This window comes from Dicentrarchus labrax, unplaced genomic scaffold (genome assembly GCF_905237075.1).
Source record: "Dicentrarchus labrax unplaced genomic scaffold, dlabrax2021, whole genome shotgun sequence".
Taxonomy (NCBI): domain Eukaryota; kingdom Metazoa; phylum Chordata; class Actinopteri; family Moronidae; genus Dicentrarchus; species Dicentrarchus labrax.
The window spans coordinates 24,890,526-25,001,284 of NW_026136722.1; the positions used below are offsets into that span (position 1 = coordinate 24,890,526).

The following is a 110,759-nucleotide window of genomic DNA, read 5'->3' on the forward strand; positions in this document are numbered from 1 at the left end:
CCTACAGGTTGAGTGTCTGCTGTGGGAATGGCCTGATCCACAGTCAGTTTAAGTTCCATTCTTAGTTTTATTATTTTCTTAAATAAATAATATGCTTGTATGTATGTTTTGTCCTAGCAAACTCGCCTTGACACATCTTGGCCTCAGTTGTTGCCTCCCAGAGCGAATATGCATCTCCTCTCAGTCTTTCATAGTGAAAATGTTCACTATGAGATTTGTACGGTTATGATAAGCTACGCTGACCTAGAACAAAGCTTTTTAACTTGTTGGAATATCTCCCTGTTTTTTTACAGAAACACATGATTTGTTGGGGGATTTGTTTGACCTAAGATGTTTTGAGCATCTTTCAATAGTTCCTGAAGCAAGCTGGAATCTCAGTCCAACACAGAGGGGGTGGAAAGGGTTAAGACGAACAGGCAGTCTTCACTTTAATCTTCATAATGGAAGCTAAAGAGGACTAATGATACCTTCTCTCTCCTCCTCCCATGCCTCCCTCCATCCCTTTCTCCTTCCCTATTTCCACACCTCCATCCTTAACCCCCTGACCTTCCCTTCCCTATCGCTTCTCTGATTCTCTCTACCCCTCTCTCTTTCTCTTAGTTTCTTCTTTCTTTACTCATTCATCCCTCTCTCTCTCTGTCCTTCATCACTCCACTCTGCCCTCCTTTCTTACCTCAGTTCTTTCCTTTCTCCACCTTTTCCATTAACATCCCTCTGTCCCCTCTCTCCTCCGACACAGCCAGGCATTACCACAGTGACAAATGGATCCTCACATGCTGCAGTGTTGCTTTGTGTGTGTGTGTGTGTGTGTGTTTGTATGTGTGTGTGTGTGTGTGTGTGTGTGTGTGTGTGTGTGTGTGTGTGTGTGTGTGTGTGTGTGTAGCGTGTGGATTTGTGGCTAAGAACTGTGGGTTCATGTGTGGTACTCATTTGTTTGTGTAGCTATATCTAGGGATGTGTGCACATGAGAACGTGTATGTTTTTGTGTGTGTGTGTGTGTGTGTGTGTGTGTGTGTGTGTGTGTGTTGGGCTGTAGCTCTGTGACAGTGACTGATAGCCAGTCGTGGTAAACGATGCAGAACTTTCTTTAATAGGAGATACAAGAGGTGGTTAAAAATCCTGCCTAATGGAGAAATATGACTGAGAGGGGGGGGGGAGATGGAGGTAGAGAGAGAGAGAGAGAAATAAATGATATAGAGAGAGACACATAAGGAAAGATGAAGAGAGGAGAAAGGAACGGGGGAAGAGAAGGAGGGCATGTGTTCTTGAATCAAATTTGTGTTTTATGCCAGAGTATCTCCAAAGTGGAACTGTGATATCATGCAGTGGACATCAGAGTGAAAAATGTAAACACTAGGTGGCAGTGTAATGCAGCTTTTTAACCTGATTTGTTCTGTGGTTTTATTTTTGGTCATATGATATATTGTTTAAGATTAAGATTAATTAGGTCTACAACCATGCTAGCAACTCTGTGAGGCTGTACAGGTATAATGTTTACAATCTTTACTATTTTAGTTTGGCTTGTTTAGCGTGCTAACATTTGCTAATTAGAACTAAACCTAAAGTACAGCATAAGCTGTTGGGAATGTCATTCATTTTGGCCGTATTTCATTTCAAACCATTCAATATTTTATGGTAACCTCATTTTGTTGCACAAGAGAAGTAAGGGAATCACCAAAATCTGTTAGTAGCCAGCTCAGTGTCTATAAACCATGACTGTGTGCATAACATTTTGTGCCATTCTATTATTAGATGTTGAGATATTTCACAGGCTATCCAAAAACTTCGACCTGCTGGTGGCGCTAGGTGGAATATCAGAGGGAGGACCAAAAGTCATTAAAATTGATACTCAGGACACGTGAATAATCTGGACCAAATTTCATTCCAATCCATCAAATAATTGTAAAAATATCTCACTAAAAGATAAAAAGGTTAACCCGCTGATGATGCTACAGGAAAGGGGATCACCAAAGTCAGCAGGGTTGATTCCCTGGGACCATAAATGGCAGTTCGTCCTATATAATTGTTGAAATCTTTCAGTCTGGACCATAGTTTTGGACTGGCAGATTGACACTGCAATGAGCCATGCTAAAATGCTAGAAAGAAAGAAAGAAAGAAAGAAAGAAAGAAAGAAAAAAGAGCTGTCTACTTTCAATTTTTTTTTTTATTACATTTTGGGAAATCAAGTTTATAAAGGCATTGAGGGGTCGTATACAGGTTTTAACTGGTCTGTCTGTGTTGTACATAGCCTAGAAAGTGTCTGTGATTCATGTCAGGACTGATTCAATGCGCATTATGTATTGCAAATGGAAGACTACAAATTTTCTTGACTGATTTCTCTAAATGTAACTGGACAGTAACAATGTAAGCTTTAACATGTTTATGTTTATTCCAAATCAGACCGTGTAGAAATATTCAGGCGCTCTGAAGTTGGTGTGTGTCTTGCTGTCGTTACATACAGTACATTACATGTGTGAATCTATGTCTCTTTGTGTGAGACTGCCTGTGTGTGAGTTGATGGATGGCTCTCATCACTGCCCCCCTCCCCTCACCACCGTCAGTAACGAGGGGAGGGATGCAGCAGCAAGAGTGGAGGGGAGGTGGAGTAATACAGAGGGAAGGCCACGAGTCCTACACTGAACGCTGTCAAACTCTTTTTGAAAGGAAGTACTTTAATAATCACAGTTCCATTTCAGATCCACTATGCACAAAGTCAAGTTCACACTGTCTGACCTGAAAAGTTGAAATTAAAGGGTTGCGAACACCAACCTGAATATTCTGGGGGGTCGTGACTCTAAAAGGTTGAGAACCGCTGCTTTAAAGTAAGGGATTGGTGAAGTCATTTCCAATGCACGCCCACTTCGGCCTTTGATACATACAAATTTATTGGGGCATCACAACCCAAAAAATTACCAAGGTCAAAACTACCCAACAGTATATACAGTATATAAAGATGAGCACAACCCTATCTACACACTTTATGGATGACTTGAGTAACAAAAATGTTAGTGTAACACCAAAGATGCTAACAGCATTAACATTTCTGAACCCTTTCTGGTTCCAAAGAAACATTTGTGGGAGTGAGAGGAATCATGCGCTACTGTTGATGTCCAGCAGCTGGGCATACCTGTAAAAGTGTTTCTCCCTCTCCTGGTTTTCTTTGTTATTGACCATCGCCCCCAAACCCAGTTCTTCTCTCTCCCCTCTCAGTGGGCAATTGTCTTGAAGAGGTTTAGTTGTGGGCCTAGCATTGGAAACTATTTGACACTAATTTAAGTTGGCAGGCTCTGAACACTTTATCCCTAATATTCCTTGCCTTTTACAAACTATTTATTCAGTATAGCAGATGGTGAAGGTGCACTTCATACAATTCACCACAAGATGGCAATGCTGACCAAAGCATGTTCACAGCACAACCTAGTGCTTTACTGAATACATGACGGTTGGACTGATTTGACTTTCTTTCTTTTTCTTTCTTTCTGTCTTTCTTTCTTTCTTTCTTTCTTTCTTTCTTTTCTTTCTTCCTGAAACTGTCTTTTTCAATCTCCATATGTGACCATCATTAAAGGAAGTTAGGTTGATTTGAATAAAGATTTGAATATTGTGGTGTGCACTTTGAGGTTGGGGGTCACCTAACTGCAACACACAGTGGTGATAAACTTTAATATGCCACAGAAGTTAGAACGCTTCTACTACTAAACTGTGTGCTTCAATGATCGGAGGTGTATGAATTACAACATATCTGAAATTCACTGCTCTTAATGATTAAATGCTCCAGCTGTTGTCAGTATGGGTGATGCACTATCTGTGATTGCGTGTTCCTTTGTGTCGATATCTTGTGTACATCTGTGAATCCTTCACATGGCTTATTTTAATACAGGAAATCAAGACAAAGAGCAAAGAGCAGCCTATTCTCTCTCATGAAAAACAGTTTAATGGCGACCACAGTGATAAAGAGTTGAGGGCGTACGGATTAGGATCACAGTAGTGCCATTGTTCCTGATTTGCATGAATCATTGCTGACAGAAACTGACAAGTTTTTATATCAGTGTATCCATCAGCTTCACCTCCAGTGGAGATTCAATTTGAGCAGCCAACCAAACACCACTAGGTATACAGAGCTACTGCAAAGAGGCAGAGATATACTGAGCTCCAAAAACACTTAATTCAACACGTCCCATTTTTTCATTTCGACCCTTCGTGCCTGGTAAATGCCCACATCTTTCAAACTCAGTGTACTAATTTGTTTGTTGGCTTTTAATTTGAAGTCAAAACTCCAATTCAAGATCATCCTGATAACATCATACTTCCTCAGGAGGAAGAAGCTCCCTTCAGGGCCACAGTTCCGTCTTCAGGGTGGACCAGCATAGATCTGAAGGTGTTGCATAGTTTGTTATTTTGGAATATGCACCATGGTAACGTAATAAAATATAAAAGGTATTTGACACAGGACCCCTCTTCAAAACATGGCTACAAGATTAGGGATAATGCAGGAGCCACTTTAAGGCCCCTATATTTTCGTACAGATTGTGTTTCCGTGGTGAATATTACCAAACAAATGTGAAATTTATCAAATTACAAAGTAAATACCACAAAGTTGCTACACGCCTAATGCCTGTGGGTGACTGGGGGCAGTTGCCCGCTTTGACAATGGCAAACAGTTAAAACCAGCTAACCCTTGACAGGAGACATTCTGCTGCAGATCCTTCTGTAATACATTTTGCTGATGTGAGGACATTGGAAATAAGTCCAATATTCACTCTCTTTTAGGTCTGTTTTTGGTCTCCTGAGGGAAATAGCTGGTTCTTTAGCCACTAAACGCTCCACTATGTTCACCAAATAGTGTCTAACTGTGTCTGTCTGCTGTTTGGTGCTGCACATTAGTGTACTGTGGGTTTTTCCAGCTTTTCCAGCCAGAAAACTGCTGCCTGCTATGGCTGAAAATAATGAGAGTGATGAGAGTGAACCAAAACAGTTGTGGGCCGACAGCTGAATAATGAGCTGAAACTCATTATAAAGCTCTGTAAGGCTGAGGGGAGCTGCAGATTTAGATAAAGTACAATTTTGAATCAGTAGGTTTTGTTGCTACTGTTGCTATTCTTAAGAATCTGAACCAGTAGATGCGCCACTATGTTGGTACATCTTCATACATCACAATAAACAGCAACATAGTGGATATCACACATTTCTTTATATTTTGTTGTGACTTGCAGGGAGTGAGTTTTTAGAGGCAGGTTTTCACATGCCATGGAGGGCCAAGAGTGCAGGTTTACGACATTATGTGATTTCTAGGTCCTCCTCCTCAAATCAAGATAAAGCCTTCACATCTTCACATCTCATGATCAACCTTCAGTGATGTAAGAGTGCAGGTTTGTTGAGGGATGAAATGCATTTCAAACCTGTTTAATGTTTGTTCCAAGGCAGCCTTAAAGTTGTGGTGCCACTGGGTGCTAAACCACGGAAATGATATGGAACCTGTGCTGTGAAACAGATACAACTGGCTGAAGAACTTTTTTAACTTTTCGTGATGAAAACAAGTCATAAATCCAAATGTCAGAGGTCTATCTTTGAGATTTATTTCTACATCTAAAGAAAGCATGACGTGAAGGTAATCTCAAAGAGACTTTGAGTCACTTTTCTGAGAGCGTGTTTATGGGGGTTTGTGCATGCATGTTGTTGTGTATGAATATGGGCAGCCATACAGATAAAAGCAAACATATCCCAGATCTGAAAATATGAAGCTTAAGTTTGTGTGTGTGTGTGTGTGTGTGTGTGTGTGTGTGTGTGTGTGTGTGTGTGTGTGTGTGTGTGTGTGTGTGTTTAGTTTCTGTAACCATGCTGATGATTATAACTTAGTTACTGATTAACTCCTGTCCTACTTACTGAAGCTGTCACAGCAGATATGAATACATACAGTACAGAGGGCAGTTTATTCAGCAGCATGGTCATTCATTTACAGCCGGAAAATCCCATGAATCCAAAACAGGATCAAAGCCGCGGTTCAATCACCATCCAAAGTTTCCCCCCACCCCAGAAATAAAAAATGTGCTGCAGAGTTTTACAATATGCTGAAATGCCTTTGAACTGTTTCTGATACTCCAAGATAAAACGAGAAGATATACGTGTGTAAATAGTGGTGTGAAATAACTGGGAGGTTTTATTTCTGGGTGTGGAGACCTGCATGATCTTCCGGTCAGACTTCCCCTGCTAAGTCAATTCTGTTGAACATGTCAGTGCTCGAATGTGTTGTTGTCTTACAAGCCCAATACCAACATTGAAATTTAAGGTTTAGTCTTAGCCCTTATGTTTGGGGTTAAAATTAAAATTAGGACCACAAGTACAACTAATAGAGGGTACAACTGATCTGGGACTACTATTGTAAAACAATTTGCATCCGTCCACACCAGCGTTTCCAGGTCATTTTTGAAGAGACCTCCATCCACAGTGAAACACCTAAATAAGATCAAAATGGCTACATCTCTTCTTCTTCTCCCTCTTTTCAGCTGGCAAATGACAAAACTGCATCACAGCCAACATCTGGAGTGGGACAGACAGCAAAGCTGCTGACGTTATTACCCCTCAAATAAGTAAGATAACCTGATTAATGTGTTGACATGGCTGTTAAAATGTTAATCAAAATGCCTCATTTTGCTGATAATCAAGTTATCAGCATGCATGTTGACACACTGAATCTAATTATTAATAGTTTTGGAACATTATTTGTCCAGGGTGGGTTCTATGACATAACTGTCAGAGTTGCATATGCAACCAACAACAAGACTATGAATAGCCAGCCTTAGATTAGATTAAGTCTGGGTGGAAGTCAGGGTTGAATTGTAGTCAATATTATGAGTTCAGCCAAAGTCCTCATAAGTATAGCAAGCCTTGCATGCATGTGTCTGTGTGTTTGTGGGAGGGGCCAACTGCAGCACCTGTAATTCAGCACCCATAGGAAAAGACAGACAGACAGAGGAGTGAATGTGCACAGGAAAGACATAGGAAATTTGGAGATGTAATGCTGTACCACAAACAAACAGAGGAACAGTAACTGTACTGTGGACTAACAACAGTTCATCTTAGCACTCAATTGTAGCACTGCTATTATTGCAATCTTCAGGAGAGGCTTCAATAACTTGCAACAGAGTGGACGACACCAAGCAATTTACAATTTGCAGTAACACGTTTATTGGCTTGATTCTCCTTCAAACATACTCACCTCACCGCACCCTGAAAGTGCCAGGTGCAACTTCACTTCCACTTCTGGTTTATGGGTCGTTGTGGATGAAGACAAGGGATTATGGACTCTCCTCTTTGAAGAAACATTACTGTCAGGTGAGACTTAAGTTTCAGTTTTCCTGCCACTTTGCTGAGACAGCTTATTATTAACTGGCCCCATGTAAGCACAGACCTGTGCTATTTCACATAAACACATTTTCCGTCTCCTACAGAAGTATAACAGAGGTCAACAGGACAGCTTTGTTGCTACTGAGGAAGGCTGAATTCAGGAATTAAACACGTTTTGGAATAAAGAGGCTGGAAATTCATCCTGAAACCTGTTGAAGTCAACCCCAGCTGGAAAGAGACAACATCTGTTTTAAACAGGTGAGTATATATAGCATATATGTTACATATATATGTTACTTTATTCTTCTACTCTGCAAAAATTATTAGATTTCACAAACACACACACACACACACACACACACACACACACACACACACACACACAACAATATAAGGATGTTATTTTGTGTGTAGGGTTTGCAAAGAAAAGTAATGTTTTGTACAAAATGCTGTACAGTGGTTCAACCTGGCAGAAAGAGACAAGACCCCTTTAAGCAACAGTAACATACAAAGATAAAAATCACCAGTCATTGGGAAAAGGAATTGGAAGCCTAGCAACCAAATTTCCAAGTTCCTGTTTCACAATAAAGCCTCTAACAAGCTGGAATTAACAGGCATGTTCCTCTGTTTTTCTTAAAACTTGAAAATAAAAATAGGTCAGTCCAGGGTGAGCACCATTGGAACTGGATCACAGAATATCAGCTGGACTGACAGGTCACAGTTTTATTTATTTTGACCACTGAGTAGACTGCAAAGGCACTGTTGTGGTTCTGTAATGATCTCGGGTCACTTGTGCTTTCCTGGACTTGAAAACAAATTCAAATTCAAAGTGCATTTGGGGGGGGGGGGGTTCGTCTGTCATGCAACACTGTGTTGGTGTCTCAATTATACTATGTTAATCTATGTTAACATAGCCATTATTGTAGGAAGGAAGAAAAAACATACATATAACAGAAACAAACAGTAAACAAGCATATAAAATACAACGCTTTGGTTTTAGTGCAAATATTAAACCAGTGGTTCCCAACACATTTCGAATGAGTTGTTAGCAGTTGCACTTACCATTTCATTTAGTTACCAAAAAAAGAATCGAAATTACACAATATTTCACAAAATGTACAGATTAGAGTGCAATCCAAAAAATGAGTACACAATTGTGAACAAGAACTCCCTCTTTCCTCTCCCACCGATCATCTCACAATTTCCTTCGGATTGATCTGAAAGAGGAACCACCGGACTAAACTAGCTAACTTTATAAAACCAGCTCCACCACGGGAAGTTACAATAGTGAAATACTACTTAGGTACTGATGTTTATATTACATTAAAGTGCCAAATAATAAATCAGTCACAGGGGCTATTCTTCTGCAGACCCAATACCTTTTGATACTTCAAGTACATTGCTGAATACTTTTACTGAAGTTTTGAACTTTACTTAAACGTGTATTTGTACATTGTTGTTGTATTTGTACTTTTACTGAAGCAAAGGATCAGAATACTTCTTCCACCACTGCGTAGATCTACATGAACCACATACAAGTCAACAGTTTGCATAGTTGGCACAAAACAACCTCAAAAACTTCACAAATATCAAGTCATACAAGGCTTTTTCACAAACCTACCATATAAATTGAGTCATTGGTGCATTGTGGGTAGATGCAATAAGCATTGTCTTTTGGGATGGGCATCGTATCAAGTTGGCTGTACAATAGCGGACTGATAAGTGCTCTCCTTTGCTGACATATCAAATGCTTCATTCAGTGAGCCGTCATTGTCACGAAAGCTGCTCCAGAACACTAAATCATTTCTTAATTTCTCAATAAATATCAGGCAAAAGAGCTATCATTAATGATGCTTCATTTCATATGTAAAATCCCTGATTTGAATAGATATTAATGGTATATGAAAAGCAGGGCCCTCATTTTCTATTTGATCAAGAAATTATTTTCTGAGATCTTGATTCTCACACTGCCTTCAGGTTTAACACTAGTGAACTGCAATAACTTCACACTTTTTTACAGTGTATTTTTTCATTGGTTTCATGGCTTTTGTGACACTTTGCAACAGGACGACTGGGTTGATGGTTAATCAGTCTTTCAGTTTTGCCCAGAACAAAATGTCTCAACTATACTGGTCAGATTGCCATTCCTGCTGTGTTTACTCCAGCCCAGTATCCCAGTATCAACATTCTGTGTGATGATATGGTTGTGATATTGATAGTCTGCTATTTTGTTATATCCTGACCTCTAGCATCATCACTACACCTCACACTAGTATTTAACAGTGAAAAGTGCAAAATCAGTTCATTCCAGTGGAATTGCTTCGATTAGAAGATTCACTCGAAACAGTAAAGTATATTTGCATACATTCTTCGCATCAACTTTGGTGAATTTGACCAATAGCGAGCTCTCTTGACATTATTGACCTCTGAGCAAATGGTTAGCAAAAAAGTGTAAACTGAAGGAAGTCGTCGTAGTTTATGAGCTGTGTTGCTCAATCCACTTTTATTAAACCTCCTCTGTCAGAATATAAACTGCTCCAGGTAGTTTGATGGTACAAACATGTCTTTTGAATAAACTGCTAACTTATTAGCTAGTAGGTGACAGAGCTAATGAGCTTGCTAACTGAAGAACTTTTTTCTCTCTTGAATATATTTTTTTATTAAATGAAGCTAGGCTCAATCCAAAGAGAACAAAATGACTGGGGGGAGAACACAACCCAGTACAGAAAGTAGAAAGAAACTCTGGGAGGCATAATCTGCAGTTGAATACAATGTCTTTCTTCGGGGATGAAAAGAAAGAAAGAAAATGTGAGTTGGTTTGATTTTAAGGCTGTTGCCCAGGAGACCTGTTGATGTTAGGCTATATATATATATATATATATTTTGTTATGATGTTGCAAATTACACATTATCTACCGATAGTGCCACAATAATGTACCATACATCTGTCAGTCCTATTCTTCAAAAAACATACAGCCATAACATTGTGACCAGCTGGGCACCCTGGTGGTCAGAATGTTCTGCAGCCCCATACCAACAAACTGTGATGCACTGTTTGTTCTGACCCCTTTCTATCAGAACCAGCATTAACTGTTTCAGCAGTTTGAGCTACAGTTGCTCGTCTGTTGGATCGGACCACACGGGCCAGCCTTCACTCCCCATGTGCATCAGCCTGCATGTCTCCTGTTCACCGCTTTTCCTTCCTCACACTGCCCATTTTTCTGCTTCTAACACATCAACTTTGAGGACAAAACATTAATTTGCTGCCTAATATATCCCACCCACTGACAGGAGCCATGATAACCAGATAATCAGTGTTTTTCACTTCACCAGTCAGTGCTCAGAATGTTATGGCTGATCGGTGTATATACTGTATAAATCCCTAACTGAATACCTCATGTGAGGTTCAGTAAAGTTATAGGTTAACAATACAAAAAGTAAGACAGCTTCCCTTATGCATATTTAGTACTATTCTGGAAGAATTTAGCATGATGACCAAGGTAATTGTTTCCTGGATTTTGCATTAATTACAGTAGTCCCTAACCTTGCAATGTTATGCCAGGCTTCAGTCTATGCGTTTGAGAAAAGTAAAACTAACTAAATTTTCTAAGGTAAAAATAATATTTTTGAAGTAGCTTTAGTAATTTTAAGTGAGAATGACTTCATTTGTCATTTTTATTTGTACTGTGAAAACAAAATTCCTACTAAAAAGTATTTAATCAGGAATGTTTCTGTAAGTTAGAAACTAATTTAGTACCACTTAAAATTGCTAGTAAAGGCGGCCTGATCAAGACTTTTTTTGCACCTAAAGCCTTTTGTTACTTAAAAAAAGTGATGAGTTAAATGAACTTTTACAGTTGTGGTTTTACAGTGCAGGACTTTAGAGGTTTTGTCTTGGTACTTAACATGACCGCATTTCTTTTAAGGCAAACATTTAATTTTATCAGTATTCTGAATGCATATGCAAATTATTTGATGGCAGGCTTTCCAAGTGATAGCAGGACTTTCCTGGCCCTGAAAGCCCACAGAGCCCTGCTGTAGTACACTCAAACAGGGCACTGAATCCCAACCACGTTCAGAAGTTTCTAACTGTAGAATCTGAGGACAGGAGAAAGTGGTCAGTGCTTCATCGCTGAATAAAACCAAACACACATTCACCTTCAAGTCAGTGAAGAATTTAACATGCTGGCTGATTGTAAAACATTTGCTCTTCAAGGATGGCAGGGGGTTTCAGGGGGTCACCACATATGTCCATTCACATGTTTACTGCTGTTGCACAACACACTGAATGTGTAATATGTGACTGGACACAGTTGGCCTGTTTCATTTTAATTCAGTGCATACAACATGGTTGGTCCACTGCCAGCCTGCACACTGTGTTTTGAAATTTAATGTTTTTATTATCTGTTCTGAAGCTGCCTCAGTTTCGTTCATTACAGTTATAAGCCACCAAATTTAACTCAAAATTCCCTCTTCTTACAATACTAAAGTGATGAATACATCCAGTTCATTCAATCTTTTGTATGTCCTTATGTAAGCATTCAGGCTCTGGCAGCTCGAAGTTTTATGTTTTACTTGAAGGTCCAGTGTGTAACATTTAAGAAGACCTATGGGCAGAAATGGAATATAATATTCATAGGTATGTTTTTTAGTGTATAATCACCTCACAATAAGAATCATTGTGTTTTTGTTGCCTTAGAATAAGTTGTTTTTTGAACCGCCATGTTTCTACAGTAGCCCAGAATGGACAAACCAAGCACTGGCTGTAGATATGGCATTTTTTGAGTTTTCATTCATTTCATTTCATTGCGAACGTAGTTTCTCCTATATGCTGGCTGCAACCTGCAATCTTACCTCTAGATGCCACTAAATCCTACACACTGGTTCTTTGACATAAAACTATCCACATACACACACAGACATAAACACAGCAATAGGAGAAGCAACGGTATTTCGTCTTAACATGGTGTTTAGCAAGTATACTTTTTACCAAATTTCAACATTTGGCAATTAGCACAGAACACAAAGTAAAGCTGAGACTTATGGGAATATCATTAGCTTTTCAAGTATTTTGCCAAATTAATAAACCAAAGCAAACGTTTGACCTGCTGTAGGTGCTTGAGGTCAGAGGATCATCAAAGCCGTTAGGATTCATCATCTTGGCATCATAGATATCTGTACCAAATTTCATGGCAAACTATCCATTAGCTGTTGAGATATTCATTAAAAACCAAGTTAATGGTGGCGCTAGAGCAAAAGTCAGGTGATCACCAACGTCAGTAGGATTCCTCCTCTGAGGACAATGAATGTCTAATTTCAGCCATACAGTGATATCAGCCTGCTGTACAGTCACCTCAAATATAACTTTGGTCATGCTTAAGACTAATGTCATGTTGAATGCTGAAATGTTAGTAATGTTTACATTGACTGTCACAGCAAAGACCTTACAGCATGCAGCCGTCTGCAACTGTTTATTCTGACTCTGGAGGTGTACTGAGCCCACATAGCACCACAAAAGGAACACTGAATCTTAAAAACATTATTTTCTAAATGTTCTGTTTGGATTGTGAAATGGATTGTTTTCTGCACCACAAGCAACAAAATGGCTGCTCCCCCACACTCCCTCCCACTGAAAGGCAGTCAAACACAGAGCTAGGAAGTCGATACTCACCGTCACTTCAAAGTTGTATAGAATCTGCATGAAAAGGGACAAAGGTAGCCAAACAATGATCAGTTATCTGAGCATATCACATCTTCATGGAACAGAGAAAGAGAGAGAGAGCTAGAGTGAGAGCGAGAGAGGAAGAAGAAAAGAAACAATAAAACAATGTGGTTCAGTTTCTGTTTGCTCAGCTGCTATAAAAACTTGCCCCAGGGCCAGAAGGCAATCAGGAGCTGACCTGCAGCAAGTTTGCATGCCAGCTGGGGCAGTTACGTTGATCTTTTTAAAGCCCAAATAATGGAACAGTTAACCAAAGTGCAAGATGATCTCTGCAAGAGGTCACATCTTTATTGGTGGATCATTTGCACCATTTTGACTTTTAATTTCCTTGTTGTTGGTTACTTATAGTGTCAATGGCCTACGAGTAAACATAAATCCCTGTTATGACTTGCCATAAGCAATGGTTCTGATTTGGGGCCCTAACTTAACTTTGCACCCAGTTGTCATTTTCACACCTTTTGTCCACGTTGTGTAAGCAGCAAATTTACTTGCACCCAGCTCTGCACCCATGGACGTGTTGGTCTCAAAAGCTGTCTTGTTGGTACATTGCTATCCTGAGGCAGCAGAATGTGATTGTGCTGTTGACCAACAAAAACATATTCATCTGCTATTTGAAGGGTGCATTATTCAGATAATAGGATGCACCTACATGGGCAGGTTCACAACACGTGTATTCAACTACACTCTGTTTGTTACACACGCAGGGACACGCAGCAGTGCTCCTCCTCCTTAGTTAAATATCAGTGCATTTGCTCATATGCAGTCGACTGGAGTTGGGGATTGACAGTCCAGGGGCCAAGGACCACATACCTGTCCCTCAGCGAAGACGATTGCTGCAGTAAACTTCGCTTATACCGCCCGGCTGTAGCAGACATCTGTAATCTCCTGTCAGATGGCGCACACAGGCAGCTCCGTTTCCTCAGCAGAAAATGGTTCACTTCTCAGTAGGCACAGATGGCTTTTAAAGGAAATGGGAGATTTCATTTAATTCACGCCCCAAAACACACCTACAATTACTAAAGAAACTAAATTCAAAATCTGCGTAGAGATTATGCGCTGTTGGGTACACCACAGACTTGAGACCATACACTGTAGATAGTTTAAATAGGGTGGATGCACCAACAACAGGCCAACATAGAGCCACACCACGCGCATGGCTAAAAAACATTCACCTTCCAGCACCTCTAAAGTTCAAAAATGAACATTTTATATTTCATTTGTTTGAAATTGAATTGCAAAAATAACAAGTTATGGATTTAAGGGGGTAATGCCCTGGAACTACTGTATTAAAGTCAAAGTCAAAATGGCTCATGGTCCCTATGCACCACCCTGCACCACCTTACATTGCCCGCTATGGCTGCAATGTCAGGTGTCCGCATACATTTGGCCATATAGTAGTAATAGTATAACAGCATATTCTGCTATTGCTGTAACTGTCTTTGTCATCCCTCTGGATAAGATTATTAGATAGATGATGAGATCTCTTTTTTAGTTATGTTTTTATCATCTCTCAGAAGATAAATGAACAGCCAGGAAAGATCAGCTCTGTAAAATGAGACCTCACACACACACACACACACACACACACATACATACACACACATACATACATAATGTACATACACACTCACATATCCATTAGACTGTCCTCCTATATGCTTCTCTTTCTCTTTCATACACCCACACACACACACACACTCTGATGTGACACACTGACACACACACGGTAACCTGAGCATATGTGCATCCACAGCATATGGAGACTATTGAATTACACTGAAATATTAACAGTGTCATGGGTGGATAGATAGGTGCTCAGACACACATACACACACACAAAACAAACACAGAGATAGATATTCATATAAAGACAGGTGCACCCACATACATGCATTGTTTGTGGGTTGCAGATGATTCTTTTTCAATCCCAACAATCTTCTATTTTTCTCTTTATTTTAACCTTCATTTAATCCTATTTATTCTCCTCCTCAGCCCTCCATCCATCCCATCATTCATCCATCATGGCAGAGCCGTCTCCAGGCTGGTGGAAGCTAACTTTCCTCAGGAGAAAAAAATCCCAGCCCAAGGTTCTGTATGAAATCCCAGCAGAGTTTGTTTCCAACGCCGCCACTGTCCAGCACGGGTCCGGCACTGCCACCGGAGCTGCCACCCACCCAGAAGACATGGTGCACAACTCTCAGCTGGATGCCCGGCTGGAGAGGATCGTGGACAAAACGACGGCCAGCAAGGGGCGCCACGTTAAGGTGTCTCACTCTGGGAGGTTTAAGGAGAAGAAGAGAGTGCGAGCCACTCTGGCAGAAAACCCAGAGATGTTTCCAGGAGGTGACCCCATGAGGGATGAGAACCAGAGGGCTGGGAAGTGACCAAAAAATAAGAATAACGCACGTTCATAAAGACATAGCTACATAAACACATAAAGACCTACAGGTTTAATCAGAGATACATATTTAAGAGGATTATAAAAGTTGGTGTTTGGGTTTATGGCTCTCTGCCCTTATTGTTAGTTGATGGAGCCATAATATCCAAATGTGGGAAAACCCTTGGCCTTAATATCTTTTTTGCAGAATTTTCTAAATGACCCACTCTAAAAATGTGCCTAGTTTCTATTTCTAAAGCGAAACTTGGGGTTTTCCCATTCACCACCTAGTGGCCACTAGAGGAATCGCATCTTGAGGCACTGGTTTCATCTGTGGAGGTTGCTGCTTCATCCACATGCTGTTAACAGGATAACGATGGTTCAACCTTTCCGGAACAAGATCTTCAACAACTAGTCCACTGTATTTTCTTAATGTACTTGGATTAAACCTTTGACCTTTCCTTTACTGGATGGACCAACCTGGCTGTGTAGCCACTGTGACTGGACCTTTGGACCTCATGTGAGACTGCAGCAGTGACATGCACTAAAACTGAGGGCTGGGATCCAAAAATGTTCTTTGGTTTATAGGTTTAAAGTGTAATTTACAAAAATCAACCTGAAGATGTTACTAGGATACAGCGGAAATTTGTGAAGCAAATCACAAAGGTTGCAGCTGACCTCTCTTGACTCTAGATTGGAGATCTATAAAACCAATCAGATTGGTTGATTGATATTTGAAGTAAAGGTTTTGGGGGGTTTTTACAGTCAATGTTAATTAGTGTCTTTGTGATGAATTTGATGTGAAGAGAAGTCATTTTGCTGTGTGTCATTACATCCTACGTTACCACCTTCTATAAAGAAACACTCCCTCAAATGACTCATTTGAAGGTAGTACTTGATAGACTTCTTGAAAGGTCAGCTCACCCGGATAACAATATATGATATTTTCTCTCTCTCTCTTTTATTTTCCTTCTGCTGAGTTTGAGATATCTACCACTGACATTTCTCCTGCAACGCCAATGCAATGGAAAGTTCTGAAACATGATACGAATATGCCGTAAAAAAGATAAACTGTGTGAACTCATTGTCCTGTTAACTAGCAGTTAACAAGCTTGTTATCTCAGTCAACCTTCTGCCCTCTCCAGTACAAATCTCTTGGTTTTGGGGGAAATGATGTGCAATGCCAAGCACACAATGTCGGGGGAGTAAATGACCATGTACGTAAAAAATTGAAAGGGAGCTTTTGTGACTGACTAGCACTAGCATATTCCAGCAGACAAACCTAGTGTGTTAGCAGTTAGCTCGCTAGCAGCAGTTACTCTACAAGTTGTCACTGTTACCAAGCTTCGGTAACTGAGTATTTAGCAAAAAGGCTGAATATCTCTGTGGCACTTTCTGGTATGCCTGGGCCTAAAAGGAGCAGTTTGTAGGATGTAGTTACAGATTGCAACTCCCTCGCTTCACCCTCCCCTTCCAAGCACGAGGGTTTGACAGATGAATGCTACCGTACAAAAATACATTACTTTATTTACTGATTTGGGTGAAACTGGATCATATTCCATAGAGAAAATATTTTCTGGTTTTACCTCTGATGACCACCGGCTGCTCAGTTTCAACTCTCTGTGATTTACAGAGTTTCTTGATTGACAGATAGCTTTACTTGCTAAAGTAGCTAACCGTTAACTAGATAATTGTACCTTCCGTTAGCAAGAAATGGAACGGGACCGAATACAGCCTGCAATACCAACAGGGAATACAGTACTGAGGTTGTTTACAGAGTAAGTAGACTAACTGTTAGCTGACTCAATCCCTAGGTGCCAGGAGCAAAACCCGGCTAGAAACCCACCTCGGTACTGTACTCCTAGTCATTAAACTGGGAGTTCCCAGTACAAGTCCCTCCCTACCTGCCTGTTTTTACAGGAAACTTGTGAATATGCAAAAGCAATAAGGACTTCTCTAGCTGTCTCATGGAAACGTCCTTTATTATCTGATCTTGATATCTTTATTATCTGATATTCATGTCTTGTCTTGATTTTGTCTTGCATCAAAATGTAGTTCTAAGACCTTCATTAGCTCAGTCTTTTGCCTCTATGTTGAATATTGCTGAATTAATTTGTCTTTAATCATACTGCAACACAACTCATTGTTACACCAATTCCAGCAGGTTCATCCAACCATGCCTCATGTAGCCATAGGTGTTAAAATTAGTTTTAAAATTTTTCCAACATCTTTCTATCTATCTATATCTAATTATATTTTAAACCTGAAACACAGTCTGGGTTGAATATTGAATTTTCACCTTTCAGAAAACACCCTGTCAGTCTGACATGTTAGCTAAATAGCATAAAGCAAGTGGCTTAGCTTTTTTTGTAATCAGGTAAATGTCAATGTCTTGTGATGATACTTGATATAGAATTATGAATACTGAGCAAAATATGCAATTTAACCTGAACTTGCACATGGGCATGGAGAAAGGAGTCTGATCAGTCCAGCTGTTGATCATATGAATGTGTGTTTCTAGAAAATGACTTGAAATGAACATATCAGCAGTAATGTCTATCAATATCAACACACCCTCTACACTTACATAGATTTGCAGCAGAAGACAAACACACTGCACATACATCAAAACAGCCAACCTGCACACATTCAGGAGATTAAACCTGTTCATTCAAACACTCCTTTACTCTGGTTTTTGTGTTCAAGTTAAAGACTTGAAACTTGTTTTCTAGATAGATATCAGTCTCTCTTGCAGCATCTGGATTATATACTCAACATCCAATCAATAGATAAACTTCAGGCTGTCACTTTGATGCCACTTTCTGTTTTGATTCTGGGGGAAATTAATGTAAAAATGTAAGTTGATACTCTATTCTTCTCCAGTGATAAAGTGCTTCCACAGTTGCTGTAATCAATTCAGCTTCATATGTCAGTGCTGCAAAACCTGGGATATGTATCATAGATATTTTTTGTATAAATAAAATATTATTTAAAAAAGTAAATGATTTCTTCTTGCAATTGATTTGTTCTCAAATATAACTCTTTCTATATATATATATTATTTATAAGTGTAACAGCTATCAGGAGTGTAAAAAAAGGGCAGAATTAACAGATCATTATAATCTAGTTTTGAACTGTTCATTAGCAGTTTAAGAGTTGCTGTGGTCAGTTCAAACCACAAGGGGGCGTCCTCACTCTATTTAAAAAATCAATGTATTTTTTATTTAAATGAATGTACAAAAATCAGTCATACTTGTTCATTAACAAAAAAGAGAAGAAAAAATAATAATAGAAATCAAAAGGTGATTTTTTTTTACAAATATAAGAACATTCAGTCTTAATTAGAAACAACTTAAAAATTAGGTTGAATTAAGACATTTAGCTTTGGTACAATACAATACAATTTTAAAGTTAACAATAGTGCATAAATTATCATAACATTCAAAATAAGTAAATGTAATACAATAGAAAAGATGAGTTGATCTTTATTGTTCAGTCTTGCAGAAAGTATTTGTTGTGTATTATATATTATGTCTGTTGGTGCATTTGTTGCTCATAATATCAACAATTTATATAAAGAGTGTACACAAATCTGGGAACCCCATGTTCTTTAAGCTTTTCATTTCAATTCCATTTAACCACTGGGTTTGGATTATATTACAGAGCTAAAGTCTCTGAACTTGACCAGCAATGCTTTCTCTTTAAGCTGCACAGTTAAATAGCTGAGCATTAGAAGCCAATGAGTCCTTTAGAAGCTGAAGTTTCTGTCATCCCGGTTTGGTAAATAAAGTGCTCACTCTTCCTAAAATCCTCATCAAGGTCCCTACACCTTCCATCACAGTGAAAACACGATACTGTTTGGTGCCATTATGCTCTCTAGTGGTCAGAGGCAATATTACATATTGTATACAGTACTGCTTGAAAGTATGTGACCCTCCTGAGCATTTTGGAGTTTTTCTAATGTTTTACCATTATTTCTCTCAAGTATTTATATATATATGAAATAACAGGTGTAGGTTTATCAATTCCATACATTTTTTGTTTAGTGATAAAGTGGGTAAATACAATCAGCTGGCAGATAATTGTTGGCTAAATGAATTAATGAAATGAGAGATGTTTAAGGGAGAAATTGGGCAAAGACACAATGCATTTGCAAAGGCAACAGCACAAATGTAAAAAGCCACAAAACCAATGCAAAAGACACGTTCGCATTGTGCCTCTTTTCGTGTTGTGGCTTTTGCATTTGCTTTCAGAAGCAGTGTGGGTTTCTCTACACTGGAAGTGATTCTCCTTCCTGACACTGACACAGAGACACTGAAGCACCAGACGCAGAGCTTAACTTAAACCTGAACGCAGGATAGAGGGGTTCAGTGAATGTGCAGTAGAAGGTGTGGAGGTGGATCAGTGTATCAGAGGAGACCCTGTAGAAGGACAGGGTGCCGGCGGGCCAGTCCAGATACACTGCTACTCTACCAGCATCAAAGGAGGAGTGGATACCCCGTATGCCTGTTGTTCTCTTGTTGTGACAGGCAGAGTATCCATTACCAGAACAGAAGAGACCCCAGGATTTGTTGTTCTCGCCAAGACAACAGTCGTCACACTCTCCTTTCCTTTTGATACCCCTGTATGTCACCCCTACATTAACCCATCCTTTCCACTCCACCTCCCAGTAGCAGCTGCTACTCAGACCTTCCCTACACAGAACCTGCTTCCAGTGGTGAAATCGCTCTGGATGGTCAGGGTACGGCTGCTCTTCTTGCACTTCTGTCACCTTCCTGTTGTCCTCTGAGAGAGCGAGCTTCCTGTTTGCTGTGTTTGGGTCCAGTGTGACTTCACAGGCATCTGATGGGTAGAATAAGAAACAATACAGACAGATTTTACCTTGACATATTCTGGTCAATTCATGATTCATTTGTTGATTCATTTGTTGAAGAGGAACTATTCCAAAAGGGTTGTGTTTGTTGTCATTCTTTGTCTAATTGTTGGCAGGATACCTCAAAAATGGTATCTGATTTCACTGGAATGTGATGGAAAGTCAAGCCATGTTTAGTATTTATACTTATTTTAGACTATGCAAAGCAATGTGGCCATACTGAAGCACTGAGGCAAATCAAATCAATTACTTCAAGAATACATCAGAAAGGCTCAACTTACACATGAAGGGTATCAAGCGATGTCTTCCACAATGGTCAAAACTGAGGCCGAAGCGACACGAGAAATTATTAGCAAATAAATACAGATAGAAAAATCCACACTGTGAATAAGCTGCAACTGTACACTAACACAACCAACCTGAGAATGTCCAGTCTCCACTGTGGATCCTCCCTTGCAGCCGAGAGTATCGTCACCCCTGAGTCTCCTGGATGATTATAGCTCAGGTCCAGCTCTCTCAGATGGGAGGGGTTGGAGCTCAAAGCTGAGGCCAAAGAAGCACAGCCTTCCTCTGTGACCTGACAGCCTGACAGTCTATAAATGTATTACAGACATATGTGTTATGTGATTTGACAGACTACCAAGTGGCCTCTATCTTCAATTAGTCAATAATATAGTACCATATTGGTAATGGAAAAATAAGTCATTATTAATCAGATGATTTTTATTTTATTTTATTTTTTGTATTTTAGGCCAGACCAGAGACCAGAAAACTAAATAATTAGATAAATGTAAAGTTATCCTGCCAAACATTTGAACTTTTCCTAAATCCTTCTCCACAATATAAGGATTTAAAATTTGGTTGAGATTAAAGTTGGATTTATAGCAAATACACTATACATTATTAGTTCTTAGAGTACAGGTAGCTGACGTGAACCCCCTCAAAAATTTAACTAGGGTGATGCTGGCTATGGAAATACCATGTGGAGATTGTTGAGAAAAACACATTTAGCCAAGACATCTCCCCTCTCTCTATCAGTGAATGAAATGTAAATATGGCAATTGCACAGAATAGTAGTTAATGCTGGAAATTAAATTAAATTATGATACAGCCTGATCACATACAAAATATCCTTCTAGTGTCATATCAGCTGGAAAAATATGACACTAAACTCTAAATCAAAACCTATGCTGTAGATAGGCTCTGTGGTAATGGCGGGACCCCTTGCATCAACTACAAATCCATCTTAAGAGACAGAGCAGAACATCCGCTTAGCTGATCATGCATTGAATTAGTTCATGACTACTGACCGTAGAGTTTCCAGTCTACAGTGTGGACTTGCCAGCCCAACAGAGAGTAGCCTCATTCCTGAATCCTGAAGCTTACTGTTATTTAAGTCCAGCTCTCTCAGACTGGAGGACTGGGAGCTTAGAATTGAGGCCAGAGCTTCACAGCTTCTCTCTGACAGGTTACAGCCACTCAACCTGGCAGGAAAAATACAAATCAAACATAGGAAGTGTACAATGCTTCTTTAATTTCTTTTGTGGAAACCTTTGATATAATTAATTTGTCCAGTTGCATATATTCAAATAATGAAAGCTCTGACTTCGGGCAACAAAAAGGAATTTTATCTAAAATGAATTGTGTTTAGATCTGCTTTTTTGATCATGTATTGAATTGTTTCATGACTACTGACCGTAGCCTTTCCAGTCTACAGTGTGGACTTGCCACTCCAGCAGAGAGCAGCTTCACTCCTGAATCCTGCAGGTCGTTGTTACTCAGGTCAAGCTCTCTCAGACTGGAGGTCTGGGAACTGAGAATTGAGGCCAGAGCTTCAGAGGTTCTCTCTGACAAGTTACAGCCAATTAACCTGATTAGAAAAATACAAATCAGAATCAAAACAGGAGTACACAATGTTTCTTTAATCTCTCTTGCAGAAACAATCTTTGATATAATTATTGTGTCCAGTTTTTGACATTCAATGCCAACATTTTTTTAATTATTACCATTGCATGGTAAAGGCTCTTATATACTCGCCGTTCCCGACCTGTCCCGCGCCAGCATTTTGGCCAGGCCGCACCAGGTCGCGCACCACTCTTCTTTTTTCAGCTGAGCGCGCCAAAGCAGAAACAGGAAGATGGACGATCTGTACGATCCTTCAATGAAGGAACACAGAGATGCCCAGAGGTGCCAGAATTCATGGCGAGAAATCGCCATGAATGTTGGAAAAGAGGAGGCCATATGCCGGAAAATTTGGAAGAACCTCTGCGACCGATATGGGAAAAAAAAAAAAAAACTTTTTATTCTTCTTCTAGTGCGTAGAAATAGCAAAGTCGGTAGCGACACCTCTGTTCAGGAGAAGACTGCAACTAGTGTCGTGACCACCAAGCACAAGTATAAATAGTTACGGTGCTCCTGTGACGTCACATTGTCGTGCCACAGGTCGGGAACGGCGAGTATACCGAAGCTTTAAGTTGCCACCAGTTGTGAGTGCGTATGGCTAATTGTGAAGTGCTTTTGATAAAAGTGCAATATAACCGCAGTCCAAAGTCTGACATGCTTGCCTACCATGACCCCGACCTCCACTCCCTCACTTTTTGCATCACTACGTAATAGGCACACCACTTGATGCTGGACATAATTTGTGAAATGCGGAATTGTCCGGTACAAATTTAATTCCTAGTGATACACATCTGTGAAAAGGTAAAACTGTGAATGCCTAAACACATGCCTAAGAGATCTGCTTTATTCATCATGTGGTTCATGACTACTGACCGTAGAGTTTCCAATCTACAATGTAGACTCCGCAGTCCAGCAAACAGCGGCTTTACTCCTGAATCTTGCAGGTCATTGTTACTCAGGTCCAGTGTTCTCAAACAGGAGGACTCGGACTTAAGAACACAGGCCAGAGCATCACAACTTTGCTCTGACAGCTTACAGTCTCTGAGGCTGAAATAGCATTAGTTGCAGAGAAAAACAAATAAGACATTGCAAATGCTTGTAGTATATCACCAAAAACAGATTACATTTAATATGGTAAGCTGTTTATCAGTGTACCTACCAAGATATTCTTGAAGCTTTGACCACTGGCAGCAGCCTCAGGAGACCTTCCTCTGAGGCAGAATATTTCCTCAAGTCAAACACTTCCAGGTCTTTTTCTGATGACAGCAAGATGAAGACCAGAGCTGACCACTGAGCAGGAGACAATTTGTCTGTGGAGAGACTTCCTGAACTCAGATACTTTTGGATCTCTTCCACTAGAGAGTTATCGTTTAGCTCATTCAGACAGTGGAACAGGTTGATGCATCTCTCTGGAGAAGGATTCCTTCTGATCTTCTTTTTGATGTATTTGACTGTTTCCTGAGAGTTCTGTAAGGTTTTTGCTGATGGTGTCAGCAGTTGTAGAAGAGTCTGATTGGTCTCCAGTGAGAACCCCAGGAGGAAGCGAAGAAACAAGTCCAGGTGTCCATTTGGACTCTGTATGGTCTTGTCCACTGCACTTTGGTAGAGCGGATTTACCTTGTATTTGTCCCTCAGTTGTAGAGACCATCTGGATCTTGATTGTGGTTCTGACAGTAGATTGACACCAGTGTTGATGAATGTCACAAAGACATACAGAGCAGCCAGAAACTCCTGAAAGCTCAGATGGACAAAACAGAACATCTTGTCCTGGTACAGCCCACAATCCTCTTTAAAGATCTGTGTGAACACCCCTGAGTAGACTGAGGCTGCCCTGATATCAATGCCACATGCTATCAGGTCAGATTCATAGAAGATCAAGTTGTTTCTCTGTAGATGCTCAAAAGCCAGTCTTCCCAGAGTCATGATGATGTTGTAGGTTTGGGGGTTCCAGAGTGAATCTGTCTCAGATCCTCTACGATACTTGACATTCCCTACTCTGGACTGAACCACCAGGAAGTGGATGTACATCTCAGTCAGTGTCTTGGGTAACTCCCTCTTTTCATCTGCTCTCAATACATGGTCCAGAACGGAAGCAGTGATCCAGCAGAAGACTGGGATGTGGCACATGATGTGGAGGCTTCGTGATGTCTTGATGTGGGAGATGATTCTGCTGGCCTGCTCCGCCTCTCTGAATCTCTTCCCGAAGTACTCTTCCTTTTGGGTGTCAGTGAACCCTCTCACCTCTGTCACCATGTCAACACACTCAGGAGGGATCTGATGGGCTGCTGCAGGTCGCGTGGTTATCCAGAGGTGAGCAGACGGAAGGAGTTTCCCAGTGATAAGGTTTGTCAGCAGCACATCCACTGTGGTTGGCTTTGTAACATCAGTCAGGATCTCATTGTTGTGGAAGTCCAGAGGAAGTCGACACTCATCTAGACCGTCAAGGATGAACACAACCTTGTACTTGTCAAAACTGTAAATTTCTGCGTCTTTGATCTCAGTAAAGAAGAGATGAAGAAGTTCGACCAAGCTGTACATTTTCCCACCAAACAGATTCAGCTCTCTGAAAGTGAAGGGAAATGTGAACTGAATGTTGTGGTTGGCTTTTTCTTCAGCCCAGTCCAGACTGAACTTATGTGTTAAGACTGTTTTCCCTATGCCTGCCTCCCCCTTTGTCACCACCGTTCTGATTGGTTGATGATCTCTGCCAGGTAAGGGTTGGAAGATATCTTCACATTTGATCATAGTTTCTGGTCTTGATTGTTTCATGGATGCTGTTTCAATCTGTCTGATGCCATGGCCATCACTGATCCCTCTACTTCCCCCTTCTGTGATGTAAAGCTCTGTGTAAATCTCATTCAGAAATGTGGGTTTTCCAGCTTTAGCGATTCCCTCAAAGAAACACTGGAACCTCCCCTTCAGATTAAGTTTGAGCTTATTTTGGCATACTGCAGTAATAGTTCCTACACAGAAAAACAAAAGTTAAACTGTGAAAGTAGTTTAGTCATTTAGGGGCAAAATAATACAGCATGCACTAACTATGGAATCCAGCTCACCTGTGGTGGGCATAAATGTTCTGATTGTATATACAACCCCAGAGGATAGTCTACAGTTATTAGTTTGGATCTAAACATTACAACATGTTTTTTTGACTTTTTGCATTTCATTTTCATCATATTAAACCTATACAACAACTTACTGCTCTGCAGGGAGTCAGCCAGCTCCTCCTGCTTTATTTTCCTCAAGAAGTGCAGTGTGATCTTCAAAAGTGCCTGTCTGCTGCTTTTCCTCTGTTCTTTCTCCCCACCATCCACCACCTTCTCATCCTTTTTCTGTTCCTCGAAGCACTCTGGGGCATCTGAACTGAGAACTCCCTGGAACTTCTTCAGCTCAGTCTTCACAAAAGCGATAATGTTCTCCTCTAGAAGCTGGAATAATATGTAAATATAAAATTACAACAAACTAAGTCTTATAACCTGTAGTCCAGCAACATCTATAGGCAAAGGCGCTTATTCCAAATGGCAGCACCTAAAGGCGGATGAACAGCACTGCCTTTCTGATGTCTCTCTCAGAACTTTGTGTCTTGTGCGCGTTTTTGTAGTATCAACACAATTAACCATATAGATGGGTATAACAGCTGACACTTTTGGACAGTCTTCCCACCAGTGGATTCATGGTGTTGCACTCGGCTGTACACAGAAAAGTGAGTAATGTAAAGTAATTTTGTGTGCTTGTGTCTTCTCTCAGCTATACAGAGTTTTAGCATATTTCACCTAACTGTTCTGGTGGGCTTCAACTTAACTGTCTTACTGCTCTCATCAGCCTCGTTCCCAGCTGCAGAAGGCAAGTTCTGATCATAAAGCCAGTGTACACCTCCTGCTCATCACCAAATGACTTAGGGACTAGCTGGTAAACACAGTGGAGAATTTAGCTGTTAAAAACTCAAATATTTCCTTAAGGAGCTGGCGGAGACCAAAACAGAGCTAGAGGGGACTTATATTTGTCTGGCTACTAGAAACTCTTTGACTTGAAATTAATGTTATACGGTTGCTATAAGTCAACTGGAAGTGTCAACAGGCAATAGTTTACATCAACTTCATAAGCCATTAAATAAAACTTAAATACAAGAGGTACAGTCTGCAATGATGAGAGAGGTCTCCAGCTGATCAACCTCATTTGTTGTTTAAATGTAAACCACTGAAAGACTGAGGATAAAGATGTCCCAGGAAAAAAGTGTGTATTACAGGGTGATGCTAGTTAGTGTCCAGTATTAGGCTATGGTCCATTATTATAAATAAAAATGTAATTAAAATGGTTTGTTTTTAAAAACACTTTGGATGCTAACTATAGAAAATGTAATTGGACATAAAACAGTGGTTAGATTTATGTTTTAATGTTTTTTTCAGACAGCATGCTAACAATATGGCTTATGGTGACATCTCCAAGTGCCTGCAACAAAACCAACTTCTTCTGCCTGTAGGAATTGAAAATACATTATTGTGATGAGTGTAAAGATGCAATTTTTAGACAATTTACACACCATGAATATGGAGGCCAGATCTGCTTCATTGTTCCCATTTTCAGAGTGACCACTGGTGACCTCTGAACTCTCTTGGAGGAGTCTGTACAGAAAACATGAAATAGAGATTAATCCACAGATATCAACACAAACACACATTCCTATCATTTACCCAACAAAACTGAATGCAGTTCCACAGACAAGCTTTCCCTAACAGCAACCAGATTAAAGTTCAATATTTGTCTTTAAAAGTGGCTCAAACTGAGCACAAGCTCATCTAATTTAAGTCCTGCCTTTGTCCAGTAGAGTGGTTCCCGAGTTTGAAGACAAGAGGTTGCTCCATAGAGTGGTCACTTTTAACAGACAGGCAAGTGGGTAAAGAGGAGTCTGATGTGTCCTGATGAACTCTGATAGAAATACGGAAAGAATGGTCATTCATTTCTTGTTTTATTTGTGCTTCCATTGTGTTTTAAAAATAATTTATTGAATACAGTTTCACCTGTGATCTGTAGGGTGATTCCTCTCTCTAAAGTTTGCGGGTTCAGCAATGGAATGATTGCTCTTCATAGACACACAGCTGGGTTCAGGACAGTTTGGTCTCTGCTGGACTGGGCTTTAACAGAGATACTTTTTTGACTCTGATTATTGGGGAGCTTTAATGATTTCACATCTCAGATCTGACATAGAAAACAGCCATAACTGCCGTCCAAAATCCTTCATCTCACCTTTTAGCTTTGCTCTGGCTGCCATGTTCCACAGAGAGTTTCGAAGGCTGATCATCATCCTCTCTCTCCTCACACAGATCCATACTGAGCGAACACTTTTACAGCAACACAGCAGCCTGATTCATGACGATAAGGCAGCTGTAAGTATACATGATTGATTATATAAGAATCCCTTCTTTGTAAAACATACGTTCACACAAAAGTCTGCTATGTTTTGAAACATTTCACCTCGATAACAACCAATGGCGCCGCCAGGAATTTTGGGCCCCATGACAAAAAAATCTAATTGGGCCCCCTCGGCGCAGCTGTTGTCACCACATCTCTCGGACCTAACTGTCCCATCAAAAGTTTTACATAACTCTAATTAAAGGCTTGCAACTGTCTTGCTTCTTATAGTTCAATACTAGTAAAAGCACAATATTTACTGCTGGTGATTTGTACATGCATGCAAGTCTGCATACAGTATGCAGTTCACTATTTGATGCAAGATTAAAGCAACCATAAAAGGCAAAGGCCATCTTTACAGTCTCAATGTATTTTTATTGTAAAATTTCAAAATGGAAACTTCTTCCAAATAAATTGCCCTTCATGATGGGAATAATAAAGTCTGTATCTATAGATGTCATCCATAATTCAATCTAAATGAACGTATCAAACTGGATTATTTTAATATTGTCTGTATCTTAAATGCAGGCTCAGGTAAACACTCACTGTTTCCAACTGTCCAGCATCCAGTACAGACAGTAGGTGTTGTTGTTTTTATTTTATTTCATAATGATCATTATGTGAAAAATAATTGTTATTAATGTGTTTGAATTTCTGTCATTAATAAATATTTCATTTTCTTTTTGTAATGGTAAAAGAGCAAGAGAGACAGAGAAATTCCCACAGACTCCCTGTAATGATGCTAACTGGCCTGTCATTGAACACAATGTTGCTCAGCTTCTTCACTGGGACAGAGAGGGGTACAGTGATGGGGAGAATGGGGTGCTGCTGACTCATCTGTTGTTAAGTCTGGTAAAAGGGGCAGGGACAATGATTTAATATGAATATGTTGCTAAATGTTTCCCTGAACTGATTAATGGTGATTAAATGTAGGCTGACACTAGTCTGTAGCTGGCTATCTTATTTCACTATGGACATTAAGCCAACAGGTTAATACCTCTCACAGACTACAGGCTCCTTTCTTGGTGAAACACTGGGTTACAGATTGACATCCTTTACTTTGTCTTTCCTCTCTCTCTCTTTCTCTCTTTCCTTTTTTGAAAACCAGATTTTGATTTACTAGTTAACATTGTGATCACTGTAGTTCTGGCGCATCTACTGACTGCAATAAACACCGTCACTGATAAGTGCGCTAAAGCAGGACCAAACCATTTCATGCAGATACAGGGGGGTGGTCGGTCAATATGGATGTTTACTTTTTGGTCAATGGGGATATTTAACTTTTACTGCCAAAAACAAGTAAAAACAAAGAGATGATTAATTTTATTATTATATTTGAAATATATATGCTGAATGATGATGGTTTAATAATTTTATATTAGTTTTTACCTATTTTTTGGGGCCCCTGTCAGTCATGGGCCCTTGGAATTGTCCTAACTTTTCCCCCCTATATGACGCCCCTGATAACAACACAGATTTTAACAAGACAAAGACAGTTTGCATGGATTTATTATATGTATTATGATTATAATCAGTATTGGGTAGTAACTGATTACATGTAATTGGGATTATATTATAAGATTACAAAAAAGAAGTAACTAATATCAGCCCAGATTACATTTGAAAACAATGTGTAATTAGATATTAGTTACATTTTCAATGATTACTTGTTTACATCTCTGATTATGACTTTAACATATGTCAGTTAAAAGGAAGTGATACAAAAGTGGATTACATTACTAATTACAAAAATGTACATCTAATTTGTATTCAGTAACTGACTACATTTCACAGTAATGTAATAACAATCCCATGCTGCTGTAGGCCTCAAGACATCATCACACAGACACAGATTCAGCCACTGAGTTACATTTCATTTCCTGAATACTTACCATCTTAACCATAACTGATTCAAGCCTGACCCCAGTTAACTAGTGGCTGGTTTCATGTTGTATTTGGGTGTATATCATTTGAGCAAGATTCCTTTTTAATTATTATTCATACTAAATGTTGAAGTTACTACTCATTTTCGCAATTTAAGTCTTTTCATTCATATCAGTTTAAACTGAGAATTAATAGTTACTGACTGTGTGTTTATTTTGTCCAAGCTTTTTAAAAACAAGCGTTCAAATTCTTCTTTAAAAGTATAATATTTTAGCTCACAACTCAAAGTTATTTTACATTGTTTAATACGGATTACATTAAAGATTTTAAGTAACAAACTCAATTTAGACATACGAGACTTACTTTGACAGCCTGATTTTCTCCAGATCCTCAGAGTTTCTGGGGAGTCCTGACAGCTCTCTTATAACTTCCCCTACTAAGCATTAAGAGAAGTGTGCAGAGAATGCTGCCTGTTTGATTTCCTTTTACATCAGCAAAACAGACCACACAGACCACAGAGACAAAAGGAAACTTCACCAACTTCACACTATGAACTGGTATATCACACTACAATTCACAATGTAAAAAATACTCTATTACAAGGAAAGGTCCCAGATTTGAGATTAAAGTAGGATGGCAGTATCATCAGCAAAATGTATTCAACAGTGAAAATTCTCATTATGCAGAAAAGTCAATTTTACAGTGTTTCATTAAGCCTTTTCTGTTCACTTTCATTCTCTCCTGTTCAGTATTTAGTTTTTCTTCTGTTAAATTGCTGAATCATGCTGAATATTTTTGGCAGGAAGTTGACCTCCTTGATGCTGATGTCAGAAATGCTATAAGTGAGGAGTATCAGGTCCTGTAGTGTTACAAATCCTCCTGCACCTCCATAAGGAATCCACAAGGCCGAACTGTAGAGCTTCTCTCTGGATCCTGTTCTATGTTTTATTCCCCTAAAAAAAAAGTCTCTATAGCGAGCTCAAAAGTTACAGTTTGAGTAAGAAGGAAGTTGTGGTTGGGTGTTGCAACAAGAACCACATGGCACATGGTTGTTGAATGGAAATTCAAAGCGGTAATAGAGAGGAAATAAACTACATTTCAGTTCCTAAAATGAACAGAACTGTTTTCATTGGCTTTGTGAACCATGAAATGCAGCAAACGGATACCTGGAAGTGTGTTTTTAGCTGTTAAATATACTGTGTGTCAGCTTTATATATTATATATTATATACACACACACACACACATATATATATATATATATATATATATTGAGTATATCAGTGCCTGCAACACTACAGGGCTCAACAATATTTGTTGTCACGGATCATTTTCACATCCATACCTATGGTCGGTTTTGGCCAGTGGGTAATTTCTAGCTATAATGTTACAGTAATACTATTACTTTCCCCAGTATCTAGCAGTGTTACGAATTACCACCCCCCAAAAAAATCATTAGGTACAACATTACTTATATTGTCACCCACTACTGATTTGAAACTGAATGATATCCTTGGATACATTTTTGTAATCATTGCAGAAACTACCTTGGAATATGGAAACACTGAGCAGCTGGAAATATTCCCATTACTTAGATTTTAACAAAAAACAAAGAAAACAATGTAATCGTCAATTTTGTGGGGCGTAGCAAAAAAGTAATATACCAGTATTGTATTGTTGTAATTACTGTTGGCAGAGCGTAATAAGTACAGTAATAATATTACTTATAAGAGAGATGAATCATGAGTAATAAATTACAGTTTTTGAGTAACTTACTGATCACTACCTATGGTTAAGGTTACGGAGGGTGAATATGCTATGTTATGTGCAACAGTGCCATCTGGTGGGCAGAGGGAGGAATACCCCCTCACAGATCAAACCTCAGCTGTGGCAGCCGGGGCCTCGGGCCTCTGTGCTGTAAAGTTTAGTTTTTGTTTGCAAGCATCGAGTGCTGGGGCACTTCTCACCATCTCCCGACCTGAATAGCACTAATTTTATGCACAAAAATAAAAAAGCAGCCTCAAGTTCAAATCTGGCATCTAGTGGGATGGTTGCAATAAGCAGGTAAATCCCCCAGAAGTATTCAATTATGTATAAGCATGAGGCCTGTAACCAGTCATTATGAAATAACTCAACAAAATTGTAATACCTTTTAACTTAACAATCTTTCGTAATAAACAGCATGGAAGCAACATGGTTAAATGTACCCTTTGTTAAAACTGAAAACGTGCTCTTAGGAAGTGTGATTGTGTTGATGACTTCTCCTTCTCAGCTTTCCTCCACCTCATGATGTTTTCCAGAGGTCAAGGAAAAGTGTTTAGGAAAGGACATAGGATACTTTTTTTTTTCTGGACTACTCTACAGACAATATCAGGGCCATGTATGTGTCTCGGCTTTCCAGTCACTCAATTTATGCAATTCCAACACTGTTTATTGAGCCCAGTATGCAGGAATATTAAAATACACTTAGCAAAAATAACATTTAAAAACTGAAAAAACTGCACAAGATTAGCAGTGGGTGTGCTTGTAAAGGGGAGACTCAGGTTCCCACAGAACCCAATTTTGTACAGATATCTTGAGGTTAGGGGATCCCTTTGAAAGTGATGCCCATTTGGAGCGTTATTTTGTGCCCTTCCCAACATGCTAGCATGATGGTTGGCACCAATGGATCCATTAGGTCATCTAGTTTCATCTGATACCAGTTTCTTCACTCTAGCTTTAACACAGAGCCTGCTGCAGCCTCTGAAAGACACTGGAGTGTCAGAGGTAAGGATAATGGGGTGGCACTTGGGGTGGACACCCCAGGTCCCTCCTCTGGGCACGCCCCTGGCCAAGTGAACATGCAGATTCCACAGAAAGGCCCCAGTGGCCAGTTCTAACCAAAAACATTCTATCTGTGAGATGACAGTGCTAACCACTGCGCTGCCCTGTTTCACGTGTATATTATATGTCATAATGTCTTTTATTTTACTTTAATTGTGAAACATTTAGCTAATTATTGCATGAAAATGTATGATCAGTTGAAAAATTTATATTTCTTGCTTTTTCTCTCTTTTTTGCAGGTATAAAAGACTTTATAGATTGTATATTTTATATAAACCACACAAAGACCACAAGGAGGCGAGAGGGTCCGTTTTCTCATCTTTTAATAACACATTCATATCTATGCTCTGTTTTGTTTACAAGGAGTTTAAAACAAGTGTTGATGAGGACTAAAGGAATCAGGCAGGCAGAGGGTGAAAGTCCATATACTGTAAAGACCAAAGGCGCCATCTGGTGGAAGGAGGAAGACTTCGCACACTCCTCTCAGTAGCTGGGACGTGAGCAAACAGTCTCGTCATGGCTGCACGATCAAAGCACACGGAGATCTTAATTTTCAGTTTGGAGGCTGAGCCCAGATCAGATTAGTCTCGTGTCATCCAGCTCGGAGCGGCACGAGGGGGGCCTTCCTCCTTCCACCCACAGCTACACAGTCAGCTAAAACAACAGGTCCTTTTGCTTTTTCAAACGACTCATTAGAAGTGAAAATAGATCATCGATCAGTGTAGAAGGTCCTCGCAGGGCGCTCCAACTCATGTAGGCTTTTCACAGAGAGAAAGAAAATGCTAAATGCACCCAAACACAAGAGATACAATCTGCTGTCATAAAAAAAAGAGAGAGAAAAAATTAGAAGTCAACCAAAATAAAACATGAAGAATATCTTGAAGTTAAAAAAAGTGTAAGGTTAACGAAATTGACAAAAGAAAATGCAAATTGGATAAAGAAATCTCATTTATGTTGGGTTTTTTTTTTTTTAAAGAAGAAAATTTAAAACAGTTGGTAAGTTTTTGTCTCCCCCTTTAAGATTATTATTCAATTTCATAATCCTTTGAAAAAGAACTAAGAATGGAGAAAGAAAACAAAATCATCTTTGGAAGAAGTAAAAGTTTTTTCCTTTAATAGACTATCCACTACAGTATATGGAGATGCCGCTACCCAGTTATTCATTTACCTATATTTCTTTCGAGCAACTTTTTTTTTTGTTATTTTTGTGTCCTTTTTCGAAAAAAAAAAAATTTACCATTTACCTATTTTTTTCCCCAAGAGGTAGATCAACAAAACAATTACATGGTTACAGGTGTCGTGACCCTTGATTCAGGAGGTGAAATCACAGGGAGGGGAAGTGGAGCAGCAGGGTGGAGCTGAAGGAGGATTGTGGGTAATTTAAGCGATCGGAGGCAGGTAACATTAAATAAAATAAAAACTGTGTTAGGTGTTAGGTTCTGATTCAAAGTGAGTGAGTGACTAGAATCAGCTTTGGACAGTTTAACAGAAACTGTTCCCAGAGCGAAAGTTAACACCTCGTTCCGACTGAGCCATACGTGAACCAATCAGGTTACTCGATATTCTACCCGCCACATGAAGAAAATCCTCGTCCCGGCTGCCCACGCCACCCCGCTCCACAATGTGTCTTTATTGGGTTTTTTTGTCTTTTTTGTCATTTCTTATTTACTCGTTTATTTTTACAGTCCCATCTCTAAGCTGGAGAGGTAACATTTCAAAAAACCCAAAAATAAATTATAGTTGAAGAGTGGAAAAAAACAACTAAAGTGTGACTGTAACATAGACGGTCCGTCCTTTCTGTCTGCATGTCTGTCCGACTGACTGACTGTTTGCTCTTGTCGGTTTGCGATAAAAGAAAATAATAGAAACAATCTTCTGGCTGAGTTTGCTTATGTTTTGAGGTAGCGTTCCTAGTTATGTGTCAAGAGGTTTGTTTGTTTCGTCTCGGTAGGGTGTCCCTCTGCCGGGTCTCCGTTTTCTTTCAGATTTGTCGAGACTCGGAGCCCGTCTCTGCTGAGGGACGGGGGGGTAGGGGGTTCACGACAAGGAGGAGTCTGCACTGTTTTTTTGCAAACTGTCCTCACAAGAGCTTAGAGTCTGTCTGTCTGTCTGTCTGTCAGGGTTTTCTTTTTTTTACTGTCTGTCAGGGCTGAGCTACATGTTGTAAGGTCTAAAAAGCAAAGATGTGCTCTGCTGCCACAAACAAGAAGCTGGGCAAGATCTTTTACCCAAAACTCAGAATTTCCAAGCTTCCAGTCTTTGAATAAAAGGACCACAGCAGTGAGTTTGCAGCCCATTCACTGCATATATTTTACATTAGTGCTGAGCAGTTTGTAAAGCATGTGGTAGCATTTTAGATTAATGGGCTTTTCCATTACTTTCAATGAGTTTAATTACACTGTGCCAGTCACTTTGCACAAACTTAAAGCTGCAATAGGTCATTTATAAAAATAACTGTCATATTTGCCTAATTGTTCACTGTTCACAGCAGTACATGAGACAGATAATCTGTGAAAAAAATATAAAAAAATCAGGTTCCTCTGGCTCCTCCTAGTGTTCCTGATGGTATTTGCAAGAATCCACCGGGCCTGTACAAAAACAACCAATCAGAGCGAAGAGAGATATAGAGACGCTTTGGGTTGAAGATAGCTGTCTGCTGACTCTCATTCCCAGGGTCCCAAACATATGTATTTGACGCCCTGGGAATAGGACTCAACAACCAGCTATCTTTCTTGGCTCCGATTGGTTGCTTTAGTTCAGGCCCGGTGGATTCTTGCAAATTCCATTAGGAGCACTAGAATGAGCCAGAGGAAACTAATTTTTTCACAGATTATCTGTGTACTACTGTCAGGATAAGGTGAACGTTTCAGCAAAGAACAGCACAGATAATTATCACCCAAACCGGCTCTACAGAATGTTTTAGCATCTTTCAGCTCGCTGTTTTGGTTTTCCAGCCTGCAGCTTTAATGTTTTGGTTCACCGCTCTCTTAACCTCAGTTTCAGCAACAGAAGGCAGCCGTTATCAGTTAAATAGCTCTAACAAACCCACTGTACATTGAAACCTGCTGGTGAACGCAGTGGACATTTAGCAGTCGAAGAGCCAGATATTTTTCTCAGGAGTTTAGTGAAGATGTTTCAGAAAATGCTCAGCAGTAATTTATAGAAAACGGGATAAAACATGCACTGGTACGGTCCTTTTAGCCGTCTTGGAATAAGCTTTATACAACAAACTCAAGTGAGTTTGATGCTTACATTTTTTGTGTGTGGCAACTTTATATGATTTTTGTGCACCTCACACTGCCAAACTCTGTCCTAGCCGATACAACTTATCAATACATCACTCAACTTGCATAAAAAAATGACAGAGTGTTCGCTTTGGGGCCCAGAAATGATCCAGATCTGATGAAAACCAGATGAAACATAAGAAATGTCTAAGGATTTCTGTCCCGGTCGGGATGCAGGCTTAGATTTGTGTGAGATGTTCTTGTGTGTCGAGTGGTATGCATGGTGTGTCTCCGTTTCATTTCGCGTGTGGAGACACATCAACCACACAATGTGTTGTCTATGATGTACATACAAAAACAAGATGAGAAGAGGTCAGTTCCAAGATGAGATATCACCATTTGAATGTAGTAATCTTCACCCTGAAACACTACTGATGTTATCTTAAGTCCTTTTCTATGAGCTCAGGCTATTTGCTCAAAATGGCTCTATACTGCATTTTGGACTGAACCCTTCCTGTGTGTTTGGCACAGTTACTGTCATGTACTGAGCTACATGTTAGTAGTTCATTGTATTTAGTAGCTGTCTTGTTAATAGATTTGTGCATTCAAAAACAAAAAAACAAAACATGATCAACTTAAACTATTTTCATTTTTCCAAAAAGAGTCAAAACATCGATTGTAAAAAAAAAAAAAAAAAGGGTGGTTAAAGTAAGAAAATCGAAAGGTCTTGAACAGAAGTGAGCAAAACGAACACGATGTAGACCAGCGCAAGAGAGGGCGAGGGACCCTAACGTTCCCGCCCGCTCCAAAAATGAAATGATTTTTTTTTAATAAAAAGGAAATAAAAACATCTCACTCTTCTCCTGGAGTACAGAAGGGTAAAAAAAAAAAACGAGGAGAAAGCATTCTATTGTTTTGCGGAAGGACAGAGGGGGAACAGTGAAAAGGGAGTTGGTGGAATTTAGTCAGTTTTCAACACCTTATCCCAGAACACCTGACCACCTCTCCCTTCTCCTGCCTCCCCTCTTCCCATCCTCCCTTCTCCTCTTCCCTTCACTCTCCACCCTTTTTTTCTTTTAAGAATTGCATCAGGTGTTACAGGAGGTTCTCAGTCGGTTTGATAGTTTGACGTTGTCGACATATTTCATCAATTAGTGCAACAGTACGTCCCCAGATGTCACGTCCAAATAAAGCTTGCTGTATTGTCAAAAAAAATAATAAAACATAAAAAATAAAATGAATCCTAACCAATCCAAATGGCTGCAGGCTGAATAATGAATCCTTAATAGCGTGTCTTGGTGGTTGTGAACAGAGCTCTATGGTTTGGAAAGAGGTGGAAACTTAACACAGGACAACCGTGGTGAAGTGTGAAGTTACCGCCTCTGGACAAAAATGGAAGCATAGACACGATAGAATAGACTTTTCCCTGTTTGACGGTGAGCTGGTGGGGTAGCCAATGAAGATTGCCGGTGTACCTCGCCGAGTGCAGGTAAGACATTAAAAAGATTGTGAGTTATCTGGCAGTGTCCTTCAGTGACTTGGCGCAATCTTTCATGTCTACACGGCTTTTCCCATTCTGATTTTTTATGCTTTTTTTCTCCAAAAATACAAAAGTATTGTGATCACCTTTTTTTAACATCTTATGTACAGGTTTGAATCTATTACTCAGCTGTGTTAATGATGTTTTTAAACTCTCTTGCTTTTGCTTTTTTTGCTCCCATTTTTTCAAAATGTTCTTGGATTTCTCCCTCCTCAGTCAGTTGGAACACAGACGGAGGGCCATAGGTTCTCTTCCTACTTTTTTCTGCTTTTTTTTTTTTCAAAGTTTCACCCAACCACATCCCCTGACAAAAATGAACATTTAAAACCAGTGAACACACACACACACACACACACACACACACACACACACACACACACCTGCATTCGCTTTCTTTCTCTCTCACTCACACACGCACGCACACCAAGCAAACACGTAGCCAACAGGGAGCATCTGAGGTGTCGTGGTCAGTGCAAAGGTAATAAATATTCACATTCAGAGAAGTCAGAGCTAGTTCAGGCTTGTGTGTGTAGGTAGAATGCTCTCTTGTCTCCATGTACAGTTATGCTGTAGATGGACGCAAACTGCTGCGTTCAACACAACTCTGATCTGACAAGTTCCCGACCTCCAGGTGAGACAGATAAAGAAAGACGGGGTGAAAACGAGCTTAAAAGCCCCTCTCTCACAGGTCTCTCTTTGTGGGTGAGAAACTTAACCTCTCGAACACTTTAAAGCCCTCTCACAATGTTTGGCGCATCATGATGATGTCATCACAATAAGGCAGGAGAGGGAGGTCCTTCAGGGCACAGGGTGGGCCAGTAGCCACGAGAATTGGCAGTCGCAGTGACGTAACACGACCTGAGGTCTGTGTATTATCTTTAGTTTCAACCCCTCCGATAAAATGCGCTCAGTAAAAAGAGCAGCCAGTGGCATGCTGGGTCACCGTGTGCATTTCAGGACCCCCTCTTGAGTTAACACCACTCCCCATTGGCCAATATGCTGTTTCAGACGGCTGCTCCAATCACACTTCAGGAAGACAGAGAGCATGTTTCCTCACCTAAAAAAAAGGCAAAATGGCACTCGACCCATTTCCTCTTTAGACCAGCATTTTATCGCTCTCTGCTTTGGGAAAAAAAACACAGCCTCCTCGTCATCCTGAGCTCATTCAACCATCATCACACCAAAAAAACAGAAAAAAATAACCAAAGCAACAAGACAATACCTAAAAAAAAATACTTTTTTCTTTAAAAAAATAAAAAATATTCAGGACTATCAGCTCTTCTTTTCTTTTTTTTCTTCTTATATAAAACACCAGCAAGCAAAAAAAAGTTAGGAATACTGAGGTAACTTTACCCTGAGGTAGGTTTTTTCTTTTTCATTTCTTCTCTAATCTGTTCTAATCTTGGCGAGAGCGTCCAGGCATAGACCCCGCCCCTCATTATCATACGCAGGCAGGGTCTGGAGGCTCCGCCCACAGGCCTTTGGCAGATTGGGAGAGAGAACGAGGAAGCCGCTCCCCTTTAGACTGATTTTACCCTCTAAACTCGAGGCAAGGAGCTTTGGAAGACTTTTTTGGTTCCCGCACTTGGCCAAGGCCAGTCTTAAACATTTATTTGAAATGAATACAAGCATTAGAGGCCATGTTTGTCCAAATGAAGAAAGTTGGCTTTAATGCAGGGATGGTCTTAAGGACCCCAGCTCCTCTGAGGAGAAAGCCATCCTGTCCAAGACTGGCCTCGGGTATCCAGCACTGGAGGAAGGCAATGAGCAGAAAGTCTCAGACACACCTTGTCTGTCTGTCATTGCAGGACTAATTCATACAGGTGCTGAAATCCTCACACCTGACTCGCTGCCTTTAATACATTCACCCGAGGGGCCGGGCTAACTCACATATCATATATATATAATATATATAAAATATGCCGTTTAAGGTGCGGGCCGCTAGCCACCTAGCATAGCTGCTGGCTGTTTTTATAAAGTTGTTTTATAATGGTTTCACATGTGTGAGCTAAGCCGCTGCAATAGAACTGCAGGACCAGCTGCGACCTCCGCTCCCCTTACTGTCTCTTGCTGCGCCTTCCGCCACACGGCTAATTGTGGAAGGGGGAGCTCAGTGCCTCCCCAGCCCCCGGCCTCGTAGTAGGCTACATTATGCTTCATAGGCAAGGGACTGGGAAATATACAGAAGACCCCTTTATAAAAAAAAGGCAAGGCGGCCAGACACAGCATTTCTTAACATTTACATGAAGATTATATATTTACAACCTCATATTTTCTCCTTTTTTCTTTTTTTCTTCTAATCCCTCCGCTATTCGGAGAGGTCTTTAAAGAGCAGTGTTAACATCTGCGGCCCCTCTTCTAAACTCTCATTGGCTAGGAGGTTGGGGTGGGTGGGGCTAATGCCAGACCCGTAACCTATCCCCCTGCACCGCTGCAGCAGTTTCCCTGCTCCCTCTCCCGGCTCCGCCACACTGCATTCTATCAATAATAGCTCTGAATAAAACATTTCTATACATATATCTCTATGTTTAAAAAAACCACCCTTAAAATATAGGACTGACTGCAGATGGTTGGAGAGGTCCGTAAAGGGCGACAGAGGAACAAACGGGCCCCTGCTAGTGTGTCTCAGGAAACAAATATTTGTCTAGCCAGCCTCTCCCCTCTGCAGTAGACCTGAACCCATGTGGACAGGTGGAAACAACAGCAGTAAGGCTCCATCCTTACAAGAAGAGTAATGTCGGCCATTTTGTTTAAACCTGTCTGATGCACGATCTGTTAAAGCTGCAGCAGATGAGAAGCTGGCTGCAGCCCTAGCAAGGCACACTAGGAGGACACCGCCCCTTCCTCTCTCCATCCATCCATTCCTTCATCCCTCCATCCTCAATCAGTCTCTCTTCTGGCCTGGCATCTGGTTTCTGTTCTCAAGTTTCTTTTTATCTTAATCCTCTTTTTTTATTCATTTCAGCTTTTGATTTTATTAATCTTCTCTTCCTCTCTAAACGCCAATCTTTCTCACTGGCTATCGGGCGTACTACCTCCCTCTTTATATCTCTCCCTATCTATCGCTGGGTCCGTGTGTCGCTCTCCTGTATCCGTCCGTCCGTCTGTCTATCCGTCCGTGCATGTGTCTGTCTGTCTGTCCGTCAGGCCGGGGGGGCCAACGGCATGTAAGGAGGGTTCTGGGACCCTCACTTCCTTCGTGGCTGGTGGTCCTGAGACAGTCCCTGTGTAGGGCTGCCCATCTCTGTGAAGCCCTGGGGGTTAGGGCCCGAGCCCGAGCCCGAGCCCGAACCTGAGCCCATGCCGCCTTTCTGTGGCTGTTTGACCTGGGTCAGGATGTCCCGGATCTTCCTCTGAGCCAACTGGAGGACAGAAGAGAGATGAGAATGGTTTGTGGCAAATTGAAATCTGGACCAGTCAGGCTCTGTGAGTAAAAATATGTTATATTTCTATCTATCTATATATATATATAATATTTTATATATTATATTTATATATATATATATATATATATATATATATATATATATATATATAATATTATATAAGTATAAGCAAGGTTGACAGGACCATAAAATTGAGTATCATCTGCATTAAAACACAATGATACTCAATGCATACTAATTGTGTGATGAGGGGAAGCATGTAAATAGAGAAAATAATGGGTCCCAGAATCGACAATTGAGGTACACCACAAGTCAGTTCTGTAGACAAGGAAATTAAGCTGTTAAGTACCACAAAGAAATACCTGTCAAGAGGCAAGCCATATGACATTTGTCACTGATAAACACTATCTTTTTTTTTGGTAGCTAAGCTAGCACAGCTAGGCATCATTACAGATTAGCCCTATGTGGCTACCACATGGGCATAGCCTGCTGGACAATTAATAATGACAAAATCATAAAATTGTTGAACTATGTGTGACATTACTTTTACAAAGTTGTATTTGTTATGTTGCAGTAACTACCTACAGTGTTAAATGTGCAACATTATTTTAATGCTAATAAGAAGTGGTAACACTGGCCTATGGTGGAAATTCAAAAGGTTTTGATAATAATATGAATTCATAACTTTTCTATCAAGATATTTTGTTGAATTTTCATGGGGTATGTAATCATTTATAACACTAGTTACATGCTCTTAAATTGACTAAGTTATATGTTGAAGCCTACTGAGGCTACAGAGAGGAGGAGTACCTGGCTGGCGTAGAAATGTCCATTGATTTTGACGATGACCTGGTCATTTTCATCAGGTGTCTGTTCCCTGGGGACCACCACCTCAGCTGCTGTCAGGTTCTGCAGCTCATTCACCTGGAGACACACATTCAGGCTACTTTAGGAGGAAGTGATCATTTTATACAATGTTGTTGGTTTGAGGTTAGTTTTCAACTAGGCAACCAAGGCACGCTATGCTAGACGGAACTCAAGTGTAAGGTTCAGGTGGTTTACCGTCTTGCCTCCCTTGCCAATGACCCTTCCTGCGGCAGCAGCGGCCATCTTGATGTGAGTCTCCAGTTTGACCTCCTCCTTGGGACCAAAGAAGTTCTCTTCCTTCAGTTTACCATAGATCCTGCCCTGGGCCTGCAGGAGAGAAACAAAGAGGTTAATAATCCATTTTAATATTGTCTCAACCATGGTTTCTTACTCAAGTCAGTCCAATTAAGATACTATGAAAAATAAATGGGACAAATATTAATCAGATGGTAATGTTTCATAAGTGTTTACCTTAAACTGAGCCTCAGGGGGTCCTGTCACAATCACCATCCTCATTTTAGAGTCAGGAGACTCAGCTGGGGCGATCTGGAGTAGAGGAAAGATACATCACTGACTGCCAAGGGTGTAGGTTTTGTTACAAAAGTGTGGTGACACAATGCAGTCATGGGTTCTTCAAGAAAAACATATTATTGTGCTTCCACTAGTACTGGTAGTCTAATGAAATAATTAGAACAAGTAGTTTGTATGTAACCACGAAGAGGCAGAAACTCCCTGCTGACTAAGGGTGGCTTTACTGATAATACAAGCATTTCTATGAACAAAGAGCTAGATTTTAGCAGTTGGACAGTAAGAGGATGCTTTAGTGTAATTCAGTGAGTAATATATTTGTATTGTATATTTGTCAAAAGTGTAAGGCGGATGTAACAAAAATCCAATTTTGACAAATCCCTGTCACTTTTCCATATTTAATATGTAGCATGTCTGCTAATTCTGTGAAGTACAGTACCTTGATTGAGGCCCCAGCAAAGCGGCTCAGCTGTTTGATGTGCTGTCCTTTCTTTCCAATGATGGCTCCCACTGCCTGTGCTGGGATATACACATGGACCGTCTCCTGCTCTGGAGCCTGAACACACACACAAAGCACAAAAATTCACTACATAAACTGAATATCTATTATAGGACTAATATATTGTTACTGGTACATTTTGAGTTGTTTTATATGTCTTAAAACATAGTAGAGAATTTTGGTGTGAGATCCAAAATAGGGGACAGTAACTTCAGTTTCTGATCAAAGAAAAAGAAACACAGCAATCTTCTGCTCCTTCAGTTTTCATTTCAGAAAAACAACTTAAATTTGAGTTATTTTGCTGTGTTTTAGAGGCTTTTTAAAGATTTTTTGTCACCCTTTTAAAATTTTCTCAATCCACTACACCTTCAAATGAGGGGAGAATCAGCAGAACTGTAGTAGTTATGGTTTCAAAAGACAAAAACAATATGTTAAAAGGAGGTGGTTTGCACTGACGTATCTCTCAGGAAATGAAAAAAAACAGGTATTCTTACCCCAAAGCAACCATAGGGGGCACCAGCTGATGCGTTTCCAGGCGGGGGTGGGGGCATGTTGGAGGAAGAGGGGAAGAGGCCCAGAGCACCCAAGTTAAGCCCAGGGATCAGGTGAGTCTGTTGCTGTCAAGAGGAAGACTGCAGGTTAGAAACCATCTTGAGCACATGAAAGATGGTGACAACTCCGACTACCATGAAAAGTGACATAATGTAATAAAAACACCATTGTAGTCTTTTGAACCCCGACTACATGAGTACTTTTACAGGTACTCTGCAGAATAAGAGCCTAAATGGAAAACAATATTCTCATTAAATAACATGAGCACACTTACACTTACACACTTACTTTAACTGTAAAAAGCTTTCACTGCAAATTCAATTTAATTTACTTCTGCTGTTGAGGAGTAGTTAGATAATGCTGCGGAAATAATTAAAGGATTTCAAGGATGTGTGTGTGTGTGTGTGTGTGTGTGTGTGTGTGTGTGTGTGTGTGTCCAGACTCACATTCATAGCAGCGATGTCATTCTCGTAGGCCTCTCTGACCTTCTTCATGACCTCCACCTCGGCTAGACAGCAGGCTTCAATAGAGCCTTTGACTGTGATGGTTCTCTCTGGATTGTACAGTGTCAGGTCCTGAAGACTGCACAGAGGAGATGGAGAATGGTTACTCATACATACGTATAGCTGATCAGTTAAGTGATCAGCATCTTTGAGTTATTTGTGTTATGCCAGTATTCTAAAAAGTATTCTTCTCTCTCATCAACGGCCTTATCAGCCACCAAAATTCCTTCATGACCCTGATTTGCAATGCTGAATGAATTGAGACTTACAATCAGAGCCCAACGTGTGTGTCTGTGTCTATGTTTGTGAGTCTTACGGGGAGATGGTGATCTTGGTGTCTGTGTCCTGTTCAACTTTTTTTAGATTGCGTCCCTCCTTCCCGATCAGGCGTCCGACAAAGTTGTTGTGAGCCAGAATCTTTAGAGGAACCTCGTCGGCACTGGAAAGGAGAACCACTGGTTAACTTTTTTATCAACAAACTAAATATACCAAATATGTCACTCCTAGATTCATTAGGTCATCTGTCCAGTTATGCTGCCTCATTTGAATACAACATGTCCAATTGTTGTTTAGAAACTTACGTCTTGGTGTCTTTAGCCTCCTGGTGCATGATGTCCAGGATCATGCGGCAGGCGGCTGAGCAGCCCTCAGGGGTGGAGTGGATGCTGATCGGCTTCTCAGCAGCGCCGGCGTTCTCCTTGCGGTGCACGTCAATCCTGCAGCGACGGGAACAGATCAGAGTCACTTCATGAAGTCACTAGGTTCAGTACTTCCTGAGTCGAGTACAGGAGTTCAAAGTTTTACCATAGGAACACTTCTCTATAATATACCCATGAATCTGTAAATCAAGTCACTACAATTATTAGTTATATAAATAAAACCCTGAAGCAAATAACATTTAAATGTGCTTTAGTTTGACACAGGAGACTGTATCATTTTAGAAACAACAGAGCCTTTTTAGATTGAACATTGTGTGTCAGGGAACTAAACCTTTTTCCACACACGTGCTGTGCTGGCCTGGCCTGACTCGGTTCACCTCAGCGCATCAGCCCAGCACAGCAGGGATTTGCATCTCCAAGGCTACTGAAGGTGTGTCTTTACTGATGATGTGTTTGTCTTGAGTTAATGATGTTTAAGAGCAGCACCCTCTTTAGCACTGTTTACTATTGCGCTGTGCAACAGTTGTTGGTAGACAGCTACTTGTCATTTTGCTTGGCATTTGAAACTGCTGTCTGCTATGTCTGGCACGGGCAGCACAGGCTATTTAAAGTGTTGCTGACCAGACGAAGACCATCTGATGTCACCGCAAACAGCTTAAAGGGGAGTCCAGCGTGCTTTGTCAGATCTGGTGCATTTAAACCGGTAATGGAAACGCAAATCAATGTAGCATGTTTGACTCGGCACAGCTAAAATTGCCAATGGTAAAGTCCCATTTGTGTCTCAGACGAGTGTTACATATTAAGCGATAATATTGGAGCTGTCACTCTTGTTAATCTGTTGATCCAAGAGTGCCTGTAAGTACCTGTTTTGAAAACAAGGCATTTTTATATTCCAATGATACGGTGTCATTTTCGCGATGCTTCTTCTGTGTAGCATAGACAACTGACAGCTAAACTGCACAATAAATGTATTTTTTGGGTTTGGTTTGCATTGATGTAGTTCCTATTATTGTTTCATTACATATATTTTGTTTGACTTTTAATATATGGGGACCATATGAGAAACAACCTTACTTTAATCCGTTCCCTCGAGGACTGGTATGTTGTTATAGTTCCATAAATATATATATTACATATTTAACCTTAGGGACTAGTTACTTAATAAAAATGATTTATAAAAACATGTCATAATTTCTACTCCTCTGCTCTGAGTGCGTCACACTTCATAAATGACTGTAGTTCAATTCCAGTGCGAGTACAACAGGAGTACACTGAGGCCTGTCAGAGTCACACACACACAGATAAAGTGGGCACTCACTTGCTCTGCGTCTGCTTGGTGATGTTGCGGATGGTGGCTCCCTCCTTGCCGATGATGGCTCCGACGTACTGCGTGGGCACCAGCAGTCTCAGAGGGATGTCGGCGTGCGGAGGTTTAGAGGGCATCCCGGAGCTCGGAGACCCACCGCGGGGCCCGCCTCGAGGCCCGTAGCCTGGGCGCCGGCCATTGTCGGGCCCCCGCTGGCCTCCCTCCAGCTCGGAGTTCTCATCTGGGATGTAGGAGACGCGCAGGGCGTTGTTTTCAAACTGGTATCCGTTCAGCTTCTGGATGGCTCTGAGAGGGGCGGGAGCAGAGGGTCATGTACTGCACTTGGCATGGAAGGCGTACAGGAAGCATCCTTCCATATTTCATTGAACCCATAACAATATTTTTATGCTGCATTTTGTTACAGTTGTAGTGTGGATTATTTATGGTAATGATTGTTAACAGACCAACACTAGCAGCAATTGTCATTACTAAAACAAACTTCAATATTTCCACTTCACATATCTGTACAGTGCCATTTTTTAATTATTACCGTTTTTCTGAGGGCATTTACTCAAGTATTGTACAATTTTGTGGTATTTGTCTGCTACTATACTTCTTCTGCACTATACTTCCTTTAATATTTTACATTTTCACTGCATTAGTCTGGCAGCTGTAGTAACTAGTTACCTTAATCAGGAATTGTTTTTTACCAAACATAATCAGCTGCTTAAACAAGCATGCATGCAGTAAAACCAAGATAAATCCATTGTTTCAAATCTTCTCTTTGTATTTTCAGTGTATAACTGCTCATATTGAAATAGATATACCCAACAGTATATAAGCTACATCTAATAATGCACTAATAGAAAACAACACTCCGATGGGGACCAATATGTTGCCTACTGAGTATTTTTACTTTGATATTATGCTGCTGGGACTCAAAAGCAAGTTTCATGTTGTAGTTCCTGTAAATGACCACTAGATGTCACTCGTGGAGCGCAGAAGATACAAGGTGCTGAAACTCTCACAACAGTTTGATTTAAAAAAAAACTAAATAAATTACAATTCAAGGCATTTATATTTTTTGGGTTATTTGATTATATATTTTAATTTAACAGGCTTAAACAGACAAACGTGAGTATTCTGTAAACTATCAAATAATGATGCCATTTTTAAAGAATAAAACAAAAAGACTGTAAAAGAAAAGTAGACAATGGACATGTAAATGTCAACAGGAGATGAACTTACTGCCTGGCATGCTCCCGGGATGCATATGTGACATTAACCACTGCAGTCTCACTGTCTGTGTTCACTGAGAGAAAGAGGAAAAAAAAGACACTCTTAGATACAGAATATGTTTATTCACGGGTCAGAAACATTAGGATTCCCCCAACTCCTTTCCTCAAAGCTCCAGCTGTATCAAACTGAAATGGGCAGCTAGAGAGAGAAGACTGCACCCTCACTTTGACTCTGATGCTGATTTGCCCAAAATTTAATTCTGGTGTGGCCATCATCAGTGGCGGGAAATCTTCTCTGCGCGGGAAATGATGCATCAAACACACCAGAGTGAAATCAGAGCTCCACTCAGTAAACAGCAAGTCAAAGCCAGACTCCACTGGTAGCAGTGAGACATTAATAAAAACGAGTTAGTGCGTTTCTTTCACTCTCAGTACATTTAAGTCTATAGTCTATTTAAAGTCCCCCTCCACTCTTGCTGGAGGTTTGAATGCTGTCTGTGCAGAGTTTGACACTAGAAGGAGGTTTTCACATTCATCAGTTTCTCTGTGCTCACTGAAAATCTAATTTTAAGGGGCGGGGGCCTACGAGTATGATTTGTAACATCACGTTTTTTTCCCTAATGTAGGCCTAGAGGGCCAAAGTTTGGGTCTATCATTGAAGACTTTGGACAAGCAACATTGCAACAACCATATCAGATGTTTTCAGACGGGCCTCCTTGCACTTTAGTTTTCAGTTCAACTCTGTTTAAAGTGCTTCATCCGTCCCTCAGTTTAAACAAATATCACATTCACTCGCATGAAACAATGTAAAATATAATACTCAAGTATTATAAGACTGTAAGGGTTAGTGGTCATACTGTAGCTGACAGCCAATACCCAAAACCACAAAAGGCACATGATGTCAGAAAGTGCATTAATCAATCTATACAAGGTGAACTGTTTGTTTTACATACAGGAAATCTACAATGCATTCCTGAAGGCGTTAGTAGTAAGCTGTACAAGTACAAGGGTTTCTCAAGATGTCACTCCATCCTCTTCAAATGGAAAACGTTTTGTATTAAAAATTACAACCTAAAGCTCATACAGGTGTTTGTTGTGACATACATTGGGCCATGGTTATTATAGTTAACTAAAACTAAACTAAAACTATATATAAAAAATTATTTTAGTTAAACCGAAATAAAAATAAAAACAACAATAACAACTCTGCATTGGGCCTTATGCAGGAAGCTATATACAAACAAATTCCCTCTCATTTGTGTTCATACGCATGATTTGTTCTTATTATGTTAGCACCTATCCATTTCTGGGATTTAACAATGTTTTTGGAAAGATACATCTTATTTTTAAAAAAGGTCAACAAATTGTTTGTCCAACACAAGGAAACATATGTTTTTAAATTCAAGGAACATAAAGAAATCAAAATTTAAATTATTATCTTCTAAAGTAATCACGATTGGATTTGAGCATTAGTTGAAGCCTATAGAAAAAAAACTAAAAAGGTGCCCAGTTAGCTGAGCTGGCGACCCATGTACCGAGGCTGAGTCCTTGCTGCAGCGCCCCAGGGTTCGAGTCCGACCTGCGGCCCTTTGCTGCGTGTCATCCCCTCTCTCTCTCTGCCCCCCCATCCTGTCTATCTTCAGCTGTCACTATCACATAAAGGCAATAAAAGCCCCCAAAAAATAATAATAATACTACTAGAAAAAAAAACTCCATGTATAAATGGATTTTATTTGATATAGATTTATACAGTAGATCTCCAACATGAACATGCAACATTGAGCAACTGGTGTGTCTGTAAATGTCTCCTCACTGTGACGGAAACAATTACCACCCTGCTACCACTCGGGGCCGGCAAAGTGCCGCGTGTGACCACAGTGTTGCAGGAATGGGGACTGCTTTGAGGTCTTGACTCGTACTCTTGACTGTACTGTTCCTGCTCTTGAGTTAGCCATTTTTTAAGACGAATAAATAAATGTAATAAATAAATAAATAAGCCATATAGGGCAGGGGTCAGTGATGTACCCAAACCAGAGCAAAGATCACAGAGGCTTGAAGTTAAGTGAGGGTAAAGCTCAGACGTCTTACCTTGTTCACAGTTTTCTACAGTCCCACACTGGGCCAACAGACCATCCAGCACCTGACACACACACACACAGAGAGAGAGAGGGAGAGAGAGAGAGAGAGAGAGAGGGAGAGGGAGAGAGAGAGAGAGAGAGAGAGGGAGAGAAAGAGAGAGAGAGAGGAAGAAAAGACAGAACATTTAAGAACACACCTATAAGCTTAGAGAGTAGGGTTCCAAAGACATTCATACATTTGGCGCTCTTGTCTTTTAAATCAGTGGTTCCCAACCTTTTTCCTTAACAGTGCCCTTTTCTATCACTGAGTAAACTGACAACCTCTGACTAAGCGGCATAGTTACAGTACGGCATACGGACTTGAAGTAACTGCAGAATGTCTGTGTAAAACGAGCACTTTGGAGACGTTTCGGGCAGATTATTTCCTGATCAGAGCATCAGAGATGAGTTTTCCTGATATTTTTAAGAACTTTTTATACAATTTATGCTAATCTCTGACATTTTTGTAAAAAGCTTATATTCAGGTCTTTTAGGTATATGTCTTAAAGAGTGATCTAAACTTTAAAAATAATTTCATGTAATCAACTAGTATATTTTTAAGTTTTCTTCAAACCACAAAATCAATCACCACCCCCTGTGAAGCTTTGGCGACCCCCAGGTTGGGAACCACTGCTGTAAATACCACATCCAGTCTCATAATATATTTTTCGTTTCTGTTTTCTTGTGGTCCTATTTTTTGTTGTACAAAATAGAAAAATACAAATCAAATTTTTTTTTTTTTTAAAAGGGTTTGCCCATCCCTTTTTGACCAAGAAAAAGATAAAACAGCTAGTGTTTAAATTTAACTTTTGTATTTTAAAACCAAAATCAAATAAGCACTCTTTTTTAAATCCCTGTTTCTGAAAATAAAATAAAACTAGCCATGAAGGGATAGTTCTAAAATTCTATTCAAATGAAGTAAATAAATGTAAATGCACAATTTAATAAGTCATGATGATACAGTATCTGAAAATTAGCACCAAAAAAAGACTTAAAAGAAGATAAAAAGTAGCTTATTGCTGCTGCCTCTGACTTTTCAGGTGACTGGGGCTGGATGTCACTTCGATACTCACAAGCTACTCATTTGGTTTCGATTCCTTTAAAAAAAATAACAACAAAATTCTATGAATACAAATCGTGGGTGGCACTTCCAAACCTTTGAAGTACTTTTGTATAATGCTTGCCCCAATAAATAGCCTTTAGCTTGTTGGTGTCACACGACTGTGGAAACGTGTGACATAAGAACAGAGCATTAGGCACTTAGCATTGTGAGAGAACAGTTCAACTGAAGATAAAAATACAGCAAGATGCACTATTTATGACGAGAAAGTGCCACACGGCGTGCAACACAAGTTACCTCTTCAAACATTTAAAAACAACACTGAGAGCTATAAGGAGGCCGAACAAAAACAAGAAGATGGTCATCCAAGTCTCCTGCACCACCCCTCTCCGACATATATTGCACAAGAGTTTTCAGGGTAGGTAGGTAGCACTGTTATTAGTTACCTCTGCCAAGGAACTGGCAGGGATGATTTTTTTTGTCCCGTCTGTGTGTCTTTTTCTAAAAATGACCATTATTTTGAAAAATGACTCTCAGTCAAGAAATGATCAGTATGCTTAATGTTAAAATTGTAACAACCAAGGGCCCCAACATGGGAGGGCCCTCAAGTAGCCTTATTTGAGTAATTGTTAGTTCTTGTAGTTTGTACTGACTATGGTCTAAGACAATATTCTCTCCCCCCTTTGAAAGGTGCCCATGGTTTAGTCCATTTAGAGTTGATGAATTAGAATTAGTTAGAATTGTGTAATTGCAGTAATTGTGCTTATGATGATGCTGGGGGCTCTTCTAAATCCATTTACAGCACCTAAAGTACGAGCTGAACTAATCACAAATCACATTTTTCAAATTCAAAATATGAGGCTAGAGTGTAAGGTTTTCTTTACGTAGTTTTTTTTTTTTGCCTTTGTTTTGTTTTTAGGAGAAACACCTCTAGAACAATAGGTTAGGAATTACTGTTCATCATTTTTGTTACACACATATTCTGGACTGACTTCTATTGTCATTGTGTGAACCTTAGAGACATTTTATTATGTATTCCTATGAGGAACCCTTAGTGACTAACTACTAAATATCACACAATACAGAAATGGCTGTATCTCAAAAACTAGTTCTATCAAATGCTTGTTACCATTGGATTAAAAACTATTTCAATTTCAATAATATGTCAGATTTGATCCAAAGTTAAATAGATATTTAACATGTCAAATGAATGTTAAAACACACACACACACAAAAAAAAAAAAATACTAAATCAATCTTGGCTACCAATTAAGGCATAATGAATATGTGGAATCAAACATGTTGGTTTTGACATGTGTAGCTACATGTCTCGACAGTTTCCACTGCAGATTTTATGTTTCCACCTCTAACAGAAGGGGGGCTCTTGCTTAACATACTAAATCTAGCCTTTAATTATTGGGTTAAAAATTGGTTAAAATTGGTTAAAATGGGTTAAAAAGTGAAGTGAGGAAGAAAGCCCACTGAGAGTGCATACTGGGGCCCACTCCTGCTACACCACTGAAATCCAAAGGGCCTGTATTCATCAAAACTCCAGGAATTACACTTCAGACTGAAGAATAAAGAGAACAGAGCAATGGAAAGGTTGTTTGCTGAGTTTGAGCCACAGGACACATCCATCAAGCAACTTTCTGCTACTTACAGTGAAGTGCAAGAGGAACAGTTAAAAAGGCAGCTGGAGAGAGCAGGAGCAGCCAATCAGAGACGAGGGTTTACCCTGCATCTGATCCATTGTTCATTCTTTAAAACATTATGATTGGAATAGGATATCAGCTGAAATGGAAACAAAAAGAAAGCTAAACTGGAACAGCTGGTACATGGTGTACACAAGCATTCACAATAACAGAAATGATTCATTGTGATCAAGGATAGTTTATACAGTGATATCTAGGTTGTACTCTTTAAGCAACCTCAGACACCTCTGGGATACCTTTAGCTAATTGATTTGAGAGAAGGAGTAAAAGTGAAGGATCTTTACTTATATCTTTCACTGGATCCCAAAATGTAACTCAGAGGCTCAGGTCTGCTGTAGAACAGGTGGATTTAAAGAAGCGACTGCTTATATGTCCCCAGTAAGCACAATAGAAGACATAATAAATATAGTTTGTTTCTATCAGATGGAAACTCAGCAAATACTTGTGTACATTAAACCTGATTTTTGCTTTCATAAACATTTTTTAGAGCAAATGAACAGATGTCTTTGTTTTTCCTCTAGAGTTTTGCTTCTTAAAATGTAGGAAAATATATGCAATGTTGTACTTACTATAAATAACAAATAAATGACATATTACAACCTTTGCTTCCTCTATTTAACCAAACATGCTTTTATGAAGTAACAAGTGTTTCCTTTGTCCCTCCTGGTCGGCACTTGTGTCTTACACTATTATTCATTTATTCTCTGGATGCTGTGACTTCTGACCCTCATTAAGGTGCAGCAGCATGTAAATGACACCTTTCAGTCACTTCTGCGGAGAGACGTCGCCCCCGTGTGGACGCACACGGCAGGATCAGAGCAGCGAAGAGACTGAGGAAGAGAGGGAGGTGATATATTCAAATCCCACACACACACACACAGCCACTCCCACAGGCACTTGCTGCCAGAGGAGGCAGGCAATGTGCCACACCCGCACAAAACACAATGCGAGCGCACACAGATGTACACACACAGCTACTCACACAAATTGAGAGATTTGCCTTTATAGTGTTATAGTTTTATCCAAGAAAAAAAAAGTGTTTTAATTTTTATGTTTGTTCAAAGCACTTTTACATTCTTCAGAAATGATATTTGTGGGGAGGCTTTGGAGGGTTGACTGTATGTTCACTGTGCTTTTTGTGTTTTGTCTGTAATCTCTTTGGTCCTCCAGCCCTGTGTAGAAACTATGAATCTATAGCAGTGGTTCCAAACCCACAGCCCAGTCTGATTAACTAAATTACCCCTTCATCAACACCACAATTTATGTTCCAAATGGATGTTATTTAACCACTGAAGTGGGTATAATAGTGGATGATACAACATTTTCATACAATTGAACTATCAGTGCGGTTTGATGCAGTTTGCATTCAACCACATGGCCGTCCCAACCATGTATACATGACTTTATTATTCAAATAAATGTTGTTAAGAATTTTAGAAGGCGTACAGTCTAGACATGCTTTATTGTTATTGTCTTAAAGTGTCCTGAGATAACTTCTGTTCTTCTGCTATACAAATAAAATTGAATTTAAAGTGAATTGAGCTTTCAGTGATCTATTTCACCAGTTTATCCATTACTTTTAGCTAATTAATTCAATTATTTATGTATGACTTCCAGATAACCATTTTATCTCCTCGGCTTTCCAGCTAACTAGTTTTCACGCACTTATAATTGCAATTAAGAAACCTTAAAATAACTAAATGAACTGTTCTCACTATGTGGATGTATATTTTAATCAAATCATTAATTCAATTTTTTCAAATTAGTTGAGCTGCTCTATAATCTCTCTTTGTATCCCCTGGCAACAGCAGAAGTACCCCCCTGGGGTACAAGTACCCCTGGTTGGGAATCACTGGTCTGTAATATTCATATCATTTTCCAATAGTTTTAACATTGTTGTCTGCCCCTGTCAAATAGCCTTACAGTCTCTTTTTTAAATTGAAAGTACAGGTTTGAATTCTTTAAGTCCTAAACTAATATATAAAGATTGTATTAAATGTTGATCATCAATAATGTCTCTAAACATAGCAGTAAAACAGGCGTATATGTTCAGTCTTGATGTGGCTATTGTCATCAGTTAGTCAATAACAGGGGTCTCAAACTGCTGGCTTTTTGTGTGTGTTAAAAAATTAAACTACCTCTTTTACTAAAATAAAAACTTAAACATTTTATTTTAAAAATGTATTTTGTTTGGCACAAAATAATGGCAAAGGTCAAAGGTTCCTGTAAATGTGTACAAATGATTGATAAGAAAACAGCAGGTTTGGGCCTTCATTTGTTGTTTGGCTGCAACAACAAAGATAATATAAAAATATATTGAAATTGCTGTTTGCATTTTTTGTGAAGTATGATATTAGCAATGGATTATTTCATTTCTTTATATTGCGCTTTTTTATCGTAGTTGAGCAGCAGCCAGCAGTGGCCCCAAGCCAATTTGAATTTGAGAGCCTGAGAGTTTAAAAAAGCACATATTCAGACTTTACACTTGCTATGATGAAGTAAACTGAAGTTAGAAAGAGTGAAAATAAAATATTTCAGTGCTATAAAGCATCCAGAAGTAGTTAAATTTCACTATTAGGTGTTCAGTTGCTTATGAGAGTCCAATCCTTACGGCCTTTCTTTGCTTCCATATCTGTAGTGCTGTATTGGCTGTGCATAGCGCTGCTATGTAGCGCCGTACTGTGTGCATGTTTGCAAGCTCAGATGTTCATGAATGTTCTGTGAGTGCATTGTGCTGTACAGCGGCAATGATCAGGACATTGTACACCCTGTGACATTCTGCCTTCCTCACTGTGGCAACCCAATCAGCTCCTTGTGCTTGTTAAATGTTACTGTACTTCGTATCATCCAGCCCAAGTGACAACATAACTGCAGCAATTAGCGATCAATCAATAGGTTAGAGCTTACAACAGCTCGCCCGTAGGTTGATCAATATATAACTATTAGTTAATGTTCGATTCTAATCACTGGGTTCCCATTGGAATCATCTTTCAGCTGAAAGTCATTCTTCTCCTAACAAAGCTGTGAGAGCTTTATGGTTTGAGCCATACGTCCATGCCACGATGTACGCTTCCTGGTCTATGATTCACAGTCAGTCATTCCACTGAGGTAAAGGCAAATATGACCCATAAACAACCCCCCCCCCCACACACACACACACACACACACACGCCTCAAGTGGTGCAAATATTTGCAGTGAGGTCGGCCTGGGTGGCATTACAAGCTTTAACATCCCAACCTCCCAGGATCAGAGACACTGGGCCGGACTCTCAGAGAGCGCTCTACGTGAGCCGGTTCTCCTCAGTTCCTACCACCCTACGCAACGCACGTGTGCATGGCTGCCAGGGTTAGCACTCCTAGACGACCCTAAATTGGACTTTCTGCAATCTTTCCAAGTCATACTTAGTGAGGCTTTTACTGCTTTCACCATTCCTTTCCCTCACCTTCACAAACACAGATACTGACTCCACACAGAACTAGGAACTTGCACAAAGTTGTTTTGTTCTTAACTATTCAAGATTCAAGAAGCTTTATTTATCCCAAGGGAAATTACTGTGCAACAGTTCCAATACAAAGGTGGGAAAGTAATACAGGGTTAGAGTAAAAATAAGCTAACATAAAATAAAATAAATAATCAAATAAAGGGTAACATAAAATAAATCAAACAATTAAGTAAATGCAACAAATGCAAGCACTTACAGATAACAGAAGTAGAATAAAAGAAAACAAGTAACTAAATGTGATATATCTATCCAAGGCTCGCATTACAACTCTTTTCAAACGAATAAAGAACACTTGTGGCCTCTGGAAGAATTTTAATTATTTTATCACTTTGTGATGAGAGAAGCAATACCAGAAAAAGGACCTGTTTAATGCTCGATTTAAAATAGCTCTTATGACTACTGTCCTACCATGAAATAGTTGTGTTGCCTACTTTCTCACATCCACACAGCTGACTCATCACTGCATGAAGCAGGTGTGAACATTACACTGACATCCATTATCCGACGTCAAAAAGATGTACTTCTGACAGAGTATACTGGCCCCTTACTGCTCGCTCCAAGACACTTAAGCCTACCTTTTTATGTGCAAGTCCAAAAATGATAAACAAAATAAAATGGTTACTGTTCTTGAAACCTTTTGAATACAGTCTTGAATCCTTTTCATTTCTCTATTTTGTGCCACCTTGTCTCTTTCCTCCTCTTCACTACTGCCTGTGACCCAGAAATCAATCAAAAGAACGCCATCTTGAAGGATGTCTCAATTCCTAAAATACATCTCGAGGAGAGAGGAGGCATAAGCAAGGATGTACAGGTGTACCCTAATGTTAGTGACTAAATTCCCTGTAACTTATCCCCAGCACAGCCTTTGACTGGCTGACTATAGACAGCGTAGAGGTTAGAATGCCTCTTTGGAGCTGGTATTTAGCTTTACTGACTCTAGTCACAGATGCTAGCAAGTTTTTTTTTTTTTTTTTTTCGGAGAATCCCCATCCATACAGCGAGAGAACTAATCTGAAGTCACAGTAACAGACTGTACATGATCCCAGCTAGAAAGATTAATAAAAAAATATTAAAATAGGCACTCACCTCCCATTGCAGGTGAGGTGGAATGTTTCTGATCTGCAGTTTCCTGGTCCTGTGGAAAGAAGAAGGAGGAGGAGAGGATATTAGCAAGTTAAAATCATTTGCAAACAGAAATAAAAACTTTCTGGGAGGAATAAATCAAGCTGGTCATGGAAAGAATCAAGAAGGACAGCATATCAGCGCAGTACACGTGAGAAACACTACGTCAGTGCATTGATGACAGATCTAACACTTTCCCCTGCTGTGTTAGGCTGAGGGTTCGGGGATGAAAGCAAGTGAAAGGAAGAAGAGGCCACTGAATGAAGCCAGGACGTGTCTTGAGAGACAAACAGGTGGAAATTGGAAGAGAGTCTGTTCCTTTGATACGAACACCAAATTAACTCCATCTCCACACTCCATCCATCAGCTCTGACCGCTTCAACTAACATACGAGCCCTGTTCATGACACGGAGCACTGAACACGAGACCAACCACACAGTCAGCTGCAGCTCCATACACATCACTACTCAGCCATTGCATTGTGCTGTGTCAAACATGGTTTTTGTGTGCCGGCATCATTAAATTAAAGGGTGAACGTTACTTTCTTTATCTGTGGCCTTATGGAAAGCTAAAAACTACAATCGTGTAGGAGTATCTTTTTAGGGTTGTGAACCCTAACCCTGGATGGGTAACTCCCCTTGGAGGACGCGTTCCACACGTGCCAAGGCATCTACAGGAAGCCATGCCCATAATGCATAATGGCCGCACAGATAGTCCATGTGGTCTGGAGCTATGCGGACGCCCTCGGATGATGAAATTTACGTCACGTGTGTACATCTCACCAATGTACTACGTGTTTCATGTTGTAGAAGCACTATGCGTTATCTTTAGGGCAGCACATACTGGCCGTGTCTTGACACGCTTTGCGGTTTGATGCCAATATCCTTTTTACCCAGAACCGATGCATGTCAAAGCTTCAGAAAAGCAGTACAGCAGCTGTACAATATCCCCACTGTGAGCTACAGGCGTCACTATGCACTGCACCTAAGCCTTTTTCCCTTTTGACTGAAACTTAACACTCCTTCCTGTTAATTCTCAGCACAAAGAAATGGCAAATTCCATCAACAAAAAGACAATTCTTGCCAAGAAAAGACTCTTTTTTTAGAATTACGGCTAATAAGCATACATGTTTCACTAGAACACATCAGTGGTCAAGGCCAGCAAGGCTTTGCCACTCAATTCTGGAAGTACCAGCACTGTTGGTTTGGCTGTCGGGATTTAAGAGTCAACTTCAAGCCCGAATGCTACTTTGGAAACAAACCTTTCCATTTCAACTGCTCACAGATGGAGCAGTTGAGTGTGAGCAAAAGGGGGTTGGGATTCTGTGTCTTTCTCAGGGAGATATGTCTTGAATCATCGCAACGTGTCGCCCATGAGGTCCTGATATCCCTACGCCATCTGTACCACTATCTCTCTGAACCCAGATAAACCACAAGAAACGTCTTGTTCTTGGCTGCTGTACTCATTCCAATTCTTGACGTGACCACCAAAACATCTCTGTGGATAGGTTGGGGGTGGCAATTTCCAAGCGAGTTTTTCGTTTCTACTTTCCCAACACCCCTCACCCCCAACTGCTATAGTCCACCATTATGGGGCTCAAGCTCCAGTTGTTGGAGAAATCTACTGAATGAACAGCAAGTAGTGGGGCAGCTTCCTGCTCAACCACCCACGCACACAGTGGGGGAAGGGTAGTCCGCTGAATAGAAGGGTGGCAGTCGTGTATGTGTGCAAGTGCATCTTAATGCTGTATTTTTGCCAGTAAACATGTTTGTATCAGTTTTCGTGTCTGTGTGTGAGCACGTTTGGTTATGCGTGCTCGCTGTTATCGCTGCAACGGTGAATGTGTGTATGCTTTCTTGGCTGCGTCTTGTCCTTTACGGCTGCATATGGACGTCCAGAGTGCTGACCCTCCTCCCCCTTTAGCATTCAATACATAAGGAACACAAAGCACTCCTTCGCTCTCTTGTGACCTCGCTGGGTTTTCGATTCTTGTGATCTCTTGGGGACTCTCATACTTGGGTATTTCTCAGTGACAAGAGGGTTTGATCCGTTGTGGTTTTGCCATTGATTCTGCTTTTCAATCCCATTGTCTTTATCAGTTGGTAAATACTCACACAGAAAGAAAGTCTAAAGCATAATCTAGGTCTATAGCATTTATTTCAATTTCTCAATCCCTGCTGTACTAAACTAAGTTAACTCACTGAAAGGAGTGCATATGTCACGTTTTTGGCTTAATAAGTCCCACATAAAAGGGCATCTAGAATCAGCCTACAGAGGACTATTTTTCCATCTGCTGCATTAGTGCTGTGCCTTTGGCCCTCGGCCTTCTTACTGAAGCTGCTTATATTGAAATGTTTTAACGTGAAGCGTTCCAACTTTACCAGCCATTACCATCTTTACCACTCCTTATCCAACCCTGCTCCCCATCCAACTGACCATCAATGGCCCTAAACCCCAATAACAACCAACCCCCATCTCCACCTCACACATGCATAACTTTCATACCCAACCCCACCCAAACCCCCAGGAGGCTCCAGCACAGATGAATAGTCTTTTGTGCATCCAAAATACCTGACATCCCCCACCCAAAAAAAAAGTGGAAAAGCCCTTTGATCCTCGATCAATACTCAGCTATAGCCGGTAACTCCACCCCCAACCTGCTAAACACACAGAAAAAAACAGACCTGTTCTCCACACCTCCACATGTGTAACTTCCACCATACACATCAAAACCTTCATGACCCCTGACACACACACACACACACACACACACACACACACACACACACACAAAGTTCCACCTTATCAACACATCAACTGCCCATTATCCTCTCCAATGCCCCAGTCCACCCACCCACACACATCACAACCCCCATCGAGCCACCAACAGTGAACTTGTTTGACCCCTACCATCGCCGCCTGCTAACCCACGGCCTACCCCATTGGCTGAAACCATGGCAACAGGTTAGGAATGGGCGGGCAAAGAAGATGGATGGGCGGGCGGATGGACAACAAAACAACATGCATCACATTTGCTTACGCGCTTGTTCGCTCATCTGTTATCTTTTCTTCCTCTTTCATTTCAAACATCTCTACCTTTTTCCTACATGGGGGCGAGCTGCCTTGTTAGGTCTCCCATCCTCTGTCAACCTGAGCTACATGCTAAAACACTTCTATACTTCATACTACACTATTAACTTCCAAAAGCCCTGACACAGTATTGTATTATCATCACAATATCATTAACACCAGGTTTATTAGTAGCATATATTGCCCTACTGTGACATGAACTGCATGTTTTAATATGCCTGAAAAACAACAATATAGCTGAATAGAATTGGAAGTGAATAACTTAATTGTCAAAATATTCCATTTAAAATAAATTTGCACCACTGAAACAAGAAAGAAATCTGCTCGGAGACCCTCATCCTTGACTCATTGTTGTTATGCAAAGATGGAAACAAATTGTCAATGAAGCTTGAAAATGTCTTAAGTCGAACGTAAAAAGTGGAGCTGTTGAGGTTCCCTCAGCTGTGAAGGCATTAAATCCATGCTCAGCTCCAGCCTCCAGAGGAACAAAGGGTTGGAGAGAAAGAGCAGAAGAAAGAAAAGAAGCCAAGAGAATGAAAAGAGTGTGGTCCTCAAGGAGGAGGTGGAGGAGAAGAGCCAGAGGAGAGAAAAGGCTTTGCTCCTAGGAAGGGGTCAAAGGCCAAGGGTTAGAGCCCTCAGACCAGATAGAGGGGGCCCTGGGACCACAGCGAGGCGTGGCACTCTGTGTGAGGGCGTTGTCCTGCACTTATAGACAAAAAATACAACGGAGTAGAGAATGATATATGAATCAGTGTGATCTTTTCAGAGTGAAATCAACAAGACTTTCCTTTCAGCTCTTTATTCTTTAAAGGCCACAATTGTGTATGGTATTTATGTATTGTGTGTCAGGGCACCACACCAACAGGTTCCTTCTGAGAGAGTCACTCCTTTACCCACTGATCTGCACAGTGGTACACACTCAGATATGGAGCTAATTGCCAATTACACCTCCACACTAGGTGCTACTGCAAATCTAATCGCAGCAGCAACTGTAACACACAGACTGCTGCGCGGTGACACCCAGCGAACGAGAACCTGCCCCTTTCCAAATTAACACACCGAACCCTTTGATTGGTTGAAAACGGCTGTCAGGTATTAATAGTGCAGTAATGCTGTTGATGTGCTTGTCTGGTGGTTGAATCAAACAATCACACCCAGTTTACACAGTAGTTGGTCGGGTGTGCGGAGAGGTTAACGCAGGCCAGCTTTGAGCTTCTCCGCCAAACTCTTATTTTGTTCTACTTCTGTAACTTTTGTGTGTACAACAGAGTGCGAGTTACGCCACAAATGCCTCCAAGAGACTCATCAGATCCCAACAGGTATAAACAATTTCAACAACTCTGCACAACATAGTCCATTTGAAACGAACTGAGGCCTTTAAATTCCCAAGTACCACGAAAGAGTTGCATTAAAAGGACCAAATAAATGTATATACCAGCCTCCATGAAATGATGAATGATAAAAACAATGTGATTTGTTCTTGTGATTCATGTGGAGCACTATCTCACACACAAAGTAAGCTACTGGCAAATATTTGACACATGAAATGGAAGATATCGTCTGTGAAAACATCAATTACACATGTGATAAATGTTCAAATAGTGAAAGAAATCACATAATCCAGGCACATGTGCTTTTCTTGTGAAATATTTCACATTTGCAGTGAAACTGTAGCTGTCTTGTGAAAACCACGTGTCCACTGGGATTTATTTATTTATTTGCTTAAGAAGTGTGAAATGTTCTGAACCCATACATGAACACTGGATCCTTCTGTTTATTTAACTAAATCTGGCCGGACAAAATGTATTGTTTAGATAAAAAATAGTTTAGATCTCTCGTTGTTGTGATAACTAATGACAAATAAAAGAGTATTCCTGTTCGCTCAGCGCTTCCATGAAAGGACCTCTGGTGAGTTATTGATCGTAAGGCAATGCAAACAGCTTGCTGTGGTTTACTGGCTCGCCTATAAACATCTGCATTCATCCACCTGGTCTTGTGTAGCTTAATAAGTACAAAACTAACATGACACTTTCTGGGAAACCATACGTGTGTGTGTTACAGTATAGTTAGTGCTTGTGTTAAACCGATGAGAACCGAGAGTCAGACAGAGTCAGATAGAGACAGATTACGAGCTGAAAAGTCAATGAAAAGCGTTCCCAGCAGTCATGCGTTCATATAATAAAAACACACACGCACAGTAACAAGGTCTCATGTCATCCAAAGTATTTGATCAGATAAGACTGAAATCGAGGGATGATGTGTGAATGTGTGTGTTGGTAGTATCTCAGCACTCCTGGTGGGAATTTTCGATGTCAGGAAAAAGGCATGTTTGACGTGTTTGACTGACACCTTTCCCAGCAGAGCGTATGCAACCCAGATGGCAGGTGTGGCATATTTTTATGTGCTAAAATCAGGTAAATACACATACATACTGATAGTGAGACATATTTGGAAAGCCCTCAGCGCGCAAGGAAAGGAGGAAGAGAGCTGCGCCAAATCAAAACACACAGAAAGAGGGCAACAGGACCCAAACCGTGTTCACTTCAAGTCTCCGGATAACAGGCAAGATGATGCAGCTGGACGTGTCTGGCCCTCCAACACCGACACAAACACTCCCAGTAAAAGGAAAACAAAGTGCATACAAACTGTTCCATCTGACTGCTACACAAGTGCTCATCGATACATCCCAAAGCCTTTTATCCACAGTTTTGGCTGCACCGAGCATTAGCCGCCGTCTGCAAGGGTCTCAAGTGACCTCACCAACAAACAGCGTGATAAACCACAGCGCCTCCGGTCCACACTAAACAAATCGGCACAACAGACTCTATAAATAAAGTGAAAGGACGGTGTGGTTTGAGGCGCCTCCAGCACAATTTCAAGACAACTTCTGTGAGTGACGACACTTTCCCTTAAAATGTATTCAAATGACCACTTGTAATGCGGCCCCGGCCACTTTTTGTTTCACTACAGACAATAAAATGTGAGCAATGAAGTAAAACCCAATGAAAAAAGACATGAACAGAGGTCGTAGCAGATTTCATAGTAACAAATGTAATTTCCATGTCACATATAATAATATGGGTTGTGCAGGTTTCAGCAGGTTAAATTTAAGACCTTTTGAGACAATGATGAATGCAATTTAAGACCTATTTCATGCCCATGCTAGCAAAAAGGAAAGGAAGGAAAATTGGTTTCATTTTGTAGTTGTTACAGCATGATCAATACACATTTTTCCTGACTAAAAAAAGCAACTTTATACAAGTAACTAACTTCACTAGTCTAAATAATTTTAGGACCTGTCAAAAACATTTCACCTAAAATTCTGATTATTGGATTTTGGACAAATTAATAACCAGCAGAGACAATGTAAAATATAGAAGTTTCCCCTCAGTTTGACAGTTTGGAAAATTATTATCTCCCAAAATAAATAAAAAATGTATTATTGAATTCCTTGACGAGAATAAGACAAGAAGACTGATAGCACTGTCATGTCTGTTCTGTAAATATGAAGCTACAGCCAGCAGCCGGTTAGCTTATCTTAGCATAATGACTGGAAACAGTGGAAAACAGCTAGCCTGGCTCTGTCCGAACAGTTAGCATGTTACACAAACCTTTCAAACTATATAACGACACGGCACTTTGAGGAAGCAGTTAAAAGATAATTATGTGACTGGAATGTTTCATTCGTCTGTAACTACAGTTTAGAAAGGCACATGAAACACACAGTACATCCATAAACTGCTACCGTTACAAAACCCATACAGCTTGCTCTCAAATGTCCCCTAATACGGAGCAACCGTCGGCAGCAGGCTGGAGGAGCGCAGAAGTGCAGGGGGTTAATATTTTATAAGAGCTATCTAGCAAGCATAAAATCAGATGAATTTTTTATTGCTAATGGTGACGGACACGTGGTTTGCAAACAAACAAAATCCTCCAGCGTGCAGTCTAACCTCGTTAACAGCAAAATTCCTGCCGTCTAATGCCCCCGGCTCGTCTTCCCATCAGCTAAATACCTTCATAGCTCCACCCACTCCCAACAATCATCACCATCACCATCATCACCGCTGAGCTGGCCACTTCAGCAGGTAAATTAAACACTGCATGAGTGGATATTGGTGCAGAGAGGAGAGGGTTGAGGTCAGGTAAAGCCGTTTAGGCGATGTAGCTGCATCTATCAGAAGGTCTGGTTTATCATTACATCACAGTGTTAATCCACCTGTTTTAACAAACCCTGGATGCAATTACGCCTGAAAAAGCAATGATGCACCACAATACACCTCCAAGAGGCACAGGGGGTCGTTACTTCTGTTTATTAGGTGATCTTGTTGCGCCCCCTCCTGAATAAATTCAAAGTTTCCTTCATAGTTCAAATTTGACCAAGAATGTTTTTTCCTCTCATGTGCAAACTGTGCCTCATCTCTCTCACTTCTCTTCCTCTGTTGCCTCATCCAGTCACTCTGCATCCCTCCATTTTCCCTTTCTTCCATTCCTCTCTCCCTTCCAGTCGCTTTCCTGGAGTCTTTCCTCCCCCGGTGCAGAAGGCTGGAGGGAAGAATTCCAGTGGATGTAACACTGTATGAGGGCTTTAAATAGACAGCACAGGCAGGAGGAGGAAGGAGGAGGGAAACAAGTGAGAGGAGGTGGTGGGATCAGGGGTGAGGGAGAGGAAAGGGAGAGGAGGAGGAGGAGGAGAAGGCCCTGATGCTGGAGGAGAGATTCCATACTGGCTAACCTGTGCAGGGCGCGTCAGTCAGTGGAGAAGAGCGTTTACCCGGCTGTAAATATGTGTAAATGCATGAGTGTGAAAAAGACTGTGAGGGTGTGTTTAAAGGGCAGATCCACACTGAATCACACTGGACAGAGAACGGCTGCACCGCTCTCTATGGGTTAGTGATGTCTGACAGCCGATGTCACAGTCAGTAGATGTCAAGAGTAAAAAGAAGTCACGATATCCCAGATGGCAAAGTAGGCTGGTTGGAGAGGGGTTTTTTTATTTTTTTTAACACTGAAGAAAAGTGAGGGGTGCTCATTTCACACCTGTGGGCAACCCAGTACCATTCCCCGCCATCTTGTTTCAATGCACTCCACCTCCTTGTGTAGAATAATGTAATATGCACGGGTGCTGCCCTGTATAACCATATATATATATATATACACACACACACACACACACATACATACATACATACACACATAACCCGCATTCAGCTTCTGCACCTTCCCCTCAAAATACTGACAATCCCCACATTACCACGAGTATTAAACACCAGATGTGCCTCACGTAAGAAATGTTACAGCCTGCCTGTTCTGCAAAAGTGTGACAGAGACAGAGAGACAGACAGAAACAGAGGGAGAGATGGCCCATCATAGCTGTCATCAGTGCCCGATTGGCCCAGATTTATAGGGGAAAGGTCAGCTCGCTCACTTGCTGCAATCTCATTGGTCCACTAAACCCCTACTCAAGGTTGAATCTTGCCCAATCACAATGTAATAATGGTGCCTCCATCGTGGAGTGGGCTGACAGCTCGGATGCTATCTGCAAAAGGCACTCAAGTATACAATATTTATGTGTGTATGAGAGAGAATCATGAATATCTTTCCCTTATGTTTTCTTTACTTCCACTAACTTATTACTTCATTGCCTTGCCTTTATGATTGTTATTTTTTTTTTATTTGGCTTAGTATCTTGCAAAAAAGCCATTTTCTCTTGCACAATATAAATTAATTTTAATTTATTATTTTATTTTTATTTAGGATTTCTTTATCATTTTCAATATATTTGTTATAATAATCTATAAGAATAATAGTATTATTGATGCTGCCACCAGTCACACCAAGAGAACACAGTGCCTTTCTCCAGCCCATAGAAGAAATAGAATAATAAAAGACGCACAAGATATGGATGAACGCTGTGTGTGTGTGTGTGTGTGTTAGCAGACAAACACGCGGACACACGCAGAGAGGAACAGAGTACGTGCGCGTACAGAATCTCGGTCTGCGGCCCTTTATTGTGAAACATACGTTTCACCGTACCAAGGAAAAAGAGGACGCGGGAGAAGTTAACATGGGGTGGGCGACATGTTAGAGAGGGAGGCCTCAGTTCTGGAATTCATTTAGAGTAAAAGAGAGGAGGGGGGTGCAACAGTATGGGTCAAAGTTCAGGCTCTGTTCTCCACTCTGACCCCGCCTGCAGCTCGTGCGGCGGGCCTCCATTTTGCAGAGGCGAGGATCTCCATTTTGAGAAGGTGGAAGGGATTCAGCCCCTGCCGTTGGGTGATTGAGGAGACCTTTTTACGCTTTTAAAAACGGAAATGTACACAGCATCCACCTCGCGGTTCAGTTTGTGGCGTTATTTCCGCGAGAAAAGCCACAGAATGGTAGAAATTGGAAAAAGGTCCACATCTATCCATTCATGTATTCAGTGTGAGTCTGTGAAGATATCGAACCCTCGGTTATAGCAAGTTGACTAAATTACACCTAAAATAATGTGTGAAATGATGGACGGGATATTTCCAGCGTACTCAATCCCGTTGGTTGAAGCCTGTTAACGGAGATGAGCTGCTGGTGAGGTGCTCAACACCTTCACCAGCTCTTCCCCTCAGCTGTGTGGCGCCTCCTCCCCTCCCCTCTCCTCCCCTCCCTCTATGCTCGCCATTTTGTGATGCCTATAGCCATTTCATGTTACTGACACACTGCCGGGCGGGTGGGGGGGGGACAGCGGGCCCACACGAAGGCAGTGCAATGAATCTGTATGGTTGACAATTATGAACGGAACTTGTAAAAACTCCGACTTCTGTGCGTTATGTCCGTATAACAGACTTAAGACTCGGGCTGACGTTTTTTTTAAATTACCTAGGTGACGAGTAGTACCAGTTAAAGCCAATATTCACCAATAAAACAATGGTTTAAGTTATGTGTGCGGTTATAACGTGGGCCGTAGTTTTCCAAGGTGAACTTAGAAACAGCTCAGTCACAGCTGCTAAGATTTTATTCCACTGCTGTAAAGGACGCCAATGCTATGAGTGCACAGTCTGATAAAAAGGGATAATGGAGTCTCGGAGTTAGAAAAATTAAAGGCGTGTAGGCTAAGTGATAAAGTGAAGGTGAGTGCCGAGCTCCTTTCAGTAGGCTACAGTAGCGACTGAGGCCATTAATTAGGAGATTGTACGTGCATGTCCGTCTGAAATAGGCTGCGCGTCCTAATTCATATGTGTAACACACTACCCGCCGATAAACCTCCATGTTGGATCTACAGGAAGAGATGCAGCTTCAATTAAAGGCTTTCCGTGACGGGTTGAGCACGGTTAACGCCTTGTAGGTGATTTCCATATGTGCTATATGTTTCCAGACAAGTTCCCCGCATGAACACAAGTGTGGGCAAAGCCAGCTTTTCTCTTTCAATAAAACGCCATCTCCCTCCCTCTTTCTCTCTCTCTCTCTCTCTCTCTCTCTCTCTCACACACACACATACACTCACACATACATGTGAGAGGCAGTAGGCGGCCATCTTGACCAACGCCCATTTACTACAATGAGTGTGCAGTCACATGATAGCGTAGAATTCACCAGAGCAGAGCACATACAGCACATACGGAGGAGGAGGAGGAGGGTGATTACAGCACATGCGCCATTACATGAACATGGGATCATGCAGGCGGTGTGTATGGCTGTGGGTCGTCTCAGTCAGTGCGGCAGCACAATGAAAGCCTTCATCCAAGCCATCTGTTTCATCTCACAACAGCCGCCATAACTGTTTGGCAGTGGGACGTAGGAAGAGATAGCTTAAATACATAGGCTAGATAAAGATATAATTAGCTTACTAGAATGGGCTACACAATTGCTCGATACTGATATTTAAGTCACAGCTGTAGTTTACTGTGCACGCCGTGGAGGGACACACCTCCCTCCGTGCGCGCGCACAGAGATCTCCAGCCTGAGATACTCCACAACTAGTAACAGTTCAAATATAATACACATACGCGAGCAGGGCTTGTATTACAGCTCATGCAATTCTCTTTAATTATCTGGACACGGATAGCTTCACATTGCGCGCGCGAGCACCTTCTGATTTCCTCTCCGCGCGCTGCATGTGTGGAGGAGAGCAGAGAGGAGCGCGAGCGCGTCCCTCCATTCACAAAGTGCGTAAAAACTACTCGGGAGTTACTACAGCGGCGCGAGAGGGATGGGAGGGGCTGGCCGTAGCCTACCGCACAGTCATCCGCGAGAGAGGAAGAAAAAGAGGAGGAGGAGGGGGTTATACTATAGAATGTGTGCCATGAATGCTCACGCCTGAAATTCAGCATGGGGGTTTTTTGGTGTTGTAGTATGGCAGCGAGGAGGGAATGGAGGTAACATTTCCTTTGCGGGTTTGAGTGTTTTAGGGTCGGGGTTTTAGCAACAGGAGCACCGGTTAAATCCCCGCAGCGCTTTCCGTACCAGACAGGTAAAGGTTGTGAGATTAAAGAAGAAGAAAAAAAAAGGATAAACAGATTCCTGTTTGACAACTTATTTTAAGATTGAAAACGACGAGCTGTTGAATTAAACCCGAATCCGCTGGCGAACATTTGTTTCCAGTTCGCAGGCTCAGCCGACAAAGCTGTGATGTGGCAGGAAGCTGGTCGGTTGACAAGAGATTAAAACAACGCAGTGCCACGTTCACGAGTCCAACCTGACACATAACTGTCTCCGTCTGCATCTTAGAAATGTTTTCTAAAGACATAAATCTGCGATAAAGAGAACATAAACCCGAATGAACCAACAGCAGAGGATGACTGCAGCACGGCGGCTGTGGTGGTAAAAGTGGTTTCATCTAATTAGGCAGAGCCCTCCATATTACATTTTAATAACTTAATAACAGTGACAGAGAGTGTGGCTTATCATGTGGCGTGCTTAATGAGAGGAAAGGTTTAGGAATAAATTATCTGGAGGTAGGTAAAAGGGTGATGCTGAAGTTTATAAGGGTTTGTCCTTGGAATAAATCAAACCTACTTTCTTCATTAGAGCAACCAGGTGAACAGTAATTCAGACAGACCACACCCTGCTGCTATAAAGACTAATGCATGAAGGAGAACTTCTACATGAAATCAGAGAGATTCCGGTGTGTGATTAACACATTCTGGGAAGTAGCTTTATCTTTTAAAGAATATTTAAGTCCTGAGGTAATAACAGGGATTCAGATCAGATCAGAACAGTATTTTGCAAAAAAAAACATGCCAAATATTTGCTATCTTATTATTATTTACATCTGGCCATCTGTTATTCCATAGTGAAAAAATGAAGAGCATTTGTTCCCTGTCTTGCAGGAGAATCTATTTTTAAAACAAAGTGAAGAATTTTTTATTTTATTTTATTTTTTTATGGAAATGTGTTCCAGCTCTATGAAGATGACAAGGATAAAATCAAATATAAAGTAGGCAACAACATAAACATATCTTAATGATCAACTGTCCAGTAAATTTGAGTGCAGTTATAACACAATTACAATGACATGATATTGGAATTCTCTTCAGTCGGGACACCAACTAATTATTCTAAATATAATTTAAAACTATTTTATATGATTGTTTAACTTCCTCACCATTGTAGAACAATAAGACTCCCATAAACAATCATTAACTACAAAATAAAAGTAAACATTTGAGAGGAACAATTTCTAACACACTGAAAGAAAATATTTATTTTCTTGATATTTACAGTTATTTTAAATGACCTGTTCCATTGTATATAATACGTTTGTCACAAAAGATCATTTGAGTTAACACATAAGTCACATTAAAGTTATTTTAGGGCATTTATGTGTATGAATGTAGAGGTGAAAATATTCACAATCTCAATCAAAATTTTCTGACACATACACAAAGCTCAATCATTTTAATGAAGTACACCTTTACTAAGAAAAAACAATAACTTGCAATAAATGAAATGATCAGATTTTAATGGATATAAATTGTTTTTTCCAAGTAACTATTTTAATTTTGACCTCATACTGTATCTGTTAAATTCTCAGAAACCCTTTCATCTTTTTGATGTTTAAGAAGCAGGAGAAGAAAAAAAAAAGGTGCACAATTTATTTTTAACAGCTGCCTTTACCCCCCGTGCGGGGGGTCAGAGCTGAACACTCATGCACTAAAACTGAGGAGGTCTGTACTCGGATTTCAGAAAATATGCAGGAAAAGTAAGTTGCACTAAGAAAGAGGAACAGAAATTAAATTTGATGATTTTTTTTACATAATTTTAACGGCCAGTCATTTCAGCCTCTACATTACTGACTGACCTGGGGGGTCTCTGCCTTAGAGAAATAGTGTAATGAGAATGTTTCTGTGATCAATTCTATAGTGTGTGTTTAATATAGTGACGAATAAATTGATCTTTATATAACAAATTAAATTTAATTATAAGCTGTAGGCTACCCACACAGTCTCATTTCCTAACAACTAACTCACACTCTTATGCATTGTTTAATGATTTCCTGTTGTATGAAAAATATTACTGAAGGACCAAATTCTGTCAGATTTCTTGATTGATTATTCTGATTCCTCTAATCAGATGTTAAAAAGTAACAACACACTCCTGCCACTGTTTGCTTCATAGACAGGATAAGCTGCTTGTGTCAAAACAAATTTTCTAAAAAGCTTTTTTCTTTTTTTTTTTTTTTTTTTTTTTTTAAAAGAGGGTGTAGTTCCTGGACTGAGTGAATGGAAAGCGGACAGGGGCCCGGCCTCCGTGCGCCCCTCTTAAAAAACAAAATGGGGGAGAAGGAGGAAGACGAGAGGGAAGGAGGGAGTTCCTGCTTTGTCTAAATGAGAGTGTGTGTGTGTGTGTGTGTGTGTGTGTGTGACGTCAGCCTGGACTTTGTTTTGAATCGGTGAGGAATGGGGCGGGACCACTGGCAGCCAATAGAGAGGCAGCAAGGAAAGGGGCCCGTCTCTCACGCACGCAGGCACGCACCAACCTCGCCTCCTTGGATTGCTTTCCCCGGTTTGCTGCTCTGAACAGTAGAGGGCCGACTGAGTCACTGTGTTCCTCTCTGCTCTGCTCCACTGCTTGGACTGGAGCAAACCGAGTCACTGCAGTGTTACTGAGGGACTGCTGATACTGGGGGGGTGGGGGGGGGTTCCATTTTGACGTTTTAATTCTGAGGAAACTCTTCTTTCCAGGCCAGTGAGAAAAGATAAGAACTAAACACAACTACTGCAGCAACAATTGCTGCTGCTGCTGCTCTCAGTACAGTGGGAATAAAACTCAATGAAACATTACATAATAACAGCAAAGTCAAGTCCCACATTGTTGGAATCACACCATAGTGGAGGGCTGGTCCCAACCTTTCTGGGGCGCTTTGCAGATTTCCCAGTGTCACTGTTGCGTGGTCACTTATATAGCCACACAGCAGTCTCAAGCTTGACAACTCAACGTGTTTACAGACCATTTCCAGAGCTTTTAACCAGTTTTCCTCAGTGGGTGGAGTTTTCTAAATTCTTTTTAAGAAAGCCTGTAAGTTCCTTTTTGGGTACCACCTGTAAACTCTATATCTTCTTTCACAGATCTTTGTTGTACGCTGGTTCATTTCTGCGACTTTTGTGAAAAGTTTTCTGCCATTCTTTCCAGATTATGTTTAATTTAATATATTAATACAATATTATCCTGTCCATACTGATTATGATGATGATTATTATTATTATGACATATAAAAACTACTCAGCTTTGAATATAATATTTTGTGTCTACATTAAGCTTAGATCCATTTCTTCTCCCTCGTGAATAAATCCAGACTGTGAAGATACTAATATTTTTACTTTCAAATAGGCCTTTCTCATTGAGCATGTCACACCTTTGTGTTGCATTCTGGACCATGATTGGCTAATAAACTAGCTGTCCTTAAACTTGAGGGTGAGCACAGAGAAACCTTCCCCCTTTCAGCAGATGAGTGTGAAAACAAACGGTAAATGAAGTTTACATTTTAAATTGTTTTGTTTGTATCACATTTTATGCATAAACTTAATTGTAACTATAAATGCAACTGTGAAAAATTAGGTCACTTTGTTTATTATACCAGCTGTTCATATGAACCATGACTGTATGTGTTGAATTTACTGATCAGCTATGAATGGGGGAAAACACGGGGAGAAAACAAACTAATGAGGATGGGATCGTTCGTTTCAAACATTAAAATATTTCAGGTTTACACCAGAGATTGTAAAATAAACACCAATTTATGTCGAGCATATTTGAAAACATAACTGTTGACAAACTTTCAAGACTTTCAGTGAACCCTGTAAATTGCAAGGGAAAGGTTTTCTTCACTTATTTTGACATGCAATGAATTATGAGGAATTTGTAGTTAGAGCTGCTGTATAATTATTACAGAGGACTAAAACAGGGGCACTAAATACTTAAAATAACTTTCAAATAAAGATTGAAATGAAAAATATGCAGAATCAGATCCAGCAGAGCAGCTTCAAGTGGAATTTGTAAAGTTCCATTCTGTAAAACATCTCTAGCTCAAACAGCTGTTTCTGTCCAGGAACTCGCTATCAGATCACTTCAAACTTCAAAATTTTAAAGAGCTACCTAATCTTGGTAGCTTTCTAGTTTTTAAATGTTTGTATTATTCCGTTTATCTCTTTTTACCTTATTGTCTTATCCTCTTATTTTCATAAAGCCCTAGGGACGGCTGTTGCAAATTAGCAACCGCTATAAACACTATGGTACTTGCATCTGATAGCTGGTCTGTGTTAACTGTATCCCTCCCTATCAAATAAACCACAAACAAATAAATAATAAAATAACAAAAATAAATAAATTAACTTTGTTTAACAACTGTCCGCTTCTTCTTAACAAAAAATTCAGATAAATGAAAAGTAAACTTTTTTGATGTTTGTTTTGACCGAATGGCCCTAAGCAGCAGTTGCAATGCAATGTTGTAAAAAAAAAAAATAAATAATAATAATAGTAATGACAACAAAGACACAAAAACAAAGTTGGACTTGAGGGAATTTTTCATCATCAAAGACATTAAAACCTGTGACAGGAAATGCCATTTTCAGCAGCAAGTGGGTCTGAGACGATGAGAGAGGAGCGGGGGGGAGGGGGCACCAGTATCTAAACTGAGGGTGGCTTTCACCTTTCTTCTACAAAATTGGGCCATTATATCGACTGGTGCTCTGCTCGCTTTCAGAGTCTGCCGGCTGTTTCCCTGCCAGCTCAGTACCAACACACACACACACACACACACACACACACACACACACACACACACACAAACACACACACACACACACACACACACACACACACACACACCTCTAAAATCTGAGCCTATCTCAACATTTTGGCCTGAAAATAAAGAGTCATTTCTTTAGCTTTCTTGTTCTAAAATACTAGGATTCAGTCAGTGAATGTGTTGTCACATTGTCAATCAGAGACTTTAGTTCCTTAGTGGCCTAAAAATACATTTGTGGTAGCTGTCAATCATCTTGTTGTAGGTGGCATTTGTTGTTTCTTTCCCACCCAAAAGAATGAATCCTACTGTTAGAACAAATCCTCGTCTAAGTGAGCCCATCAAACGGTCACACACACACACACACACACACACACACACACACACACACACACACACACACACACACACACACACACACACACACACTACTTTCTCCAAGGCTCCCATCCAACATCACAATGTACAACTACTGCGACACCTCTACACACCCACCCACCCACCCACACACACACACACCCCTACACCTTCACCTACACCCACACACCCCCACACACACACACACCTCCAGACCACGTGAGCAAGTGCAGTGGATGTGATACGGCACACCCCCGGTTTGCACACACCCACTTCGGAGAGGACGGAGAGAGGGAGAGTGGGAGGCAAGGAAGGAAGAGGAGGCTGGGGGAGGGGACTCATGCTCTCTCTCTCCCTCTCTCTGTGTGTGTGTGTCTGTCCCCCCCCCATCTTCTTTGCTCCCTCCTCTCTGCAGCTCATATATATGTCTGCATGTGTGCGCGAGTGTGTACTCATGCGTGCGCGCAGACGAACATAGCACATGCCTATGTCAGACATGTGACCGGCAGGCATAGCCTCCATTTTAACTCTTTGAGAATCCCAGCGTAGGAAGAGAAGGAGGGAGAAGAGGATCATGGGAGGAAAGTTGAGAGAAGGGAAACAATGAGCTAAACAGTAAAGTGGCTGACAATTTGTTTTACAGCCTGTCATGGAGGGAAAGTGATCCACTGTTAAAGCAACTGTTTACATGGTGAGATAATATGGCTGCTCAGATCCAACACATATAGAATCAGAATGGCCTTCTTTACACAGCAACTGTCCAAATGTGTGGAGGTGGAAAGGCGGGCAGGGTACAAACCATTCTCTTCCAGTTTGATCTAGCAAAATAGTTTGCACGCTCGCTCGAGGTGGTTTTTGGCTTTTTTCGAAAAAGAGTTCAGGCTCTTAGTGCGAAACACTCCTATCGCCCTCATGGCTCTATAATGCACACAGATCTGATGGAACCTTCCTCACATTAACAGATGTGTCATATTTCCATCCTGTTTTCTGCACGGTTTCTCACCGTTTGAGGTTCCACTGGTGCTCTTTCAATGACTTAACCACTTTGTAATTGTATAACGGTAGTGGATGGTAACAAGTATTAACTCACATTTTCTTTTGCCGAACTACTCAAAATTTGGTTAAAATCTGTGATACATTTGTACGGAAACACAGCTAATGTTTGAATGCTACACCGTAGCTTAGCATTCAGCTAAAATGCTAAGAAGCGACAGCTAAATCAGTAATGTTTCGTACATTTTCAAACATTAGCCACTATAAGCTAGTGGTTATACCAGACTGAGTAAGGCAGCAGTAGCAGCATTATTTCTGAAGTGAGCAATGGTGCGTTTAATTGCTCATGATTTCAGCTTTTCAATCGTAAGAAAACATTAAAAACACATCTTTTGGCCCTGTCATTTCTTCAAAAAAACTCTCCATATATAGAGATAGATAGAGATCTATCTATCTATCTATCTATCTATCTATCTATCTCTCTCTCCAATCACACAGGGTGTTACTGCTCAAAGTGGATGTTTACACATGAAGATGAGTTTACTCGTCATGAAGAGGACTGCCCAGCCTGTAAAGGCAGCAGGATATCTCAGCTCTGCTGTTTTAATTTTGATTTTTTTGCTATGAGTCTCCATTGTTATGAAAGCCCAGTACTAAATTAAGCGCTGGAGGGCACCTTTAAATATGTTGATTTTAACAACTATGTGACCATAAAATAGTGGACTTGATTGTCGCGTCTGCAGCCACGTCACAGAAAAACATGCAAACAAGTACAAGTAAATTCAGAGAGCAGGAGGAGCCAAAAACATGGTTAACCAACCTATCTATCCCATTAGACTAACGCACAGTAGGAGGAAGACGAGATTTAGCCAGAGTTAATTGGAAAAATGAGCTGAAAACCCTCTCTAGATCCACACATACACAAAAAGAATCATCACTAGCCTCCTCCACTTTCCTCATCCACTTTACTGCAGCATTTCTCCGAAAAATGCAGACTCCTTAGATGTACCATGCATGTCTTGCTGCACTGCATTCTGGTCTGCATCCTGCACCTGCGGCTATAGATCTCTTTCCCCTCTGGCTGTTGTATGTAATTTCTAACTTTGATTCCAGAGACTGGAACAGCAGCTCCAGCACAGAGCCACAAATTCAAAGTTTTAATCAGCGTTTTTTTTTCTTTTTTTTCTTTTCTTCTCACACCTTTGAGCTATGCAAACGTGCTGTCATCGCATATAGTACTCAGATAATCCGGTGGAAACCCAGATAGTAGTCATGTAAGTATAAAAAAAATAAAAAATACCTCACCACATATTCCATCTTCACACATACAACAACGTCAAATTTGTTTTCTCTGAGTGGAGAACAGATTAGGCTCCCCTCTTCCTTCCTGTAAATCTAAAGCTGATGAACGTTGTGCTCATGCAGGCTCTCAGCAACAGAAATATGCCTGAAACGAGTTGCGGACAGACAGACAAGTCATGGTGAAACCATGTTAGAGCAGACAGACTCAGTAGTGAGTCATCTGAAAAACACAGGCCCAGAACACTACACGTCCATTTTAGACAAAAAACACATCATTCTGTGTCTAAATATAGAGCATCCAGTCCGTCAAAGCTTTTTGTCGCTACCTACCGCTACATTATATTTATTTGACGCTTTTGTCCAAAGAGACTTACATTTTATTCTCCTATATACAGACAGTGGGAGCAGTTTGGGGCTCTTGCTTGAGAGCACTTCAGCAAATAAAAAGGAACCACAGATCCAACCACCATGTGTTGTCTGATTCTAGTTGTCTCCTGTGAACATTATGGAGCTGTAACACTAAAATCGCTGCAGTAGCCCTTTAAAACATTATCGAAGCATCTGCTCACTGTAGCGACTCCCATTTTCACCTTTTCAAACTAAAATAGATCTGTTCTCCCAAACTGAACCACCCTTCTGAGTAAAGAACACCCGGATAACCATTTGGTCTAAAGAATGTCAGAACATAGTAGGACATGTCCATCCCAGTCCCTCAAAGTTCAAAGTGAGGTCTCTAACTGTATTTTCTCAGTTAAAAACCCAAAGATATTCCATTTAACAGGCTGATATAAAAGAGAAGAAAAAAATATGGAGATCTCCACATTTGAACACAGCATTTTCTGCCATTTTGGCATGAACAATTACTTAAAGGATTTATCAATTGTCACAATAGCTGGGGATTATTTGTCCGTCAATCGACTAATCAATCAGTTGGCTGATTGCTGCAGCTCTAACAGGTTGTCACAGGAGTTGGGGTGGAACATAAAGCAATGAGAAAAATGTGTTAATGAAGGTGAATCAGTCAGGGGTTCCATAGAAAAATACAATAAAAGCAAATAATTTTAGTTCATTTCTGTTTATCGCTGGATAACGCTATTTTCATTAAAAATGTGCAAAAGAAATTATTGTTGTAATGAAATTTTAAAAACACACACACAGACACACACACACACACACACACACACACAAGATAATCCTGCAGCGCAATCTGAACAAAGCAGTCATTTGGAGCCGTTTTAGCCATCAGGCAGGAGATCGCCACAACATGTGATGCAGAAAAAAAGCACAGGGGAACATGCATATCTTCAATAAAAATGAATAGATGTCTTTATGTCTTGCAGGAGCTCTGCAATCACAGAAATCACTCAGACTGGATTCTCAGGCTTCAAAGCAACAAAATATACTTGACTTTACGGGCTGACAGCTCCTGCAGGCAGAGCAGAATGGAAAGGCCTGTTGACTTTAGATTCCATGTTTCTCTTTAGGTCTACTGCTTTCAAAAATATTACTGATGTTTCAGTCATGTGACTTTTCAATCACTTTCTGTGTGTATTTGTAGATATGATGTCAATCCCTTTTTTATTTTTGCTTATTAGACCTGGTTACGAACATGTGGGTGGAGTTTGAAAGACATGGAGCTTTATAGGTAATTATTAGGCTCCAACAAAAGAGGCTATAGAGTTGCATTATTGGAATAAAGCAGTAGGGACTAAAAGTCAGGATACGTGTCTCTGCTGATTGTAATTTGATGCTTTTTTTTAAATCTACGACTCTGCTAAATCACTGGTGTGGCCATTTAAATTCACATTTTGTTTACAGGTTACAAAGGATCATTTTACTATTCTAACAGATACGCTGCAATTGACCAATCAATCAATTACACAGCAGTGATCTTGAGGCAAGAATTGATTTTTGGTTTAAAACCTAATCTTTTTGCATGCTTTATCCATTTCATTTCATGCTTTGTGGTTCGACAGTATTACCTCTGAGATGAAGCAAATATCATTTTCGTAGTGTGTAAATAATACAGATAATTCCTTTGAAAGGCATGAAGACTGTTTTCATTATAAAGTGTTATTTGCTAGGTTAAAGTAAATGTATGTAGATTCACACTGGCACATTTAATTGTTGTTGGTTTTTTTGTTGTTGATTGTATTCTATTTATTAGTTTGGTTGAAGAACCCAAAGATTCGTTGTTTGCACGATTTTCTAAAACCACCCATGATCATAACAAATGCATTCCAAGTGAGAAAGCATCCGCAAAATACAAACTCCAACAGTTATTTGTTTTGCAAAACCATATGCACACACACACACACACACACACACAGCCTGTCTTCAGCTCATGTTTCACATACATTTTTTACAGCTGAACAGCTTTAGTGAAATGAGACTAAAAAGTGTCCTTTGTTAGCAGGTTAGTTTGTTTTACTCAAATTAAATTTTTACCTTAACCTTAGTAATTAAGTAATTTCAAAAGGTAAAATTGTGTGTCATTTAGAGGTATTCATGGCATAAACATTTAGTAAACTATAAGAAAGCAGTTTTTGTTTTATATGATGAGGTTGACGTCATGAGCAGTGAAGAGAGGAGCTAATGTATTCGAGAAAGTAAAGAGATCGAGAGCACAGTAGGAAATATAAACAAAGACGGTCTGGGTCAAACAGACAACCTGCTGGAAGGCTGACAGTTAACTGCACACACACACACACACGGGAACCAGTGTGAGGACAGGGAAGGAAGTTCTATACGAGAAAGAGCAACTATAGAACCCATCCCAGCCAATCAGAGCCCTGCATGGTAAGCCTCCTGGCCAATCAGACGCATGGATTCTCTATAGGCTCCTTAATCTCCAGTTTCTTTCTCATTACTGCTGAAAAAATGTCAAGAATTTAGGTCCAAGGTGCAATGCCACAACACACACACACACACACGCACACACACATACACACACACACACACACACACACACACACACACACACACACACACACCCTTACCCCCGTAGGCCCAAGCGGGAAGTGTTGTGGTGGTTCAATGGAGAGGGAGGTAAAGGGTGAAAGGTCATTAAAAAAAGAAAAGAAAGAATGAAAGCCAAAAAAGAAAGAAAAAAGGACAAGACAAATGAGCATTTTAATTCTGATTGGGGACCAGTTTTCCTAAATCTGCTCATTTTTCAACAACTAAGAAAATATATTTAAAATGGATACAAGACAATTATTTTAGAAAGCAGAGTGGGGTTTTAAGCAGGTACCGTGAGCTCTACATTGAAAAAAAAAAAAAAAAAAAAACTGTCATCCAAGTTTTATCCAATAGCAAAGTATATATATATATATATATATACACATATACACATATACACACATATACACACACACACAGGCAAGCCTTTTTATAGATCTCCTTGTTTGTTTTCTCATTTGTCGTGTCTCTTAATTTATCCTTCCCACTTGATTTATCTTCCTTTGTTTGTTTTTACATGCTCTCTAGGTTTGTGTTTTTGTGTGTTATGTTTATTTATTTGTTGTTTGGAAAGCACTTTGGATCTCTGTGTCAAAAAGGTGCTATATAAATAAGTTGTACTTACTTACATGGATTTGTCAGTTTACTTGTGTGATTAAAAGAGTTGGTGTGAGAGCTTACACAACAGGCCTGTTGTTCTCAGAAAAAAAGAGAAGCAGTGGAGGAGCTGAAGGAAAATGTCTGCCATCAATTCAACTCCGTTCTACTTCTATCAACAGAACGGAACTCGTAGGAGATAGAAGTACACGAGTCTGTGGCAAATAGTGAATTCAAGTCAGTTAAATGGAAAAGTAGCAAATATTTTAAAAGAGAACTTTCACTTTTCTTAGTAGTAGTTAGTTGTTTTTCTGAAAGCTCTATTGTTTGTAAGTGAAATTCCTTCACAGGATACAGGACACAGAAATATGAAACACATTCCTCCAAATGAATAGAAAAATCGAAATGTCGAGGCAGGAATAAAAGGCATTTGTTTCCTCTATTTATGTTCCTCTGTCTGAAATTCATCCACCGACAAAATAGTCCCGTCTCCAGTAGAGTTGCTTTTTCGTAGTTAGACGTTATGACCTACTTTTGAAGACTGGATTAGAAACGATGGTCTGCTGTCAATGTGCTTTTGTTTAATTCAAAACTACTTTTTAACCAATTAAATACTATGTATTTAACTTCTCCCTGTCATCGTAATGAAAGAGACAAAAAATGATTCACTCCTGGGTTTCCACTTGTTTTTCTAACTCGAACTAATGGTGCTTGCTGTCAGGGATGTGTTGAATGAGTGTAGTGACCCAAAGGCCCTTCAAACTTGAAAGAAACAAAAAACAAATACATGATTCATTCTTCAATCCTCTAAAACCTGGTTCTCTAATGCCTCTGCTTCATCTCTTAACATTCATACCAGCTCAAAAACTCATTTTGTTTGCATATTTTCACTCGGTTCTCCTTTTAAAAAAGGTAATGATTGGAATTACGTCCGTACAGCTGCTGAACTAATGTCCGTCCTTTTCTAAATGTCTTCTTTGCAAACAGATTCCACAACATGAGAGAAAAAGGCAGCCGATTCAAGGTCTTGATTTTTAGCTGAAACACATTCCAACAAAGACGAGTAGGATTAAGTGAAATGAGCAACCCTGCTCCTCTGCGACTGCAAACTAAGTCTGACAGCTGCTGCTACTTTATTATTTTGGCAGAATATTTTTCAAATGCGATGGAAGAATGTGAATTCCTTTTAAATGTTATTTCTTCATCTTCTTGAAAACATGCTGTGTTCGTAGTTTGAAATGAAACCATCACTCATTTTACAACAACCCCGCCCTTTCACTTGTCCCATCCAATCAAACTGCATCCTTCTTCTGACGGATATCCTTTTGGTTCATGTTTTTAGCCGATTCCTCCCTGCTCATTTACTGGATACATTTAGTGCAACAAAAAATAACAAAAAGATATCAGTAGTAGTTTATGCAGCTGAAATTCTAAACTTTTATTTCTATTCTAAAAATGTAAAAAATCTGGGATGTTCACTGGTAGGAAGCCGGTGAGGAATCATGTCCTTGTAAATATCCCTGTTTCTTATCCCAACCCAGTCTCCTAAAATACAATTATGCACTGTACATGCACAAGTATTTACATTTACTGAATGTATTTAGAGCAAAAAAAGCTGCACTTCTGTTACAATTTTAAATATTTAAAAATTGGTTGCCGTTGGGAAGCCAGTAAGGGCATATGTCTTTGTTGTTAGCTGCCAAAACCTAACCACACCTTAACATTGATTTCAAAAAAACATTTTGCAGGTACGATCTTCTAGAGTAGTTTAGTGTGAATGTAGTGAGAAAAGGTTGCCAACAACTTTTTTGCAGGAAATACATCAGCTCCAAAAAGATGCCATTTATTCTTAATGAAGAAGTGTTGGTCTTTTTGTGTGCTCCTGTACAGATTGTTCTCCTTAATGAAGAGTCAAGCAGGGGGCTGTATGGCTCTTGAAGCCGGACCTCTTCAGGTATTAATTGTTTTTCACTTAAGTGCTTCTGCATTACCACAAGATATTCATGCCATTGTGAAATTAACTTGAACTGAAGCGGAGTGAGCAATTACACTTTGGGTTAAATTGTCAATAGGTTTGTCAGTACTGGTTATCAGTCAGTCAGTGTCCTCCTCTGATTTCTTCCTTACAGGATGTCCTCGTGGCTTTTGTACCAACAGCCTGGAAACCATAACATTTCATTGAATTTACTTTTTGAATTGATTAAAACAGGAGTGCATTGACAGTTTCCCTCACCAACTTTCACAGCCTCAAAAGCTAATTTAATTTTGAGTGAAATTTGGATAGATTCTCTGTAACCAGTAGTATCCAGCACTGCCTTATTATTATGATTGGATCAATATGTTTGGGATTAAGTTTAGATATAATTATACTGGTTGCAGTTGGTGATGGCATTGTTTAATTTTCCATAAAACTGTCAAGTTAGAGCCCACTCAAGCTACTATTTTTTCACTCCTATCAAGCTAAATTAGGTTTTTGTACAGTTAAGTGCAAATTTCTGGAGAGTTCAGCCTACCACTTAATAGGTATGTGGGTGGAGTAACTATTAAAGCCAAAGAAGGACATATGTTGTTCTGGCATTATTAGCAGTGGAGTGTTTTAAGGGCAAAAGCACGTATTTGTTCTTTCCTGAACATATCATGGATTTGACTAATTACCCTGCAGGCAACAGGGGATTTGTAAAGGGATTCTTCCACATATAAAATAATAAATGAAAGATAATGTAACATTTAGTCCTTTTAAGAGGATTGCTGTAACAGAGACATGACATGGGGAGTGTATCTACGACTACGTTAACAAAATGATAGCTTTATATACAACTGTAAGTAATGTTTTAGAAATGACGCAGTTATTCAAAGTTTTTCTTTGAACCACCACCTAATTTCTATTTTGAAAGAAATATTTGTCTCCTTATTTCCAGGATTTTGATGTCATTTCAATATTTACAGAAACACACCATTTAGCAGGAGTGATTTCTGATATTTAATCTTGAACTGATACTCTGAAAACAGAAAAAACTAAAGCACTAAAGATTTTGCACCTGAATGATTCCCACTCTCAAAAAAACAAAGTCTGGTAGATCACTGAAATCCAGGGTTGACTGAAAGAGACACTAAAAAACACACACCTTCCAGTGTCCCCCATTGGGTGACATGACTATGGATGATGGCTGGAGCAGGGCTGCAGAGAGGCCTCCTCTCTCTCTCTCTCATGTTCATGCACACATTCAATGTATATACACACACACACACACACACACACTATATGCACAAGGGGCCTTAACCACCATGCAGACCCGAACCCTGGGCCCCAACAACCCTCCCCCCCCCCCGCTCCTCCTTTCTTTATTTCTTGGTCTTTCCTTCTTCCCCCTCACTGCTCATCGCTCCTCACGTATGTGCCGGTGTGGCATGCACGTACCCAGATGTGTGTGTATTTGTGAGCACAGTTTATTTTTAGTAAGCGAAGGCGCAAGAGGCGGCCAGAATGAGGGAGGAGAAGAAAAAAAAACAAGAGCAAGAGACACAGAGGGGAGAGTAAGAGATGGAGAGAGACAGAGAGAGGACAGATGGTTTGAACCAGAGAGAAGAAACAATCAGAAAGATGGGGCGGGGGAGGAGGAGGAGGCAGAGGAGGGGGAGGAGGAGGAAGGGGCTTTGGGGGGGGGGTTATTCTTAAAGAGACAGGACTGACTTACCCCTTCACCTACATAAAGGCCTGCATGCATCTCCTCTATCCCCACTCCTTCACTTTCTCCTCCGTTGTCATTTCTCTCATTTTTCCCCACTCTCTTTGTCTTATTTTGGCTCTGAGATAACGGGCCTTTGTCCTAACATTCTTTATTGGACTATGTGCCTGTTTTCTTTGTGGAGATCACTGCTTATGCTGACTACCAGTTCTTACTTCTAGGCTTTTTAGTTTTTCTTAAATGCAAATCGAAACATTTTGTCAGCATACGCTCACTGTGTCTGCATTCACTGCCACACATCGCTGATTATAGCGCTACTCAGGCAATCTAGTAAAGTAGGGAAAGCCACGAGAGAGGGATTTTGATAAAATTGTCAAAATCGAAGCAGCAGAAGTCGAGATGTGTTTCCCATAATGCAACACGACATGAGTCTTTTCAGTGGACCCTCCCTTCCTGGTAAATTCCCAAGTCTTTCAAACTCTATGCCCTCAGTTTGTAACACAGCCTTTCTGTTACAAATGTGTAGTCCAAACCCGAATGACATCACTATCAGTAATCTTTATATGTAACAGTGGTGGAGAGGCCCTTTAAAGATCCACTCCAGATGTGCATTAAGACACATATAAATGGTCTGCTTGGAACAATAATCTCTGCCGGATATTTTTTTTTCTGCACGAAAAGTTTAACTTCCACATTCTAATCCATAAAAAGTCATCTCCTCCGTCTACCTCATTATAAATCCCAGAATCTCTGAATATGTAAATGTTGTTCATTTCTAAAGTTTTCCTGCTGGACACAAGATGTCTCCTACTTCACTGTAAAGTCCATTCTCAGTGGATGTACACTGGTGGCTTTAAGTTTCTACATCACACTGTACAAGTTGCATACTGGACCAGGATGGACTTCCTGAAACAATTTGTGAAGTTACAGATCATACTGGTAGGCCCCGCCCCTTACAATCAGTGAGCACAGAGTAACTTTCCACTTTCAGCAAATGAATGTGAAAACATCCTTCTAGTGTCAAACTCTGCACAGACAGCATTCAAACAGCACACTGTAGGAACAGGAAGAACTGATTTCTGATGACTAAAAAAAAAAGTCTTTCAGAGGCTTTATTTTTACTATTATTATTACTATTATTATTATTACTACTACAATATTATTATTATTATTATTGTTGTTATTACTGATGCATTCAGACTAGTTACATTTCAGTGCTACAGTTTGTTGAGCTGGAGCAAATTTCTATCTCTAGCAATGCATCTATATCTTTAAGGTAATGTTATACAAAACTTTTTGATCTGTAAAGTAACAAACTGTCAAATAAATGTAATGGAGTAGAAAGTATAATATTTCCCTCTGAAATGTAGAGGAGTACTAGAGAAAGTAGCATTAAAATAATAATAATAATAATAATAATAATAATAATAATAATAATAATAATACCTCAAATGTATTATTCAATTAAAGCCAGAATCATTAGGACTGCAGATAATATTTACATTCATTAACAGTAATCTGATTATTAGTTTCTTGCTTTGTCTATAAAATGTCTGAAAACTGTGGAAAATGCCTGCTATATTTTCCCTGCTATAATTTCCCACAGTCCAAGTTAATGTATTCAAACAGTTCATTTTATTTGACCAACAGTCTAACAACAAACAATATTCTTAAAACTACAATGAGTGACAGAGAAGAGTCAAATGGAGGACCAGGGAATGTTAAGCTATAGTACAGTTAGGATGAAAGTCCCTCTTTGTGCTTCCACAGATTGTGTGTCCTTGCTGAGCAAAGACAAGAGGGTTACTTCCTGGCTGCAGGGACACAATACTGGCAATAAAAAGGTGCAGAAAGGATTCAACTAACTTACTGACTTCTTTATTTCACCTAAACTTCAGAATGCACTATTGCACAGGACAGGGATTGCAGTGACCCATAACTCCAGAGTAATGTATTCATACTGACTTTAGAACATCCAGAGATATTCTTTAAGTTGATCACACCACTCCTCGGTACGCAAACTAGCCAGTTAACAGTGGGAAAACAAAGATCTTGTGTGGAAGCTGAAAAGCACAGCTGGGGAAAAAAACCACTCTGTCCTTTTCCCTGAATCTCACGACTGAGAAACCGACTGTTTAATGCAAATGGAGGCGACAAAACCAAACCACAAAATACATTCGCTGACCACAGACGTGCCACTACACAAACAAGCAGAGCAGCAGCAAGCTGTCTAATCAAATTACAACTCAGCTATCGGCCAAACAGTTCGTCCAAGACGCTCTAGAAATGCAGCTCAGCTGACGTCAAATTTAAAACACATGCATCTGTGTTTCAGCCGCTCTCACTGGATCCCCTCATCTGTCCGTCTGCCCTGCCTCTCTTTCTATCGCTCGCCCTCGGCTCTCTCGCGAAAACACTGGAATGGTGCAGAGAACATGGCAACATGCCAGGGGAGGGAGAGGGAGGGAAAACAAGAGAGGGAGAGAGAGAAAGAAATGAACACACTGTACCAGAGAGAGGGAGAGAAGAAAAGAAGAGAGAATGAAAGTATGAACACAGAGAGAGAGAGAGAGAGAGAGAGAGAGAGAGAGAGAGAGAGAGAGAGAGAGAGAGAGAGAGAGAGAGAGAGAGAGAGAGAAGGAAGATAAAGTCAGAGCATGCGTGCAGGCGGGCAAAGCAGGGAGGGAGGCTCCTCCCAGTCTCTGCATCCAGTGACCGCCCCCCTCGCTGCTCGCAGGTGCTGCTGCCAGACGATTGGTCGCACCCCCCTTGCTCCCTCCGCCCACTGACCCCTCCTCCTCCCCGCCAGCTATGAGAAGAGAGGAAGACTAACCATGGCGTGCTACTTCTTCTCCGAGCCCCCCCCCCTCTCTCTCTGTCTCTTGCTCTCTCTGTGTGCTGCTCTGTGAAAGCTCCAGCTACACACAGACACACACACAGACAGTTCTTCACATGCATGATACATTTTGAGTGCATTTGAAGTTGCAACACACTTTACATAACACACAGAGAGAGGGAAATAAGGAACACGGCTGCAGAACAGAATAGTCCTGGTGAGAAAAAGGCTGCAAAATAAGAACTGAAATATGAGAAGGAAAAAAACCTAACAGCTGCAAAGTAAAAGAGTCATGAGAGAGTCCGATTCAGAGGACAGAAACTGGAAAGAGGAATTCTGAACAGCATGAAAAACAAAAAAAAATGAGTCTTACGACACGCCTGCAGACCAGTTTCTTTAAGTGAAAAGACACAAGTATTTGTGAACTGCTGCATTTCAGACAAATTTGAACAAATTAGACTAATAACCATGTTTCTATTTCTAAAGACTGAAATTTCAAGAAAAGCTTCCCACACAGATGGTGACGTGAGAGAGCAGAGTCCTCACTATGTCGCAGTGTGTGCAGTCAGAATGTATGTTCAAACACAGTTGGAAAGCATTTTGATAACAAAGCCGATATTAATACAATACAATGGTGTTATGAAACCATGCAGATGGCAGCTAGTGTGGACAATCCTGAACATTATCTGAGAGTTAGATTTATATTTTCAAACTCAAAACTGCCTCTAATAACAGCAGGAATACTAGTGTCTTTCCACCCAATTAGATCTGGTTCTTGAATCCGTTCAGGAATTCCTCGAACCGTGGTTCTATTTAGCGCAGTGATTCCCAACCAGGGGTACTCGTACCCCAGGGGGTACTTCTGCTGTTGCCAGGGGGTACGCAGAAAGATTGTAGAGTAGCTCAACTAATTTGTAAAATTGAATTAATGATTTGATTTTAAAAATATATATCCACCTATTGAGTTAGCTATTACAATTCATTTAGGAATCAATTAATAGCGTGTAAGAAGATGAAATAATTAGCTTATAGTCACAGATAAAGTGTGGAAATAGATCACGCAGACTTGACCAAACCAAACTCAAGTTCAAATTCAATTGTATGAAAATATTGTAACATCCACTATTATCTCAATTTTTATAGGATTAACAGTTAAATTACATTTTGAAATTCTTTCAGATGAACACACTGGGAAGTTTATCAAACTGGGCTGCACGTTCTACAAAATAATGTTAGGAACCTGCCCACATTTCCACCAGGTGTGAGTGAAATAACCTTTTTCACAGCAGCCATTTAAAAATAGTAGGGTAAACAATGATACTAATTAAGGTTCTGATCCATTCAGGTCAAACAAAGTCAGGATGATGTTATTGTGCTTTTGTTATTACATTTATATTATATATTATATTACATTATATTATTATTATTACAGATTTTTGTTTTAATCCAAAAAAATGTCATTCTTTCCAACCTGTAGAATAATACAATCACTGACGTTGTCACAGTGAGGTCAAGGAAAGCCCCCAACTTGTCGGGTTCCGAATCAATTTATATTTTAGGATTCTACAGGATCCTAACCTGGGATAAACAACACAGGAACCACAGTCTCCATCGCACAGAAGACTGAATGGGACTCTGTGAGGATGGCATGCAACTTACCCAAAAGAATAAGGGTCAATATCATGGACCAAATGAGCATGTTAACAAAATAGCATAGCAGTGCATTAGGAGTGCGTTTACTTGTTGCTTCCACAGATGATTCATTTTTTTGCACGACTGAAGAACTGCCAGTAGTGTGGATTAGGGTGTTTAAACTCTGGCTGCAGGTTATACGTCATGTGAAAGGCGACACGGAGACACAATCTGCGGCCGCGTTACAGAGCAGGACGTTTTCCTGCAGCGCTCACTGCAACAATAAATGCTCATTAAGAGGCATTTCTTGATGTCAGTTAGACTCGCTGTGCATTTGCATGGAGACTTAGAAAAAGTGGGCAGTGTAAAGTACAGCAAAGCTACTATCTGTAGCTGTATTTATAGCAGAACAATGTCTGAAATCTAGAATTGCTTCATTTTCTCTAAATTCCACTGTCGTCTAAACTCATGTATGTTTAGCTGCTAACAAACTATGCAAAATAACATGGCTTGTATTTGCACTCCACATTAAAAAAAAAATCTGAAGTGATTTTGAATAAAAGCTGTGTACGTGTTAATGGCCCTGGGGGGGGGACATGAATAATGTAAATGGTACAGTCACAGCGGGGAAATACAAGTCAGAACTGCATCAGGCCACATTGCATGATTTCCTTTAAAAACCAGAGGCTTTGGAGACAATGTGAGGAGGCCCTGGTCTGAAGCGTCTACGATAAAAACGTACTGACTTTGGGGGCGGGCCCCAACTCTAGCTCATCATGGCTCCCCCCGTTGTCAAACCAGGTGTCAATATGGGAGCATCAGTAAAGCTTCGCCCTTCCATCCCCTAAAAAATCTTTCAAATATTTTCTACGCAGTAATGATAAATGGAGGTTCCTGAGCAAAAGCAAACAGTCCTAAAAGGTGTGCGACAGTAAACAGGAAGTTCAGCTCTCACAGACAGAATGCCGTTGCCTGTCTCGAGCCACCGTTGACCCGCCTGCTTCAGTCCAACCTCGACCGTTACTTACAGCTCAGGATCGACATCGTGCTGCGATACTAAACTTTTAAATGATCTTCACTTGACCCGTTTAACTTCTCATGCTATGCAGACATGTTATAATCACTTTTTTTTTTTAAGTGTGTATCCAGGGAGTCAAAAGATAAATCAGAGGGTGTTGCAGGATGATTAATGGGATACGAATGTAGTTTTTCTGACTTTCCTCTAACTTCTGTGCTTCATGAAATGAAAATGAAACTATCTGAGAAGGGGAGAAAATACCTTTCCACAATCTATGATGAAGGCTGGAAAGCAGGCATTGCTTCATTTAAGAGGGGGAAAAGGTTGGGAACCACTAGTGTGTTTGCTTGCTTTGTCATAAGATGAACAGCTATACATCATATGATGGCGTATGAGCTTTTTGCCCGACTGAGATCTTGAGGAGATTATTATATCCCAGAAAAAAACTACAGAATTACTGGGAAAATACTATCTCATGTTTGAATATTTCAGTCCGTATAAGTTACATATACAGTAGCTAACTAAATGTGCAGTATCAGTTCACAGAAAGCTACTTACAGAAATATCTGAGGTTTATTACACTGCCAGCTGGTTAACACTATAAACTGTTAAACTGTGGTGTTATTTGGAAGTGATGTCCCAGGCTCAACCATCACCAGCATCTTTTTCATTGGCAGGAAAACTGGGATCTTCATCTGTCCTCCATGTTTCTTTTTTGTTCTATGAAAGCACGCTCATTATAAAAGCACAAAAGAATAAAAATGAAGGATCCTGATGATGGTCGGTATGCCGACATGACCCACATTTTAAAGCTCCCCTAGCGCACAACACAAAGGTCAAAAAGAAGAAGAAGGCGACGAATCTGAAAAGTTACTTCTGATGAAATTTAAAAAGCAAAAATTGGCTTAGAAAACTGAAAATGTGTAACAGAAGAGAGCAGTGACCGAGATGACTGAGGAGATGTGAAAATGTTGCATTGCAATCATTGCATGAATGTGACAGCATCTATTGGACCAATGGGCTTTTCTGAATATTCCACATTTTAAAGCATCAATCTGATTCATTTTGAGATGCATTTTCTGCCAACCTGGGGAGAGCTGGAGAAACTTAACTTCAGCCATGAGTCAAAAATATTATGGCCTCCTTACTAAGTATTATGCAAGCCATTGTCAGCCAGCCTGTCACTGGGGCTAACATTTACAGTATATGAGGCACAATGTGGCTTAATGCATAACCCCCACAAGAGAAGGTGGACATGCTGTAACTTAACTTGTCTACTCTTTCATCATGATTGACAGCCAATACAATGTTAGGTAATTTAGATTTTAATACATTTTAATATTTCTTTTTTGTGATTTACCGTTAGCTACACAAGCTAGCAGCTAACTTTAGTAACAATATCTAGCTAATGTTAGGCTAACGTTAACGGTAGCGTTCGCTAATCATTTTCCACTTTAGCTGGCTAACGTTGCGTTCTCTCCTGCTGTGTTCAATGACTCAATTCATCAAGCTGTAGCTAACGTTAGCTAAGGCTATGTCAACAGAGCTCTTAGAGATACCAGAAAATATTAAAACACGAGCGAAGCGAAATGCTTGTAAACCAATCAGGTGATGGTATTCCCCGACCTTCCCAGAGAAATAAACTGGTGATTCAAGGCCCTACGCACTAATATTTCCATGCACTTGCGCTCCCTTCGGGCACGCGCACCTGTTCACAATCTCACCAATCTCTGGTACCTACAACCCCCCCCCCAACATTTTCTCATCGTATCTACACGGTTCACGTAGGCCACCTATTTTGGTTTCAAAACGGCGAATTTGGCCGAAAGGTGAGTGATTTTCATGTATGGATCGGGTTCTGTCTTTTCAATCACACACACAACTTTTAATTTTTTAAATACAACAGTTTTGTCTGAGTGCACTGGGAGTGATAACTAGAACACATGAGGATTAACACAAGAGAATTGGCTGCATAAGACAACAAAAGATGTTACACCAACGCAGTTTTCTTCAGTTTTCTGATGAGAAAATATTAAATTCAAGACTGATTTTTTTTTCTTCTCTCAATCCACGATTCCCTGTTCATTTCTTATCAAGCTCTAAAGCAAAAAACACTACATTACATTGTTTTTCCTCATTTTGCTGAAAATCACATTTTTTTTGAATGAAGAGAATCAGCTCCAAATGCCAGCACATTCATGGCCACTATAGAGTGTCTGAAGGTGGAGTTGAGGAATTGATGCAGCAAATAATCCAAACAATGAAATCCAAACAGACAAGATGAGCTCCGGCTGCACTAAAAGTTATAGCTAATAAATCAGGGCCAGGGATGGTGATTTGCAAAATGAGCCTGGTACCGTTTTAACAGCAAAAACAGGAGAATGGGAGACACCGAGAGATGACTCTTTATAGCGATATTGGGCGGGGGGGGGGTGCTTTAGTTAGGCTTAACACAATCTAATCTATAATGTTCAAGAGCCACCAAAATAAATGTATTACCTCTCTATTCTGTGTTCAAAACATGAATATCATGTCATCAACATGTATATGCAAATAAACTTAATTACCAGTACTTCTGTGCATCTTTTTGGTCATTGTCTCACAGACCCCTCTGTTATATGTCAAAATAATTTTTAATATTTTTTTTTTTCTGTTTTCTTCTGATGTTAATAACACCCAACATTTAGATCAGAATCACGTTTATTGCCAAGTAAGATTTTACACATACGAGGAATCTGTCTTGGAGCATTGGTGTATAACATATACAAATCACACATAAAGCTTTGTCTCTTCTCCTGGGAAAGAGCTCCGGGTATCACAGCCCAAAACTGAGTTAACAAACAAAACAAGAAAAAACAATGTGCACCAACACACCGAGGCGACCGTTCGTGGCGCCATCTTAGGTCACAGCTGATGAAGTTACATTTCACTTTGATACAAACTGGGCTGTACCATTGATGAAGGTGGATCACAGAAATAAGTGTTATTACAACAAATAAGGGAAAATTTCATGTTTTATATATTACATGGGCTATGCATGAAATATAATTTCCATTGGTAAAAAATACACAATGTGTTATCCTAAACCTACAACAGAATACAAATAGATTTATTTGGAATTTGGGGGCGTACTGCTGTGTTAACAGTATTGTCGACACCCATCATATATATAATATAATATAATATTAATATAATAGCACAGACAAGTTCAACCAGGATGTACAGCTGGGGTCTCTGAGACGCCACATAGAAGCAATTCTCACAAAGTTGGGAAAAGTCATGAAATAAAGTTAATTATGTGTTGACGTGTTGAAGAGGACAGAACAGAACATCACGACTGATCTAGGCTACCTGAAAGCCGCTCAGCCCAGCTACTGACCTTCTGCTATTGTTTTTACTGTGAGAGTGTGTATATACTGTAGGTACAGCCATTATAAATCACGCCAGATGACAACATTCCTTACTTATTTACCGGCATAAGTACAGGTACTTGTGAAGGAAATAAGTTTAGCATGTACAGGAAACTGAGATTACCAGCTCTAGGGCACTGTTAATGAAAGCAAAGCTACAGTGTGGTAGATCCTTGCATTTGATTTATCTTATCATCAGTCCATCTACCCAGTGTGGGAATAATATCAACAACAGGTCAACTGGAAACATGGACAGCAATGATATTGTTAAATTATACTGCACATATTGTGGATGCCCAAGCCCAATTTTTCTGCCACATTTACTACAATATATGCCAACTTTTAGAGCAGGCTGCCAGCTGAAGATAATAACTGTATTTCATATCACAGGTCAAACCTTTCCATAATCAACTCATAAACACTTGTATAAATTCAAATTCACAATGCACCCTCCCTCAGCAGTATACAGACATACCATGAGTACAGAGTGAGAGCATATGCAAACATACACCTAACACTAACACAACTGGTAAAAAGCAAATAGACCAATGAAAACTCTGCAAATTAAAGATGGGAGTAAATCTCTTGTTTTATTAATCCAATTATTTTAATTATTAGTTTCTGTAAACGTTTGTTGTGTTGCATTTAGAATACAAACATGCAGTTATTTTGGCACACTAACTCTAACGCTTAAACCAATTCAAATAGGAGGTGTTTTTATAGACCGCATAAGATTTAAATTTTTTTTTTTTTATTATTCAGTTACAAATTGCACACACTCTTCAGCTTTGTTCGTCTATCCCTCCTGTCATCTACTTTACAAAGAAGTAGAGGGTTTCAAGGATTTTTAGTGGGTGTTACCACTGTTGTAGCTCTACACTCGCTCACTACAGGCATTCTATACATTTTTCTCTCCAGAGGATGGCCTGTTCCCTATGAACGCCCCCTCTCCCCACACACACACACACACACACACACACACAATTCAGCCCCCCACCCCTGCACCCCTCCCGACTCCTACCCCTGCTCCTCTACCACTCCTGCTGACCTCAGCCTGACACACATTTCAATCAGCTTCATGGTGAATATTACGACCGTCTCGAAAGTTTAAAATCCTTCCACCTCCATCTCACTGGGCTCATTTTTGATACACACAGACACATGCGTGGCTCACATGTGGCAATATTGGTCAGGGGTCAGGGGCATCCATGGGAGCGCCCCCTGCAGCCTATAAGGGGTTCAGCACAAACACTTAGAGGACAGAAAGGAGGAATTGAACCTTAGAACTTCCCGTTACAGGCCTGTCCCCTTCCCCCCACCTCAAATAAAGGGTTTGTTCCCTCTGAATAGCTGCCCCTCCCTCCCACACACACACACACACACACACACACACACACACCTCCATGACTTCCATGTCAGAAAAACTGCACCAGGGGAAGTTTATGGCGTTTAAGCAGTGATATAATATGAATGATAACAAACACACAGGACTGCACTGGATTTATGCAAACACACACACACACACACAGAGCAACTACACACCTGCCAACTTCGCCATGTTCAGAATTTGAGAGGCTACAGTCAGACTGAGGGCAGAAGATTGAACAGATATGGAAGAGGAGCAGCCTGTTACGGGTTTACAGGACGCCATGTTACTGTTTATTATTGAGCTCATTTGAAATAAAGGCACACGTCGTCAAAAACAAAAATCGGTCGTTCGTTCCAATGAACGCTCATTAATAAATACGCCATTACTGTAGTTTTGCAGCTGGGGCATTTTAAACATTTACACAATAATTTTGCACATTTGAGACAACTCCAACATCACACAGGCGCATGTAGAGAGTGTAGCCCCGCAGATGTTTGACATCAATATTTAAGCACAATAACTTGAGACAAAATTTGGATAATTGGGCTCGCGCTGGCTGGGTATATGAACGGCCATTTTAAGATGAGGCTTTAAAAAAAATTGGTTTCCGTCATATGAATGCACTCTTACCAGGATTCCTTTTTTTTTTTTTTTTTTTTAAATACTGAAACACCCCCACACACACACACACACACACGCCAACAAATGAACTTTGCTACTACAGGGCGAGCCGGGCGCTGAAGAGACCCGGAACTACACACAGTGGGGGGAAGAAAAAAAAAACAGCAGCCTGTACAGTTATCCTGCTTCCCTCAGAGCTTCGCCATTTTGCCCTCACTGCCTGACGTGGAGTGACTCCTCTCTGCGTGGACGCACCACGTGTTGTGGAGCCACGGAAGGCCCCAGCTCAGCCCAGCTCAGCCCACGGTGGCCCCCTTTCTCCTCACAAATCATCTTTATCATTATGGCTCTTCCAAGGTTATCACGGTGAAGGTGTGGGACACTCTCCGCACAAACGCAGCGCCATCACAATAACGTACCGACCCGCTGGGAGATTAGAAGAAATTACAGCCTGCTGCCATGTTGGTTCTCTAAGCATGGCGAGTGAACCGTTTCTGCAGTTTCACAATAACTGAGATATTTAAACGCCATTCACCTGCACAAATAGCACACTGCTGGGTTGCTTTTTTTGCGCCACAGCCATACTGCAACATTTCTTCACCGTTTCCTCTGCTGGCGCAAGGCGGGCGCCCCAAAACACCTCCAATTCTAATATTTGGCCACACTGACACAAAATCACAGACTGCAATACATGTTAAATGCATTTACAGCCAACAATGAGCCAATAGGACGATGTCTCCGGTCACTGGTCTCTTTGATCATGGGAAACACACATACGCACACACGTGTGGCCAAATGGCGGAACATGGACGAACTGTGCTCACTGCTCAGATCGTATCTGTGCCAAAGGTTACAGGCATGAATGATGATCTATAGGCGGATTCCATAAAACTGTTAAAAGCAGGTCAAGTCTGGCCCCCAGCACAGAGCAGCTGATCCACAATGGACCCCAGTTTATCCTTTGGACCAAGGACATTCGAAGTCAAACTAAAGTGGAAGCTACAGGTTCATTTATATCTATTAAAATGGTTAATCACGATAAAACAAAGATTTTTTTTTTGACCGTCCAGAACACTTAGACCACTGTCCCATTTTAATTTCACAGCTGACTGCAAAAACAAAACAGCTCAAAATATTATTTTTTTTAAAAACTTACAATAATTATCCATAAAAACTGAAAATACACAGCTGAGTTTTTACCAGAAACGAACGACATTAACCAGAGCATTTATGCTCAATTTATTCAGCATTTTCAAACAATTAGGACTCCGTTAAATCACATCAACTTTAACATTTACATTTCAGCTGGAGATATTTTACAAACACCCCAAAAATAAGGAAAATAATTATCAGACTGCATTTAATGTGCATCCTTAAGAACGAATTGTATCATTTCTAATGATTTACAGCCAGAGACGAACGTGATCCGAATTTGTACACACACACACACACACAGAAAACTAATTAAATGTACATGCATGGAAATAATGTATACGCAATTATTGGGCTTTAAATCCCAAACTAGTTGTTTCAAAAGTTTCAAAAACGTAATGATGAACTTATACACACACACACACACACACAACACACACACACTTCCTAAACGTAGGCTACTATATTCCCCAGTGCATTTCAAAATCCTGTTAAATAAATTTTTAAAAAGTGGTGTAGGATGAAAGGCTCGGCTATAGGACGTGCTTATAGCCTAATGTGATGACTTTGCAAAGAATATCGCCTCTACGTGTTTACAGTCTTCACTCAACCCACAGCAGCATTTTCACATTGAGAGAAAAAACCCCAAACTGCATTAAATGACATTACATTGCACAGCACGGCAGGCAGCTTTAGCTAGCTGTCACCAGTTCAGTTTCACAGCAATGGCCGACAAAGTTGAGGCTCCACACAGTCACACCAAAAAAAAGCACAAACCAAAACTAGCTAGGCCCCACTACTGCGCCGAACACAACCTGCAAATGGCTTTTAACACAAGGAAGACACATGGACACGCTTCAGAGCACCACTTATTGTAAATGAAGCAGTGAAATCGTTGTGTTCAGTTAGAACTCCATGAAAGAAAGGCCTGGACAAGGTGATGCAACACATGAAAGGGGTTTTAGAGAGGAGGGGGGGAGGGGTGATATATAGTGCTGAATACTGTTCAGTAGGCCTACCTTTGCTTCTTGGGGACGGAGTGCTCGACCTCAATACGTTTCCCATGGAGTTCCACTTTACCTGGGAACAAATAAGAATAATAAAAACCGGGGATTCACAACACACTGTAGCTACATGCTAACTGTTTACTAGCAGGCCTATGAGGGAAATGTGGTGTATTCAGGGTACATAGCTAAACTGGTGGACTCTTTGTGGCTAACTTTTGTAAACCTGCAGATTGCCAAAGAAGCAAAAGGGAAGCAAAGCAAGCTGGGAAGAAGGCTTGAGACAGATAGCTTCCGAGGGCCCAAAACATGGCGAAAAGTCACGGAACAAGTGGATTGTGTAGGCACGTCACTTCTGCCCCCATAATGAGCTACTTAAACCCTGAGAGATGCAGCATGACAACCATACGAATATTATTTTTTTCTCTCTGGGACTGCTGGTGTGTCTTAAAAGCCTAAATGGTACACATGCTGTATGGGGAGGGCTGTGTTTGGGAGTTTTGTGAGGTCTCATGTAGAAGAAGCAGAGGGAGCTGACAGGCATGGCGACCTTGCCTCCTCACGTTAGCCTACATATGTAGGAAATCATGAGAAATGGGCTACAAAGCACTGACGCCACGGCGTGAACCAAGCCTTGACAATAGTAGTAATGCTGCTCGTCGATAATTTTGGATTGGTGGTGGCGTGAGGCCTGTTTTGGTGAGTACACAGGGTAAGATGTGTTTTTTTTTTTCTTCTTCTATCTTTGTCATAGTGGACTGCCGGCTTAAAGGGGGAGGGGAGCCAGCAGGGATTCATACTATATCACAGGAAAGTATTCAGTCCTATGCTAGGCGTGCAACACATCGAAACGCCACTCTCACATACACATATTAGCGTAAAAGGCACAAGCCGCACTCATCCCTGGGTTACAAATGATTGTGTGGATAACTTGTTCAATGGCTATATTGTGAAGTGTAGTTCTTTACGTTCGGCTCAGGCTGTACGGTATAGCTTTACGTTTATACTACGTGTGTCCCTCCCCCCTGCAAAAGTTGAATGGCTCCCCGGGCGTATAGTTCTCCACACGCCATTAAGCTAGCGTCAATAAAATAATTGTGTGAATGTGTTTTTATCCGGCATGTTCGTGTAGTAGCCTCCGAGGTGGACGGGGAGTGAAACTGGGGTACACCGCCGAAGGTGGGCATGCACGCCGCTGCTCTACACCGGCGCTTCCCTTTAGAATGAATGAAACTAAAGGTGGAAGGGGGTCTTTGGCGGTCAGTAGTCCACCTTAACTCACCAGAAAACGTCTCGATAGCCTTCATGGCCCATTGATCGTCCGGACAATCCACAAACGCATAGCCGGTTTTCATTAGAAACTGTCCGGAGTATGGGATCTTGTGTTCGTCAAAGGTTTTTCCTAAGTCCTCGGCAGTCACGCTGTCGCCTAGATTCCCAATGTATAGCTTGTGCATGGTGGAAATTGTTTTTCCAAGTCCAAAAACGGGGAAAAAAACAAAGCCCGGAATAACTCAAATTGAAGCCAGAAAAAAAGTTTCTCTCCTGAATTTCTTAATAGCGCAACAAGATATTGTCACACTTGCCACACTAACTGAAAGTGGAAATCACGCTAGATGGCAAGAATAATCTAAAACCAAAAAATAAAAAAAATAAAGCGAAACAAATGTTAATTCACGACAGCAAACTAAAATAAAAAAAGAGATTTTAAAAGTGTAAAAACTGATGCTAACGTAGAATTTAGCTGTAAATCCAGTTGAATAAGTGGAGCAGGAGAAGAAATAAAATCCCTTGACTTGCAGCCGGCCCCAGCAGACGAATAAAGCAGCAGCCTATAGCCTCTCTATCGCACTGTGGAGGAGGTGGGTTGTACTGGGTGGATTTGGTGATGGGTCTGTGGTGGAAGAGTGGGAAAAACTATGGCGGGATCAGATCGGGAAAAAATGTTTTCCTCTCTCTCCGCCTCTCTCTCTCTCTCTAGTTTTCTACCCTTCCCTGTCTCGGCGATCCGCCTGCTGCCGGCAGAGGGGTGACGCCGCCCCTCCGCCGACTCCAATTCACGTTTTTTTCTTTTTTTGTTTGCAAAGAGGAAACCACGTGGTCTATTTGGAGTAGGTTAGAGAGAGGAGGAAGGGAAGGGGAGGGGGCATCCCCCTCTCATCCTAGGGTATACACCAGATGAGCGCGTGTGTACGTGCGCGCGCGTACATGGGTACACAAGCAGAGACCCCTAATTCCGTACTGTGCTCGCGCCAATCTGTACTGTATTTGTGCACGGTGCCGTTTGTGTGCCGTGCCGTGCCTTTTATGCAACGCGACGTGGCCACACATGCGCTTAATGCGCTTCTGCTCGTGCGGGCAAAGATTAGGCTATATAGAGAGACTTCCTCCACAACACCGTAATGTAAGCTAAAAGCTAAGACAGAACAATGTGTGGAGGGTCCAACTGTTTTTATTGCTTCAACTCACTTCTGCCCACACCCGCGGTGTTTGAGTGGCTCAAGGCCTAGGTGGAAAAAACCGTTCAAATTTAAATAACAAGGCACCGCCTGCTAATTCTATAGCCTAGCACCCCCACCCCTCCGCTGTTCCCACCCTCTGGATGAATATGATGCGTGGTGAAGAAGTTAGTCGTCATGATGTTACATAAATGACCTATGGTGAACCTCAGGCTGTTTGGAGCGGGGGGAACAAAAGGTCCAGGGCCCCATTTAGCCTCAGGGGCCGCGGGGGTACTGCTACTGGAACCTGCGGAAACTCACTTTGATACATTGTCGCCTACACCCACCGCCCCATTAACTGAAACAATGTATCAGATATGGCGGCGATACAATGTAACAACAGCAGAGTGCAGGCTGTTGTAGCTATAGGCGGGCTCTCCGTAGCCCCGTAACTGCCCCACCTCTCGTGTTTTTTTACACGTTTTCTGTAAATGTTGTGGTTTTACTTGTTCAGAAAGGTCATGGCTTCCAACAGGCGGTACCCAGAGTTGTGATACAACTTCAACAGCGTTCTCCACACCCAAGCAGGCGTGTTAGCTTCTGTGTCACCCATTTCTTTATCATATTTCTCCGAGTAGAGTTTAGAGGAAATGACAGTATGGCGCAGTCGCCTGGATACAGCGCCATACACACGCCGCGCGCCCCTCTGCGTGGATGGAGGTTTCTCAAAATGGAGGCAGTGGCTGATCCACAGGCCTCCCACACACACACACACACACACACAGAGTGTGGCTGTGGTTCACACTGGCGCTCTGTGCCTCACGTTTTCCTGTTTTGGTATAAATTTGGACATGTGTGGAATTTGGCGTGTAAAAGGTTCTTTGCTGTGTGTGAGACACTTTGTAGCCCCACTGTACACGCCCGGAGGCAACGTGGCACTCTAGTGCGCTCGCTTGGTTAGAAAATGGCTCCTGTGCACAAAATGGATCCAAACCCTGTAACTGGTGGTACGGTTGTCGTTGCCTCAGCATGGGCGACGTTAACAAACGAGAGAATTTCGTTCAAAAGCATAGATGTGTTTTTATATGCAAACGGGAAGAAATCCGCCCGTGTGTCCATATTTGGTTGGCAGTGCTTTTAGATGAAATACAGTCAACAAAACTCATGCTCTCAATTTATTTGGCGAGTATTGTGTTTTGTGCAAGTAAGTACCCCTTAGTTTAAGCACTGTATTTTTTCATAAGGATTTAATGACAATTCAATATGTGTATTGGGCCATATATTAGTCCTGAAACTGTATTTATGTAGCCTATCTGAGAGTAGCCTAAATCAAAACATTGAGTAAACATTTTACCTTACCATATTTTCTTGTTAAATAAATCTAATTATCATATCCAACATCAAACCCATAAACATGACACCACTTAGTCACAGCAATATATTTATTAAACAGTCAGAGGTGAAGCATGAAGAAGAAGAAGAAGGAGAGAAGGAGGAAGTTCTGAGGCTGTTGCACCCCCACCCCATGCTCTTCTACCCCAGCTCTGAGAACATACAAGTTAGCTTTTTTTCTCTCTCCCTTGTCCTGAGATGGCTTGAACCCCTCTTCCCACCCACCCCCCTTTCTCTCTTTCTTTCTCTCAACAAACACACACACACACACACACACACACACACACACACACTGGTCACATGGGAACTAGTGAGGTCACAGGCTAGTGTTTCCAAGGGTCAGATAACCACATATGATGCAACATATATTTGAAGATTGTTGGTGCAAAAGGAGTGTGAGTGACCTTTCTAAATTTAATCAGGAATTAAGATTGCAAACAAAGAGGAATTTAGCTTTACATATTTTTACAGTGTGAGAAAACTATACATTTCTACTTGAACATAAGTTTGACATTGTAATGACATTGGTTTAAGTTTATTTTCATCTTTTTTTCTTTCCTACAAAATATCCTTTGTTTTTTCAAGCGGTTTATACATGTCCCCAATGATTGTAAGTATGCTCACAAGTATGTAAGTATGATCATTAAACTGATTAAAAATGCAGCAAAAATTCCAAGAACATTCATTCACCAGTTGCCTGAAATAAATACTCGTCATTGCCTTGCACCAGATCTCTAAGAAGTGTTGTTGAATTCAGGGACTGAGGAACAAATTCAGATCCTCTTTATCCCATTAAGACCATTGAGATTTGAGGAAGACTGTCAGTGTAAGTTAGAGGTGAAGCTTGTGGGGCTGTTGCTCTTTCATGCTGGTATCAGGAGAACAGGTTTCCTATAGGGGCAAATGGAGAATGACGAGGTCAGTTTTTAAAAGTGCGGAGGTTGTGAGGAGGTAGTACGTTTCTGACCACAGGTGGACTGACGTACATGGCCACATTCTGTAATCTCAAATGAATGACTTCCTCGTGAAAGTTTTCATAGTTTCTCTCCTCCCTCACAACTTCTCATCTCAGACGTGAAAGTTGTCATGCTGAGATATAAACAAACTCTATTACAAGTAGAAGTCCTGCACTGAAAATGACCCAAAAATATGTGATATTATTAGCTAAATGTACTAAAAATATCAACAGTAACAGTAGTGGTAATGCAGAACGATGGTCCCTGTAAGTGTTGTACTCTTCTGTTACATTAATGGATTATTACTGATGAATGTTTGTCTAAGTAGCATTTTAATATTGTAGCTGGTTGAAGTGAAGATCTTTCTTTTTTTCCTTCTTTTTTTTTAGGTGGCAGATACAGATTATTGGCAATTGATTAATCTGCCAACTAGTCCCTTTATTCTGTAACACATCAGGAAGCAGTGAAACATGGCCATTACTATTTCCCAAGGTGAGCCCAAGGTGATGTCTCAAAATGTCTTGCTTTGCCCAACTTTAAAACCCAAATATATTCAACTCATCGTTGCAATATAACGTAAGACAATGAAAATGGCTAACGCTCACATTTAAGAAGCTTGAACCGTTGAATGTTTGGCATTTTTGCTTGAAAAATAACTGCCGATTAATGTTTAGTCCAACTGATCAAATAATTGACTGCTCATTGCAAATCCACACCTCTGAACTCTTTTATATACTGAACAGTGCATCATATTTGTCTTTATCTTAATCAGTAAATTAACAAATAAGTTATAGCTGTACCTTAAAATCACTCTTGGAGGAAGACAAATCAGGAAATGACTTTTCTGTACTCACGCACTTCCTAAGCACGGTAATCAATGGCATCATAAGACCCTGTCAACTGCCTTTGTGTGTGTGTGTGTGTGTGTGTTTTGGGGGAGGGGTGGATAGGTCAAAGGCTGTTGAGAAACAGGGTGAATTGGGCGGGAATGCAGGAGGAGGAGACAAACTGCCTCTGGAAATGCAAATGGGTTAATGTTCATCTTTTGTCCTCCTCCTTAGATCACTGTGTTGCATGTAATATTATAGTAGCTACTTAGCAATGGCTCTGTATCTTTAGAGTGTTGTGTGATGAGGTAATACTGCTTCTGTATGACTACATGGCCTAAACTCGCTGCAAACCAACAGAACTGCTTCAACACACAAACTGCACTCAAAAAGTAGTTTACACACACCATACTATTACTTTTATTTTCTTAGATTTTAACGCAGAGATCATACACAGGTTTTTTTGTGAAAGAGACAGTAAACAGTGAAATAGGAAACACTTACCTGCCAAACAAGCCGGTGAAACACACCTAGAAATATTTTGGCTATATATCCCATCCTGACTGCATCCTCCATAACGTAATTATATCACATGTTCATTTGTCACACAGCCGTCAGGGAAATGTAGCGTGAGCTTAAACGCTTTTGAGTGGTGGTATTCTATAATTTTCTTATTGTCATCAAATCCCATGAAAAGACCAAAACATACACAGAATGTAAACTATATACAATCTATTTGTTTGATTAAAAACTACAGCGAGCACCTGTTTTTTTGTTTTGTTTTGTGAGGTTTTTAAAATGTACGTGATTAAAGCTCTCAACACTTGTAACCTCTGAATAACCCTGGCTGTGGTTGTCAGCTTGAAGTTAAGAGCCACAACAAGAGGAAGTTAGAAAGTAGTGAGACAGCGTGGGATTTAATTATTGCATTTACATAAGTGCTGTACTTGTTTACTCGAGTATTTAAATTTTATCCTACTTTATACTTCTACTCCACTACATCTCAGAGACAAATGTTGTGCTTTTTACTCCACTACATTGGTCTGACAGCTCTCCTGCTTCTTAAACTGAATAAACAATTTAAAACCCTCTTGGATTAGCTGGGAAATGCACTGTCACCAAGCTGAAAACAGGGCTGTGTTTCTGAGCTCATGAAAAAAGGATTTTTAGAGATCCGTGGTTCTCACAGAACAGTGACATTACAAACATATGAGGATCTTAAAGAATATGACTCTTTGCTGTAGATTCAACTAGCCAACAGTATGTATAGTAGTTAAATGAGCTCAACCACAAACAGCTACAGCAGTGCAATGCACAATCCACAGCTACCCAGTTGGTAATACTGCAGTTATATAAATATTGCAATATTTACATCAGTTCATTTTTTCCAGTCACCATTGTGTTACCTCATTCAGCAATAGACAGTGACTTAAGAGACATTTATTCAAAGGAAAATCTTCAAGATTGGTGTTTGAAGTAAATTCTTCTGATGATACTCTGCCTATATACTTACTATATACTATATAATATATACTGAATTTAGGTTTTGAATGCAGGACCTAAACAGAGTATTTACACAGTGTGGTATTAGTGCTTTTACTTATGTGAATGATCTGAGCACACCACTGGAGACAGACCTACATTGTTAGTTTTGGTCTTTTCATAAGTTTGAGGACGTAAAAAGAGTAACACCAGCCATTCCCCAGTCCCTGCAGGATTTCACAGGTTCGGGGGGATTGTTGCAGCCTAAAATGCCCGATTTGGCGGCAAATTGCGATACATGTTGCAATGTTTTGAGGCCAGGGCCTACAGAATTCACAGGGATTGGTTAATTTTGGGTAAGTTGTTGCGATTGTAACTTCCTGGAGGGACTGATATCCTTTCATTTTAAAAGGTCTAGTGTGAAACATTTAGGAGGATCTATTGGTAGGAATGGAATATAATATTCATATTCAGCTGTTTTATCTACAGGTGCTGCACATCGCCTTCTGTGGAGACTGCCATGTTGAATCGCCATGTTTCTACAGTAGCCCAGTGCTACATAAGGGCGTTGGTGTTTTTTGTGCGTATCACGGCCACCATATTGTCTCCTTCACACTTGGAAGAGGAGGGTAAAGAGAGGGAGTTGCGATCTGCAGCTATACCTTTAGACCCCACTAAATCCTACACACTGGTCCTTTAAGGTCTCTGACATAATCACAGCAGCCTGTTGGAGAAACAGTTTTACTTGATGGTGTCTAGTGTAAGGAGAAGGAATAGTAGAAGCAAGAATTTGTCATTTTTTTCAATAGAAACCCTGTTTATGGTGGTGAGGCTTTTTTACGTAAGAGGATCTTATGACCAGCTGATTCTCAATGAAGGATTTCCAGGTCCAAGTGTCGACTGAGGCCAGACTGAAAAGTCACTGCCTGCCAGGAGCTCTTTAAGGGGGAAATGTAAGGCATGATTAAAGATTTTTTTTTTCATTTTAATTCACAATGAAAAGAACCAAAATGCGCCTTGACTGTCATTTATAAACTGCACAATGGCTGTTTTGAGAGGCTCAAAGGGCCTTTACATCTGCGGAGTACCTTCATGCTTTAACTACATGACAAATCTCAATTCAGTGGCATTCCTCCTCAACACAGCGTTCCTCTTCCAGAGCCTGCAGGTAGACAACATCTCGTGTAACTTCAATGGCTTCCTGCAAGAAACAAACAAGACGGAGAGGAAGAGTCCTCATTAGACGGCCTGTGCTGTAATGACGAGGCTGCAGAGGCAGGAGAAAGTCACTTTGTTCAAAACTAAATAATGAGATCCAGGCATTGTTTTTTCTGTAAGTGAAAAAGAACATTTGACAATAGATTTCCATTTTCTATACATGATACAGACAACCAAATGTACTTTATAGTACCCAGGCTGCACAGATCTGCTTATATGCTGCCATCTTTGTTATTTAATATGAAGAGCTTACTTAAAAATGTGTGTAAACCCTATATTTATGGTCCACGGCTGTATTATTTGATGGTGTAATGTGAATCAAGCTGATTATTTACAGGTAATACTTTCATTTTTACATACAGACATTATTTGCTTCCCATAGCAACCATTTCTTCCTCTTAATAAACTCCCTATTTTTTCTCCTCAGATCACCTCCTCACTGTGTCAGATGTTAAAACTCATCCTGTCTGCGGCTCAAATGTGTCCATTGCACGGATTCAAATGCCTGCCATGCATATTTGCTGCAACAAGGACAGAAACAGGATGTCTGCTGCTGGACTAATGAGATCCATCATCAGCGAGCAGACACACATTGTTAGTGCCTGCATGTCATTCCTGTCCATTTTACCTTTTCTCCCTATTATTTATTCCCCCTGGCCTTCCTCCATAGTGTGACGTCAGTTTGACATGCATTGCTGTGTGACATGCTGGTCCACTAACAGTCTGAAGAAGAGTCCGAGCTGAAAATGTAATTGTAGGAATGCCAGAGTGCAACAGTATTTACTGCATCAATGATTTGTTAGTGCGTGCAATAAGTGCCTGGGTGCAAGTGCTTATTAGAAAAGCAGAAAAACAGTCACAGCAGTTGACGTCCTCAAAGTGAAAGCTGGCCAGATGTGAACAGAAATCAGTGGAGAGTGACAGTGTGTGAGCTTCATGCAGATGTGCTCTCGCCACCTGCCAACACCGCGCAAAAACTACTTCTGATAAGTTCTCTTCTTCTTTAGAGCTACAAATAGATGGTTTAAATCAGCCTAGTTCATTACAATGGCTTTAAAGAACAGATTAAGATTCTCTCTTCAGCAATGCTGAGCAAGATTTAATAAGTCAGCTCTTAAATATTCATCTTAACCTCAAGATGTAGCTGTTCTGGAGCTTTCAGTTATATCACACCATCTTCATAAGCAGGTGGAAGACAACAAGAAGTCCATAAAGTGCTCAGAAAAAAATGGCAAAAAAACTACATTTGAGTGACAATGGTCATCTGGTGAAGGAGACCATGTGATATGATTGAAAGATCCATAACGCTTGCTAAAATAGTTCATGAGGTAAGTTTGTGTCTCTGTTTCTGAGGTCAAAAATTAACTTAATTTCTACTTACATAGGTTTTTCTGCTATTTGTTCAACCATATGGCCATGATAAAGTAAGTAAGTGGACCTTTGAGTTGCGATTATTTTTTTTTTCTTTGGTCAAAACTGTGCGTTTCCAGTGTTCTCCTTTATGTGTTGGCCATTTATAAAAACTACAAAGCCCTTTGAGTCTGTATAAATAAAACGGACTTAAAATGTACTACTCAATTATTATTGAACGTCAATCAATTCATTATTAATTATTAACCTCAGCAATGATTTGAAACATTAAAGTGCATTGAATTAGAGATGTTTAAAAAAACTTTATGGAAACATTTAAATAAGCCCCAAGCTTTATGCTCAAAGTTGAATAATTAAAATAATACAAAGACAAATAAATTAATCCATTAAACGTATTTATATGTTGATTAAACAAGCTCTGCACAAGAACTCACTGCCTCGTCCTCATATGGTTTTACTGGCAGTCAAATTAGAAAGTCAACCATTCAATTTGTGAGATTCATTCAATTAACATATATGCAACCAAAACACAGTTGAACAACCGGGGTGATAAGAAACAGACAGAGCAGTCCCTGGAGAACACACAGAAAACAGGATCAATTTGTTACACATCCAAAAGGTAGCAGAGAGTGAAACTATGAAAGAAAGGGGAATGTGTGTGCCACAGGAGCAGCATCAACGCCCACAGTCAGACTTTTTTCATACTTTGTTACTTTTTGGAAATGTCATAAGCTAATCAGCTGTATTCAAAGCTGTTTTTCCATGAATGTTATGGGCCCCCGTCGAGAGCCTGGATTCCTGAGCACAAACCTGCCTATTTTGAAATAAAGAATATGAATTTGTTCCTGTTTAAATGACAGCATGAGAGAAAACACAGCCTCATTCACTGGCTTCGGCCCAAAGGACTTTTTGAATAATAAATATTCATTTCTGACATTGTTTTTCCACAAAAAAGTTCAAGTGTCGGATTAAAAATGATTAAAATCTGCTCTTTTTCTGTAACAGAAATATCCATAATCTATGAAAATGCAAATATTGTTAATTTCAGAGGTTTAACTGCTGGATACAAAATGTCTCCTCCTCCAATGAAAAGTCAATTTTCTCAGGTTTGTACACTGGAGGTTTAAGGTTTTTCCACATTTGTGTTAGTAGTGTACAGATCCAGGATCAGCTTCAAACTAGTTGTGATGTCATAAAGTCCTGCCGGTACGTCCATGTAGAGATTTAAGACGAGCAGAGAGAAACTTCTTCAGCTGAATGTGAAAAACAAACTGCACATACAATATTCTGCACAGTGACGATTAAACATCAGAGAGAAGAAACGATATGCAAAACACATTTTCGACTGTAATATTATATATGATATATATTTGAATGTAAAAAGGTTTATCATAAGGAGAAGGGGACTGACCACATCCCTCAGAACCTGGACAGTCCTGGCTGAATGTTTATTCAGGTGTCACTGCAATTTTTCCAAAAAGAATAAGCATGATTTATTTATATTTGTTCTGTTTTTTGTCACACTACAGTTTCAAGGTCGAGAATGAACTTTCGTGCTTAAAAAAAACAGCTAATTATTATCCATGTTTATAAAATGAGGCCTTCACTTTTCATAGATGTTGAAGTTTGCATTGTACTGACTGGAGTTAGACTGAATTCAATGAACGTGAACTGACGCTGGTTCCGTTGGAATTCTCTTTTGTCCAAATAGTCAAACCGATTTTGTAACTCCCAAAGATTTTGCTCCACAGGCCCAGGTTCGATCATCACTGCAGCCTCAGAAACCAAACCAGACTGCTCTAAATCCACACCTCTGGCTCTGTTGCTACACATGCAGGATTTGAGGCCTAAATGGTTCTAATTCACAACAATTGGGTTTAAATTTAGAACTTAAGTTTACAAAAATACAAAAATAGCTGTAGAGAAATATAAATAAAAGTTGTGTCGAAAATCTCTTGTAACAAATTGGTCAATGCGGACTTAAACAAAAAAAGGTTTTCAAATTCTGCTTGAAGAATTCAGGCTGAACTTTGAGGCTCAAGTAGTTAATCAGCTGCTCGGTGGGCCACGTTTCAAACCATTTTAATTCAGTCGAGGAGTTTGAATGTTAACAACACCTCACTTTCAATCAGAGTACAAAGTCAAATACCTGATTGCACGTAGCTTCACTTCCTGTGCTGACGGAAACAGGATGTGCTCACAGCGACGGAGAGTGAAGCAGCCTCACTTGACACACAAAGTCATTCAGGAGAGCCTGTAGAAAAATCCTGTTTTCAGTTTGATGGATGTATCATCTCATTTATCATCTTCATTTATATGCTTATGAAATGTGTTAATAAAAGGCCACAGACCAGCAGGGAGGAGAGAAATGTGTAGAAATGTATTTCCTGAAACCAGCGTCAAGGAAACTACTCTGATCTGTTACTTAAGTAAAAGATATCAGCCTACAAATACACTCCTGCATTGAAAATATTAGTTCGGTACAAGTCATTTCAGAATAATGCGTGTTATGCTACCTCTCATATTAATGGATCATTATTACTATTCATAAGTTAATAGCATTTTACTTCTTCATATTTTATAAGATCATCATATATTTTCTGTGTAAAATCTCAACTGTCTGCTGTATTAGTCAAATAAATGTAGTGGAGTAATAATTCTAATATTTTCTAATGAACTGTAGTAGAACAGAAGTAGTATTGGTGGCACTTTATTTGGATAGTCCACCCACAGATTTACAGACTGTAATATTTGCTTTGCCTGTAGATGTTTAACAGACTTTCTATAGACTATATGGGACAATTGATGACAAACCCCAACCAATCCTTAACCACTGCGGTAATATCAGTAATGGTTTTATTTGTCAAACAGTGGAATTGTTGAATCTCAACTAATAATCTCAAATAAACAATCTGTAGGCTATCCAAATGAAGTGGAACCAAAGTATTAAGTGGCATAAAATAGAAATACTTCATCAAAGAAGCATCATCATATCTTAAAGTTTAAGTGTCGTAGGTACTGGAGTAAATGTACTTAGTTACAGGGGCGGATCTACAGGGTTGGGCCCAGAAAAATGCCTGGCCACCCCAGCTTGGTGTCAAACTGAATCCATTAATTTAGATTAATTCTAAAAATAATGTGTTAAAAAACTGTAATTAATTTAATGATTCGTTACGGACACAATTTAGATTCAAGTTCAATGAAAAAATATGTGTATTTAGAAAAATATCTAAAGATTTGGAAATGAAACAGTTTATTGCCTTCTAATGCCACCTTTAAAGATTCCTATTCAGTGCTTTGTACCACAATAATGTGTTTGAGTTCATATATCTTCATTTGGGGGCTTTTCCAAGCAAATATTGATATATGTGACTGTTCCCGATTAAATCAGCGTATAAACTTTTCCACCGACCCTTAAAGTCTCTCTTATCACCCAGTGAATATTTCAGATCCGCCCCTGCTTAGTTACTGAAATGTATCAGTCAGAGCTGTGGAAATACATGTAATCAATGCAGTCAGTTGGTTTTCTGTAATTAATAAAAAGAGTTTCCATCAGTTGAAAAACCTGTGTGAGGTAAAACAACTTCCCTCACATTCAGAATACTTCAGACTGATGCATCTGTTGCTGCAAATGATATGGAATATTTCACTTTCAGAGCATTGCTGGCTCAGAGGAGCTTCGGTTGAAAGTTTCTAGAGAATTGGTTTCACGTTGAAGGCCTTTTTAAGTCAAACAGAGAGTCAGAGCTGGTGGCAGCACTGTGATTCAGAAAAAGAGGCACAGTTTTATAAAGAAAATAAAGAAAAGCTCTATCAATCAAACCAAAAAGTTCACATTTTGTAGCCACAATTTGGCCCATGTGGATAACACCCAGAATACCTGAAAAGCCAAATTAATTCAGCAGCAAACCTGACTTTTTATGGTTTTATGACAGTGAAATAGATCCAGCACAACAGCAACATCACCAGGTACAAATGTTCTTCACTATAAATATGTGACCGCAGCTACATGTGCATTAGAATTATTACAGAGGATGCTTTAGAGCAAAACACACTCAAGAGCTTTATGAAATGATCAGAACGAGAAGAAGACACACACCGACATTTAAACAGTGAACAGAGACAAAGTCAACGAATCGCTTCGATTCAGGAAAAATGTCAAATGCATTGTGGGAAACAACAAGTGCTGCTAACAAACTCCCTAATGTGTTCTTGTTCTATTTCAGGCTCCATTTCTAATGTTGGTTCACACAGTGTGAATCCAGTTAGCGCAGGGATACAGTCTGCACCAAACTGCGTCCATTACAGCCGCACGAATTAAACACACACACACACACACACACACACACACACACACAGCAGTTTAACCATCTGGGAATCGGACTCACCGACCACGGGCTCGATCAAAATAATAGTCCAATATCCCTCATGTGGCGGACGGCGAGAAGACCGGAGCTGCTCTCACAAAGCACACAAAATGGAGAGAGGGGAGGAGGGGGGGAGAGAGGGGAGGAGGGAGGGGGTTTCGTCTGAGGGGGAGCCGCTGGTTTGGAGTAACAAAAAAAATAAACCTCACAATGTCCACTTCAGTGCTTTAACTGTCCTTCAGGTTGCACTGGAAGGCGGACTGCTACTACCAGGGGTTGGGGATCGTTCCACTGACCGAAACCAAACGGTTTTATTCGGCTGTGAACACCAAGAGCTTCCCTTGAATTTGTTTTAAAACGTTCAGCTTGTAAAGGATGGGCGAGAGGCAATATTTAGCACTCAGTTTCTATTAAAAAAAGAAAGAGAAGCAAAGGAAAATTAGCAGTGTCCTGGAGGAGTCAGTGCGGATGAAGGACTGTGCTCCTGTAAGCTGAGAGGAAACAGTAAACTTCCTGTCTGTACCTGTATCTGACACATTCACTGGCTAAAACTTTCCATCATTCTTATTTCTATTAGTTCGTTTCTCGTTTCAGTCTCACTACAAACTGCCGTCAACTTCAGTTCATGAAGCCTAACATGACATGAGCCGTTGGTTCTGTCTGCGGTTTAAGTAAAATATCTAACAGCGAATAAAACCGAACGCTGCTTCTCTCCCAGTCCGCGCCACTACCGCCACCAAGCGGCCGGTACGGGCCACTACACCCGGGCCTGCGGTCCGGTAGCGGAGGGAGAGGCCGGGGCCTTCAGCCGGGAGCCGGGCCTGCTGAGGCGCAACGATAAAAAAAAAATTCAGTCGTGACAAAATATAAACTCTTAGTTTGAAGAAAATATATTGAAAAACATTTGATTTATACGTTAACTTATTAAATCGTATTATTTATATGAGACGAAGTTCATTTTGAAACGACCCTCCTCGGCCTTCATGTCACTGCTCGTTAATATCTTCATCATGTTATCAAAATAAATATTACCGAAACACTCATTTCCGCCCAAAAATAATTGATTTCTACACAAATGTGTCGATTTAACTGGAGTCCGCTGTTAGGAAGCAAAGTGTGTTCTTTTAATGACAGATAATAACGTTTCCGGTGGCTAACGTCCACTGACCCAGCTGTTACTAATTAACGTACTCATTATGGACATTATCAGCCGCCAGAGAGCATTTAGAGCTCGCGAACCGGGTCGGGTGTAAGCGAACAACCCGCCGGTTTAAAGCCACCGGAGCTGCATCGGTAGAGGCCCTGAAACGCC

The 110,759-nt window shown here is 40.4% G+C and overlaps 3 protein-coding genes and 2 long non-coding RNA genes across 14 annotated transcripts; 2 read left to right on the top strand and 3 right to left on the bottom strand.

Moving 5' to 3' along the window:
* The first annotated feature begins 15,087 nt into the window (after positions 1-15,087).
* prr15la (proline rich 15 like a) lies at positions 15,088-15,450 on the top strand. The gene has a single exon (XM_051388824.1). It carries the CDS (start codon positions 15,088-15,090, stop codon positions 15,448-15,450), a length of 363 nt encoding a protein of 120 aa, XP_051244784.1.
* A 3,460-nt stretch (positions 15,451-18,910) lies between these two features.
* Positions 18,911-30,421, bottom strand: LOC127356974 (NACHT, LRR and PYD domains-containing protein 12). 5 transcript variants are annotated; one of them, XM_051389080.1, is made up of 13 exons: positions 29,875-30,405; positions 27,463-27,578; positions 27,237-27,350; positions 27,031-27,144; positions 26,759-26,840; positions 25,418-25,646; positions 23,378-25,181; positions 23,092-23,265; positions 22,064-22,186; positions 21,627-21,677; positions 20,736-20,909; positions 20,598-20,638; positions 18,911-20,285 (listed from the first exon to the last, which is right to left on the bottom strand). In XM_051389080.1, exons 2-13 carry the CDS (start codon positions 27,543-27,545, stop codon positions 19,714-19,716), a joined length of 3,561 nt encoding a protein of 1,186 aa, XP_051245040.1. In that variant the 5' UTR covers positions 27,546-27,578; positions 29,875-30,405; the 3' UTR covers positions 18,911-19,713. The 5 variants fall into 5 exon arrangements, with proteins under 5 accessions (XP_051245040.1, XP_051245037.1, XP_051245039.1 ...); XM_051389077.1 differs by having other exon boundaries at positions 21,627-21,800; positions 22,013-22,186; positions 29,875-30,121; XM_051389079.1 differs by having other exon boundaries at positions 21,627-21,800; positions 22,013-22,186; positions 27,463-27,600; positions 29,875-29,982.
* Positions 30,422-32,639: 2,218 nt separating this feature from the next.
* Positions 32,640-97,411, bottom strand: igf2bp1 (insulin-like growth factor 2 mRNA binding protein 1). Of its 2 annotated transcripts, none has more exons than XM_051389102.1 (15): positions 96,676-97,411; positions 95,409-95,469; positions 56,114-56,162; positions 48,724-48,775; positions 46,646-46,709; positions 45,410-45,703; positions 44,014-44,148; positions 43,749-43,871; positions 43,376-43,511; positions 42,872-42,988; positions 42,318-42,434; positions 41,822-41,896; positions 41,546-41,677; positions 41,294-41,407; positions 32,640-40,459 (listed from the first exon to the last, which is right to left on the bottom strand). In XM_051389102.1, the coding sequence occupies exons 1-15, from the start codon at positions 96,848-96,850 to the stop codon at positions 40,286-40,288; spliced, it is 1,818 nt and encodes a 605-aa protein (XP_051245062.1). In that variant the 5' UTR covers positions 96,851-97,411; the 3' UTR covers positions 32,640-40,285. The 2 variants fall into 2 exon arrangements, with proteins under 2 accessions (XP_051245062.1, XP_051245061.1); XM_051389101.1 differs by having other exon boundaries at positions 42,872-42,994; positions 96,676-97,410.
* On the top strand, positions 95,587-105,922 carry LOC127357057 (uncharacterized). Of its 5 annotated transcripts, XR_007882104.1 has the most exons (4): positions 95,587-96,092; positions 100,572-100,674; positions 102,981-103,824; positions 104,137-105,922. It is a non-coding gene; the product is annotated as an uncharacterized LOC127357057 (long non-coding RNA). The 5 variants fall into 5 exon arrangements; XR_007882105.1 differs by having other exon boundaries at positions 95,587-96,105; positions 102,981-105,922; XR_007882103.1 differs by having other exon boundaries at positions 102,981-105,922.
* LOC127357053 (uncharacterized) lies at positions 99,751-110,105 on the bottom strand. The gene is made up of 3 exons (XR_007882096.1): positions 109,469-110,105; positions 107,230-107,334; positions 99,751-103,692 (listed from the first exon to the last, which is right to left on the bottom strand). It is a non-coding gene; the product is annotated as an uncharacterized LOC127357053 (long non-coding RNA).
* Between the last annotated feature and the right edge of the window lie 654 nt (positions 110,106-110,759).

Coding starts and splice junctions, on each gene's coding strand:
- prr15la (XM_051388824.1), top strand. CDS start 15,088: ATGGCAGAGCCGTCTCCAGGCTGGTGGAAGCTAACTTTCCTCAGGAGA.
- LOC127356974 (XM_051389077.1), bottom strand. CDS start 27,545: ATGGATCTGTGTGAGGAGAGAGAGGATGATGATCAGCCTTCGAAACTC. Junction 25,647..26,758: donor ATCTGGCCTCCATATTCATG/GTGTGTAAATTG, acceptor ATATTATTCCAG/CTTCTAGAGGAGAACATTAT. Junction 25,182..25,417: donor GGCTGACTCCCTGCAGAGCA/GTAAGTTGTTGT, acceptor TTTTCTGTGTAG/GAACTATTACTGCAGTATGC.
- igf2bp1 (XM_051389101.1), bottom strand. CDS start 96,850: ATGCACAAGCTATACATTGGGAATCTAGGCGACAGCGTGACTGCCGAG. Junction 44,149..45,409: donor ACCAAGCAGACGCAGAGCAA/GTGAGTGCCCAC, acceptor CCGTCGCTGCAG/GATTGACGTGCACCGCAAGG. Junction 42,435..42,871: donor CCCCCTATGGTTGCTTTGGG/GTAAGAATACCT, acceptor GTGTGTGTTCAG/GCTCCAGAGCAGGAGACGGT.